Source organism: Bufo gargarizans, chromosome 5, assembly GCF_014858855.1.
Source record: "Bufo gargarizans isolate SCDJY-AF-19 chromosome 5, ASM1485885v1, whole genome shotgun sequence".
In the NCBI taxonomy this organism is placed as follows: Eukaryota; Metazoa; Chordata; class Amphibia; order Anura; family Bufonidae; genus Bufo; species Bufo gargarizans.
The window spans coordinates 364,077,345-364,221,523 of NC_058084.1; the positions used below are offsets into that span (position 1 = coordinate 364,077,345).

Here is a 144,179-nt window from a genome sequence, read left to right on the forward strand (position 1 = left end):
GGAGTGTGTTAAGCCTCGTTCTGAGGTGAATCGAGGCTCAAGCGCTCCGCCGTCCAGACAGACATATGTAAATTATGTGGGCGGACTAAAAACCATTTGGCTTAAAAACCATTAATATGAAATCTCCTCCCCGATTGTGGGTGGTGGAAATAGGACCCTTTTTGAACGGTCGAGCATTGTAGACAATGTACACACAAAAATTTGCCTCCTGTCCTTTGTGTAGCAAGGAATGTTTGTCTAGGGACTCTCAAGGAGGACCCAATGTTGGCTTTCAATAGTAGGTCTCGCAAGTTTTAAGGACGACATGTGCAGGCCACAATGAGCCTCAGGATCTCGTCACGGTATCTCTGTGCATTCAAAATGCCATCAATAAAATGCACCTGTGTTTGTTGTCCATAACATACGCCTGCCCATACCATAACCCCACCGCCACCATGGGCCACTCGATCCACAATGTTGACGTCAGCAAACTGCTCACCCACACAATGCCACACATGCTGTCTGCATTCTGCCCTGAACAGTGAAAACTGGGACTCATCCGTGAACAGAACGCCTTTCCAACGTGCCAGACGCCATCGAATGTGAGTATTTGCTTACTCAAGTCGGTTACGACGACGAACTGCAGTCAGATCCAGACCCCAATCCAGCCCTCCCATACTCCTCCTGGTCCTGTTCAAGTCAATAGTCACGAGAAGTATGAGATTGAACAGATTGTTGACTCTCAGAAGGTCCAAAATTCTGCTTAATACCTAATACATTAGAAAGAGTATGGGCAAGAGGAGAGGTCATGGACTCATGGGCCTCTAAGAGGCGTATCAATGTCAATAAGTTGATTGCTGAATTCCATTCTATGAGAGTCGGGCGTGAGGTACCATCGAAGTTGGATTTTCCTATTTTTTTCTGCATGGTTAATGCATTTCAAAGGTTTCATTGCCCAAAATAGCATGTCATGCCAATCCGCTAGTGAGAATGCGGCTTTAAGATCCTCTTACTATCTAACCATAAATGGCAATTCATTTACAATATAGTGAGAGGATAGAAATTGGTATATTATAGACAACCCTTTTTTAGCAGAAGAGACAAGGTTGAGGAATTTGGAGAGTGCTGCGTCTGAAGCAGGGGGATCACTTGGGGAAAAAGAGGGGAAAGAGTTTAGGAGGTGCCGGACCTGAATATATTGATAAAAGAACTAATTGGGCAAGGCGTATTGGCCATGCAGTGATTTAAATTGTACTAGGGAGCTTCCATTATAGAGCTTTCCAATGGTATCAATGCCTCTGGAGTACCAAGAGGAAAGGAACAGGTTAGGAATAAGATATTCCAAAGGGGAAATTGTGTCCTATCCAGAGTCAGCGCGAGATTGGAATTGGAGAGCAGGAATTTCCAAGTCGCTGAGGTGGCCTGCATAGAACCTATTGGTAAAACAGGTGGCGTTTGTGCAGCTAAATAACATCTGAGAGAAGATCCTTTCATTAGTGCCTCTTCAAGTTGTAGCCACCTCTGCGGATTGGATGACTGCCACCACTCCTTGGCAGTGAGGCTCAGTAGTACTTTTTTACATCCAACACCCCCAGACCTCCCTTACGCATAGCCGGATATAGTGCTGATTTACAAATTCTGGGCCTAGTGTGGCCCCAAATGAATTTCAACATCTCAACCTGAATTTGATTTAGCACACACATGGGTATCCGCATGGGAATACACCGGAGTTTATAAAGGATTTTTGGTAAAATCAGCATTTTGACCAGATTAATCCTGGCTATCCATGACAGGTTATGCTTAGACATGGCTTCATAATCTTTTTTGAGTTCTACATTCAAGGCATTGAAGTTCACCCTCACCAGCTGGTTTGTCAATGGGGGAAGCAAAATGCCAAGATAAGTAATATGGTCCATCACCCAATTAAATTAGAACTCTCTCTGGATTCTCTCCCTAGTATTATCAGGGATGAACAGGGGCAACACATTGGATTTAGTGACATTTATTTTGTAGTAGGAGACCCCAGGAAACCCCCGTAGGACGTCCCACACAGCCCTTAGTTATGGTGGTTAAAATCACATTGTCAGCATACAATGCTATCGTGTGATATTGTGCGCCGACCGGAATGCCCCTTATATCACCACTCGATCTGATAGCCTTGGCTAACGGTTCCATTATGAGCGCAAAAATCAAAGGGGACAAGGGGCATTCCTGTCTTGTGCCATTCGTTATATGGAACGTCCTAGAGAGGAACCCCGAGGCCAACACTCTAGCAGAAGGGCTTGAATATAGACCTATAATGCCTTTGACAATAGGGCCTGAGAATCCAAATGTATGCAGCACACCTTCCAGATACCCTCAGTGCACCCTGTCGAAGGCTTTTTCTGCATCCAATGACAGGAACAGTGTAGGGGATCTGGCCAACTCCGCTACATGGAGAAGATCTATAATGCGTCTGGTTCCGTCCCTGCACTGCCTGCCGGCCACAAACCCCACTTGGTCTATTTTCACCAAGGCTGGTAAGACTTTTATGAAGTCTGGAGGCTAGTATTTTTGAGAATAACTTGATATCCGTGATCAGCAAGGCTATAGATCTAAAGTTGCCAGGAGAATTAGCTGGCTTTCAGGGCTTGGGTAACGTGACTATTGTCGCATTTAACATCTCAGAAGGTATGTGGCCCGTACTCACTAAGGTATTAAATAGTCGCTGCAGGTGCGGAACCAGAAAAGCCCGGAATACTTTATAATACTCATTTATGTATTCATCAAGACCAGGGCAGAATGCAGTTTGGCTGAACCTATTGCCTTTTCCACTTCCTGTAAAGCAATAGGGGCATTCAGAGTGTCCAGTTCCAACAGAAAGTCGGGAAGAGTTAGTGGATCTAAAAAAGCTGCAATGTCTGCAGGTCCTTGTGCCATCGTGCCCTGTCAGCATTTCAAAAATCGCGCGCCTCTGTTCATTCGGCGCAGGCGCTCTGAGATGAGGAGGCGCGCCTCCTCAGAACTCCCTCAGTGCGCCTGCGCCGATGACATCACCGAAAGAGAAGACGTCATCGGCGGAGGCGCACTGAAGGAGTGCTGAGGAGGCGAGGATTAGCATATTGTGATAAAGTTCATTATTTTCTGTAATGTACTGATAAACATTAGCCTTTCATATATTTTAGATTCATTACACACAACTGAAGTAGTTCAAGCCTTTTATTGTTTTAATATTGATGATTTTGGCATACAGCTCATGAAAACCCAAAATTCCTATCTCAAAAAATTAGCATATCATGAAAAGGTTCTCTAAACGAGCTATTAACCTAATCATCTGAATCAACTAATTAACTCTAAACACCTGCAAAAGATTCCTGAGGCTTTTAAAAACTCCCAGCCTGGTTCATTACTCATTACTCAAAACTGCAATCATGGGTAAGACTGCCGACCTGACTGCTGTACAGAAGGCCATCATTGACACCCTCAAGCAAGAGGGTAAGACACAGAAAGAAATTTCTGAACGAATAGGCTGTTCCCAGAGTGCTGTATCAAGGCACCTCAGTGGGAAGTCTGTGTGAAGGAAAAAGTGTGGCAGAAAACGCTGCACAACGAGAAGAGGTGACCGGACCCTGAGGAAGATTGTGGAGAAGGACCGATTCCAGACCTTGGGGGACCTGCGGAAGCAGTGGACTGAGTCTGGAGTAGAAGCATCCAGAGCCACCGTGTACAGGCGTGTGCAAGAAATGGGCTACAGGTGCCGCATTCCCCAGGTCAAGCCACTTTTGAACCAGAAACAGCGGCAGAAGCGCCTGACCTGGGCTACAGAGAAGCAGCACTGGACTGTTGCTCAGCGGTCCAAATTACTTTTTCGGATGAAAGCAAATTTTGCATGTCATTCGGAAATCAAGGTGCCAGAGTCTGGAGGAAGACTGGGGAGAGGGAAATGCCAAAATGCCTGAAGTCCAGTGTCAAGTACCCACAGTCAGTGATGGTCTGGGGTGCCATGTCAGCTGCTGGTGTTGGTCCACTGTGTTTTATCAAGGGCAGGGTCAATGCAGCTAGCTATCAGGAGATTTTGGAGCACTTCATGCTTCCATCTGCTGAAAGCTTTATGGAGATGAAGATTTCATTTTTCAGCACGACCTGGCACCTGCTCACAGTGCCAAAACCACTGGTAAATGGTTTACTGACCATGGTATTACTGTGCTCAATTGGCCTGCCAACTCTCCTGACCTGAACCCCTTAGAGAATCTGTGGGATATTGGGAAGAGAAAGTTGAGAGACGCAAGACCCAACACTCTGGATGAGCTTAAGGCCGCTATCGAAGCATCCTGGGCCTCCATAACACCTCAGCAGTGCCACAGGCTGATTGCCTCCATGCCACGCCGCGTTGAAGCAGTCATTTCTGCAAAAGGATTCCCGACCAAGTATTGAGTGCATAACTGAACATAATTATTTGAAGGTTGACTTTTTTTGTATTAAAAACACTTTTCTTTTATTGGTCGGATGAAATATGCTAATTTTTTTAGATAGGAATTTGGGGTTTTCATGAGCTGTATGCCAAAATCATCAATATTAAAACAATAAAAGGCTTGAACTACTTCAGTTGGTGTGTAATGAATCTAAAATATATGAAAATCTAATGTTTATCAGTACATTACAGAAAATAATGAACTTTATCACAATATGCAAATTTTTTTAGAAGGACCTGTAGGTGCATGATCAGACCATGTCGTGAGACCTATTCCGGAATTGCTAGACTTATGCAGTAGATCTATGGAGATAAGGAAATAGTCTATCCTGGATTGCGATAGGTGGGATTGTGAGAGAAATGTATAGTCCCGTTCTCCACCATGGTGGTACCTCCATATATCATGGAGTTGAGCTTCTGCTATAAGGGATTTAAGATCTTTTCTATGTTTCGGGGTTTGACCGCTGCAATCCAACCCCGCATTTACTGGAATATTGAAATCGCCTCCTACCACAATGGAGCCTAAAGCTACAGCTCTGAGTTTCCGTAAAAAAAGGTCGGAAAAAGGATACTTGTTTAGTATTGGGCGCATTAACCGTTGGTAAATTGTCCAATAAACCTGTCAGTATAATATAACGTCCTTTGGTATCTGTTACTAATGAAGACATAGTGAACACTATATTTCTCTTTAGCGCCACCAATACTCCTGCTTTCTTTTTTTTTAACGCAGGGGAATAATAAATGTGCGGGAAATCGGGGTGCTTGCATCTATATGAGTCCACTGATAATAAGTGGGTTTCTTGAGCCATCAATACATTACATTGGGAAGTAATGGCGTCTGCCCATAACAATCTTCTCTTATGAGGGGAGTTCAACCCTTTACATTTTAAAAGTATACTTGAATATCCATTTACATAACAATGTATACCAGCTTTGTGCTGCTCTAGACAGACTAAATAGGGGATGTGTATACGGGAGATGAGTGTCATCACATGCCTGAACAACAGTGAGAACCATAAAAAAGGTTAAAACATAAAAAACACAAAAAACAGAAAGAAACTGAGATAAACCAGAAGCACTGACAAAATGCTTTACATAGGTAAGGTTGAAAAATGGGCTTCCGCCTCTTAAAATATGGGGTGCAAGGGAGCGAGTCATTCCATTACCTTACAGCACCATATAAATGCTACGCAGTCCAGCTCAAGCCAGGTTCCATTCCATGGAGATCTTGGTCTGTCTGCGATGAGGGTCGCCCACCATATGTGCCCCTTCAGGTAGCAGGCCCAAAGATTTCATCTTCTGTGCGGCTGCTTTCGGTGTTGCGCACACGTGGAGAACGCCATTTTGTGCGATGATGAGTTTCACTGGAAAGCCCCATCTGTAGCGGACTTGCTTCTCTCGAAGTATCCTGGTAAGGGGGGCAAATTATTTTCTTTTAGGTAGGGTCACCGCCGACAGGTCCGGGAACACCGAAATGTTGTTGAAGGAGTCGGTGGGCAGAGGATTTTTCTGTAATTTGGTAAAAATAAATCCTCGCCAAGACATTGCGAGGGATAGCAGGATCAAGGCTTGCTGGCTTGGGGATCCTATGTATACGGTCAATTGTAAGGTCCATTGCTGAGAGGTCTGGTATAGCCTCTTTAAGTAAGTTTTGCAGTAATGAATGAAGATTCTCAGGACCTACTGACTCAGGTACCCCCCTGTGGCTGCTTCTGTCCTCCATGTCAGAGAGTTTAGTTTCCATCCTGCCGATCTCTTCCTCCAGGGCCGCATTAGCATCTATCAGTAAGTTATGCGACCGCGGTAAGTTCCGCAATCTTGCCCTCAAGGTGTGAGGTGCGTTCACCCAGTTGCACCACCTCAGTCTGTACCTCTCTGAGGATATGATGAAAGTCCTCCTTCAAATTGGTGAGCAGCGAGTCCAGCATGCCACGGAGCAGCTCCTCTGTGAGTGCAGGGGAGCTTCCCGATAGCCGTCGGGAAGTAGGAGAACTCGCACAAGATGGCGGAGACGACGGCTTCGGGCTCCCGCTCAATGGCGGCGTCTTGTGGAAAAACTCCATAAGTTTCCCCTGGAGCTTGGCGTTTTTTAACTCACCCCATGGGTGGACAAGCAGCAGGAGGAGAAGTCCTGGATTAGCTGGATTTGGCTGGGTTGCTGTGCTGAAAGCTGAGCTCTCCAACTATGCAGCCAGCGCCATTAGCGTCTAGGCCACGCCCCCAGTTTGGCTTTATTATTACATTAGCATTACAGTTTCATTCTGATGAAATGGATTATAATGTATATGGCCGTGTCTGTGAAATGAACACTCACTAGATGTTTGTTTGTTCAACCATCAACCAACTTCTGTCTAATGTGTATGGGAGTAGTACTTCACTCACTTATCAGGTATTTCTTTTAAGGCCTCTTTCACATGGGCCGTATAAGATGACGGATTTGGGCCGTATAAGATGCGGGTGCGTCGTGGGTTAAATGCGCGTTTTTTCTGCGCGAGAGCAAAACATTTCAATGCATTTTGCACGCGCGTGAGAAAAATCTGCATGTTTTCTTCACAGAAGTTCGGGTTTGGGTTAGGTGTTGTGTAGATTTTATTATTTTCCCTTATAACATGGTTATAAGGGAAAATGATAGCATTTTTAATAAAATAGTGATGGAGGGGTTAAAAAAATAAAATTAAATTTAACTCACCTTAATCCACTTGTTCGCGCAGTCCCGACTTCTCTTCTTCAATCTTCTTTGAGGAAAAGGACCTGTGGTGACTTCACTGCGCTCATCACATGGTCCGTCACATGATCCATCACTATGGTAATGGCTCATGTGACGGACCATGTGATGAGCGCAGTGACGTCACCACAGGTCCTTTTCCTCAAAGAAGAAGAAATAAGAGAAGCTGGGCTGCGCAAACAAGTGGATGAGGTGAGTTAAATGATTTTATTTTTATTTGTAACCCTTCCATCACAATTTTACTAAGCATTCTGTATTAAGAATGCTATTATTTTCCCTTATAACCATGTTATAAGGGAAAATAATAATAATCAGGGTCCCCATCCCGATCGTCTCCTAGCAACCATGCGTGAAAATCGCACCGCATCCACACTTGCTTGCGGATGCGTGCGATTTTCACGCAGCCCCATTTACTTCTATGTGAAAAACGCACAATATAGAGCATGCTGCGATTTTCACCCAACGCACAAGTGATACGTGAAAATCACCGCTCATGTGCACAGCCCCATAGAAATGAATGGGTGTGAAAATACCCTAAGACCGAAAGATCTTTTCTCTGACTATTGGACGAAAATTTTAAACATGGCTGACTTATTTTCAAACAATAATGCTCTGTCATCTGTCGGTTAAAATTATCGTGGTTAAATTTTAACTGACAAACATTTATTTTTTTGTTGATGTTGTCTCTTTTGATCAATTTTAAACTAAAGTGTATGGCCACCTTAAGATCTTTCATCCCTATTAATAATAGTCTGTCATCGGTCAGATAAACCGATCATTCCTTGCTAAATTTCACCAGACAAACTATCATTTTGGTTGACATCAGGTATGGGTACCTTTACATTTCAGTCTGTGTTGATGTAAATGACTACTTGCTGATGTGCCAATGTCTTCTACAGGAATGTCTTTTTATAATGTCTGAGCATTCCAGCCATGTTAAGCACATTTATGCACATGCAATCAAATGCCTCGAGTCCTTCTTACGGCTGCCAGCTGGGTACCTAATGATCTGATGTTCTCAGCATTAATTACTACTAGGAGCATCAGGTCCTTAAACCCCTGAATTCAACTGTGTCACCGTCCTTAAAACAGTGATGCAGTTGAATATTGCAAAGCAGGAGTCAGTATTTTAAGCTGCACCGTGGTATTTAGTTCTGCTGGGGCAGTATTTTGTGCCGCACTAAGGTACTGCTGGTCCCAACTACTTTTGTTGTCCCTGCCTACTTGTGTTACCCCAAATTCTGTCAATCTGGATCCGCCTACGACATGGGGCCACTTTTATTTTTATTTTTTCTCCAGAGCCTCTTTAAAGAGGTTGTCCCATGAAAAATATTCTAAAGTTTTCAAACCAGCAACTGGATGTGAATACTTTTGTAGTTGCATGGAATTAAACATTTTGTGCAGCCACTGAGTTATTAAATGTATCATGTTTTTTTTCTCATTTCTTTGACCTGCTCACTGAGATGGCCGCACATGCTCAGTTTCATCCTTCAACTGCCTCCTGAGCTGTGATAGGCAGAGCCTGGACACGCCCCCTTAGCTACAGCAGAAAAGACCCTCCGCTTGAGCTGCAGCTTGATATAAATCTAGCAGAGTAACTGAATAGGGAGATCTCTGGATCCATGTGAGGTACAGGGCTGGTTCTAGCTTTGTTAGAACGAGATTGTCATGTACTATATGGTGTCTGATTCCAATTTTTTACATTAGTCATGGGATAACCCCTTTAAGTGACCAGTCCGCCACTGTCAGCAATCAATGATTCTGTATGGTGACAAGTGATGGCATTAGCAATCACTACCCCCCATATTGTGGAGGGGATCACTGCATGTAAATGCAGCTGTCTTCTCCACTGACGAGCACGCGATTGTCAGGTAGGAATGCTTCTTTCCCGACAATCGTCTGCTCCATCGGGCCTTTATAAAACCTGCTCGGGAGAGGTATTAGTTATTGCTTCCTCTACATACTGTAGAATTTTAGGATAGAGATGGATGAAAAAGCACCTAACTTCACTTGTACATTTTTGAAATTATAGAGCAGCTTTTAACCCCCCAGTGTAGCCAACACTATTACATAACATATTACTAGTTAAATATTAAGCTTCTGTGTATTCCAAAACGCTTAAATACATCAAGAGAAATTCTGATAGCGAAATATGCTGACCGCATGAATGATTGCAGTCTACAAGAGCTAGGATCACATATATATATTTTTTGGCCCTAATATAGATATCTTGGGGTATGGCCACATACATGGTCAGGTTTCTGCAGCCAAAACCAGGAGTGGATCATAAAAGGAGAGCAAGTATAAAGGTAAGATCCAACTTAGGCTACTTTCACACTTGCGTTTGATCGGATCCGTTCTGAACGGATCCGATCATATTAATGCAGACGGAGGCTCCGTTCAGTACGGATCCGTCTGCATTAATAACTTAGAAAATTTTCTAAGTGCGCAAGATGCCTGAGCGGATCCGTTCAGACTTTCAATGTAAAGTCAATGGGGGACGGATCCGCTTGAAGATTGAGCCATATGGTGTCATCTTCAAGCGGATCCGTTCCCATTGACTTACATTGTAAGTCTGGACGGATCCGCACGCCTCCGCACGGCCAGGCGGACAGCTGAACGCTGCAAGCAGCGTTCAGCTGTCCGCCTGTCCGTGCGGAGGCGAGCGGAGCGGAGGCTGAACGCTGCCAGACTGATGCAGTCTGAGCGGATCCGCTCCATTCAGACTGCATCAGGGCTGGACGGAGGCGTTCGGGTCCGCTCGTGAGCCCCTTCAAACGGAGCTCACGAGCGGACAGCAGAACGCTAGTGTGAAAGTAGCCTTATTCTCTTTATTGAATTCACTCCTGGTTTTGGATTCTAAAACTGAATGCAGGAAACTGACCGCGTGGTCGTACTCTTACAGGTCCTGAGGTAGTTTGCTAGAATACAACGATTTTCCGGTGCTCTATATAGTCCAGAATAAAACTCTGCTATTGTCCTGTCCTCATGCTGATACCAGTTATAATGATCAGATCTGATGGACATGGTGATTTATCCATTTACACAAAGCAATTATAGTTATGATCTGTCAGTTTTGGTTACATCATAGCAGAATCGGAGATCTGCACCTTTACGAACTAGTTAGCTTAGTAAGGCCTCATGCACACTACCGTTGTTTGGGTCTGCATCCGAGCCGCCGTTTTTGCGGCTCAGATGCGGACCCATTCACTTCAATGGGGCCGCAAAAGATGCGGACAGAACTCCGTGTGCTGTCCGCGTCCATTGCTCCGTTCCGTAGCCCCGCAAAAAAAATAGAACATGTCCTATTCTTGTCCATTTTGCGGACAAGAATAGGCATTTCTACAATGGGCCGCCCGTTCCGTTCCGAAAAATTGCAGAAGACACACAGGCGGTTTCCGTTTTTTGGGGATCCGCGGTTTGCAGACTGCAAAAAACAGAACGGTCGTGTGCATGAGGCCTTAATGTAACGTTCAGTGATATATGCAGATGAAATGCAAAACTGCTGACAGACATACAGGTCCTTCTCAAAAAATTAGCATATTGTGATAAAATGTATTATTTTCTGTAATGTACTGATAAACATTAGACTTTCATATATTTTAGATTCATTACACACCAACTGAAGTAGTTCAAGCCTTTTATTGTTTTAATATTGATGATTTTGGCATACAGCTCATGAAAACCCAAAATTCCTATCTAAAAAAATTAGCATATCATGAAAAGGTTCTCTAAACGAGCTATTAACCTAATCATCTGAATCAACTAATTAACTCTAAACACCTGCAAAAGATTCCTGAGGCTTTTAAAAACTCCCAGCCTGGTTCATTACTCAAAACCGCAATCATGGGTAAGACTGCCGACCTGACTGCTGTCCAGAAGGCCATCATTGACACCCTCAAGCAAGAGGGTAAGACACAGAAAGAAATTTCTGAACGAATAGGCTGTTCCCAGAGTGCTGTATCAAGGCACCTCAGTGGGAAGTCTGTGGGAAGGAAAAAGTGTGGCAGAAAACGCTGCACAACGAGAAGAGGTGACCGGACCCTGAGGAAGATTGTGGAGAAGGACCGATTCCAGACCTTGGGGGACCTGCGTAAGCAGTGGACTGAGTCTGGAGTAGAAACATCCAGAGCCACCGTGTACAGGCGTGTGCAGGAAATGGGCTACAGGTGCCGCATTCCCTAGGTCAAGCCACTTTTGAACCAGAAACAGCGGCAGAAGCGCCTGACCTGGGCTACAGAGAAGCAGCACTGGACTGTTGCATGTCATTCGGAAATCAAGGTGCCAGAATCTGGAGGAAGACTGGGGAGAGGGAAATGCCAAAATGCCTGAAGTCCAGTGTCAAGTACCCACAGTCAGTGATAGTCTGGGGTGCCATGTCAGCTGCTGGTGTTGGTCCACTGTGTTTTATCAAGGGCAGGGTCAATGCAGCTAGCCATCAGGAGATTTTGGAGCACTTCATGCTTCCATCTGCTGAAAAGCTTTATGGAGATGAAGATTTCATTTTTCAGCACGACCTGGCACCTGCTCACAGTGCCAAAACCACTGGTAAATGGTTTACTGACCATGGTATTACTGTGCTCAATTGGCCTGCCAACTCTCCTGACCTGAACCCCATAGAGAATCTGTGGGATATTGGGAAGAGAAAGTTGAGAGACGCAAGACCCAACACTCTGGATGAGCTTAAGGCCGCTATCGAAGCATCCTGGGCCTCCATAACACCTCAGCAGTGCCACAGGCTGATGGCCTCCATGCCACGCCGCATTGAAGCAGTCATTTCTGCAAAAGGATTCCCGACCAAGTATTGAGTGCATAACTGAACATAATTATTTGAAGGTTGACTTTTTTTGTATTAAAAACACTTTTCTTTTATTGGTCGGATAAAATATGCTAATTTTTTGAGATAGGAAATTTGGGTTTTCATGAGCTGTATGCCAAAATCAGCAATATTAAAACAATAAAAGGCTTGAACTACTTCAGTTAGTGTGTAATGAATCTAAAATATATGAAAGTCTAATGTTTATCAGTACATTACAGAAAATAATGAACTTTATCACAATTTGCTAATTTTTTTTAGAAGGACCTGTAGGTAGGGGCAGGGTTGTCAACCAGAATTTTTCTTTGTTCTGGACAACTTATCGCAAAATCACAGACAGCCAACATTTTTTACGGACAGATTGGAAAACCATAATGAATGATAAAGATCATACGTAATACATGTGTATAGCTCAATATACCGATATATACAATGATGATAATTACCACTAAAACAGTACCACCAGCTTAGAAAAAATCACGGACACATCTATTTTTTTCATGGACATAGGAAAAAGTTGGGTATTTTTATGGACTGTCCAGAAATTGCTGGATGGTTGGCAACCCTGGGCAGGGGGCAGGAGGTAATACATACTTCTGATCCCTGCCTTTAATCAATTAAGTGCTAAAAAAAATAAAAAAAAATAAAAAAATTTAATGTCACAAAGCTGCTTCTGTTAAGTGCATCGGGAACAGGCCCTCGGGATGTGCTGCTTTACGCTAAGTGTTTGAGCCACTTCAAAGGCCCTCCCCCGCTGTGAGTGACAGCTGAAGTGTCCAATCAGGAGACTGCTACAGCCATGACTTAAGGCAGGGATGGAAGTCGTCCCGTGTGGATGTAGCCTTATAATTTACAGGTGCTGATCTGCACTGTGTGAATAAGGGAGCCTATACACTCGTGGGTAGTGTACATCATGGCTGAGGACAGAGACAAAATTCCATGTGGCTTTACCATTAAAGGGGTTGCCTCACTTCAGAAAATGGCATTTATCACATAGACAAAGTTACTACAAGACACTTACTAATGTATTGTAATTGTCCATATTGCCTCCTTTGCTGGCCTGATTCATTTTTCCTTCACATTATAGACTACTTGTTTCTATGGTTACAACAAGTGGTGGTCGTGCTCGCACACTATAGGAAAAAGCTCCGGCCTCTCTAGTGGCCAGGACCATGGGAGTGCGCATAGGCCAGCGCTTTTCCTACAGAGTGCAAGCGCGACCACTGCTGCAGGATTGCAGGGTGGTTGTAACCATGGAAACGGACAGTGTATAATGTGATTGAAAATGAATCCAGCCAGCAAAGGAGGCAACATGGACAATCGCAATACATTAGTAAGTGCCTTGTAGTAACTTTCTCTATATGATAAATGCCATTTTCTGAACTGAGACAACCCCTTTAATTACTACGGTTTTGAAATATTGTTTTTGCCCATCTGGGCTGTAGTGGCGAAGACATGGTTTAAAACTGTGTGCAGCCCAGCCACTAGTATGGTGCAACTTTACTGAGTGAACTACCATGTAATAACAGATTATCTTACAATGAACAGAACTGTCAAGAGTAAATATCCTAAGCATAAGATTATATTCTTCTGCATTTCCGAATGCATCCTGTTATTAGGTTGGTAAAGCAAAGATGATACATATACTGCTCATCTAGACCCGTCTCATCAATTACTTGCTGACTGACAAAGACCTCTGCAATTACACCAGGTGTTGCTTGATGCCCTCTAATGTACTATTTAAAATACATGAGACAGAATAGCACCCATTACTGGGACGCGGGCCAACAAACAACTATTCACTGGCCGTAAAAAATAGTCTAAGCACATAAAGTTACGTCAGTGGACAGCTCATCTGCAGATCATTACTCCCTGTGCCTAGTGCATGAGATATATTATATTTACTGCCTATTGTAACCATATTGTGCATAGCTGACAGCTAATATCTGTGAAAAGCCTGTAAACATGATGAATCCTTATCCAGTACTAAACTACTGGAAACTTTAAAAAAAAAACACCCAAAAGGAATTAAGATTAAAAAAAGCCAATTTTACAATATAATATGGCAATGCTGGAGGGTGTTATTTGTACTGAAGTTCCTAGATTATTAAATACAGATGCCCCTCCGACATTATTTTGTCTGGCATCACTGTTGTTTTTTGTCTGACAGCACTGTTTTTCCTATTGAACTAGCGATTGGGTTTTGCTGAAGTGCTCACTATGCCTGCTAGACGAAATCGTGCATCATTTGTGCAATTAACGGACTTTGAAAAGGGGTGAATAGTGGGAGCTTGAGAAACTGTCTGGTTCATCTGTAAAATCTTGGAAAGAGTGGGACGAGAAGTCTCTGTAGTGCATCGGTGGTGTCGACAATGGTCACAGGAGGGGCACTCACACACTTAGAGTGGGTTCTGGACAGTCAAGACAGACAGATGCACTACAAGATCACTGTATAAGAAGAGCTGCTGTATCTCAAAGGAAAGCCACACATCATAAATTTGTTCTGCAGTAGCCCCTGCAGGGAACACCGGGACCATGTACCTAAAGGTCCCTTTACACGGGACAATATCATAGCAGATAGCTGGGAAGGAAGCGTTCCTTCCCGACAATCTGCTGCTCGCTGGTGGAGGAGACGGCTGCATTTACATGCACCGATCTCCTCCAGAGTATGGGGAGGAGCGATCACTAATGCCATCGCTCTTCCCCATACTGTCTCGTTGTGTGCAATGATCGGGCAGTGTAAATGTGCCACTGAAAAATGATCGTACTGTGTAACCACGATCTGCTGCTGGTAAACAATCATTGTTCTGTGGCAATTTACACTGCCCGATCATTGCTAATGAGCGTTCATAGTAACACTCGTTAGCGATAATCTGTACAATTATCGGCCCGCGCAAAGGGCCCTTAAGAAACCATCTACTTAAAGCAAGACTACATTCACGTTTGCCACTGACCTCACATCATCACCAAGAGCACCTGCACATGTGCCACAAGAGAGTCCATTGGAAGCATGTATGGCAACATTGCGTCTGGCACTGAGTTTGCCAAAGGGCTGGAGAGTCTCTACTGCCATCATTCATAGCGTGGAGACACACATGACCATCACCAGGTGTTATGGTGTGGGGCACCATTAGGTACCATGGACTTTCTAGTCTTGTACTCGAGGAGGGAACATTGACCAGCCTTAGACATGTTTAGGACATCGTAGAACCAGTCTTACTGCTTTTTTTTTCACTCCGTTGGGAGATGTGGTTTTCCAACAAGATAACCTCCACTCATACACTGCCCGTGATACCCAATGTGGTATTTAGGGTATCTAGCAGGTCCTTTGGCCAGCTAAATCGCCAGTTCTCTTCCCTTTCAAGAATGTCTGGGACTGGATGGGGCAACCGATCTCTCACGCACAGCAGCCAACAACCACTTTATCTACTACTGGTCCAAGTTGAAAGAGCTTGGAAAGACAAACCACAGGAAGATATCCGGTATCTGTATGACTGTTACCATGCTAGGGTCAGCCTGGATTGCGCCACCTTGGTTGTGTGATCATTGAACAAGCACCACTAGCACTTTGTCATTTTCAGTTCAATCATATTGAGTTTTCCCTTTTTTTTTTCATTTTCCACTATTGTATAAAAGGGATGTCTTTGACTCCAAGCTGCTTGAAATCCAGAATTTTTTTCAGCCTGTGTAACACAGCAGGGAACATCTCTGGGGAAACATCTATGTGGAATCTGAATAAAAAGCTAAATGTGTCATGCTCCTTGTACTTATTTGAATATCATTAACCAAGATCATAATCTGCAATTTAATCACCACATGACAGTGAGCTGACGAAAATGCTTCTGTGTTTTACCCTTTTGTATTAATCCTCTAATGTTCTTGAGATGTCCACTAATACACTCATATCTACTGAGCTCTTAGGAATTGACTGTAGAACACAGATATGCAAAGTATATGTAGATCTACAAAATTGGTAACTCTGTAACCAAATAGGTATGGATGGGGAAGCATCATTTTCATAAATGTTTCTTTCTGGCAGGCAAAGCTATATCTGTGGAACAGTAAAGGGTTTTACATGAAAGCACCATTTCAAGCTATGTCAAGCCTTCTTAAAGAACCAAGGACTCATGCCTACACCACCATTCACAAATGTTAATTTCAGATTGGGGATGGTTGGTTCTGCGGGGATTTAGCAAAACTGGCCACTGACATTTTGTTTATAATCTAATGCTTAGGAGGGCAGTCATCAGGGGAACAGGGATTAGTCACGATGAAGGTGGCACCAGGCAGCCACGTATCCCCTATCCTCTGCATGATTATACTATTTTTATGGTTAGATACCTTTGTCTCACCTATTGGCTGGTTTAGTTTGTGACAGAATTTTGCTCCAGATTGTGGCTCAGCCCTTTTCTGGTAAGCCACACCCTATTGTCAAGCTATTGGAGGTTTCCCCAAAACCAGATGCCAATGTGTGCCAAACCTGGGCCTGTGGGTTTTTGTTGCAGCTTTTTAGATCTTTTTATTTCATGTATCGGCATGCTTTGGTTATGGCATTTTTCAGGCTTTTCCGATAAACTTTTCTATAAGGCAAAAAAATAACGCCGGAAAAAAAGCATGTCAAAACTGAGTGACTAGAAAAATTCCTCCAAAAAAAAGGCTTGCAAAAAATGCATGAATTTCATGGCGTTTTTTTAACAAATTTATACGGAGAAAACTAAGAACTAACGCGTGGGGCAAGCTTTACTTTCATCGAAATCTAGAAGTGTTTGTGATTCCAGGCTCAGTTTACATTCTTGCAGATTCCATTACTGCTTCTGCAGCCATTAACTTGTCAAAACACCAAGACGGATATGTAATGTCAGTCAAATCCTACTAGAGGCATCTGCACATAACGAGGGAAAGGAAGTCACAACGCAAGATGATACGTAGCTAATGGAACCTATATATATATACAACAGAAGCAATTCATTATAATGTTATTACAAATCAAATGTCTAAATGAGGATATTATAAGGCTGAGCCGTATGTACAGTAACAGAATGTCCGTCTCGAGACCCTAAAATCGTTCCTTCTATTTACATGGCACATGAAGATAGTCATCGCCCATGATTTGGTGGTATAGAAACATAACTGCGATCTTTCAGTGAAAACTTTTGATTGTGACCCAACACTTCAGTCACTTTAAACTGATGCCCCGACGGCTGCACTTCTGCAGGACACAGACCAGTGACCAGCTGTAGAGGGTACTTCCAAATACTCATTTTCAGAAATCAAAAGTTTGTGACACAGACAACGAGTTTATTTATTATAATACTCACTTCTATAGCGCTACTATACTCCGCATCGCTTTACAGACATTAGCATCCAACCAGGGTCGGTGCAAGGATTTTTGCCAACACAAGCGAAGCTACATTTTGGCGCCCCCCCCCAACCCTGTCACATCACCCCTCCTCCCCCAGGTCACATTTCCTCCCCCTCTGTCACATCACCCCCCCCTCCCCCAGGTCACATCCCCCCCCCCCCCCCCTCTGTCACATCACCCCTCCCATGTCACATTTCTCCCCCCATGTGAGATTTCAACCCCTCAATGTCACATTTCTCCCCCTCCATGTCACATCACCCCCCCCATGTCGCATTTCTCCCCCCGTGTGAGATTTCAACCCCTCAATGTCACATTTCTCCCCCTCCATGTCACATCACCCCCTTCGTGTCACATCCCATCACCCCCTTAGTGTCACATTTATTTCCCCCCCATAGTACATCATCCCCCCCCCATATCACATTTCTCCCCCTCCATCGTGATTTATTTAAAGAGGACCTTTCATGGGTCCAAACATTGTAAGATCTGTATAACTATCTGTATATGAAGCGCGCCGCCCAGGGAATTCCCTGCACTTACTATTATTCCTGGGCGCCGCTCCGCTCACCCGCTGTGGCCCCCGTTACCGTCTCCGGCGCTGTATGATAATTACTACTATCGGAGCAATGGGGAGGAGACATTAGCTTCTCTCCTGGGCGTTCCTTCTCCCTAGCTGTGACGCTCTGCGCGGCGATTGGACAGCGCTACAGCCAGGGAGAAGGAGAGGCCCAGGAGAGAAGCTGATGTCTCCTCTCTGTTGTGGTTAGTAGTAATTAGGATACGGCGCGGGAGACAGTAATGGGGGCCACAGCGGGCAAACGGAGCGGCGCTCAGGGATAATAGTAAGTGCAGTGAGATCCCTGGGCGCCCCGCTACATATATAGATAGACTTTTTAAAAAGTTTCATTTTTCCGCCCCCCTTCCTTGGCTCAACGTCTCTGCGCCCTAAGGCAGCTGCTTGGTCTGCCTTATTATAGCGCCGGGCCTGCATCCAACGGTCCTCAATGGGGCTCACAATCTACGTTCCCTATCAGTATGTCTTTGGAGTGTGCGTATCAGTCAATTTTGGCATGGCAGGAAAGTGATATCAGGATGTCACCATTGGAAACCCTCCAGGTCTGTCACTTTAGAAGATTCAGAGTGACCATTGTATGACATGGTCACCCATTTATTGATACTTTTTCCTGATATGCAACTTAGGTGCAACGAGGGCATCACAGTTGCTCTCACTGCACCCAAACGCCTCTCCTTCACTGTTCTGATTGACAGCGCCAGGCAGCGGCAAAGCAGCAAGGAGGGGAGGGTCACTGGTGACAGATTCCCTTTAATGTGGAGTGTAATAAAGGACTTTACAGTTTGTCACTGAATTAGGCCTGGCCTACACTGCGACCTATTGTAGCCCTATTGATTAACTATTGAGTGACAGCTGCAGTTCACAAGATTGTATGCAACTCAATGTATTCCCGGACTGCAGATGTGATAATGTAGTACCCCAGACCTCCAATATTGTATATAGTTATTGTTATGCATTGTGATGTATTTTGTATGTTTGTGGTGTTAACCACCCTGTTCCTCCCTTCTTGGTTCCTACAAGAAGAGGGAGTTCCTGAGCAACCTGAATGAGGAGAAGAAGCACACTGATGAGCTCCTGCTCCTGGAAAAGGTTCTCCAGAGAGATCAGCTATATCCAGTATTTAAGTAAATCCTTGAGAAGACAGACAGCAGAGTGAACAGCTGTATCCAGCATAAAAGACACTGATGTGAGGTGAGGGACTATGTCTAAGACACCCATCACCCAGACTGCAACTAGGCCAGTACAATACTAGTACCAAACTGTCGCCAACCAACCTGCCTCCACTGACACCACAGTGATAACTCTCTGAGCACAGATAATGTAGTAGAAGTTAAGTGCAGTCCTATGTAACAACGCAGATAACTCAGTGATAACACCCTGATAATAGATCACGTAGTAGATGGTACATGCAGTCCTATGTAACACCAGAAAAAACTCTGTGATAACTCTCTGAGAACAGATAACGTAGTAGAAGTTATCTGCAGTCCTATGTATCAACACAGATAACACAGTGATACCACCCTGATTAAAGATCGCGTAGTAGATGGTACCTCCAGTCCTATGTAACACCAGAAAAAACTCAGTGATAACTCTCTGAGAACAGATAACGTAGTAGAAGTTATCTACAGTCCTATGTATCAACACAGATAACACAGTGATAACACCCTGATTATAGATTGCGTAGTAGATGGTACCTGCAGTCCTATGTAACACCAGAGAAAACACAGTGATAACTCTCTGAGAACAGATAATGTAGTAGAAGTTATCTGCAGTCCTATGTATCAACACAGATAACACAGTGATAACACCCTGATTATAGATCGCGTAGTAGATGGTACCTGCAGTCCTATGTAACACCAGAAAAAACTCAGTAATAACTCTCTGAGAACAGATAATGTAGTAGAAGTTATCTGCAGTCCTATGTAACAACACAGTGATAAATCCCTGAGTACATATAATTTAGTAGATTTCACCTGCAGTCCTATGTAACACCACAGATAATACAGATCATATCACAGCCTAAGCTGCTGTGGGAGTAGAGCGCTGTGATATGATCTGTACACCTTCTGTGGTTTTACATGTCCCCCTTCCTCACGCCCACAATTAGATGGCCGTGTATGTGTAATCTTCTGAAAGTGACCTGTTTAACTCTTTATTTTGCAGGGGAAACTGTGGAAACATTTAACTGCACTAATGCGTTCTGACATTTTCAAACCTGCATTGTGGTGTCTGTGTCATCTGAAAAACTGATGTGTGTGAAGAAACATTTATCATTTATTGCACTGATCACAAAAATGATCACATACAAATTAGCGGGATAGGAAGATCATCCTGATAGAAATGTCGAGTGGGCTAAAAAATAACAGAAGCAATACTCACAGTGCCAATCCTTTGCAGCTCACATTTAAAGGGTTTCTGTCACCAGATTTAACCCTATTAAGCTAGCTGACAGTAGCGATGTGCTAATGTCAGCTAAACCTAACTGGCCTATTCCTACTTTTATCTATGCCCCCGTTACGCCAGAAATCTGACACTTATAATTTGCTAATTAGCCTCTAGGAGAGGGGGGGGGGGGGCGTTGTTCCTGCTCCTAGAGGCTTCGTTCTCCCACCTTGGTCGCCTCCCTCCAAGTCCGGATTGACAGGGCCAGGCAGCGCTCGCATCTGTCTGCCAGCCCTGTGCTCTGGCGAAATCTCGTGCTGTTTAATATTCAAAGTATACTGAACGGCGCAGGCGTGGTGAGGGGCGAAATTTCGCCAGAGCACAGGGCTAGCAGACAGATGCGAGCGCTGCCTGGCCCTGTCAATCCGGACTTGGAGGGAGGCGACCAAGGTGGGAGAACGAAGCCTCTAGGAGCAGGAACAAAGCCCCCCCCCCCCTCCCTCTCCTAGAGGCTAATTAGCAAATTATAAATGTTAGATTTCTGGCGTAACGGGGGCATAGATAAAAGTAGGAATAGGCCAGTTAGGTTTAGCTGACATTAGCACGTCGCTAATGTCAGCTAGCTTAATAGGGTTAAATCTGGTGACAGAAACCCTTTCAGCACTTACTGTCACGTTGGTCTCTGCTTCCTGGTCCTATTGCAACAAATAGGAAAATGCCAGAAATCACCCACTCAGCCAGTCACTGGCCCCAGCAGTAGGCCCGCTTGACTTGAGCCATCGATTGGATGAGTAGGGATCTCCTGCCATTTCCTATGTGACCAGATGGGATCAGGGAGTAGAGGTCGGCGGCGTCCTGGGACTTGTTCTGAATAGGAGCAGCAGGGACTCAGAATTTTTCCCTGCTGGACATCCCCTTTAAGAGAACAGAAATAGTTGTAGATCGCATGTACCATTTTTTAGGACGAGATTTTTTTGAATTGTTTCCACCAATCATACAGCAAATTAAAAAAATATATAGATATATGCAAATGGAAAAATAATCAATTCCACAATAAAGAATTTAACAGGCATGCTTGGAAATATCTCTGGTGATCACGGTTAGGCCTCATGCACACGACCGTTGTTTTATTCCGTGTCCGTTGTGCCTTTTTTCGTTATTTTCTGCGGACCCATTGACTTTCAATGGGTCTGTTGAAAACTCGGCTAATGCACGGTTTGTCATCCGCGTCCATGATCCGTGGTTCCAGTCCGTCAAAAAAATATAACCTGTCCTATTATTTTCGAGGAAAACGGTTCGCGGACCCATTCAAGTCAATGGGACTGCTAAAAAACACAGGCACACAAGATTGTCATCCGCGTCCGTTTTTTTCCTATCATTTGCATGGCAAACCTGTCTTAGATTTTTTTTTACTTTCCTTTATGTCTGGTGATCCTCCAAAAATAAAGGAAGACACACGGAAACAAAAACGGAAACGGATCACGGAACAACGGAACCCCATTTTGCGGAACGGAACACAACAACGGTCGTGTGCATGAGGCCTTAGGCTACCTGCACATGATACGTTGAATCTGGGGCAGAAAAACTACAGTGTAAGGCCTCATGCACACAGCCGAACCGTGTTTTGTGGTCCGCAAATCGCGGATGCGCAATACACGGATACTGGCCCCGTGTGTTCCGTATTTTGTGGATCGGAAGGTCTGGCCCTCAATAGACCAATCCTTGACTTGTCCGCATTCTATTTTTTTTGTGGGGCTGCTGAACGGAAGTGAATTGAAGTGAATGGGTCCGCATCCATGCCACAAAAAATGCGGCTCGTTCATGTGCATTAGGCCTAATACAGGACCAGCAAGGTGTATGAGATTTTACAAATCTCATGTACACTTTGCATTTTTATTCCATGCGGAAATGATCAATTTAATTATTAATTTAATGCAAGGGTGAGATCTGTGGCAAAACCACATCAAATCGGCAAGTAAGGGCTCTTTCACACTTGCGTTGTCCGGATCCGGCGCGTACTCCATTTGCCGGAATTACACGCCGGATCCGGAAAAACGCAAGTGAACTGAAAGCATTTGAAGACGGATCAGTCTTCAAAATGCGTTCAGTGTTACTATGGCAGCCAGGACGCTATTAAAGTCCTGGTTGCCATAGTAGGAGCGGGGAGCGGGGGAGCAGTATACTTACAGTCCGTGCGGCTCCCGGGGCGCTCCAGAATGACGTCAGAGCGCCCCATGCGCATGGATGACGTGCCATGCGATCACGTGATCCATTCGCTTGGGGCGCCCTGACGTCACTCTGGAGCGCCCCGGGAGCCGCACGGACGGTAAGTATGCTGCTCCCCTGCTCCCCACTACACTTTACCATGGCTGCCAGGATTTTAGCGTCCCGGCAGCCATGGTAACCATTCAGAAAAAGCTAAACGTCGGATCCGGCAATGCGCCGAAACGACGTTTAGCTTAAGGCCGGATCCGGATCAATGCCTTTCAAAGGGCATTAATTCCGGATCCGGCCTTGCGGCAAGTCTTCAGTATTTTTGGCCGGAGCAAAAAGCGCAGCATGCTGCGGTATTTTCTCCGGCCAAAAAACGTTGCGGTCCTGAACTGAAGACATCCTGATGCATCCTGAACGGATTTCTCTCCATTCAGAATGCATTAGGATAAAACTGATCAGGATTCTTCCGGCATAGAGCCCCGACGACGGAACTCTATGCCAGAAGAAAGAACGCAGATGTGAAAGAGCCTTAACACATGCGGTTTCTGGCGCGGGATTGGTGCGGAAACGCAGAGAAATTTGCAGGGAAATACTTGCCGAATTTCTGCAAGGCGGCCAGCACCTGTGTGCAGATAGCCTTAGGCTTCATTCACATCTGTGTCAGAGGAGGAACCTCCGGCGTGGATTCCATTACAAAAAAAAAAACCACAGCATGCTGCGCTGGGCTCCCTGATAAAAGTCTGCAGAAGGCAACATGCACACGACCGTATGTGTTTTGCGGTCCGCAAATTGCGGATCCGAAAAAAAAAAAGGATGACATCCGTATGCCATCCGTTTTTTTTTTTGCGGATCCATTGTAACAATGCCTAAGGCTAGTTTCACACTAGCGTTCGTCGGTCCGCTCGTGAGCTCCGTTTGAAGGAGCTCACGAGCGGACCCGAACGCCTCCATCCAGCCCTGATGCAGTCTGAATGGAGCGGATCCGCTCAGACTGCATCAGTCTGGCGGCGTTCAGCCTCCGCTCCGCTCGCCTCCGCACGGACAGGCGGACAGCTGAACGCTGCTTGCAGCGTTCAGCTGTCCGCTTGGCCGTGCGGAGGTGAGCGGATCCGTTCAGACTTACAATGTAAGTCAATGGGAACGGATCCGCTTGAAGAGGTCACCATATGGCTCAATCTTCAAGCGGATCCGTCCCCCATTGACTTTACATTGAAAGTCTGAACGGATCCGCTCAGGCATCTTGCGCACTTAGAAAATTTTCTAAGTTATTAATGCAGATGGATCCGTACTGAACGGAGCCTCCGTCTGCATTAATATGATCGGATCCGTTCAGAACGGATCCGATCAAGCGCTAGTGTGAAAGTAGCCTTAAACGGACAAGAATAGAACATGTTCGTGTGCATGTGGCCTAAGCTTAATTTTCTTGTTCTTAGAACTGAACAGAAATTTGTAAAAAATAACACAGCCCTTTGATTACAACCCGAGGTTTTTTTATTTTTAAAGCGCTCTTATCATCTAACGTGGGTTTCATGGACACCACAGTTGCTGTTCTGAAGTTTGCAAACAGCAGATCCACCAAATACGGATATTGGCTGTCATCCCGCACTTTCCTCTGTCCTGTTCTATAATTTGCAGACAGCACACAAATGACGTCCATGTGTTGTCCGCATTTTTTTGCAGCCCCATAGAAACAAATGGGTCTGCATGTGATCCACAAAATATGAAGATCGCCAGCAGACCAAAAATGTGGTCGTGTGTGTGAGGCCTAATACAGCTAAACATATGTACTGACACCGACACACCGAAGTCAAAGGTCCGGTTCACATGTCCAACATTCTTCATGGACCGCTGGTCCGTGTAGAGAAGGTCACATCGTGCACTACTTCAGTCTGATTTTCACGCCAATTCGAGCTAACGGGTCATTTACAAGGGACAGTATGTGGACGCTATCCATGTGTGATCCGTTTTTGACGGCTAGTTGCTAGGGGACGCTGGGCGGGCATTCTTCTGTTCTTTTCTTTGAAGGATGTGGAAAACACGTGACATACTGATGCCGTACGAACGTGAAAAAAAATGGCAAATGGAATAAAGTCATAGACAAAACTAATTCAATTGTCAGGTTTTAGGAGATAGAACAGAGACACGTTTTACATAACTCATCTGAAAGAGCTCAAAAGGTGCACCCTGCATGTGTCATGTCCCACTGACTTTACTCTGAAGAGTCCCCTTCTGTGAATAGGATGACACCATTCTGCTTCTGCCATTGTATGAGGTGAAGAGGAGAAGAATTGCTGGGTGACTAGCTCCATTACAGGGATTAGTGTTTTGTGATACAATAATGCCATAGACCTGACTTGACATGCTCTCTTCATGCAGAATCACCTGCTGAAACATTTTATATATGGAATTGGTATCTTTTATTATAGACGTCTGATACCTGTCACCTCGTAGCCAGATCACACACAGTCCCACTTCTTGGGCTTTTTGTTGTTTTCATTTTATATGCAATTCACATACAAATACAGCAAAACTTCAATGAGCACTCTTGACTATTCAGAGGAGCAAAGAGGGATCGAGAGATCCTCCCCAGAATTATTCAAAGCACCTCCCGCTTCTAGCGAATCTACAGCGTGGGAAAGTGTGTCCATGTCAGTCCTATTGACTTTTCACATTGACAGACAGTAATATTGTAAGACTGTTACAATGGCTGTCATTGGCTGCCGCTGTCCTGTGCGCACAGGTCCCGGCTTCCTGCGTGGGAATTAGGGCTTGTTGTATTGTTTGTACCTCTGCCTTCAGCACTGCTAGGGTTAATATTCTGTGAGCTGCTGCATGGCTGCGTCCAATTGCTATGAGCTGCTGCTATATATACCTGGCTGTTTCCTTCATTCTGTGCAATGATCTCGTTAGGTCTTTAGCTAACTGGAGTCTGCAAAACAGCTGTTATACATGTGTCTGCCTGGTTCCAGACCTGCGCCTGTTCACCATACTGATCCTATGCTGCCAGCCCTGACCTTTGGATTGTTTCACAGATTCGCATGACCTCTGCCAGCCCTGACCTTTTCCTGTTTCATGACTACATGTACTGCCTGTTCCCTTGGTACCAGCAGCCAAACACACCAGGACCATTGCAAGAGGTAGCAGCCTGGTGCACTACCTGCAGCGAAGTCCAGATCCTCGTATATGGGTTTAAGGGTGAATAAACAGCAAACTAAGCTGCAAAAAAACAGTGTCAGGCAGCTGCTGCCAAGGCTAATAAGATAATGGGTTGCATCAAAAGGGGCATAGATGCCCGTGATGAGAACATAGTCCTACCACTTTACAAATCACTATTTAGACCACACATGGAGTACTGTGTACAGTTCTGGGCTCCAGTGAACAAGGCAGACATAGCAGAGCTGGAGAGGGTCCAGAGGAGGGCAACTAAAGTAATAACTGGAATGGGGCAACTAAAGTACCCTGAAAGATTATCAAAATTAGGGTTATTCACTTTAGAAAAAAGACGACTGAGAGGAGATCTAATTAATATGTATAAATATATCAGGGGTCAGTACAGAGATCTATCCCATCAGCTATTTATCCCCAGGACTGTGACTGTGACGAAGGGACATCCTCTGCGTCTGGAGGAAGGTAGGTTTGTACACAAATATAGAAGAGGATTCTTTACGGTAAAAGCAGTGAGACTATGGAACTCTCTGCCTGAGGAGGTGGTGATGGTGAGTACAATAAAGGAATTCAAGAGGGGCCTGGACGTATTTCTGGAGTGTAATAATATTACAGGCTATTGCTACTAGAGAGAGATCGTTGATCCAGGGAGTTATTCTGATTGCCTGATTGGAGTCGGGAAGGAATTTTTATTCCCCTAAAGTGAGGAAAATTGGCTTCTACCTCACATTTTTTTTTTGCCTTCCTCTGGATCAACTTGCAGGATAACAGGCCGAACTGGATGGACTAATGTCTTTTTTCAGCCTTATGTACTATGTTACTATGTTACCAGGGTACCGCCAGGACAATGCCTTTAGCACTAGCCCAAAATTAAACCGGTTGGTTGGCACAGTGGTAACACAACCATTGCATAACAAAGACTGTTCAATAAAGCATGCATTCCATTTTGCCAGTGAACCAAACTTTGAGGGATTGTTTAGTAAGTGCAGATAAAACCATTAGCTTATCGTTACTATGAAGTGTGTTCTGGTCATGGTCCATTTTGCAGAACAGTGGACAATACACATAAGTAGAAGTCATCCATGTAACACCTCTTCCAGGGGTGAAGTGATATAATAACATAAGCTCCAAACCCAGGTTCTGTAGGTGCTTTTGTGATGATTGAGAGACCAGCCAATGTATAAGACCATGACACTCTAGAGTTTCTATGTCTAGGACTGAGATTAGGTTGGTAAGGCCTGATTCATATGACGTACATGGCCTGGAAAACCAAATAGACCCACGATCGGATAGGAACTGACTGTATCATAAATCACTATAATGCAGTCCGTTCGGATAAGGGGAACCGCGATCCGGGAGATGCGGCTGACACATAGGTCATGTTTCCTGGATGGAGCATGGTCCTGTGAGTCAGGCCTAGGAACCTTTCCAGTTCCCGATAATTGCTCTGTGTAAGTAAACTGCTGATTACCTGATAATTGAGCAAGCTCTCAATCATCGGCTGAGCACATTGTTTATATGACACATAAAATCACTGTCTATCGGCAACACGTTGGTGCAAACAATGAATGTGTATGGGGACACACAATCGCAGTAGCGATCACTCATCCAGAAGGGATGATTGTTCCATGTAAGTGTAGCTCTCCCTGCTGCTCAGTGGTTCATTCCTGATAACTGCCTGTCAATACTAGGCACATCTTTATATACCCTCAGATTACCCAATTACTACATAATTGGCACGTTCTATAACAAGCACACGGATGACATCCATGTTCCATCTTTTTTTTTTGCACAACCCACAGAACTGAATGGGGAGAGTGTGAAAAGTGTGCAAAAAGGACAAAGGCTGAGTTCACATCAGCATTGTTGTTTGCTTTGTTCTACTCCATTAGAGGAGAACAACGAAAATAACAGAAATGCTGGATGTGGCACATGACTGACCTGAACAGTTCCCATTAATGGGGTCTCTTAGGATTCTGTTCAGGATCCCACTTTTTTCATGGAGAAACAGTCCTGCGTGCAGAACTTTCCTCTCCGCTGCTTTTGATGGAATCTGCGATAAAAGCCCCAAATGGATCCTCAGAAGGCATTTTTTTTATATGAGTAAATTCGAAATTTGATTCTGACTTTTAGGTCCAAGCATCCGCTGAATGACCAGTAATGATCTTCTTATCTTATCTTAGAAGATCACATTGGTGAAATCTGTGAACTACCACTGATTTCCAGAGCAAGAAGGGGTCTTTAGGCTCCATTCACACGTCGGTAATAATGGGTCCGCATCCGTTACGCAATTGCGGACCCATTAATTCTCTATGGGGACTGAATGGATGCAGAAAGCACACAGTGTGCTATCCGCATTTCCGGAGTGTGCGCCCGCCAATCTTCCGGTCCGCGGCTACGGAAAAAAATAGAACATGTCCTATTCTTGTCCGCAGACAAGAATAGGCAGTTCTATGGGGGTGCCGGCCGGGAGTATCGCGGATCCGCAATACACTACTGATGTGTGAATGGACCCTAAGAGAGAGTTCTCCTGATTAAATGTGCCTATTGGTTGGAAACAAATTAAAAATATGGAGTCCCCCGGGGCTTGTTGTGATTGCAGCCTGATAAAAACTGGCCATCTTCCATAGGCGGTGGTGAGAAATTGTCTGCCATGGTGACAAGCTGTGATGTGGTAATGGGCAACACTTTATTGCACTGTGTTGACAGTGACGAGTGGCAGCAGCCTACAGTCATTGGCCTAGGAAAACAAGTACCGTATTTTTGCCTTTGTAGCCCATTAAAATATTTTATTAGGAGTCTGAAAACATCTTTATGGATAGGGCCAAAAAGTCCAGCCGGCTGAACTTGACAGGCCATGACCAGTGGCCACATGATTGGGTGGGTCAGGCCCGCCGCGTGCTGCCAGCAGCCCCGTTTGTCCTTACCCTAACATTGCTCATAGATATCTGTCACTAACAAATTTCAAAGGGCTTTCTAAGCACACTGCTATTGATTTGAATGGTCCTTTTCTTAGTAGGTTGGAAAGAAGTTTAAAGGGATTGTCCAGGTTTAGAAACATGGCTACGTCCTTCCAAAACCAGCAGCACATCTCTCCTTCTGCTGTTTGTGTAACTGCTCCGCAGCCCCATACACTACTGAGCTGAGCCGCAATAGAGAGGGGAGGCCCTGAATTTGGAAGAAAGCCGCCCCATTTTTCAAATCCCGTACACCGCCTTTACGAGCTCTATAGAGCTTTCCTGTTCTGGATATCAGTCAGGAAGTCAGGTTTCACTCTTATTCAGGGGTAAACATTACACTTTGCATATTGTGCTTGCCAAATATTTCCTAATCTGCCATATGTTACACAATACAGAAAACCACAATCTGTGATGGGCACTGACCAGTGTGTACATGAATGATTTGACCTTCACCTGCTTTCCATCAGTCAGTAGTAATGACTTGCTACAGTGAAACTTTCCTTTCGCCTCTGTGAAGTTCTGACATGTCACAGTGTCACATCCCACATTTGTGGCTACCTCCGACGTTTACCTTCTGGCGCACTGCAGACTCATTGAGAAGGTCCTCCTAGTATGGCAGCTCTGGGTAGCAGTGCACAACAAGGCATTGTCTGGGCCTAGTCTGAATTCCAGCGGAGTGTCAGATAACATTGACATGTAGCTAATGAAATATGGTCTCCTTGACAATTTTTAGAACATGATATTGTGTTATTTTGCTGGTAGTAACTGGGATACAATTAACTTCAGCTACCTTTGCCAAGTTCCCGTGTTAAAGGGGTTGTGCAGTGGCTTTAAGAGGTCCAGGCTTTTTACTATTGAGGACCTATTCTCAAGGGGATCAATATCAGATCGGCGGGTTCCAACACTTGTAACTGTTTGAGGAGACGGCGCGCGCACAGTGTGCAGGTGTCGTCTCCCTTCATCAATATCAGATCCGCGGGGGTCCGCCGATCAGCTGTTTGAGGAGACGGCGCGCGCGCGGTGTGCAGGTGTCGTCTCCCTTCATCAATATTAGATCCGCGGGGGTCCGCCGATCAGCTGTTTGAGGAGACGGCGCGCGCAGTGTGCAGGTGCCGTCTCCCTTCATCAATATCAGATCCGCGGGGGTCCGCCGATCAGCTGTTTGAGGAGACAGCGCGCGCAGTGTGCAGGTGCCGTCTCCCTTCATCAATATCAGATCCGCGGGGGTCCGCCGATCAGCTGTTTGAGGAGACGGCGCGCGCAGTGTGCAGGTGTCGTCTCCCTTCATCAATATCAGATCCGCGGGGGTCCGACGATCAGCTGTTTGAGGAGACGGCGCGCGCAGTGTGCAGGTGTCGTCTCCCTTCGTCAATAACAGATCCGCGGGGGTCCGACGATCAGCTGTTTGAGGAGACGGCGCGCGCAGTGTGCAGGTGTCGTCTCCCTTCGTCAATATCAGATCCGCGGGGGTCCGACGATCAGCTGTTTGAGGAGACGGCGCGCGCAGTGTGCAGGTGTCGTCTCCCTTCGTCAATAACAGATCCGCGGGGGTCCGACGATCAGCTGTTTGAGGAGACGGCACACACACAGTGTGCAGGTGCCGTCTCCCTTCATCAATATCAGATCCGCGGGGGTCCGCCGATCAGCTGTTTGAGGAGACGGCGCGCGCGCAGTGTGCAGGTGTCGTCTCCCTTCATCAATATCAGATCCGCGGGGGTCCGCCGATCAGCTGTTTGAGGAGACGGCGCGCGCGCAGTGTGCAGGTGTCGTCTCCCTTCATCAATATCAGATCCGCGGGGGTCCGACGATCAGCTGTTTGAGGAGACGGCGCGCGCGCAGTGTGCAGGTGCCATCTCCCTTCATCAATATCAGATCCGCGGGGGTCCGACGATCAGCTGTTTGAAAGGGCAGAGACGCTCATGTGAGCGCTGCTTTCTCTTCAAAATGACCTGTTCACTGTCTCCTTTGCAGCGGCTGCGCAGTGTAATTACAATACATTCATTTGAATGGGACGAGCACTTTACAAAGGAGACCATGTACAGGTAATTTTGAAGAGGAAGCACACCAGCACCACTACCCCTTTAAACAGCTGAATTGTAGGGGTGCCGGACCCCCACTGATCTGATATTGATGACTTATCTTGAGGATAGGTCATTATTCGTAAGCCACTAACTACCTCTTTAAAGGGGTATTCCAGTTATAGAAAGTTAGCCCTTATCCACAGAATATCAAATCGGTGGGGGTTGAGAACAGGGACCGGTACCCGATGAAGCCCCCTGAAACGGACAGAGCAGTTGGTTGGAAAATCGGGCTGCTGCTCCATTCATTTCTATGGGAGTGCTGGAGATAGCTGAGCTCTGTACTCGAATATCTCCAGTGGACACAGAAATGAATGCAGCAGCCGCGTGCTTTTCTGACTAGCTGCTCTGTCCATTTCAGGGGGGCTCCACAGGGTACGGGGGCCCTGTTCTCATGATCAGTGGGGGTCCCAGAGGTAGGATCCCCACCGATCTGCTAGTAATCCCCTGTGGATAGGGGATAACGTTCTATAACCGGAATAGCCCTTTAAAGACAATCGGTCACAACTGATGAATATGGAAACTTTGACCTCAGAACCCTATGCAGCTCTGCCATAGTCCTGAATGGTAAATCTGCCTATAATGTAATATGGGTGATGTATCACTACTAGGCAGGTGGTCTTCAGTACTCGGAAACAACCCATGTGAGAAATGCTGTAGTGGTAGTCAGAATGTTTGTCACCCAGCTTTCCTAGAAATAGATCACTTAGAAGAAGGCTCTTTGTACAAGATTGTGATATCCTCTCTTCTGTGTGTTTTTGTGAAGAGGAGAGTTGGATCTTGGCACAGAAGAGAAACATTCCCAAGGAGATCTGATACTTTAAAGGGGTAGTCCAATCTTAAACATTTATAGCATTTCCATGGGGTATGACATAAATGTCTGATACATAAGGGTCCTTGGACCTGGTGTCCTCCAACTCCCATCCTGCCTGGTGAGGTGGCCTCTAGACACAACCTCCAGGTGGAGAATCAATAGAGAGGTGGCCACTTATGGGACTGTCTCTCTCCTTCACTATTCATATAAAAGATGGCTCCCCCTTTAATAAGATAAATGCACTCTAGTGAATCTCCCAAATGTGAAGGGGCCTAAGCAGAATAGGATTTCTAGCAACTTTAGAGAAGAGGACATTAGATGATGCTGTTCATTGAGGAGAACATGGTGCCAAACTGAGGGCAAGACTATAGAGGAAACCCATGAAGCTACTGAGGGGCCCGTGAGAAGATGGCACCCAACTTGACCTCATCACCCTTTTCTATGAGATAAGTGAACCCTTCACAGCGACCATATAAAACACACGAGGAACAGTGAGTGGTCCATGCCACTCGTATCTTCTGCAAGAGATGGTGGCCACAGGAGACAACAAGCAGTGTCGGACTGGGGTTCCTGAGGTCACTAAAGGAAATGATTCTTGAGGCCAAACTTCTTATCAATGACGTTTTATAGGTTTTGAATCAAAGAAATAGACCCTTGTGCTGGGAACAGCAACCTCGGGCACGCTAGGTGTGCCGACACCACAACTCCATTCACAGCCGAACATGTTTGCATGCTGGGAGTTGTAGTTTCCCAGCAGCTGTAGCGCTGAAAGAGACTGGCCTCAAAGGCAGCTCCAAATGGGGTTGTCTCCCAGATCTTTGCAGCCCATGATGATACCAGAGCTTGGTGGGGCAGAACCATCAGTGGAGCCCACTTTGATTGGCAGTTGCCTGCCTTCTATTGTCCCCTGTAAGCAGTGGTTGGCTATAGTGGGGTCCAGTCCAGGAAAATGTCTGGGAGGATGTCTATGGGCGACTGACCAGATCTGGTGTGATCTTTGTGCTGCATGTTCATTAACCAGTTCCCAGCCCCTTCTCTCTCCTCCAGCTGAACCTCCATTGCATTAAGCCCCGCACCCCTCCCCCTCCCGCGGTTAGAGGCAGACTGCTCGGGTGTGCGCAGTGTGGGCACCGGGCACTGGACCGTCTTCTCCTCGGAGGGGGCAGCACATTGTTGTGTTTGGGGTGGGGGGAGGATATTACATCTGGTCACCCCCCTCCTCCTCCTCCTCACCCTCCTCCCTCTCGGCTTGCTTGCTGCAGGCTGCTGTGTGTGTGATCTCGCTATGTCGGATGACGATTCCAGGGCCAGCACCAGCTCCTCTTCCTCCACCGCCTCCAGCCAGCAGATAGACCGGGAGCCGGGCAGCCAGCACCACAGCAGCAACCCCAAGAAGAAAGAGAGCAAAGTCAGCATGAGCAAGAACTCCAAACTGCTGTCCACCAGCGCCAAGAGGTGAGCCTGCTTTGTGTGCTGCCAGCCTCCATGATACACCAGGGTGGCATGAGACGGGGATGGTGCCAGGCCGCAGCGGCAGCGGACGGGTTAAGCTGCTGTGTGGCCTCCTGCAAACAAAGGCAGCGCCCGGATCAGGGGTCTCGTCGGGAAAATGGGGGACGGTCCCGATGATTGTTATCACGGGCGGACAACAAAGGGGGGGATTGTGTCCCCTTTAAGTCTCGCTTCATATCCCCCAATTCAATTCCTCATTAACCCTTTCTCCCCCTCGCATACGGCAAGGAAGGGGTGGCGCGACTCCAGTCTCATTTGCATTCCGGGGCGCCACCCACGACGCCTAATTTGCATGTTAGCTTTTTGGGGTTACTGTGAGACCCCGAGCCGTTTCTTAGAGGGGGTTACCACATACAGAGCCCCCAAAAGCCTTACAGCTTTGGTGGGGTCGGGGTAGGAAAGGAGGTAGTTACCGGGAAGGACAAGGGCTGCGGCGGCCATGTTGTGCCACCCTCCCCATGTTGTCTGACCTACGGTGTGTGGGGGAGACGGAGGATGGGGTCTGCTGGGGGGAGCCATTGTGTCCCCCATGTGCTGGGTGACAGACTTCTTCCTCAGACATTACAGTGCTGTCTGTGGGAGACAACCAATTAATGGCCAGGACCCTGAAGCCCCCATCTCTGTCATGGTGACTGGCACAGGGTGGCCACAGTATCTTCTGCCCGGTGGACATTATCAGAAGGGCCACCCCGAGACCCTTCTACAAGGGAACCAGTGTAAAACAAAGTGTTATTTGCATTGTCCCACATGGGGACTGTGGGTCATATACATAGGAATGCCATGATGGCCTTGGATCATTATTACCTTAAGCTATCAGTGATCAGAACACGGGCATGCCAGTGGTCGGCTGCCCATTTGTCGGCGGGTTGTGCAGCTTGTGAGCCTGGCATGGCCACCATAGACCCTCTTCAGCCATATCTTCTCTCCTCATATGTATGACCTGTGTGTTAGGTGGTCCCTGAAGGCTCCCCTGGTGAAGGACCACTGTTTATATGTCCAACCACCTCCACGGAATGTCCATGTGTGGACAGATTACATGTCTTGGGTTCATAGACACCTGACCCATCATTCCTTCATCATCAGTCATCTGGAGAACCCCTCAAAGCAAGAAGAGTGGGGGATGCATGGTGGTTTGGGGACACTGAGAAGATGTGTAGATCTGTGTAGCCACCACCATTAGTGTTAGGATAGTCAGTTTATGCAATACAGATTTCTGAATGTAGTGTAATGTCTTCACTTAGACTATGGTCAGATACCCGGCCAGGGTCTCTAGAGCTGACCAGAAAAGGTCCATTTCTTAATAATTTTGCTTGAAGGTAGATGAGGTCCATTTATGCCGCAGAACAAGTCCTGAACCAGGGCTGGACAAATCTCCGCAGCCGGGCAGTGGCTAAAAACCAGTTTCTGGCCTCTTGGAGGTTCCTTCTGATGATGTTTATGGAAGTTCTCGTTTTGGGGCCACTTATAAAATGTCACTGGCTCCGAGCGTCTGCAGTAAATCTGTCCGTCTCTGCTCTGAGCTCATAAATATTTGACGTGACACAAAAGGGAAAGAATCTGGTTTACTGTGAAGAATCTTTTCATTAAAATAATTGAGGCTGATACTCCTCCGACTGACGACTGCTCTACTGCGGCTGTTGACCTCCTGCCGAATGTGTCACCCCTGGAAGTGGAGCTTGACACTTCACATTCTTGTAGATAGAAAATTGGAATAATTATGGATTAATGAGCTGTAAATCAACAACGTTTTCATGGAAATCTTCGGACTCTTAATGGCTTTCTCTATGACTACAAGTAAATTGCCTTGTGATGAGCAGTGGCAGCAGATCTCCGGACTGTAGGTACTGCATGGTGTCCTCCTACCTCCGTGTAAGCACCTCCTGCAGCAATCGGGAACACGCTGCATATGTATTAGGATGCCCGTACCTCTGGGACAATAAAGCGGATCAGTCATCCATGGCATCATTCGTACAAAGGATCCCATCAGCAATGTGTCAGACTATAGTGGCGGACCAGGGAGTCCGTTTTTTTTTTTTGTTTTTTTTTTTAAACGGACTCCCTGGTCCTTGAGCACAATGGCAAGTGATTGGCCGAATTAAGCGAATCGTGCCATAAACGTGCAGCTTTGGCCACCTCAGACACGAGTCTACTATTAGCCATTGAGAACGGTTGTTTGCGCTAGTTTTATGAACGACTGCTGAATTTAGCCATTCTGGACAACTTTGATCTAATGACCACCTTTGGAGTAGCAGAAGGCACTACATCACTCCAGACTAATGGTTTATTTCTTATTACTCTATGCTTTGCCTCCTTATGCTGGGGCACAAGTCATTAGTACATTTTCGGAAGTTCTTTGGTCACATTCTTTGCATTCCCCCCCTCACATCTGTTGCACCAAGGTTAAAGGGGTTCCCCAGGCTCCAGATATTGATGACCTGTGTGGAGCAGGATAGGTAATCGGTATAAGATCGTCTGGGTCTGACATCCGGCACCTCCACTGATCGACTGTTTTGGGCTGCCAAACTAGCAGTGTACAGAGCGGAAGCAGAAGGCACCGTATGCTCGGTGGTGTCTGGCAACAGCGTACTGAAGCTTAGCTCCCATTCGAGCTGCAGTACTGGGCCATGGCCACGGTGTATGGAGCAGTCTGCCTACAGCTTCTTAGACTGTATCGTTTTATGGCGCCAGGACAGCTCAAAACGGCTGATTGCTGGGGGTGCCGATATCTGACTCCCACCGATCTGATATTGGTGACCTATCCAGAGGACGTCATTTATGCCAATGAATTTGGAGGGGCGGGTGGCTCTGGCCCGTCCCCCGCTACTCACCAGTGGCGAGGACAGTGTGACAAAATATTGTTGCAAAATGGGGTCATGTGACTTTTATTTTGGTGTAGCAATCTTAGTAAATGCCCTCCACTGTGTATAGAATGCGGTGAAGGTTTTAAACGTTTTTTTCTTTCCGTGTCTGTTCTATTTATGCGGAACCATTAATTTTAATGGGTCCGCAAGAAAAAAAATGGAAGTTAAAACATAGAACTTGTCCTATTATTGTCCGTATTACGGCCTGTTCCGTTCCGCAAAATAAAGAATGCACACCGACTTCATCCCTATTTTTTGCGGATTGCAAAGTACATCGGATTGTGTGCATGAGCCCTTATGCTGTGGACTTTCACTGCAGATTTCACCCTTTGCAATGCATCGGGGGGAAATATGTAGCAATGCCATGTATTTGCTGCAGCATTGTGGGAATTCTGCCTCGTGGCCACACCCTAAAAGTAGTGCAAATCTTTCATAAATGGGGCACGTGACATTTTCGTAATCTAAATTGCTCCAATTTTTGGGCACAGTTTATTTGCTAAATGTGCCTTAGATTTTGTAAATGATTACATCTCCAGAGATTGTCATGAAGTCCTGTAGATTACTGTGGGTCTGGCTCCCAGTTCCCCAGGGGTTGTCCCACAAATAATAATCTACAGTTTTCAAACCAGCACCTGGATCTGAGTGTAGCTACTGAGTTGAGGTACTTTCACACTAGCGTCGCTGGAACTGGCTGCCGGATCCGGAAATCCATATGCAAACTAATAGCATTTGTAGACTGATCCATATGCGGATTCGTCTCACAAATGCATTGCAATACCGGATCCGTCTCTCTGGTGTCACCTGGAAAAACGCATCCAGTATTTATTTTTTGCATTTTTTTTTTAAAGGTATGCGCAGACCGGAAAACCGGAGCAGTTTTGCCGGAATGCATTTCAATGGATACTAATGCTGGGAAGTGTTCCGGAATTTTGGACGGAGAAAATACTGCGGCATGCAGTACAGTGACTGAACTGAAGACATCCTGAACGGATTTCTCTCCATTCAGAATGCATGGGGAGGACACTAATCATTTTATTTTTATTTTTTTCTCCGGTATTGAGCCCCTGTGACTGAACCCAATGCCGGAAAACATTAACGCTAGTGTGAAAGTAGCCTTAGTCAATGAAATCTACCTGTATAGCGCCACCTGCTGTTTTTCTGATTTCTCTGTCCTGCTCACTGAGATGGAAGCACATGCTCAATTCTATTCCATTCTTCAGCTTCCACCGCAGCAGACAGGACACGCCCTCTGAGAAAGGACATTCCCCCCCGAGCTGCCAACTCAAAATAAATCTAGCAGAACAATTAGAGCAATGAATGTAGAGATCTCTGGCTTCATGTGAGGTGCAGGGCTGGTTCCTGCTTTGGTTGTCACGTACTACATTATCTCTGATTTTTAATTTTTTACATTTAATCATGGGATAACCCCTTTAACAATTGAGGGGGGGGGGGGAATATTTTTGTCCATACATACAGTATTATATTCTGACCCGTTAAAGGGTTATTCTCATCTCGACTTTTTATGGCTAAGCTAGGAATAAGGCTAGGTCTACACGACGACATGTGTATTGTCGTGCGACAGATGGGGCACAACTACACTGCAACATTTGTCTCGCGACAATTGATGATAGTCTATGGTGTCGCAATGCGACATGCTGCAACGCGACCGTTGCAGACAAATCCATCTCGGATGGATTTTTTTGCGACTGTCGCAGCATGTTGCAGTGTGACACCATAGACCAGGCATGTCCAAACTGCGGCCCTCCAGCTGTTGCAAAACTACAACTCCCAGCATGCCCTAATAGCTGTAAGCTATCCAGGCATGCTGGGAGTTGTAGTTTTGCAACAGCTGGAGGGCCGCACTTTGGACATGCCTGCCATAGACTATCATTATAAAAATTGTCGTGCGACACATGTCGTCGTGTAGACCTAGCCTAACCAGGGTAAGTGGCGGCTGGAGTCACAGGAGCGCAGCCTGCTCGGCTGTTACTATAACTCCGCTTGCTGCTTCTTCTGGTCATTTCTGGCTCGGCCTGTAGAGTAACGTAGTTTCCATATGGGTGTATTCAGCACAGAAGCTGGACGTAAAACGTAATGTTGTTATACGGTGCCGCCGCTGTTTGTTTGCTGCGCTTCCCAGATGTTTGGTGTTTGTTACAGATTATATTGGTGAAGATTCTTTGGAAGTAATCCCTAGTGCAGTTGTAGGAGATGTTATTTGATATAGACCCGTGCAGATCTCAGTCCCAGGAGCCAAGTACAAATTTCACTAAGAGATACAATTCCTGCTCGTGACAGTAAAGAATTCTTATCTTCCACAAAGGGGTTTTCCTGGAATAATAGCCTGCAGGGCCTATTGGACGATTCATGGTTACCTGCTCCCTGCTGCTTCGTTCCTCCATCTTCCGGTCCCCAGCTCGTTTCATTCCAGCCATGGTCATCTGCGCGGCTGCAGCCAATGAGTGGCTTCAGTGGTGACATGTCCCCTTTTTGTCAATGTATTCATACTTTTATTAGGAGGAATAGCCGAGGAACCGCACTATATAAATATTTACTAAAATGGGCACTTTTTTTAAGGAACTGAAAATAGGTTATAAAAATAACTAATATAATCAAGACATTCTGTTTTAATGGTTTTTCAAGGTTTTAGGAAATGTAGCAATGTTAGATAGTGATCATGGGGCAAGAGGAGAAAATGAGTGTCTCTTAAAGGGGTATTCCCATCTAGGCATTTAGGGCATATCCACATGTGCAGCCGTTTCTCTCTCTTCAGTGGCCACGAGACGGGGCCCCCTTTTTTTTCTTTTTCTTTTTTAAAAGATAAGTGCAGGTCCCACCTCTGAGACCTGCACCTATCTGACATTTAGTCCTGTGGATATGCCATTAATTTATCCAAGACCTAGTATGCCCCCTCATATGCCTTACCTTGCTCCCTGGCGTTCACATCGCTTCTAAAGGCCGCCTGGCCGTGGATGAAATTCCCCCCCCCCCCCCTCAGGCTGGATGTTTTTATCTATGCAATGGGGAGATTCATCAGAAGCAAAGCGGGTGCCCAGGAACCAGGTAATTGCAACCTCTCTGAGGGGCTCGGGGGCATGATAGGTCTAGGTAGCAAAACCCCTTTTTCAAGTGAGTTGAGAAGTTTAGATGGCTTTTTTGGACTCCTGGATCGTACTATTCCAATATGGAAAGAGGGATAAGCGGCTGACAGGGGAGATGTGGGCTTTCCTTTCACACATGGTCAGCAGGTCCTCACAGTAAGGCTACATTCACACGACCCTATTTTTGGCTCCGCAATTTTGCGGAACGGGTGCAGAGCCATTCATTTCAATGGGGCCGCAAAAGATGCGGACAGCACTCTGTGTGCTGTCCACATCCGTAGATCCGTTCCGCGGGCCACAAAAAAGATAGAGCATGTCCTATCCTTGTACGCAAATCGCGGACAAGAATAGGCATTTCTATCATATTAGGTCGGCTACATTCACACGGCCGGTATCCTTGTTTTGCGGATCCGCAGAACACATACGGTCGTGTGAATGTACCCTAACATGTATGGCAGGACTGGGCAGATCATAGGAGCCAGATGGACCATGTGAACCTAACATTGGTGCCGCTCTGTACCTGCTATGTGTGCAGTCATTAGACCACATTTGCAGGACGGTAACCTAGTAATATGACCTGTAAAGAAGTGGGATTATTGTAGCTGCCGTGTGTGGATATGTGAAAAGCGACCTTTGGACTGAGACCTGCCTGAGCCGGGGAAGCCTCCATAAACCCGTATACAGGCGGTAATATTTTCCAAACTTTCCCACAGCTTGTGTTTAATTTCACTCCATAAGCCGGCTCCTGACTCCTTTGTAAAGCTGGCCATACAAACGGTAGGACTGAAGCCATTATCTGGCAAATGGCCCAGAATTGGAGCGGAAATGTGCTTGAAATGACTCCCATATTCAATAACATTTCGGGCAGCAGCCTCTACTGGGCTGTAGATATGGTCGGAACCCAGAGGGGGAGAGCTGGCTGTAATGGAGCCCGGGGGGCTTGCCAGTCTTGTGTGGTGTCGCCATGTACATGTGTCCTTCTTACCCAGTTAAGCCAGTACTCTCTGCTCTGCACTGATGAGGGGCAATCCCCCACGAAACAGCTGTCTGCAGATGAGGTGCTGGCTTCTTTAATATCCAAGTCATGTCTTAAGGCTTATTTTAAGAGCTGACCATGGACTTGTAGGATAGCTGCCTTACATCTGGTGGCATTAGAGGAAGAGCTTGTTAAGAGCGCATTTGCATCCCTTCCCTCCATGTGTCCTTCTGGGATGATTGTGGTAACGCAGTATTAGGTATCTGAGGATTAGAGAGGAGGGGGAGTATTAACAGATCTACCTGGTGTAATCTCATAGAACCCCTTTAAATCAATATCAGAGACTGAACACACTGAATTTGACTGGTAAAGATATACATGTGTCTGTATGTGTCCATATTAATTTCTGTCATTATTATTATTATTATTAGAATATATATATATATATATATATATATATATATATATATATATATATATATATATATATCTCTTGTGTATTTTGTAAAAAGAAGACCCATCTCTGCTTGTCTTCTATCTACTTTGTGGAATTGGGTGGGCATACACTTTACAGCAGTGGTGGCCAACCTGAGGCTCTCCAGACGTTGCGAAACTACAACTCCCACCATGCCCTGCTGTGGGCTGTCTGGGCATGCTAGGAGTTGTAGTTTTGCAACAGCTGGAGAGTTGCAGGTTGGGCACCCCTAATTTAGGGCTTGTTCACATCTGCATTGAAGCTCCATTTGGGGCCTCCATCACAGGTTTTAAATGCAGGACTTTATATCAGAAAAAAGACAGGATCCTGAATGGAAAGTGAACAGACTCCATTGTAGCCATTAAAAATGGATGATTATCATTGGCTTTAAAAAAAAAAAAAATAATTCCCAACCCCTGCTGTATACATAAACCCAAAAGAAATGACCTCATCCGCTTGCATGCGCAGTCAGTCGCTCCTCTCTTGTTGATGACGTCATGTTCGCTGGGAGCACATGGTGACGCCATCACACTTGAGCAGTGACTGCCTCTGCGCTCGCAAGTGGATGAGGTGAGTAATTTATTAATTTTTTTAACCCCTAAAAGGCCATTTCCCACTAGTGTACCCATTTTTTAACTCCCGTTAGGCTGGTACACTCCTGTCTAACAGCAGTTAAAAATGGTCTATTGATTTCAGTGTGGTCCGTCTGGCTGTTAAAAAAGGCCATGTGAATAGCTCCATAAACGTAAACTGGTTCTAAAAACAGCCATCAAACGGCCTGTCTTATGCCTCCTGTACACGACATTATGGCTTTTTCGGTATTTTGCGGTCCGCAAAAAATACAGATGACGTCCGTGTGCATTTGTTTCTTTGCGGAACAGAACAGCTGGCCCCTGATAGAACAGTACTAACCTTGTCTGTTATGCAGACATAATAGGACATGTTCTATCTTTGAATTGAAATACGGAAACGGAAGGCAAACAGAGTACCTTCCGTTTTTTTGCGGATCCGTTGAAATGAATGGTTCCATATACGGAACGCAAAAAAAAAACAGAACGTAAATGGGGCAAAAAAACATTTGTGTGCGTGAGGCCCCAGTTACTGGGTTGGCTCCCAATTACTGACCAAACAAGGTACAGCTTTATAGACAGAACAGGTGCAGATCTTCCCTTATACCTTATGTCTGTGGAGGCTCCAATCCTGGTTTTAGCTCACAATCGCTGATGGAAATCACTGACCAAACACGGATGTGTGAATGAGGCTTTAGACTAAATTCAGCTAAAACAAGGTTCACACCTCCATTTACCAGGAACTGCCTGCCGGAGTTCACCAGAGCCTGCCTAGCCGTTCACTGCTGGACCCCATTGGATATAATGGGATCTGTCGGAGATCCGGACAAAAAAAAGTAGCAGTTTTCGGCTGAAAGCTTGCATTTCGCCGGAAAGCGGGTGGATTCCATTATAGTCAATGGAGTCCAGCGGTGAATGGCAAGATCTGGTGAACTCCGGCAGGCTGTTCTTTGCTGAAACACACTCACTGGATCACTTTAACAGTTACATTGGCTGATTTTTAGGGTAGCTAAATTGGCCAATTTCAGCTGGAGCCTGGAGTAGCCAAACATCTAATGTTGGCGGGATGTCCGATGTGTTGTCATCATGGTAAGCAGCTGTGAGAGAGGGGTCTGTGGTCGCTGGTTCCCCTCCCCAGTGAGAACATGCATGTATGGTTGGGCTCAGGAAGAATAGCCATTTGGCTGACGGCTGTTGAAGGTGTATGGCCACCTATACGTTGTAGTGACCAGCAGACTACATGATGTGATTCTTGGTCCTGTAGACACCTTTGTGCATTGTGTAAGTGGCTGTCATGTCTGTCCTCTCCGCTACATCGGTTCTAACTCTTGCTTTTCTTCGGTGCAGGATTCAGAAGGAGCTGGCGGATATCACCCTGGACCCTCCCCCCAACTGCAGGTTAGTGGCTCTGAACGTCGCTCTTCCCCCCCTGAATAACATTGTCCTGTCTGACATTGCTGCCTGTGGGAAGCCCGGAGAAGGCCGCTGCTGGTGAGGTTGATGGATGGCTTCGCTTCCTCCTTCTGTCTGTGGACAGCGAAGAGAGAAGCTGGTTGGTGGCTAAAATGAATGTGACAAACTAATAGCGGTAGCGTGTTACTGGTGATGGTTGTCAGTCCCCCGATCCTGCGTGATCGATTAATTTCTTTTCTATACACAATTACATTCCTTCTCTCCTTTCTCCTGCTGGTCTTCCAGGAGGTCAGTCTTCACCGTAGTTCATGTGTTTTGATTCATAATGTAGGAGGATCCAGAATGATTGTAGGTCTCGCTCAAGCTCGTGCTCCGGAATTTTAGGAAGCCTGCTGTAGAATTTGAATCGTGAAATTACATGTTTTATTCCAGAGAATATTTATGGGATGAGATTAGAAATTTTCGTCACAGAATGAGCGGCAGTTCTGTCGTTAAGCTCAGTGTGGTAAAAAGTCGCAACATACTGCGACGCGACAGTTGCAAAAAAATCCATCCAAGTCGGATTTTTGTGCGACTGTGGCATCGCATATGCAGCCTGTCACGTTGCGACACCATTGACTTTCAATAATAAAAAAAAAAGTTGTGCAACTTTTCAGCGACCAGTTGTGCGATACATGTCACCATGTAGCTGCGGACATTTTTTGTTGCACGACCTATGTCACCGGACTCGTATCATCGTGCAGCCCTCGCATAAATGCCTGATGGAAGTGGATCTTGCCTCTGCAACCCTCTCCTGGGGCACCGTCATATGCTTATTTGATTAGAGAAAAGTGATGGGCCTTAAGAAAACGGCCACGGAAGTGCGCTCTACTATTTTCTACTAAGTCCTAGTGCCGTGAATGGAGAGAGCCATACATATATATCGCTGGTATAGGCAGTAGCGTAGCTCAGGAAGTTCTTTTGTATACCTACCACACAGTCCAAACAGCTGTATTCTATTAAGGGGGTTCTCTCACATCAAGTGGCATTTATCATGTAGAGAAAGTTAATACAAGGCACTTACTAATGTATTTCTTACTTTGCTGGCTGGATTCATTTTTCCATCACATTATACACTGCTCGTTTCCATGGTTATGACCACCCTGCAATCCAGCAGCAGTGGTCGTGCTTTCACACTATAAGAAAAAATGCCTGCTTGGGACCACAGGAGTGCACATAGGCTGGATCTTTTTCTATAGCGTGCAAGCACGACCACTGCTGATGGATTGCAGGGTGGTCATAACCATGGAAACGAGCAGTGTATAATGTGATGGAAAAATGAATCCAGGAAGCATTATGGACAATCACAATACATTAGTAAGTGGCTTGTATAATTTTTTTTCTACATAATAAATGCCATTTGCTGAAGTGAGACAACCCCTTTAACATGTTTATTTAATCATTATTCAAAAAGTTTATGTCCATGTTTTTAAAAAGTCCTAGTCATGGAGGCAGACAAGGCGCAAGACACTGTAGATCTATCTTGTAGATCTGTCATAAATGTCCAGATGGAACAAACCCTTTAAAGGGGTATTCCCATGTCACACAATATGGGCATATGGCTAGAATATGTCCCCATTGTCTCATAGGTGGGACCCACACCTATCTCAAAAAAGCAGCAGGCATAGTGCCAGAGGGCGTGCTGCGCATGTGCGGCTGCCCGCCATTCACTTCTGTGGTGGGGCTGGCAAAAAAAAATCCGTTGGCCCCATAGAAATGAATGGGAGTGGTGGCCACGTAAGCATGGTGCGCTCCCATTCACTTCTGTGGGAGAGCTGGACCCGGGGTCCTCCAGCCACCACCTTCCCCGCTCCTTTCTCGTTAAAGGTGGGACCCGCACCTATCAGACAATGGGGACATATTCTAGGGATATGCCCCCATTGTCTTAAATGAGAATACCTGTATAATTTAATATACAGTACTTTCTGTATCAGTTCTTTGCTGTTTTCCAGGCCTCTGCTTTCTGTCATTTAGGGCTCGTTCACACGAGCCTCCAGTTTCGTTAATTGCGGAAGGCACATGGGAGGCTTCCGTTTTTTGCGGCCCCGTAAAACGGACAAGAATAGGACATGATAATTTTTGCAGGGCCACGGAACGAAGCAACGGATGTGGACAGCACACAGAGTGCTGTCCGCATCTTTTGCGGACCCATTAAAATGAATGGTTCTGCATAGTCTGTATGCGGAACGCAGAAAACGGTCCGTATACGAAACGCAAAATAAGTTTGTGTTAACGATCCCTTAATAGGAAACTTGAGTGCTTACTTTTCTTGGCTAGAAGTTTCCACAGGTCAATTCATGGACACACGGCTGCAGGACTGAGTAGTGGGGCTGATCCACGACTGAAATCTAAAGGGGCGGCCACACTATCTTTGTCTGATTTTAAATTCTACCCCCAACCCCCTTCACGAAGTTATAATCATGTGAAAATACCCTAACAAGCAGTATGTCTGTGTGTCCATCACAGGACCATAGACAGATTTCTCTCCTATGGAAGCAAAATATAATGAATGACAACTTGTAAGGATCTTAAAAACTGTGAGGAAATGATACAAAAACCATACTGGAAAATTGTATACTTTATACAAGAAATGTGCTGAAATCAGACAACGGTTTTAAACCTTAGCTCGTACAATTAACACGTTTTCTGAGACTGTTAAATTGATGGCCAAATATAATCTGAGGGGGTCTGACACCAGAAAAAAAACCCTTCAATGAATTTTTTATATTTTTTTGTTAATGGTAAACATATACATTTGCTATTCCCATAGTCCAAACAATGCTCAAGGTATTGGCTCCGTCTAGGAGCAGGAGGACGGAAAAGGCACATAACTGACGCCAAACTGAGTCAAACGGAGCCCTTAGGACCCCATAGATTATAATGGGGTCCGTTATGTTTCCGCTCAGAAGATGATTTTGAAGCGGAGACAAAAGTCTTGCATGCCATCAGCTGCTCCACTATCCCCCCCCACAGTGCCATCAGCTGCTCCACTATCCCCCCCCCCCTTCACAGTGCCATCAGCTGCTCCACTATCCCCCCCCCCCACAGTGCCATCAGCTGCTCCACTATTCCCCCCCCCCCACAGTGCCATCAGCTGCTCCACTATCCCCCCCACAGTGCCATCAGCTGCTCCACTATCCCCCCCCCCTTCACAGTGCCATCAGCTGCTCCACTATCCCCCCCCCCTTCACAGTGCCATCAGCTGCTCCACTATCCCCCCCCCCCCCACAGTGCCATCAGCTGCTCCACTATTCCCCCCCCCCCCCCACAGTGCCATCAGCTGCTCCACTATTCCCCCCCCCCCACAGTGCCATCAGCTGCTCCACTACCCCCCCCCCCCACAGTGCCATCAGCTGCTCCACTACCCCCCCCCCCCCACAGTGCCATCAGCTGCTCCACTATCCCCCCCCCCCCCCCCCCCACAGTGCCATCAGCTGCTCCACTATTTCCTCCCCCCGTGCCATCAGCTGCTCCACTATTTCCTCCCCCCGTGCCATCAGCTGCTCCACTATTTCCTCCCCCGTGCCATCAGCTGCCTCCACTATTTCCTCCCCCGTGCCATCAGCTGCTCCACTATTTCCTCCCCCGTGCCATCAGCTGCTCCACTATTTCCTCCCCCGTGCCATCAGCTGCTCCACTATTTCCTCCCCGTGCCATCAGCTGCTCCACTATTTCCTCCCCGTGCCATCAGCTGCTCCACTATTTCCTCCCCCGTGCCATCAGCTGCTCCACTATTTCCTCCCCCGTGCCATCAGCTGCTCCACTATTTCCTCCCCCGTGCCATCAGCTGCTCAACTATTCCCCCCCCCCACGTGCCATCAGCTGCTCCACTATCCCCCCCCCACTTGCCATCAGCTGCTCCACTATCCCCCCCCATTGCCATCAGCTGCTCCACTATTCCTCCCCCCATTGCCATCAGCTGCTCCACTATTCCTCCCCCATTGCCATCAGCTGCTCCACTATTTCCTCCCCCATTGCCATCAGCTGCTCCACTATTTCCTCCCCCATTGCCATCAGCTGCTCCACTATTTCCTCCCCCGTGCCATCAGCTGCTCCACTATTTCCTCCCCCGTGCCATCAGCTGCTCCACTATTTCCTCCCCCGTGCCATCAGCTGCTCCACTATTTCCTCCCTCCTTATCTATATTGGTTCCATATGCATGCATGACCATTGCTCCATTCAAATGGGACAGGAACCCGTTCTCTTGATCGGTAGAGGTCTCAGAAGTGTACCCCCCAAACGACTGAGTTATCCTGTGGATATTTCAGAGGTTGTCCTTCTGTGACAACCCCTTTTAAACTGGAATTCCAAAAATCCTAAAATGGTCTTCTGATCATGGTTATGTGCCCACAAATCCCATTGGTGGAGTTGCTGAGCTTATACCACAAACCATTTTCAAGTGCCTGAACCCACGGTGTCATTCATGGTTCTGTTAGTAAAATTCTACGGCACCACATGTGTCCGGTTTCCAGCGATAAACATTTGACTGGTAGCAAAAAACTTTGGGTGCATTTGATATTCTGACAGGATTTTAGGGTGGTTAATGTCACCCAAAAAGTAGAAAGCTGAAAACTTCAGGAATTGCCCACAAACCTAAAGATTTGGAGTTGGACAGTACATGTAACAAATTCAATCTTCCAAGATGCTAGAATATCTGGTATGATGTTCTGGTGGGAAGCAGAAATGGTGACACCCCCCCCCCCCCCCCCCCCATTACTTTACAGGGGCCTGTCAATTTGATAAGCGGTAAGTCTAGAACTAGTTTCTTAAACTGTTACCATTGCTCCTAAACTGAGGTCAGATGTATAAAACCACCAGCATGCCTGTGGCTGCAGTAACCTGCCTCCTGACTAACCTCTGAGATCAGTGCTGCTTCCTCCACCTGCCTGTTAGCCTCGTAACGGGTCGGACATCTGGGCCCTATCCGTTATTGCCTGCTAGCCAGTGCTAACCTGTGCAGCAGGTTCCTGGAGGTTCCTTTTAAGGGGGTTTAGCAAGTAGCATTTATTATGAAGAGGAAGTTAATACAAGCCATTTACTAATGTATTGTGATTTACCCATATTGCTTCCTTTGTTGGCTAGATTCACTTTTCCATGACATTATACATTTTGTTTTCATGGTTACGACCACCCTGTAATCAGGCAGTGGTGGCCATGCTTGCACACTATAGGAAAAAGTGCCAGCCTCTCTGGTGGCCGGGACCGAGGGAGCTCGCATAGGCTAATGCCTTTTCCTATAGTGTGCAGGCATGGCCACTGGTGTTGGATTGCAGGGTGGTTGTAACCATGGATACGAGCAGTGTGTAATGTGATAGAAAAACTAATCCAACCAGCAAAGGAAGCAATATGGATAATGGGGATCGACTGATATTGATTAAAAAAAAATGTTTTTAGAGCCGATAACGTGAACTTTTGAGGCTACTTTCACACTAGCGTTCTGCTGTCCGCTCGTGAGCTCCGTTTGAAGGGGCTCACGAGCGGAGCAGAACGCTTCCGTCCAGCCCTGATGCAGTCTGAATGGATGCGGCGTTCAGCTGTCCGCCTGGCCGTGCGGATCCGTCCAGACTTGCAATGCAAGTCAATGGGAACGGATCCGCTTGAAGATGACACCATATGGCTCAATCTTCAAGCGGATCCGTCCCCCATTGACTTTACATTGAAAGTCTGAACGGATCCGCTCAGGCTACTTTCGCACTTTAAAAAGTTATTAATGCAGACGGATCCGTACTGAACGGAGCCTCCATCTGCATTAATATGATCGGATCCGTTCAGAACGGATCCGATCAAGCGCAAGTGTGAAAGTAGCCTGAGTCGATAACTTATACCGATGATTCTGTGCATTTTCATTCTTTAATTTTTCTGTTACAGCGTTCACCACATAGGAGATTTTTTTTATATTTTAATTTTTGGACGTGGTAATATGTTTATTTATTGTTTATATATTTTATATTTAAGGAAAGGGGGTGATTTATACTTAATATTTAGGTGTGTGTTTTTTTTTTTTTTTTTTTTTTTTACAGTTTATTTAATAACTATTTCCCACCTTTTTTAGGGGCTAGAACCTGGGATCTTTTAATCCCTTGTCCTATTCACCCTAATAGAGCGCTATCAGGGTGAATAGGACTTCACACTATCCCTGTGCATAGTGCACACAGCAGCAGGGAGATGACAGCCAGGGCTTCAGTAGCGTCCTGGCTGCCATGGTAACCGATCAGAGCCCCAGGATTACACTGAGGCAGGTGTCGGCGCAGAGTCACATAGCCGGCACCCTGCCTCTGACAGGGAGCTGCGATCAGCGGCAGCAGTTAACCCCTCAGGTGCTGATCACGGCTTCCTGTCATATAGGCTGGGCACCGCCTCCTGTATTAGATGTCAATTATCATTGGTAGTGCAGTGCGCCCGCCTCTCCTCCTCCCCTCTCTCCTCATTGACAGCGCCACACAGGGGGAAGGGAGAGAGTGACTCATTCTCCCCTGTGCTGCTGAGGGAACATGAGCGCACTGACAGCAGAGCGCTCATGTTCTGTGATAATGCGTCCAGCGCGCTATCGGCATATGGGCAAGGTTAGATGCCGATACCGATAACTTTAAAAATCCTGATTATCGGCCGATAATATCAGTAATGCCGATAATCGGTCAATCCCTAATGGACAATCACAATACATTAGTAAGTGCCGTGTAGTAACTTTCTCTAAGTCATTGCTGAATGTTGTCTAAATTGGTTTATAGAGGAGGTAAAGTGCTCAGTTTCAGAAATACAGGTGTCTGGTAATTTCGTAGTTTTCTAAGAACACATTTTGATTACAATAGAGTTTATTAGTCTGATTTACAGGAACCAATAAAGTAGGGAACTAGCAGCATTTCTTAAGCCTGAGCAAAACGTATATAAAAGGGTTTCTGAGGACCAACATTGGCAGAGGTCAATGCTGATATACAGTCATGTGAAAAAATTAGGACACCCTTTGAAAGCATGTGGTTTTTTGTAACATTTTTAATAAAAGGTTATTTCATCTCCGTTTCAACAATACAGAGAGATTAAAGTAATCCAACTAAACAAAGAAAACTGAAGAAAAGTCTTTTCAAGATCTTCTGTAAATGTCATTCTACAAAAATGCCTATTCTAACTGAGGAAAAAGATAGGACACCCTCACATGTATTCCCTCTTAAATTGGCTCAGATCTCACACAGGTATATCACACCAGGTGCACATAATTAGTAGATCGTTACTCTGCATGTTGAATGAGGCTTGCCCTATTTAAACCTCAGACATTTAGTTTGGTGTGCTCCTGACTGTTGAAGTGAGAGTGAGCACCATGGTGAGAGCAAAAGAGCTGTCAGAGGACTTCAGAAAAAAGATTGTAGCAGCCTATGAGTCTGGGAAGGGATTTAAAAAGATCTCAAAAGATTTTGAAATCAGCCATTCCACTGTCCGGAAGATAGTCTACAAGTGGAGGGCTTTCAAAACAACTGCCAACATGCCCAGGACTGGTCGCCCCAGCAAGTTCACCCCAAGAGCAGACCGCAAGATGCTAAAAGAGGTCTCCAAAAACCCTAAAGTGTCATCTCGAGAACTACAGCAGGCTCTGGCTACTGTTGATGTAGAAGTACATGCCTCTACAATCAGAAAGAGACTGTACAAGTTTAACTTGCATGGGAGGTGTGCAAGGAGGAAACCTTTGCTTTCCAAGAGAAACATCGAGGCCAGACTGACATTTGCCAGAGATAAAGTTGACAAAGACCAGGACTTCTGGAATAATGTTCTTTGGACAGATGAGTCCAAAATTGAATTATTTGGACACAACAGCAGAGGACATGTTTGGCGTAAACCAAACACAGCATTCCAAGAAAAGAACCTCATACCAACTGTGAAGCATGGAGGTGGAAGTGTCATGGTTTGGGGCTGCTTTGCTGCAGCAGGACCTGGTCAGCTCACCATCATAGAATCCACGATGAATTCTACTGTGTATCAGAAGGTGCTTGAAGAACATGTGAGACCATCAGTTAGAAAATTAAAGCTGAAGCGGAACTGGACCATGCAACATGACAATGACCCAAAACATACTAGTAAATCAACCAAAGATTGGCTGAAAAAGAAGAAATGGAGAGTCCTGGAATGGCCAAGTCAAAGTCCAGATTTGAATCCCATTGAGATGCTGTGGGGTGACTTGAAAAGGGCTGTACGTGCAAGAAACCCCTCAAACATCTCACAGCTGAAAAAGTTCTGCATTGAGGAGTGGGGTAAAATTTCCTCAGACCGATGTCGAAGACTGGTAGATGGCTACAAGAACCGTCTCACTGCAGTTATTTCAGCCAAAGGAGGTAACACTCGCTATTAGGGGCAAGGGTGTCCTATCTTTTTCCTCAGTTAGAATAGGCATTTTTGTAGAATGACATTTACAGAAGATCTTGAAAAGACTTTTCTTCAGTTTTCTTTGTTTAGTTGGATTACTTTAATCTCTCTGTATTGTTGAAACGGAGATGAAATAACCTTTTATTAAAAATGTTACAAAAAACCACATGCTTTCAAAGGGTGTCCTAATTTTTTCACATGACTGTAGGTGTGCGGTTGGTGGGCACATACATAGCGTTTGTCTTCCTGTTAATCCAGACTGGTGATGCTTCATCGCTGTAAAAGAAAGAGTATGTGCAGTTGCACTTTCCACTAGCAGACCAAGACGAATGGCATGTCCACCATAGCGTATATCACTAGGTGGACACAAAGAATGAGGCGCAGTGTTTGACGTTTTAACATACTCTTTGAATTTAATAAAAGGAATAACCCAAAAGTTGTATTTTACTTTAGTTCCTAAGGCTTTAAACATTTATTGCCTACTTGCGCTGGTCAGTATTTTTTCATATCTGTGAGGTCCCCAGCGCTCTTGCTCCTTATCTCGGCAACTTTCCATTCTGTGGGTGGACATAGAGCAAGCAGTTACATGACCAAGTGTGCACGTCAGGCTTCCCAGAAATCCTTCTTCTGCAGAGTGCAGTACTGATTCAGACTGTAGATTTACTTTCCAATACAATGGCAAGCAGAGACCGAATCCCACTCGCTTGTCTACCGGTCAGTTGTGCTCGGGCAGATTCCGAGTTTTCCAAGTTCCCAGACCATCCTTCACCTGTACTGTACTACGATTCAGACGGCTGGGTATATGAAACCATGCATGCTCTGAAAAAGCTCCTTCACGAACAAGTTGAAAGTTGACATGTCTGTGTGAATGCCTCATTCACAATTATATTTTTTATGGGGGGGCAGATATAAAAAAATTTTTTGTGCTTGTCAAAAAATGTTATTATCATGGCCCAACCAATGGGGTCCTTGATCATGGGCACGGGCATCATGTGTTCCCTGTTTTAAATGTAGCAGTGCTCATGCATGTCTGCTGCCGCCCCATTCACATTTATGGGACTTCTGGAGAGAGCGGAGCTATACTGGACTGTATCCACCATAGAGTTGAATGCCGTGGACATGGGGGGGAAAATGACACACTCTCTAATACTAACTCATCGCTAATAAATGATTGACACCAACAACATAGTGGAGGAAATGGCCGCTGAGCTTTATTAAGGGTCACTTAAAATACTTTACAACCATAAATTAAATTAATTAATTTTAAAATGCCATCATAACTGATACCAAAAGACCAATAATAAATTAACCATATAAAGACCAAGATCCACTCAGCATGAGCTGAGCGACACTACCCCTCTAATAAAGCCCAGCGACAGGTGACACAGTGCGACGCTGGTCAGTTCTTCAGGCACATCTGAGCCAGCTCCGCCAAACCTGGAAATATAAAGGGGAACAGATTCCCACCACTAAACAAACAACAAATCAGAGGGCTGGAAATCTCCCCCAGCAACAGGCAACAACCAATCGGCTGCGCTCTTCACTTGTAAAGCTGGAATCTTCTAGACTGCAGGTAAGACAATTTTTGAGGTAAATTCACCTGTAATAGAAAAAAGGGCGGGGAAAGAAACATGGATCCTACAGAACCCCTAATTATATAATACCTATGGTGTCATTGCCCCCACGCTCCCCCCCCCCCCCAAGCTAAATGCTAAAACTAATTCATTCACAACTGCCATACCATATAAACGGGGGAACACCGGGCACCTGTTCTCATGATCAACCCGGGGCCCCAACATTCAAACCTCCACCAATCGGACACCTAGTCTGTGTCCTGTGGATAGGAGATATGTAAAGGGGAACCTCCTTTTTATTTTTGGGTATTGTTTTTGAATAATACTCTCCATTGTCATTCGACACCATCCCTCATGTTTTTTTAATTTATTTTTTATAGAATGATTGTTTAGTTCTGTCTGCCAAGCCCTAAGCAGCAGCCTCCAGAGCACGGCTCTGTCTTAGCTGATACTGTCTGCTGACACTTAGGACTTTCCTGGAGACTTTTCAGGTTTATCAGGTCTTGATCTGGCTGCACCTTGTCATTAGATGTGCTCTGAAAACAACCCGTCCTTCTTTTTTTTTTTTTTTTGCCTAGAGAATAGTAACCTGCAGAATGAAAACAGGTGAAAGGTCCAGCTTCTAAAAAATACTTTATTCCAGCGGTAAATTTTCCATACACGATCTATGCGTTTCGGACCCAAAGATTACGGTAGATTACGCGTAGATTGTGTACCATTATCCTGTGTATGGAAATTTTACAGCTGGAATAAAGTATTTTTTAGAAGCTGGACCTTTTCACCTATTTTCACTCTGCGAGTTGTACAGCCGAGTCCAGGCTGTGTCCGTGCTTCTTGATTGCCGGGTACAGGTGAGCGCTGCCTACTTTTTGTTTGTTACCTATATAGAGAATAGTAACCGGTAAAATGGCTTGTAGAACTAGATCTTTCATACATACCGGTGAGCAGACAGTACACGGGGGGCCTGTGAATCGCAGAGTGACTTGTTTTAGTTGTCCTCCATTAATAAGTATTATTTAGCTACACAAGACGATTATTCATTGGCAGTTAACAAGACTGACATAAAGCTGGCACACACCCTGAGATCCGCTCTCGGGATGAGGTTGAAACAGACGGTGTATTATGAAGGTCAAGCACATCGTGTTGCGCTATAGTTGTTGGGGAAACCCCTTTTAGGCGGCACAGCTTGTTTTTCGTTTTTTGGGCTCGATTGATTCAGTCGTGCTAATTTGTGGCTTGTATGTTCAGAGAGGAGGTTTCACTGGGTTTTAGAGTGCGTTTGGGCAGGTTCCTTTTTTAAAGGGGTTTTCCAGAACTGAAATATTGATGACTTCTCCTTGGGATTGGTCACCAATATCGGATAAGTGGGGTCCAACTCCCGTCACCCCTACTGATCATTTGTTTGAATGGGCTGCTCTGCTCCAGATAGGGCACCGGGACAGCCCCACTCCATACACTGGATGATGGCAGCGCTGCTCTCATTCACTTGCAGGTTTACCAGGCTCCTGATATGAGAGGTCATCAGTAACCAAATGGTGAGGGTCACAGTGCCAGAACCACCAGAGCCTGAAGTGTAGTGGCTGGGCCAGGTTACCTCGGGTCAGTTCTCTGAATGGATGGTGAGCTGCAGTACACAGACACGGCCACCACGCATTTACTGAATGGTGCTTTCTGTGCCGACAACTGCAGGGAACCGCATTTGATATTGAGGACGTATCCTGAGGACAGGTCAATAATATCAGGAGTCCGAAAACCCCTTTAAGTGAACATGAGTAGCACCCTACTACCATTCATCTGTGGTCCAGGCACTGATCCAGAGTGCAGCAGCCCATTCAAATAGAGGCTGATAGGGCGTAGGGATGCAGGGACTTGTATGACACAGGCCATGGGGGGGAAAAAACCTTGAACATGTCTGCTGGTGACGGATCTTAGTCGCCCTTTGCGTTAGTCACTGCTGACTAGCTTTACACCGGTCTAGCCAACGTTTAAATTGTGCAAACTATCTCCATGCACTTGGTGATCCAGTTCTTTGCACTTCTTATTGTACGTGCAAATTAGTGGGGGTTAATGCGTTTTTTTTTTGTTTGTTTTTTGTTTTTATGTGGAGTTATCCCACCTAGAACGTGCTGGACCAGTGTGTCCAGAATACTGCTGTCTTCCTCATATAGGTGCCTTCCTCCCTAGTCACAGCTTGTGTAAACTGCCCTCCTTGCACTGCATATAACAGTTATGTTGTGCCATTCCTTTATTATTCCTGCTAGGAGCTTATGAATGAATTACCAGCAGTCTGCAATGATGGTCCATATGGGTGTTACCAGTTTAGAGCGTGTCCCTGTACAGTCTGACACAATGTGACAGCAATGATTGGGTAGTGTCAGACTGAAAGGACACCCCCCACCCCCTCCAACTGTTAACACCCAGTTAGACCTTTATTACAGAATGAGAATCATTTATTAACATCTTGTCGGAATAATGGAGGAATGGAACAACTTGGTTATAGGAAAAGATGCTCCATATTTGTTATCAAATGGGGAGCACAAGTAATTACTAAAACAGACCTGTCAGGAGAGGTTACATGCCGCCTTTATGGCCGCTTTCACACGGGCAGTATCTTGCATCACTGTTTGTTTCCAGAACATGGAAGAGTTACAAATCTCTCAATTATACTTTTCTCTGTATGTTCCACTTCTGGCTTTGGCTTACAAACTCTGAGGCAAATTACTCTCAAAGTACTGATTGTAAAGGTGTCCTTACAGGGAGAGCAGAGAGCCGGCAGAAACGGTACGCCAAAAGACTTGTCAGATTCAGCAGGGCAGTTATCTAGGTGAAAGTCAAAGTGGTCAGAAATGTTTAATGAAGTCTGTTTAGCTATTGAATGAGCAAGAAAAACAATTTGATCTATAGCCCTTAAAGGGGTTATCCGACCTCTGAAATGCCCCTCACACAGATTGTACTTACCTCGCTCCCCGGCACCCGCGTCTCTTCTGAAGCCCGCACGGCTGCCGCTGTATCTCCCTGTCACTCGGATGGAAACATTCGGCATCGGGTCAGCCAATACCAGGCGGTGACGGGGATGAGCCTCCCTAGCATTATCTTTGTCCCCTTCTGCCATTTGCCATTGATTGCTTCCCCTCTGGTCTGGAACAGACTACCAGAGTTTACAGTATCCGTATACTGCCGCGCAACACCAGGTCCCCTTTGACTATAATGGGATCCGATGGGCATCTGGCCAATTTCTGACATAACTGACGGGTATAGTGAACTCCAGGGTTCCGTTCCTCTGCCGGATTAGAAAAGGAAAAAGGGGGTCAGTCTACACATCCCAAAGCGCAGGAGCACGTTACTATGGCTGAGAACAAGACTGTTAAACTAGACATACAATGCAACAGCTCACTGCAAACCAAATAAAGTACAAAATTGTGTCACAGTTGCAAATGCTATACTAATAAGTTAGAGATGCTTGGCAATTCATTTTGTACAAAATTATTTGAGCCCGTCTGCCGCACGTCAAGGCGATCTCTAGTTAGAATTTAGTGTTAGGAACCCGTCTATCTGTTATGTGCCATGACAGCTATCATATAATTCAGCAAGTGTAGGTTCCACATGCATGCTGGACCTGCTTTAATTTCTGTGATTTTTTTGGGTGCCAAAATGGCCTCCATTATATCCTAGGAAAGCAGGTACCAACATGCATGCCGGGCCCACTCCACACCACTCCCGGCGCCAAATGGCCACCAAGGACTGCAGTGACACACTATCTCTCTCCTGGTGCCAGATGGCTTCAGTGAGTGAGGGGGAGCAGGCCAAGCTATATACTCACACTAGTTAAAATCAGCCTATGGGGCAGACGAGCTGGTCAGGAGTGCACGGCTGGGGAGGCAGCCACACCTCCAGTACAAACTGCCGGATTAGACTACCGGTGGTTGTGCCGCATATGTAAATGTAGACTAATCTATAGTATTGCTGTTTCCCGTATATTGTCTTGTATACTGACCGAAACCAAAATCTAATAAGATTGCTGTAGATTTTGCCTGCTCAGCCATGTAGGCGGCATACAGCTGAGCTTGTTCCCGGAGGTTAGGTGTCAAATTCCTGAATTTGAATGTATCCAGTAGGGATCAACCGAGACGGGAGGAGGAGGGACGGGCGCACTGCACCACCAATGATAATTGACGTTTAATACAAATACAGGAGGCGGTGCCCAGTCTATATAACAGGAAGCTGCGATCAGCGGCAGTTAACCCCTCAGGTGCCGCACCTGAGGGGTTAACTGCTGCTGCTGATCGCAGCTCCCTGTCAGAGGCAGGGTGCCGGATGTGTGATTCTGCGCTGACACACCCGCCTCTTGTATTAAACGTTAATTATTATTAGTGGCGCAGTGCTCCCACCCCACTCCCAGTATTAAAGTCATTGGTGGCAGTGGCCACAGGGTCCCCTCCTCCTCATTGGTGGCAGCTTCTGATCGGAGCCCCAGCAGTGTGATCCCGGGGCTCCGGTCGGTTACCATGGCAGCCAGGACGCTACTGAAGCCCTGGCTGCCATGGTAATCTCCCTACTGCTTTGTGTACTATGCAGGGACAGTGTTAGATCCTATTTAGCCTAGTAGAGCTCTATCAGGGTGAATAGGACAAGGGATCAAAAGATCCCAGGTTCTAGACCCTAAGGGGGGAAATTGTGGTTAAATAATATTTTGGTGTGTTTTTTTTTTTTTTTTGTTTTTTTTTTAAGTATAAATCACCCCCTTTCCCAATTTTACATATAAAATATTTAAAAAAAACAATAAATAAACCTATCACATATCGCCACGTCCGAAAAGTCCAAACTATTAAAATATTTTAAAAAAAATCTCCCATGTGATGAACTCCATAACAGAAAAAAAAAAATATATATATATATATATATATATATATATATATATATATATATATATATATATATTATAAAAAAAAAAATGCACAGAATATCGGTATAAGTTATCAGTATCTGCTCTAAATAATCAATCTCGGTCGATCCCTAGTATTCAGGCACGGTGTGTGACTGCCACGTGTTACTGGTCTGTGCTCCAGGGACTCCTGCTGTAGTGTCATTACTGGATTTACTGTCATTGTTATTGCCACCTCGAGTGCCAGACTGAAGGCACAAAAGGCAATTGTGTGAAGATCAACAGCAAATTAACAGCCATGTATATCCTTGAAATGTGATTTGTAATGAAACCTAAGGGGACACTACAAAGAGCAGTCACCGTGTTCTCTCGCCTCAGCACAGTTCTAAGAATAATTACCAAGCCATTTCTGTTATTTGGGAAGGGGGTCATTTTAAGAGTTCTTAATCAACGTGCCTAATGTTATCACATTTGCGTGCGATTATGGCGGTAGATATTGATGGCCTGTGGGCTGCGCAGAGTGCCGCTTATCCACAGCGTGCACTTGCTCCTAGGTAATAATTTCACCCTTCAGTTCCCAGAATAGGTCAGTTTTGTTGTGGATTTTGTGATTGAAGTAATTTTGGATTTCCAGTAGGTAGAGGACACTTGTGACTCCCACTGTGCTTGTACTGCTGCGTAAACGCTTTGTATGGATTTTCACAATAGCGGCAGGATCAGAAGTGGTGCTTTACCTGACGTGAAGTAGACTACATCAAGATGCTGCCTGGTGTTTGCCCATTTTCTCTAAATATTAGCTTTTTGAGAGGTCTATTTGCTTATGGTTAGAGAACATCCATCGTAGTCTTTCTGGTAATAATATCTAGGTAAAGGCGCCATAGACCTGGATTAAGGCTGCATTCACACCTGCCATCTCAAAACCCGAATTAAACTGATCACTTTTGTCCCTATTCATTGTCAAAGGGGACAAAACTGTTCACGATGCATTAGGGTTTCTTTTTTTGGGCCGGACACAACGGCTGTAAGCGGTGTCTGGTTTGCAAAAATGAACAAACCTGATCAGGCATGAAAATCAATGTAGCGCCTATACTGGCTCCGGCAGGGATCAGCCAAAAAAACGCTTCCATTCAGAGAAGGCTATTTTCACACATGCGGCAGTGTGATCCGGCGGGCAGTTCAGTCGTCGGTACTGCCCGCCGAATGTGACTGATAGCATTTGTGAGACGCATCCGGATACGGAATACATTCACTAATACATTCCTATGGGGAAAAAGGCCGGATCCGGCATTAAGGCAAGTCTTCAGTTTTTTTCGCCGGAGATAAAACCGTAGCATGCTACAGTTTTATCTTTTGCCTGATCAGTCAAAATGACTGAACTGGAGACATCCTGATGCATCCTGAACGGATTATTCTCCATTCAGAATGCATGGGGACATGCCTGATCAGTTCTTTTCCGGTATAGAGCCCCTGTGATGGAACTCTATGCCGGAAAAGAAAAACGGTGTGAAAGTACTAATACAACTATCTTCATCTGTTATGAATGGATCCGGTTGTATTATCTTTAACATAGCCATGATGGATCAGTCATAAACTCCATTGAAAGACAATGGGGGACGGAATCCGTTTTCTATTGTGTCCGAGAAAACGGTGTTTGTATACATTCAGGTTTTTTTTTATAACGAGTGTGCAAAACGCATTGCACTCGCGCGATAAAAACTGAACGTGATCACAGACAAAACTTTGACTTTGCTTGCGAAATAGCACATTTTTCACTGAACGCATCGGGACACTCGTCGTGTTGCCCCTGTACAGATTAGTCAGTTGGTCCTGCTGAAATTGCTCGGTTTGGCCAATCTCATTCTTGTGTATGGGAGCCTGTAGGTTCTATTCAAATAGGAGTCAGGACTTCTCTTTATACTTGAAGCCGTAAGGGGAGATTTATCATTTCCTTTATGCCCCTGAAAAGTGGCTTTAAAAGTTCGCAGGTCTAAGACTACTTTCACACTTGCGTTCGGGGCTCCGCTTGTGAGTTCCGTTTGAAGGCTCTCACAAGCGGCCCCGAACGGATCCGTACTGCCCTAATGCATTCTGAGTGGATGCAGATCCGCTCAGAATGCATCAGTCTGGCACCGTCTGTCCTCCACTCCGCTCAGCAGGCGGACACCCGAACGCTGCTTGCAGCGTTCGGGTGTCCGCCTGGCCGTGCGGAGGCAAACGTATTCGTCTAGACTTACAATGTAAGTCAATGGGGACGGATCCGTTTGAAGTTGACACTATATGTCTCAATTTTCAAACGGATCCGTCCCCCATTGACTTTCAATGTAAAGTCTGGACGGATCCATCTGAGCAACTTTCACACTTAGAATTTTTTCTAAACTATAATGCAGACGGATCCGTTCTGAACGGATCCCATCGTCTGCATTATAGGAGCGGATCCGCTCTGAACGCAAGTGTGAAAGTAGCCTAACTTTTAAAAAAAAAATGGTTGCATCTTCTCTTTTTTGCGGTCCTCGTCAGTTTTCTAAAAGAAGGTGTGAAGGAAGGGGCGGGGGCAGACAGAGCGACTAATTTATCTTCATTTATGACTGTTTGTTTAGTTTTCTGGTGTAAATGAAGACCGAAATCTATGGCCGCTCTGAGCGGTTGTAGATTTCTGGTTAGGCGCATGGGCAGAAAGCGCCAGTCTTGATACATTTCCCCCATTATGCTCTGCCAGATCAGGGAGACGATGCATACCAGTGGACCCCAATTAACTTACTATGGGGTCTGTGGGGTTTTGTTGTGCTCCAAGAATACCACTACTGTACACACCATGTCTAACCTTTGGGTACTTGATGAATCCCCTTTCAGTCTTCTGATGTTTTAAAAAAAAATAAAGATTTTGAAGCACACTTTTCTTCTCTTCTTTTTTTTTTTTTTTGCACAATAATGTGCTACTTTATGAAAGTGGGCAATGGGCATGATTAGGTGGGTGTCTAGGATTTTATCAGATTTAAGAAATGTGACTTAAAAATAAAGTCTCTCTTGTGTAAGAACTGGAGTCGCCTCCCCTTGTAGTATTTGAATTTGACACAAATTAAATCAATGCAGACTCCACCAAAACTAACTTAAAAATTCCCCACATGACGAACCTGCCCCTTTGTATCTTGTGCAGACTTATCACTCTGACCCACATTTACTAATGTAATTGCGCCTAGACCTGGTCATAAATGGCACTAACATTTAGTGCAGTTCATCACATCCAGTTTAGAAAAATCCACTGCACCTGACTCATCAAGGGGGCCGTAGCATAGGGGAATGTTGCCTACATAAGGCTTGTCTATTTTAGGTTTATGCATATGGGAATGAATAATGCAAGTCACCAGTAAAATGGTAAAACACTGGCTATGGGCTCATGCACCCGACTGGTTTTGGTCCACATCCGATCGGCATTTTTGTGCCGATCGGATGTAGACCCATTCATTTCAGTGGAGCACAAGATGCGTTCCACAGCTCCACAAAAACAAAATAGAACATGTCCTATTCTTGACCATTTTCTGGACAATGGCTAATTCGAACAGAGGGCAAAACGTAGCGATCCGCAAAATGCGGATGCACATTGCCAGGATCTGTGTTTTGCGGATCCAGTTTGGACCATGAGAACGGCTTCTGCTGTGTGCACCAACATGGAAAGTGATTGCAGGCATTATTCAGAATTGCATTGCAGTCAACTCCTTCCCTGACGCACAGTCCCAGCAACTCCACTGTCTAGAGAGAGCGTTATATATTTCTGTGAATTTCGAAGTGTCTGGGCCATGTCACTGTGAACACCGGTACTGAAAAGAGGAAGGGAGCAAGGAATCTGCTGAGCATGTGGGTCCACCAGTGGATGCAGGAGAAAGTGGACCACAGTGGAGAAGCAGGGGGCTCTACCAGGGAGGGAAATGTAATGCGCAGGAAAAAAAACTCACTATATATTTATTTTTTATTGCCTCTATATTGCAGTGATGCATTTCTGTAGTAGAGAAACTGGTCCAGGGAATGTGGAGTTGTAGGAAGAAATGTACTGCCAGCTGCTCACACCTATGGACTATGTGGGTCATTTGCTAAATGATTGATGCCAGTTTTCTGGAGTATATCTGTTGCAGATTGCAGCAAAAAGGTTATTTGTAACCGCAATCTATGACACTTCCCTGCTCACTCCAGGTCTAAAAAAGGGGTTCTGGCGGAGAAGGGGACAGGCTCCTTTATGACTTTCTACATCTGTTTTAGGTGTAGAAAATGATCTAAATTCAAGGAAGCAGTCTTACATTTAGACTGGTGGTGGATGCGCCAAAGTTATGTAGAGGCCGGCACCTCTTCATAAGGGCTCATTCAGATGGCCATATGTGTTTTGAAGTCAGCAAATTGCGGATCCGCAAAACATTGATACCGGCCTGTGTGCACATGGCCGCCACTCTCAGAAATTACCTATTCTTGTCCCGAATTGCAGACAAGAATAGGACATGCTCTATATTTTTTGTGGGGCAGCGGAACAGAACAACCTATCTTCTGTGGCCCCATTGAAATAAATGGGTCCACAGCCGTTCCGCTAAAATGCAGAACGGGTGCGGAACAAAACATACAGCCGTCTGAATGAGCCCTAACTTTGGCGGATCTACTGCCAGCCACAGGGGTTAAGACCAGCTTCTAAAATGGCAGTCTTGGTGAATGTGCCCCTATATATGTAATGAATATGTTCTTTGCTCCTACTCCATATGTAGCTCTTTGATATGAGCTCTTGGCTTCTTTTGTGGTATTTGTAGAAATAGTTCAGTTTGATCTTGGTCCATTGTACTCCTGAGTTATGACTTTGCTGCTTGCTTTGACTTTCAGGTTTGTGAATAACTTTTTTTATTTTTATGCAAAAAAAAAAAAAAAACGCCTTGCTGAAATGAGAGAATCCATAATCGTATGCCGTCTCCTCGTGTTTCCATATATCCTTTTGTATTGATCTATTTATGTGCGGTAATTAGATTGTGGGTGACTATGGGAGTCATTTGCTAAAACTGGTATATCTCACTCCAGTCTTAGTAAAAACCCCGCTGGCAGAAGATCGGACCAGTTTTTTAAGAGGCACCCACCTTCTTCTGCTGTCCATGTGCCAGAACAGAAATCTACATTAGCCAGGAGCTGGAGACTTCTAGTGTGATGTCCGGCAGTTTGGCACACGTTATGAAAGGAGTAAGACTACGGAGCACCTGCCCACCCCCTGCCTCCTCCTGCCAATAGCTTGCCCACTCTTTGGAAAAATGGCGAGGGTCAAACAGCACCTGTGACAAAATGTTAGGATCCTGGAAAATATATGGAGGGATCCTCATGGGATTATAATCATCCCATTAGCCTCCATTGTGTTTTTTAGGCAGGAAAATTTCCAGCCCAAAAATGTGTATACGCCGGTTAAAAATGGATGGTTGCCGGGGTCTGGGGCAGAGGTTACTCATTGGGTCAGCAAGTGACCTATGGTATGGTGTTGCTGGGCAAGAAAATGCAGAGATGCCCAGCAACAGGTAGGGCATTGGTGGGACTGTTTCAAGCGCCCCCCAGGTTAGGGCTATATAGTTGCTGTCATCCAAACCGCATCTGAAGGAAGTGCTGCCCCCGCCTGCCCTTCCCTGTTGAAAGTTTTGATATTGTCACGGCTACTTTATTAGGAGGGTGCAAAGTCGCTCACTGAAAAGGTGAGCGGACGAGTTAAGTCTGACGTTTAGGCCTAGCTTATGGCTGGTCTAATTATTGTTTAAGTTATTGGTATGATTGATACAGTTTTAGGCGTCTAGCACACGAACGTGTGCGCTCCGTGGCCGTATTATGGACTGCATTTGCGGACCCGCAATACACAGCCACCATTCCGTGTCCAATCACTTAAATGGGTCAGCAAATCCGGAGATGCGCAACGGAAGCACTACGGAGTGTTTCCGTGGAGTTTCGTCCCGTACTTCTGTTCCACAAAAAGATAGAACATGTCCTATCTTTTTTTGCGGAACGGCCGGATCACGGACCCATTTAAGTGAATGGATCCGCTGCGGCTGCTCCACGGACGGTGATCGTGCATTGCGGCCCGCAGCACGACCACTGGGCGCACACATTTGTGTGCAGAAGGCCTTAATTGGTTTAAGATGATCTTTTAATAAAGTTGGCCGTGGCCTAATTTATTCCACCCAAATACGTGTGTCCACGTGTTTTTAATTATGGATGTGAGTATGTTTTATGGTACAATTATGATTTTATAATCCCATGTGCATCTTTTCTACAACAAAAAACTCTCAAAGTTATTCCATGTTTTAATATGTAAAAATGGAGCTGCAGGACGGTGGAGGGATGTGACACAACTGGTCTGCCCAGGTGTATGTAGAAATACTTGTTTGGCCAGGTGTATTTTATAGCTACAGGTTTATTACGAATCGTGGCCGTGTGATAGTCCTTAAGAGCTAGAGCTGTACAGAGGGAAGAGCCACGTGTGGGTTCTGCAAAGGCCGCAATGTTCGCATGCAAATGTGGCCACCTGGAATGGGAAGGTGGACATCTGAAAGGGGTTTTCCGAGCTGTTAATACTAATTAGTGAGAGTCCGACACCCGGGACCCCTGCCGATCAGCTGATGGAGAAGATGATGACGCTCGCAGTAGCACCATGGCCTTCTCGCAGCTTTCCCTAGGCCGGTGATGACACGTTCACATGGCCTAGGTAGGAGGAGCTCAGCCCCATTGTAGTGAATGGGGCGGAGCGCCATACCAAGCACAGCCACTATACAGTGCACGGCACTATGCGCGGTGATTACGGACAAGGTGGCAAAGCTCACAGGACCACCAGTGCCTTCTCAAACAGCTGATCGGTGGGAGTCGGACACCAGAGGATAGATCATCAGTATTAAAATCTCGGAAAACCCTTTTAACAGAAAAAAGTAATGCACAGAAATATTTAAAATTTTATCATGTATAACGTGACCATTTTATACCCTAAAAGAAAGGAATACATTCCGGGAAAAGCTTCCATTGTGATTATAGTGTAAGGTTTTTGTAATTGGGGGCAATACATTTACTGAGCAATTTAAAAATGTTAAACTTGTATGTTCACATTTTAAATCTCAAAAGTGTCCTTATGAGGAATAGACATTCTACAGCCGGAGAATTGTGTACCGCCCTAGAAGGGAACAGGGCAGCGAGAAATCCAAGGGTGTAGATTATACCTAGATGGAAGCTTTTAAATGGTGTTAAATTAAATCGAATCTTCACCGACGTGTATTACTTTGTATGGATCTTAATATATTCATATGTTCTTATTTTCCATGTAGTGCTGGTCCAAAAGGAGACAATATCTACGAATGGAGATCGACTATCCTGGGTCCTCCCGGCTCAGTCTATGAAGGAGGAGTGTTTTTCCTGGACATCACATTCACTCCTGAATACCCTTTTAAACCTCCAAAGGTATGTGGATTATAGTATATTGTGTCTTGTATACTACACTGGCATCCCAGGCGTGAGGAGGGAAATCTGGCCATTTCATTTCCTTAGTCATTTGGCTTGACTAACCACCTGTCTATGGGTTCCTGAGAAAATGGAAAGTGGAATCTGATTGGTTGCTATGGACAACTAAGCCAGTTCTACTTTACACCAGTTTTGATAAATGTCCCCCATGGTTTTTAAAAGCAGAGATTTCCCAGCATGTTGGTGGCCCTTATGGAGATGCCTATACTATCTCCAGCAGGCCCATAGATATCAATGCAACAAGGATGTATGCAGAACCAACACTCCATTCATATTTGGTGGACATAGGTACCCAGGTCTCACAATTAGTGGGAGTTCTTGGTGTCGGACCCCCTCTGATCAGACACTTGGCCCCTATCCTGTGGGTAGGGTATAAGGTAAAATCTTTGCATCACCCTTTTAAAAGGGGTTGTCCCGTGACCAGAACTTATCCCCTCTCCACAGGATAGAAGATAGGTGTGTGATTGGCGAGGGTCTGACCATGGGGTCCCTGCTGATGACTAGAACAGGGGGCCATAGTCACCCATTTGAATGAAGCAGCATGTGTCCACTGCTCCATTCAACTGAGGCTACCAGATCTAGCCAAGCACCCAAGCAGTCAGACCCCTACCGATCAGATGCCTATCACGTATCCTGATAAGGCATATGTTGTCACAGGACAACCCCTTTACAAGAGTTGGGGTCATAAAATTGGTCATAATTGCATTCCCTGGACATTTAAGTAGAGTTTTGAAGTTAATGGGACTTAAATTAATTTACGTTGAAGCTGTATGTGTTTTGTGTTTTCTTCCTTGTGATTTAGTTGCTGGATTTGTCATAATGGAGATGGACCCTCCTTATACTGCCTTCCAGGTGTTCTTTAGCACTGCAGCCGTTCTGAACATGCAAAGCTGCAGTGTAAAGTGTGGGATAAAAATGACACTGTGGACAGAGACCGAAGCGGAAATCCCTATCTACTGTGCCGTGGCCTTGTCGGGCTACTCCAGCTGGGCTCTCCTCATGGGGGGCTGAGCTGCAGTAACCCAGCACTACACTGCTTCCAGCTCCGGTGGCTGCTGAGAACAGTTGATCGTTGAGGGTGCCAGATGTCGGACCCCGCACCGATCTGATATTGATGACCTATACTGAAGATAGGTCATCATTGTCTAGAAGCCGGACAATCCCTTGAAATTCTAAAGCTAGTTTATGTAAATTCCACCAGAGGGGGAGGTGGGATAACACACGAGAAGACAGTAGGATTGGGCTGTCGGTGTGATCAGTCTGTATAAGGACAGAATGCTGTAGAGAGAAATTCTCTTATGAGACAGGCGTATACGGATGTTTCGACAAGGGGTTAATGTAGTATTCATGCTCTGGAATAATGATTGGGTGACATGGCTGATTCTGTATGCCTGTAATACATGCGAGAATATGTGGAATTGTTGTCTTTTGTTAAATTACCTGAATAGTAGTAAATTGCATCTAAGTGCGGGTTCATTATCCACATAATACGCTGTAATATGAAACAATCATGTGCTGTAGAAAATCCAGAGTCCTTCCCCACAACGGCAAGCTATCTCCCTGTATAAATATACTGACTGGTGAAGCATTTCACAGCACGCTTACAAAATTATTAGATTTTTGCTGCAAGCTATAAACCAGTTTACATTTCTGACGCAGCATATTTCCATTTAAACAGATTTGGGGCTCATGCACACGACGTATGCCCCTTCGAGACATACGGTCCGTGAGTGGGCCATATGTCCCTGAGCGGCATACATTGGGCGTGCACAGCATCATAGGTTACTATCATACTGTGCACATCGGGCCGCCTACACAACTACTGTCGTGCACTCCTATAATCATAGGTGTGTACGCCAGTAGTCCCGTAGGCGGCCCGATGCACACTATGTATGCCGCTCACGGACTGTATGTCTCGGAGGACATACGGTCGTGTGCATGAGCCCTTATATTTTTGGGGGTTTTTTTCTTGTTAAAAATTAACATTTTGCAGTTTAATTAGCTGGGTACTAAATATACGTTGGTTTCCCCACTGGTATACAGAAGATGCGATGTGAAAAAAATGACAAGTTTGTTGCATGGTGTTTTTACCAGTATTACCAGTATATGTCGTTTAAAGGGAGTCTGTCACCTCCATATGGCCATACACAGCGCTTACATGGCTCTGTAGCACACCTATACAGGATTGTAACGGTACCTTTGTTAGTTTTTCCTGCTGGTGCAAGTCTAAAGAAAAGAAGTTTAATTCATATGCAAATGAGCACTCGCAAGTGCCCAGGGGCGGCGTTCAGTGTGTAGGTGCCCAGGCTGCTCTGCCTTCTTTTCACTTTACTCCTCCCCAGCCTCTTCCTTTGCCCGCCCTCCAAGTCTGGACCTATCGATGAGGCAGGAGACTTGGAGGGCGGGCAAAGGAAGAGGCTGGGGAGGAGTAAAGTGAAAAGAAGGCAGAGCAGCCTGGGCACTTACACACTGATCGCCGCCCCTGGGCACTTGCGAATGCTCATTTGCATATGAATTAAACTTCGTTTTTCCTGCTGGTGCAAGTCCAAAGACAAAGGTACCGTTACAATCCTGTAAAGGTGTGCTACAGAGCCATGTAAGCACTGTAGATGGCCATATGGAGGTGACAGACTCCCTTTAATATCAGATAGGTGCAGAACCCGCACAACACATGCGGCATGCCCTCCATTCATTTCTGTGGGAATTCCAGAAATAGCTGAGTGAGCGTTTCCAGCTATTTTCTGAATTCCCATAGAAATGAATGAAGGGTGGCTACACGTGCGCAGCTGTTCTCTGCTTGCTTCGGGAGTTCCGTTCTGGAGATGCAGTAGGTGCATTTTTTAATTTTGCCAGAACTATAACATTGAAAATCAAATGCAAAATATTGTCCTCCTTTAGCAGTCAGCACAGAAAGATAAAACTCTATAAGGCTACTTTCACAGTAGCATTTACCTTTTCCGGTATTGAGATCCGCTTCAGTTTTGTCCCTATTCATTGTCAATGGGGACAAAATGGAACACAAGGAGTGCACCAAAATGCATTCTGTTCAGTTTGGTTGTGTTCCCATACTGGAGAGCAAACCGCAGTCATGGGATGAGAAAACGGATCCGTTCCCATTGACTTGCATTGTGGGTCATGCCAGCTCTGTTTTCTCAGACACAATAGAAAACGGATCCGTCCCCCATTGACTTTCAGTGGTGGTCATGACGGATCAGTCTTGGCTATTTAAAGATAATACAACCGGATTGGTTCATAACGGATGCAGATGGTGGTATTAATAGTAACGGAAGCGTTTTTTATGGACCCTTTTTTTTTTTTTTTTTTGCTTTCTATTCATTTCAATGGGAGAATCAGAGCGTTTGCTGCTCCTTTCTTTTTCAGCATGGAAAAAAGCAAGTTCTGCCTCCTATTGAAATGAATGGAAGGCTTTTTTGGTGCAGAACACTCATGGAAAACAGCGTGTGTTTTTTTTTTTTTTTTGTTCCATGTCCCTATCTTTATTTAAAATAATGTATATAACCCAGCAACTTTCACACCAGCCACTAGGCCTAATTATAGGTCCTGATTTCCCGTTCAGTGCAAGTAATGGGTCCCCTCCTGTCCATTGTGTCTATGGCCCAAAAGACAGGAAGTCTTTTAACATACTTTAAAATTGCAGGATTATATACACTTTTAATATAGATGGTAACATAGAAAAAGTTTAATGAAAACACGCCAAAAACCGTTTAACATAAAAATGTGATTTAAATGGGTCACTTTATGATGACACATTCCCTTTAGCCCATTGTCATTTCACTGCAATGAATGGGAGATGTTAGTATAATAGTAGATGCAGAATTGGGATAACAGTATGACCGTTCTTTTGATGAACATTGCCCTTATAAGTGTAAGGGTGCATTCACATGACTACATATTTTGCAGTCCACAAAAAATAAGGAAGATGTCCATGTTGCATCCGTTTGCAAAACGGCCAAGAATAGGACACGTCTTTTTTGCAGGGCTACGGAACAGGCGTACAGATGTGGGCAGCACACAGTGTGTGATGCTCTAATTCAGGCATGCTCAACCTGCGGCCCTACAGCTGTTGCAAAACTACAACTCCCAGCATACCTGAACAGCCTACAGCAGGGAATTTTGGGAGTTGTACACCAGCTGGAGGGCCACAGGTTGCGCATGCCTGCTCTAATTGAGTCACTCAAAATTCAAGCTTACGTGCTAAAAGTCCAAAGAAAGGAAGAAGTTAAATAGCCAGAGCAGAAAGTAGAATACAGGGGCTGAGTTAAAAAGACGAAAACTAGCCACCAGCTTTTTGAAAAAGGTAATATTCACATATAGCCTACTAGTGGGATATTTGATGGTATTGTCCCTTTTAATTCAGACAATGCTCCCTGAGAAAGTCAGTGTAAGGGCTCGTTCACACGACCGTATAGCTTTTTCAGTGTTTTGTGGGCTGTTCTTCCCAGATCATTTTATTATTTTTTTTCGTAGTGTTTCCGGTTCCATTCTGTCTTTCCGTATGGCATATACAGTAATTACATAGAAAAAATTGGGCTGGGCATAACATTTTCAATAGATGATTACAGAGTACACTCTGTATGCATTCCATCTTTTTATTTTTTTTTGCGGACCCATTGACTAAAATGGAGCCACGAACGTGATTTGAGGGCAATAATAGGACATGTTCTCTTTGAACGGAAATACGGAAACCGAATGCATATGGAGTACATTCAGTTTTTTTTTCCGGAACCATTGAAATGAATGGTTCCGTATACGGAACGCCCAAAAAACGTTTGTGTGAACGAGCCCTAAATAAGCTCCTATTCATGAGGACTATAGCTGGCTCTGGATAACAGCTAATGTACAAAAGCTGAAGGCGATGCTTGTAATGCTTAAGAATTACCACAAGAGGTCACCATAAGACTAAAGCAAATACAATTATCCTCCTAAGAGGCTATGTAAACCTTTGTAATGCGTGTTTATTGTAAACTGTATTGTGCTTTGTAACTTTTTGCAACTTTCTTAAATTGTATTTTCTGTAAAGGTAAAATATTTGTTGTATACATTTTTTTTTCATTCATTTATTTGTATTTTGTAGGTGACTTTTCGGACGAGAATCTACCACTGCAACATCAACAGCCAAGGTGTTATCTGCCTGGATATCTTGAAAGACAACTGGAGCCCAGCACTAACTATTTCTAAAGTTCTCCTCTCCATCTGCTCGCTGCTCACAGACTGCAACCCTGGTAAGCATCTTGTACTATGTTACTTATAAAAACATTTTTATAGTATAGGCATAAATTTGTTAAAGGGGTTCACTGGGAATTAAGAAAATGAAAATACTTAAATATTACTTTAGTATAAATAAATTCTCAAATACATTTTGTAACGGATCTCCTGGCACCCCAACCGGGTACCTCCGTTGATGGATGCTCCTAGTGCTTTCCGAGGGCTCCAAGCACTTCACTTGACACCGTACGCACTGCAGACCCCACAAACCCCCGCAGCTTGGTTGGGGTCTCGCCGTCCTCCACCCATGCTGGACCCAAGACCGGGCTTCATCTTCCAGTGGGTGAACCTCTCCTGCATCCAGAGAGCAGGAACCATGAGCAAGCTCTTACAAGAGCTTATACTCAAGGGAGTATTGTGATATAGCAATCCCCAAGAGTGTAGTTATCCCATTCCCCAAACATGAGCCAAAACTTCATGAAGGTATAAAGCAGCCTCTTTATTTTAACACGCAAGCATTTTATACACATCTTCCAACAAGGTTACCACCCACAGGGTTTTGTAAAAACAGCCAATAACCACGTACAATACACGCAGACACTCCCACGCGAAATCCTCCCCTCTGCCCGTTATAGAATTACCTCACACTGGGTTGATGCAATCATCACAGGCAGGCGAATACACAATATCCTCTGTCCTGGAGACAATTTAATTACTTCTCGGTTATCTCTCAGGACAAAGGACATCGCCAATACACACAGAGAGACAATGGAACAGACCTCCCTACTCAACATATACAATGTCCCACCCTTTTTAATACACATAGACATTTAATATCCCAAAATGGCACGAATTAGACCAGGGGTTCAAGTTAGTCCAAGTCCTTTGTGAACAAAGGAGGCCTGGCTGATTAGAGGGCCCATAATCCTGGGGCAAGATTCTAGTAGCCAGGCCCCTCCAAAACCCAGTGGCAAGGTTGGTTTCGCCACACATTTCATTAGCTATAATAGTTCAATGATTGAGAGAAATAAAATGGCCGCCGTCCTATTAGCGCACACAAAACCTTTCCTAATCACAAAGCAGTTAGTTTACAACATTGAGGTAAAGAGCTGCCTCATCCTCCTCTCCTACTTGTCAGGGATTATGATCCTGAATAAGAATGAGAAGATCCTCAGCTGAATCTGTGTAGGAATGGAGTTCATGAGGCGACATGAAGTGCAGAGAGGATGGACAGGACAGGCGGTGGTAATGGAGACTGCATACAAGTGCTGCTGCTCATCAGCCACAACCCCACCTCCTCTCTGTACTTAATGTCTCCTCATGAACTCTATTCCTACAGAGATTCATCTGAAGATTATATTAAACTGTATTCAGGATTATACTCTCTGACAAGTAAGAGAGGAAGATGGTGCAGCTCTTTAACTTGTCCTCCTGTGTAAAAAGGACCGGTTTTGTGTGGACTAGTAGGATGGCGGCCATTTTATTTTTCCTAATTGCTCCCCGGACAAAACGAGCCATTATAACTAATGTAAGGTATTTGGTAATATGTTTATGATGAAGTAATATTTAAGTATTTTTGTTTTCTTAATTCCCGGAGAACCCCTTTAAAATGGACCACTTGAACATAATACAAAAGGGCATTCTGATTATTTCATAATTGATATTAACATAACAAGCTGACTGAAGATCATACAGGTTTAAAGTCTGAAAGTTGAGACCTCCACCGATTTTCTAGAACTAAGGGGCAACAATTCTAACCCATTTAATACAGCATGTATTTTGGGACCATAGAAGTTCAGCTGAACTGTCAGACGTACAGGCATTCAGCCCTACTACGCATTTCAGGCATCCGACTGCGACCATAATGTTCACACATTACGATTTACACGCTCTCCTTTGTAAGGCTACTTTCACACTTGCGCTTGATCGGATCCGTTCTGAACGGATCCGATCATATTAATGCAGACGGAGGCTCCGTTCAGTACGGATCCGTCTGCATTAATAACTTAGAAAAATTTCGCAGGTAGCCTGAGCGGATCCGTTCAGACTTTCAATGTAAAGTCAATGGGGATGGATCCGCTTGAAGATTGAGCCATATGGTGACATCTTCAAGCGGATCCGTTCCCATTGACTTACATTGTAAGTCTGAACGGATCCGCACGGCCAGGCGGACAGCTGAACGCTGCAAGCAGCGTTCAGCTGTCCGCCTGTCCGTGCGGAGGCGAGCGGAGCGGAGGCTGAACGCCGCCAGACTGATGCAGTCTGAGCGGATCCGCTCCATTCAGACTGCATCAGTGCTGGACGGAGGCGTTCGGGTCCGCTCGTGAGCCCCTTCAAACGGAGCTCACGAACTGACCTATGAACGCTAGTGTGAAAGTAGCCTAACAGGTGTATGAGGGTGTCTTCACATCATGGTTTTTGTCCCATGTTTAACATAAACATTGTTGAGGAGGGGGGGGGTCCAAAAGCGTAGTACACTGCACGTTTCAGTCCTACACAGTTCAGCAAAAAAATGATGTGAAACTGATACATTATTTACAATTTAACCCTACGGATGCTACTGTTATGACATCCATCTGATGAATCCTTCTAATGTACAAGTCAAGTTAAACATATGACAAAATAATGCTGGATAGTTGACACTCAACCTTTCTACAAGCCGGGTGCTCTGTGATGGGGAATTATCCCAAACTTGTAGTGTACAAAAAAAAATCACGGCACTCTGTTATAGAATACAAATCAATCCAATATTTATTTAATCTGAATTGTTTTTACTGTAATTGGCCAACGTTTCGGTCCATCCTGGACCTTGTTCACTGCCTGTAGGTAGTGCAGTCATGGAATTGGATGGCGCCAAGGTCCGGGATGGACCGAAACGTTGGCCAATTACAGTAAAAACAATTCGGATTAAATAAATGACAAAAACATGATGTGAACACAGCCTAATGTAAGTTGCCAGCTTAAGACCAAACAGAGCTGCTCCCTTCCTTCCCCCCCCCACTTCTCCATAGTGCCCACCCCATAATATGCCAGTATATAGGGCCCACATAGTGCTTCCCCTCTTCTCCATAGTGCCCCCATGTTGTGCCAGTATATAGGGCCCTCTTCATAGTGCTTCCCCTCTTCATAGTGCTTCCCCTCTTCATAGTGCCCGCCCCCCCCATATTGTGCCAGTATATAGGGCCCCCACCCCCCTTCTTGCCACAGTATACTATAAAAAAAAAAAAAAAAAAAAATTTGTATACTTGCCCAATGCTGCTATCAGTGATGCGATGCAGGCCTCTTCCGGCCTGTGTCCCACACTGTACGGCTCAGGCGGCGCAATGACGTCTAGTGCCTGTAGCGTATCAGAGAAACGGGCAAGGGAAACTCCTCTCCCTTGCTCCTCCGCACCATTCATCTGTATCGCTGTCCTGAGGACGGCGATACAGATGAATATGGAGATGAGTGCTTCCACAATGGAGGCGCTCATCTCCACTCCTGCTGCCTCCGGACAATAAGGACTCCCCTCCGGCGCTCCGCACCCGTCACCCGTGCACCTTTGAAAACAGGCTGACAAATACCCAAGCGCCAGGACCAAATTCCTGATCGCCATGGCAACCAGGGATTTGTCGAGCCCTGTCCTACAAGATCTCTTACCTGTCCCTGTCTGACATGCTGATCGCTGGCAGCTCTGCTCATTTTTATCTTCACTATGCACCTGCTGGTGCCCAAAGGGAAGAGATGTGAATGGGGCTGACAGCAAGGCCCCTTTCACATGAGTGAGAATTCTGCGTGGGTGCCATGTGTGATGCGAACGCTTTGCGCCCGCACAGAATCCAGACCCATTAATTTAAATGGGTCTGTGTACATTAGTGGTGGTTTTCATGCAACGCTGGCCCCCTAGAAGTGAATGGGGCTGAGTGAAAATCGCATCCACAAGCAAGTTGCTAAGAGATTGTTTGTTTGTTTGTTTGTTTGTGAGTGAACATTCAGCTTTTTATCACTCGATGCAGAATGCAGTAAATCGCATTGCACCCGCGCGATAACTGAACGCTATCGCAAAGAAAACTGAATGGCTTTGTTTGCGAAATCCCGCAGTTTCCACTGAATGCATCCAGACACGCTCTCCTGCAAGGGGCCTAAGGGCCGTTTCACACGAGCGGATGCCGTGCGTGGCATCCGCTCCGTGAAAGAGTGCCAAGACCCGCTGCAGACTGCAGAGGCACGGAGCAGTAACATGACTGTTAATGCTCCGTGCCTCTCTGTGATCTCTTTACTACGAAATCACAGTTGTCACTGTGTTTTCGTAGTAAAGAGATCACAGAGGGGCACGGAGCATTATCAGTCATGTTACTGCTCCGTGCCTCTGCAGTCTGCAGCGGGTCTTGGCACTCTTTCACGGAGCGGATGCCACGCACGGCATCCGCTCGTATGAAACGGCCCCAAGTGTACTGCTGATCGCTGCAGTCCGTTCTTCAGTGTACATTGAAGATGGGCTCTCCTTAGCGACACCCAATTTACAGACTGTTTTCTGGTAAATAAAATAACACATTTCCCTTATTATATGACAGATTATTCATATCACTGCCCTTATGCAATATAAAAAAAACTGACAATTACACGTTAAGGCGTTAATGAAGAGATCAGTTTCCCTGTGCGCCCAGCAGATTTGTATTCATAGAAGAAACAGCTCTGAAAATGTATCTGGTAGTGTACAGAGTGTAATGGGTTTACTTTTGTATCCATTATGTTTGCTTTTAGGTCTTATTTTATTTAATTTTTTCCCTTTAAATTAAACCTTCGGTTATGCAGTCGGATTTTGCTTTGATTTCAGGGGGAATGTACAAAGCGTGGTATCTGTAATTGACTTCTTCTCTCTTACAGCTGATCCTCTTGTCGGAAGTATCGCCACCCAGTACATGACCAACAGAGCGGAGCATGACCGAATGGCCAGACAGTGGACCAAGAGATACGCTACATAGATACTTGGACACCGCGCTTATCTGTCATGGCGAGAGCTGCTTGTTAACTGGGCAATGGCGGGTGGGAGTCTGCAAAGAATAGGTTATTTCTATAACAGATTTTATTCAGTCTTTTATTTCCAGAGAATTTTGTTATTGTAACTTAAGGTATCTTTCTGCAGTAATTGACTGGAACGAGTCAAAACGCAATCGCAAACCAGACATAACGGAAAGTTTGTTCCCCCGTCCCCATTTTCGTTCTATGACATGTAAGCGATCGAAGCAATTTAATTTTGTACAGTTACACTGCTTATACGGTAAATGTCTGTGATAAGTTTTGTTGAGGGATTGAATGAGTAATTTGTGTATGAGAGATGAGCTGCAGCGTGTGTGTAACATAGTCTCCACCATGGCCTGGACCCGAGGAACTGGTGATATCTGTATTAAGGAAACATTTTACACTTTATATCAGTTTTCTTCCTTTTTGTATATCTGTAAACTCGGCTGAGAGAGACTTAAACAGAATCTGTAGTGAAATACCTTAAGCTGTTTAAATGTAAAAGTGAATAAGAATTACTCCGTGGATTGGTTATATGTTGTAGGCTAGGAAGCCTGCATTTGTTACTGTGCTAATAAAAGTGGAAAAATAACCTGAAGTATGTGCGCATTCATTTATTTATTGTGGGATGACAAGGTTTTTTTTTTGTTTTTTTTTTTTTTTTACATATTGGGGGCCGTACAACAACAAAATAAGGGAAGTACTGGATTTGGCACATAACCGACCAGAACAGAGGGGTCAGTTTGGGAGTCCACTTAATTAGCGGAGAAAGCCTTGCATGCAGCACTTTTCTCTTTGCTGTTTTTGACAGAAGCAGCATCTGAGCCCCCAAACACAGATGTGAACAAGCCCTTAGCAAAATGTACCAAATCTTGCAAAGCAGATACGAGGTGGCCGGGATGGGAGCCGATGCGCATGCGTGCTCCCACGGTCCTGGCCAGCGCTTTTTCTTGTAGTGTGCGAGCATGGCCACAGATGTTGGATGTAACCTCTGGAAGGACCCCAAATGCTGTTTTTCTACCAATAAATGTTTTGTATACTGCTCTATGATGGGAAATATCATTACCTAAAGTCCTATAATTTACTCATGTTAAATCACCAACCTGATACCAATACCATTTTGCTCATAAAGTAAACTTATTAAATATGCAAAATTAAACTTTATTAAATATACTAAATTTAATTTTGTAAAGATTTTTTTAATGAGCAAAATGGTATTGGCTCAGTTGCATATTGTATCAGGTTGCTCTGATACGGTACATACTTTACTATATAAAAACTCAAGTAAAATTTTAAATGCCTGAGCTCACACACTACAGGGTGGGCCATTATATGGATACACCTTAATAAAATGGGAATGGTTGGTGATATTAACTTCCTGTTTGTGGCACATTAGTATATGTGAGGGGGGAAACTTTTCAAGATGGGTGGTGACCATGGCGGACATTTTGAATCCAACTTTTGTTTTTTCAATAGGAAGAGGGTCATGTGACACATCAAACTTATTGGGAATTTCACAAGAAAAACAATGGTATGCTTGGTTTTAGCGTAACTTTATTCTTTCATGAGTTATTTACAAGTTTCTGACCACTTAAAAAATGTGTTTAATGTGCTGCCCATTGTGTTGGATTGTCAATGCAACCCTCTTCTCCCACTCTTCACACACTGATAGCAAAATCGCAGGAGAAATGCTAGCACAGGCTTCCAGTATCCGTAGTTTCAGGTGCTGCACATCTCGTATCTTCACAGCATAGACCATTGCCTTCAGATGACCCCAAATATAAAAGTCTAAGGGGGTCAGATTGGGAGACCTTGGGGGGCCATACAACTGGCCCACGACGACCAATCCACTTTCCAGGAAACTGTTCATCTAGGAATGCTCGGACCTGACACCCATAATGTGGTGGTGCACCATCTTGCTGGAAAAACTCGGAACGTGCCAGCTTCAGTGCATAAAGAGGGAAACGCATCATCATGTAGCAATTTCGCATATCCAGTGGCCTTGAGGTTTCCATTGATGAAGAATGGCCCCACTATCTTTGTACCCCATATACCACACCATACCATAAATTTTTTTGGTTCCAACAGTCTTGGAGGGATCTATCCAATGTGGGTTAGTGTCAGACCAATAGCGGTGGTTTTGTTTGTTAACTTCACCATTCACATAAAAGTTTGCCTCATCACTGAACAAAATCTGAGGGTCCTGTTCCAATTTTTGTTTTGACCATTCTGCAAATTCAGTGTGCCGATCTGGGTCATCCTCGTTGAGATGCTGCAGTAGCTGGAGTTTGTAAGGGTGCCATTTGTGAGTAGCTAATATCCGCCGAAGGGATGTTCGACTAATGCCACTCTCCAGTGACATGCGGTGAGTGCTACGCTGTGGGCTCTTGCTGAATGAAGCTAGGACAGCTACTGATGTTTCTTCATTAGTGACAGATTTCATGCGTCCATATTTTGGCAAATCCAACACTGAACCAGTTTCACGAAACTTAGCAAGCAGTTTGCTAACTGTAGCATGGGAGATGGATGGTCTCGCAGGCTGTCTTGCATTGAAATCTGCTGCAATGACTCTGTTACTGCGTTCACCAGACATCAACACAATTTCTATCCGCTCCGCACGTGTTAACCTCGGCGACATGTCAATGGCTGTAAACAAAGAGAAACTTGTAAATAGCTCATGAAAGAATAAAGTTACGTTAAAACCAAGCACGCCATTGGTTGTCTTGTGAAATTCCCAATAAGTTTGATGTCACATGACCCTCTTCCTATTGAAAAAACTAAAGTTGGATTCTAAATGGCCGACTTCAAAATGGCCGCCATGGTCACCACCCATCTTGAAAAGTTTCCCCCCCTCACATATACTAATGTGCCACAAACAGGAAGTTAATATCGCCAACCATTCCCATTTTATTAAGGTGTATCCATATAAATGGCCCACCCTGTATTTGACCATAAAATAGGCTGCAGAAGTCGGACATTTTTGGGTGCACACTACAAAACCGTGGCTGCTCTCTAATGCCTCATTCGCATTTCGGTGTCCGTTTGACGCCTGTGGAAAATACATCCGTGTTTTGTGTGTGAAATATCAGTGTTTGGTCCGTGTGTCATCTGTATGCCAGGACACTGACAATTAATTTCCAATAGTCTGAAAAACCAGACAGAACACTTATGCCATCCGTGTTGTCAGTGTTTTTTCACAGTTCCAAAGCCTATAGAGGGTCTGTTACCAAGCTTTCATGTTTTGGACTGTTTATATTGTGTTTATGCGCACACACTATTATAACAGTATTTTTTTTTTGTCCCCCGAGTTTATAAAGTTATGAAAGTGCCACGGCCCCTCGGTGTTCTGCACGCCTAACCCCTTCCCATTGTATCCTCTGGCCTGCCCTGTTATGATCTTGCTTCCTCCTCTTCAATTCTCACCTGCACACTTCACCACCGGGCCCAGGCATGTGCTCTGCCCGTTATGGGGAGACTGTACAGACGTGTAGTGCACATGTGCCGGTTAATGTCGCAGCTTGGCAGCAGAAGACTGCGAGCCACGGAGACAAAAACAACAAAGGTACTGTTATTGTGTGTGTGTGTATAAGAACGATATATAAGCAGTTGAAAACTTGGTGACACTCCCTGAAAGGCCACCTACACACCTTGTGGAATACATGCAGTTTTTCCGCAGTGTATTACAGCTCCAGCAAAGTGTGTGACTGCACAAGTCTCATGTACACTTTGTGAATGTCTTCTGTGTGGAAATGGACCTGCCATGAAGATTTCCAAATCTGCAGCATGTCAATTATGTTTGCGGTGTTTCGCTGCAGATTTTAACCTTTTCAAAGTAAGGGCAAAATCTGCTGCAAAACTGCATCTTGGGCTACTTTCACACTGCCGTTTCTGGGTCCGCTCGTGAGATCTGTTTCAGGGATCTCACCAGCAGCCCAAAACGGATCAGTTCAGCCCCAATGCATTCTGAATGGATAAGGATCCGCTCAGAATGCATCAGTTTGCCTCCGTTCCGTCTCCATTCCGCTCAGAATGCATCAGTTTGGCTGCGTTTGGTCTCTGTTGCGTTTTTTAGACTGTCACTAAAACGCAGCTTACAGCATTTTGATGTCCATCTGACTATGCGGAGCCTAACGGATCCGTCCTGACTTACAATGCAAGTCAATGGGGACGGATCAGTTTTTCACTGACAATATGATGCAATTGAAAACGGATCCGTCCCCCAATGACTTTCAGTGTAAGTCAGAACGGATGCGTTTTTACTTAGACTTTTTTTTAATGAATAATGCAAACTGATCCGTTATGAACGGATACAAGCGTTCGCAATATCAATGCGGGTCCGTCTGTGCAGATACAAGACGGATCTGCACCAACCGCGAGTGTGAAAGTAGCCTAATCCGCACTAAAATTAGAAATTGTGGATCTGGTGCAGAAGCCCATGGAAACTCGTCATATCCCATGCCGTCATGGAGGATTCATGAAAAGGGTCCTCCATGATGGCATTACCATGATGTATACCAGATTATAAGGGTTAGGATGAGACTATAGCCAGCAGTACCTGCCTTCCAAAAGCCAGATCTTGACTATCAACTCTCTAATGTATGATATATGGCTTTACACAACTGCTCAATGGATGTCTCTGCGCGCTCAGCCCATGATGTCGAAACAGATCTCGTACAGTGGGCTCTCAAGGAGTTGGGAGGATCTTTGTTTGATACTTTGTAAGTAGGGATAAGCGAATCGATTTGCATAAAACTTTGTTCTAATACTGTACGGAGCAGGAGCTCCGTACAGTATTGGAGTACTTTCACACTCGAGTCATGGACGGATCCGTTCAGACAATACAACCGTCTGCATCTGTTCAGAATGGATCCGCTTGTATTATCTTTAACATAGCCAAGACGGATCAGTCTTGAACACCATTGAAAGTCAATGGAGGACGGATCCGTTTTCTATTGTGTCAGTGAAAACGGATCCGTCCCCATTGACTTACATTGTGTGTCAGGACGGATCCGTTTGTCTCAATTTCATCAGATGGAGACTGAGCTGATGCATTCTGAGCGGATCCTTTTCTATTCAGAACGCATTAGAATGCAAACTGATCTGTTTTGGACCGCTTGTGAGAGCCCTGAACAGATCTCACAAATGGAAAGCCAAAACGAGAGTGTGAAAGTAGACTTAGAATGTATTGGCTCCAATGAGCCAAAGTTATTGCTTCGTGAAGTCTCGCGAGACTTCGCGTAATTTCATAAATTTATCTTTTACTGTAAAAAAAAAAAAACATTTCCTGAACTCTGGTTCGATTCCAAGGAACCTGAGTTCAGGAAGTGTTTTTTACTGTATAAGGATAAGGACCCATTCGGTCGTGTAAATGTAGCCTTACTCTGCATGCGGAAGTTATAGCCGCTAGAACTGTCTTTACAAAAAGATCGATATTTTAGTGACGATTCGACTCTGGGATCAAAGGGAGGTTCTGTTAAGCCTGACGAGACTAAGCTGAGATCCCAAGGAGATAACCTATCTGCTCCTTTGAGAAAACTGATAGTCCAAGGATGATCCGCAATTTTATTTTTATCGAAGACCAAACTTAGCGCAGAAACATGGACCCTCAAAGTATTAGGACGTAGCCCCTTTCTCAAATCATGACTGGAGAAAACTTAGCACTGCCTGAATGGAATATATAAAAAATGTTTACAGATTTTTGTGGTTATTTCCTTTCTGCTGGCTGCCATAGTATTAATTGTAGCATCGGAAAGGTCCTTAGATAGTTTTATATTTTTCAGATTCCATGCAGCAAGATGTAAAGTCTCTATCTGGGGATGGAACACTGGACCCTGGGATAATAGATCCTGCACCCAAGGACTCTGTACTGAGTGAAGTTTCAGAAGAGGAAACAAAGATTATTTATTTTTTGGCCATAAGGGGGCTATCAAGATCCATGCGCTTTTTCTTCTTGAATTTTTTCCAGTACCCTTGGAATGAGAGGAAAGGGAGAAAAAGCACAGACAAGAAGAAAGTTCAATTTCTGGGCTAGAGCATCTACTCCCATGTTACCATTGTTGAGATTGAGTGAGAAAAAAGTTTGGAGTTTTTTTTTTTTTCCTGAGGCAAATAGATTTATTTGAGGGGTCCCCCCCATTTCTGATATTTGGAGAAAGAGCAGTTTTTTTTAGACACTATTCTGCTGACTCCAGAGGATTTCTGCTTAAAAAAAATCTGCCCTCACATTTAGAAGACCTTTTAGATCGGGCACGCTCAACCTGTGGCCCTCCAGCTGTTTTAAAACTACAACTCCCACAATGCCCTGCTGTAGGCTGTTTGGGCATGCTGGGAGTTGTAGTTTTGCAACAGCTGGAGGGCCACAGGTTGAGCATGCCTTTTTTAGATGTATTGCAGAGTCCTTAAATGTATCTCTGCCCATGGAAAAAATCTTTTGTTACTTGATTAAGACCTCATGCACGAGGCCATATTGCGGGTCCGCAATACACGGGCACTGGCCATGTGCACCCCTGAATGCGGACCCATTCACTTGACATACACACATTTGTTTGCTTGGGAAAGACAGAGAGGTCGCAATGTTTGGTGAATAAACCAGTATTAATTGAGAACCGGCGAGTGCTGCAGTTTTATTTTTGATTTATTCTGGATGATTTGGGGATGCTACAGACTGGTATCCAACACTGCACACACCACCACCATAGAGACTTTTTGCTATAGATTCATAAGTGCTGCTACTTTTTTCTTTTTTGTTGCATCTGTGGTGATAACTTCCAGATTCCCAGAACCCAATTTTGAAGGCGACTTGGGTTTTAACCAGCATTGTAGTGACTGCACTACTGATGGAGAGATGGGAATTCTGCTTTCTAGCGAGTTCTGATACCAGTTCAATTTCTCTAGCAGCCAATGTTGAACCACCAAGAATGCAACTGGGCCTACAGGCAGTTAGAGTCCATGATAGCTTCATGGCCTCTCGAATGGAACAAAAAGGATGAACGAGAAAATTTGAAACTGTTCACCACTTTCGATTTTTTTTTTTTGAGTGGGAAGAAAACTGCCATACGAAGGAACTTTTGATCTTTTTTGTTTACGGGAATGTGATATGCATCCCTTAAATCTAAAGAGGCCATGAAATCCCCTTCATGTAGTAGATTTATGGTAGACTTTATAGTCTCCATTTTGAATCTTTCATATTTGATTTATTTATTTAGATTTTAACGAAATTTTCTTTTTTTTTCCTAACGTAGAGTAATAACCTGTTCCTATTTGATCTAGTGGGACGGGGGCAATTGCCTTTAGAGACAATTCCAAAATACCTTCTTCCAATTTTTGCTGTAGAAAATGTGACTTCTGTATGGTAGTAACCTTGAAAATATTTGGAGGAAGACGGAAGGAAATATTGTAATCTCTGAATGTTTAAAACCCAAGGATTTATGGTAATTCCATTCTTTGAAGATTTTTTGTCTTCCTCCCACCTGGCGTCATTGTTTAGAGGCTTCAGAATTCTTGAACTATTATTCTTCGTTTAAGACTACTATCACACTGGCGTTTTGGCTTTCCATTTGTGAGATCCGTTCAGGGCTCTCACAAGCGGTCCAAAACGGATCAGTTTTGCCCTAATGCATTCTGAATGGAAAAGGATCCGCTCAGAATGTATCAGTTTGCCTCCGTTCCTTCTCCATTCCTTTTTTAAACTTTCGAAAGAGAAACTCTTTTATTTGTTATCCCTTGGAAACATTTTTTGGAGTCCGAAGCTTTTTCAAAAATCTTTTCCAGATCTTGACCGATCAATAAACTATTATGGAAAGGAAGACTATGTAACTTTATTTTCAAACGGATATCGCCAGTTCAATATTTTAACCACAAGGCCCTTCGTGGAGACAACAGCCGTCGTTTTTTGCTGTCATTGTCATGGATTCCGCAGTGGTGTCTGACTAGTGTCTGTCTAAAAGAGGGAAAGACTCTTTTAAAGAATCATAGGGAGGGTGTGTTCTCTTTTATGAGAGACTAATTGCTGTAACCACTTTTTAAGTGATCTAGCGATAGACGTGGCAGCCACCGATTCCCAGGATTTTTTCAGACATGCATCTACCTTTTTTCCCATGTGGTTCATTAGAACCTTTTACCAGTTTAGATAGCGAAACATCCACTTTTGGACAATCTGTTAACAGCTTTTCATTCTGTTCATTAAATGGGAGCCTACGCTTAATTGTTCTGGGAATAAATAGTTTTCTACCTGGAACTGTCCATTCCCGTTTTATTCATTCATGCATGTTTTTATGAACCGGAAAAATGTTCTTTTTCTGTTGTTCAAGGCCACTGAACATTTGGTTCTTTACTGACCTTAGCAGTTTTTCATCAGAAAGCTTCATGGTCGCTCTAACTGCTTTAATTCCTTAGTATCCTCTGAAGAAAATAAAAATCTTTTAAATTTAGTATCAGACCCAGAAGAATCATCAGAATCTGGTTCTGAATCTAAGGATGAAAAATCTGAGCTGACCACTTTGGGATCCCTACATTTAGATGTAGAGGGACCAGGTACGGTTACAGAACTTTCAGTCAGGGCCAAACGCATTTCTTGACTAATCGCACATTTCCAAGACTTAGGAATTGTTTTTGTTCTTTGAGTGCTATCCATATTGCTCTACATGCATATAGGGAGAAAAAGAGGTAACATGGTCAGGTGAAATAATACTAACTAGCATGCCACTAACTGCCAGCCCCAGAGAGGTCTCCATTGACTTATTCCCCAGTTCAGACATGCTGACAGGCCATGTATCCAATAAACCACACTGTGATATCTTCCTTACCTGCAGACCTCAGATCAGAGGGCCAGTTAAACTCCGCCCACTCCACGTAGGCCGCGTACCCGTAAGCTGCCGCTGGAATGCATAGCCGCTTCCTGTGATGTAGCCGCTAGAGCCGTAACCAATTGGAATGCGGATGAGGGGGTGCATGTGATCGGAGGGACTCTATGAATGTCCGGTCTCATATGGGATCCCCCGCCTGATACACAGAGCGGGAGAAGAAGGAGCAGTTTTGCTACATCAGGTACAAATTCTTCCTGTCAAACTCAGGTACCCAACTAGGGGGATGGGTTGCTGCCTGCTTCCCTCATGTGACTCTTAGGCATCAAAAGTAGAAAAACAGCCGCCTCTGTCTGCCTCCAGTGTCAAATAGCATTGCAATGAGAAAAATCCCTCTCCCCACCTGGAGGGGGACAGGAAGACACTGAGGAGGAGCCAGAGAAGGGTCAAATTTATTCTCATGTCCCTACCTTGTTGGAGGGTAATGCTGTCATGGAGGATGAAAGGGAAAAAATATGCTTATATGTCCAGTGCATGTTTTTGGATGGGTTGAGAGCAGGGCCGGTGCTACCATAAGGCAGACCAAGCGACTGCCTTAGGGCGCACCCTGGGGGAGGGCGGAAAAATGTGACATGGAGGGGGAGAAATGTGACGGAGGGCTGATGTGACATAGGGGGGTGATTTGACATGGAGGGGGAGAAATGTGACATGGGGGCATGATGGCTTACTTGGGGGGCTAATGGCTGACATGGCGGCATGATGGCTTAAATGGGGGTCTGATGTCTGATCTGAGGTCTGATTAACATTGGGGCTGTGAGCTGAGGTCTGATTAACATTGGGGGTCTGATTGCTGGTCTGACCTGAGGTGTAATGGAAAATATGTTTTTCTTATTATCCTCCTCTAAAACCTAGGTGTGTCTTAGAGGGCGAAAAATACGGTCCTCAAACTAGCGATTGTCTGAAGCAGAGAGAACCAGGACCACACAGAGGAGAAGCCAGCTTCTGCAGACGGGACCAGGGCCTGGTGAGCTGCGAGGGGGAGGGGGAGGGGGGGGGGCGCCAAAATGTAGCTTCGCTTGTGTTGTCAAAAATCCTTGCACCGGCCCTGGTTGAGAGATCTAGGCTGAATGCCATTTCATATGTATGGCCAGCTTTAGTCTAGCACCTGCCTATATGTGAGAACCTGGCAACCAACAGAAATCTAAGCACCAAGGACTTATTTCTAGGTGATCGATAATGACCAACATTTTATTACAACAGGTTATTAAAGAGGACCTTTCACTAGAATAAAAAATCTAAACTAACTATACAGACATGGAGAGCGGCGCCCAGGGATCTCCCTGCTTTTACTGTTATACCTGGGCGCCGCTCCGTTCTCCCGGTACCTTCATATGTTAGGCTCCACCCAGGCGAACCTGCCGACATCTTCTTCTCCCATGCTGTAGCGCTGGCCAATCGCAACGCTCAGCTCATAGCCTGAGAGGCTTTTTTTTCCTCTCAGGCTATGAGCTGAGCGCTGCGATTAGCCAGCGCTACAGCATGGGAGAAGGAGACGCCGGCAGGTTCCACTGGGTGGAGCCTAACATATGAAGATACCGGAGGCTATACCGGGAGAACGGAGCAGCGCCCAGGTATAACAGTAAGTGCAGGGAGATCCCTGGGCGCCGCTCTCCATGTCTGTATAGTTAGTTTAGATGTTTTATTCTGGTGAAAGGTCCTCTTTAATGATGTAAATCAGACTTAAAAAAAATAATCTGAAAAATTGAGGATTTTAATGAAATAGCAGGACAATGTGATGCCAGGAGATATCATCAGTGGCAGATATTATGTTGATTGATACCAGCAGGAAGGACAGCACCACATCCAACAGGATAGCCATGCTGTGGAGGGAAAAAAAAATAATTGTGTATTTACCACAACCAAATTATTGTCATCAAAAATATTTTTCAGGGTTTATGAAGTTTTTATGACCTACTGTTTATACCACATGAGAAACTTATACCTTAGGACTTGTTCACACGAACGTATAGGTTCCGTTCCGTGCATTGGGGCCGCAATTTGCGGTCCGCAATTCACAGAGAACGTTCGTGAGGCCTCCGGAACGTATCCAGACCCATTCAACTTGAATGGGTCCGCATCCCTCTGTTCCGCAAAAAGATAGGACATGTTCTATCTTTGTGCGGAACGGAAGTATGGAACGGAACCCCACAGAAGCACTCCGTAGTGCTTCCGTTCCGCATCTATGGATTTGCGGACCCATTCAAGTGAATGGGTCCGCATGTGGCAGGTGCAGCACTATGAAGTGCCTTTTGCGCTGTGGCATTAGAAGACTTTTGATATCTCTCTGACTTTCAGTCTAACCAGACTGTCTATTACTCTGTAATTCCTCTAGCGCCATTCTATGGAAACAGTGGGTTTAAAGAGCACACCAAATGCTTGAAATAACTTCTTTATTAACTTCAACTTTTCTTCATAAATAATACTGCCGCCTCCGCAGCAGATAGTCCATGTATAAAACACGTGTTCAACTGTTCAATCTTGTCATTCAACATAAAATGGTGGATATATTTCTCTCTTCAGTATCTGTACTCTCACTTTAAGTTATTTAAGCACTTTATGATCTCTCTGAGAGGTATATCTGAGGTCTAACTAATAGTTCACTTGCAGTATGCAGTTAGCAGTGACTATTTGCAGATTGGTTAAGTATGATCTGGTATGGTAGTATGCAATTTGGATTGCAATATGTTTGTATGGTATTTGTAGTAGTTCACAGTTTGCAACTGTGGCTTGCAATTTGTATTTGTACTTTGAAATTGTATGGTTGCAATTGGTGTAACTGTAAGTAAACACATACTGTATATCTAGTTCAGTATACAGTTCTAAACACAATACTAACAATGGGAACATTATATAACTTGTTTTTGTTGGCCTCGTGTTCCTATAAAACTCAGCTCTCAGTGGAGTGAATGTCTCTTCAGCTCCTGTCTCTGGTGAATAATTATTGTAGCAGCAGGAGCTGGGGGAATTCCCAGACAGGCTGTCTGTGATTGGTGAAAACTCTTGCTGTATGAGAAGCTGGCTGTGATTGGTCTAGACTTCTGCCCAGTAACAACAGATTAACACTATGCTTTCTGTTATTTCTGCTTTGTCGCTTGAGTCTACCTTACATTACAAAATGAATCTTAAAAGGCATATTATCCTTTTCTGCTTCTGTGAACACAAAATATAATAGTAATATGACATCAAAAACATGATGTCACAGTAAATAACTCTGCTTTTGTCTTTAACACATAAACATAGGAACTGTATTAAGGCTATTGGTAGGTTTAGCTGTATACACATATAAGCTATACCAGCAACCTAGGACAGGTCTTAGCTGGCCAGCTACACCGCATCCATGATGCGGAATGCACACGGAACAGTATCCCTTTATTGCGGATCCGCATATGCAGTCCACAATACGGCAACACAACCCATATGTTTGCGTGAACAAGCCCTTATCCTGTGGATGGGGAATAAGTGTCATTGTGGGAAAACTTTAGGCATCAGATTCAGGTCCGTGTCTACATAGCGGCATGGAAACTGTCATCTGGAATAAGGGACACTGATGTGCGCAATCCAAGTACAATATTTAATGTGATGATTGCTCAGAAGTGCACAGTACATATAAAATGTATCTTATCAGGTGAACAAATATTTAGATCATAGAAAAAACACCAAAGCCTTTCAAACTAACGCTAGAAAACAGACCACAGAAGAAGCACAGTCTGAACCCCAGTTATCAGTTGTCAGATGATGGGGTCCCCTTACTTTTTCTCCCAGGTAAAGGGAAGGACGATTTGCTTTGGAGCTGATTGAGTTTGCTGGCCAGCAATGTGAAAGGCTCTATCAAGGTCTTTCTATCTGTAACTGAGACTTCCCAGAGTTTTACTCTCTCCCCTTTTGCCCAGAGTAATGCCATTTCTGTATCCACTTGTCTGTATTCTGCCAGGTCCACCTTGTTGCCCAAAACAACAATTACAATCTTATAAAAAAAGAAAAAAACATTGTTACCATATTTTTGAGACAACAGAACTCCTGTACACATTACAGCGTTTTATAGGTCACTGGTACTTTACCTTAAAAGGTTATGCAATAAAAAAAATGGGGGCAATTTTTTTTTTTTTTTCAATTATTGGATTGTACTCATAAAAGGTAAAATTCTTTTTTTTTCCAATTGGTCTTTTTCTGTACAGGACTGAGATGCTCTATTAGCAGGATCTGAACTTTCTCTCTCTCTCTGTCAAATAGAGCTGACGGGCTCCTTATCTCTGCTCTCTGACCTTGTAAACACTCATAGATCAGATTTTATCTTACTGATAAGAATGTGACCTAAATAAGACCCCTTAGTAATTTAGAGAGAAGGGTTATTGGCACAAAGTGAAAGTAGGATTCACACAACTAGAAAAACAATTAACCCTTTGTGACAGAATGGCTCAATATTGTTAATAAACAACTGAAAAAAATATTTTTAGCCCAAAATGAGTAAAATGCAATCATAAAAGAAATTGCCCCTGAAGGTGTACATAGCTTCTAAAAGGGTTATCCAATACTACAAAAAGCCCCCCCCCCACTGAACATAGGGCTCATGCACACGGTCGTTGTTTATGGGGCCGCAAAAGATGCAGACAGCACTCCGTGTGCTGTCCGCATCCGTTGCTCCGTTCCGAGGCCCCGCAAAAAAAATATAACATGTCCTATTCTTGTCTGTTTTGCTCGTCTACGTCCCCACCCACCATTGGCTGAACCCCTATGTTTTCATCCGGGCACGGGGAGAAGTGGGACCAGGAGCAGGGTAAGTATATTCAGCGTGGGGGCCCGGCGTATGGTTTTTATTTGTTTTTATTTTAGGATCATATAACCCCTTTGAAAGGGGCGATTCCATAAATAATGTAAAAAATGAAAGTCATAATCTAATACATCACAACCTCTCTCTCTAACAAAGCTAGAACCAGCTCTGTACCTCACATGGATCCCCATTCATTGCCTCAATTGTTTTGCTAGATTTATTTCAAGCTGGCAGCTCAGGGGGCACGTCCTTTTTCAGAGGGCATGTCTTTTCTGCTGCAGCTGGTGGCAGTTGAGGAATGGAACTGAGCATGTGCTTCCATCTCAGTGAGCAGGACACAGAAATTAGAAAAAGAGCAAACCGCAGGTGGCGCTGTACAGATGGATTTCATCGGATAACTCAGTGGCCATACTACATTTTTAATCACATGCAATTACAAAAAGTATTCAGGTCCAGATGCTGGTTTGAAAACTGTAGACCGTTTTTGTGGGACAACTCTTTTAGGCCTCATGCACACAGCCGTTGTGCGGCCGTTTCATGCATTGGGGAAGTGCACTGGCAACATCCGTGCAGCGGGCCGGACCCATTTAACCTGAATGGGTCCATGGTCTGTCCGTACCGCAAAAAAATATGACATGTGCGGAAAAACAGAAAGAAACACCACTCCGTAGTGCTTCCGGTGTTCCGTTACGCATCTCCGGAATTGCGGACCTATTCAAGTAAATGGGTTCGCATCTATGATGCACACGGCCAGCGGCCGTGGATTGCCGACCTGCCGTTTGCGTGCCGCTATACGGCCATGTGCATGAGGCCTTAAGCACATACAGTAACTGCCAAAGGCACAAATATACACATGGGCTTAGACGACCTTGTTAACTCTTTAAAGCCTGATATACAGTATCCGATGAATGATAAACGTGTAATGTGTTTTTCTCACGGGGATAGTGCAGGGATAGTTGAGTGGCTAGGGTGACTCCCTGGGAAGTAATCCTGTCAAATGTATGCTAGGAGGACTTACTTTTGGCTTAGGCTTTGCTCACATTACATTCATGGACTCTGTTTAACATGCACGCCAGGATGTATATGTGAAACAGATGCCCAACAGTGGTATCCGTAACCAATAGAGTCTCACGTATAAAAGTATATGAAAAGAAACCCGCGTTATTTCCAATAAAACAATAAAAATAAAAATAAAATGCTAAAAAAGTCGCTAGCCCAACAAATAAAGCACTTGTACTTTGCCACTCTATACAGCTCTATGGGGCTGCTGGAGATAGCCGAGTGCATGCATCGCTGCCATTCCGTTCAAACAGGAACACAGGCCCCTGTTCTTGTGATCAGTGGAGGTCCCAGCAGTCACATCCCCATGGATAATGTTTTTCATGGGACAACCCCTTCAAATGAATGCATATGAAAATGGCTAAACTGCATCTGATCCTGAAGACCAAAAATAAAAGTCAACATGATGGAAAAATAATCATCCGTGGTACGCCACTTAGGCCATGCATTACTTTACCTCTTTTTTGTCCCGGAAGCGGTCCACGTCTCTTTTAAGTTGTTCAACCCTCCTGAAGGATTCCAGGCTGTCCACACTGTAGACAAGAATAAAGCCATCGGCAAAAGAGAAGTAATGCTTGGGCAGCTCTGTGTCTTCCTGAAGACCCTGAGTGTCATAAAGGCGCAGCTGCTCCTTCACTCCACGCTCGGTTTCCACTGACGCAATATACACATCTTCCAAGGTTTCAAGAGTTTTGTGACCTGCAACAAGCCAAAAAGAATTCCTCTCTTGAAAAAAACTAAACATCAATTTTTAGTGGCTTCATGGAATGAACAGAGCAGAAGTTCCCATTGCGCTCAGTGACTGGAGATACTTATTGTACCTGTATTAGAGAGGTAGGACTGTGTCTTAGGCTGCAGCTTCTAAGTCCCATCTCACAAAATGGATTGCTGCAGAAATATCCCGCAGGTTCCATCAGAAGCTGCAGATGATCCAAGCTGGCAGACAACCTAGGAAATCCCGTGCCTGGTGGACAGTAGACCTGCCTTGTTTGATTACAGCTTTTCCCTGGAGATAAGCAGCACCAGAGAATGCTTGCAGCCAGACTGCCTCCCTTCTCCATAGGGTTTATTAGTATCAACTGTCAGAGGAGTGTCAATCGGGAACATGCCAACTGCTCAAGGATCCTGTGCACCTAATGTTTATGGTCAACATAAAAGGTAGTGTACGGCAAAGAATAGCATTTTTATATTATACAAAGTTAGTTTTACCATTAGGATGGCTGCACACAGGGCAGATCTATGTGCAGAATATCCAAATCAATTCCGCACCAAAACCACACAAAAAACCTACATAAATCCACACTTTTTTGTGCAGATTTGATGTGGATTCTCCAGAGATTTCACCCTTCCATTGAAAAGGGTGAAATCCACACAGAAAAAAACCCCAAAAAAAACAACTGACATGCTGCAGTTTTCTAAATCCGTACAGCAGGTCAGTTTGCGAAGTGTACATCAGATTTGTCTAATCTTATACACTTCGCTGGTACTTTATTACGTTACGGTTTTTCCAAACAAAAATTTGCATGGAAAAAAAATACACGTGACCCTCATCGCGTACAGGCACTCTTAGGGTACTTTCACACTAGCGTTAGAGGATTCGGAAATCCGTGTGCAAACGGATAGCATTTGTTTCCGGATCCGTTTGACAAATGCACTGAAATACCGGATCCGTGTCTCCAGTGTCATCCAGAAAAACAGATCCGGTATTAATTTTTTTCCACATTCTTAAAGGTCTCCACATGCGCAGACAGGAAAACCGGATCCGTTTTTCCAGAACACTGGGTACCAGATCAGGCATTAATACATTTCAATGGAAAATAATGCCGGATCTGGCATTCCGGCAAGTGTTCCGGAATTTTGGCCAGAGAAAATACCAAAGCATGCTGCGGTATTTTCTCTGGCCAAATACCGCAAAAGCGACTGAACCGATTGCTTTCCATTCAGAATGCATTAGGACAAAACTGAAGCGTTTTTTTCCGGGATTGAGCCCCTAGGACGGAACTCATTACCGGAAAACTTTAACGCTAGTGTGAAAGTAGCCTAGTGTGAAAAAAGCCACCGTTTTGAGACTGGATTCAACAGGAATGGGAAGTATAAAGGAAGGATTTTCCATACAGTTGGATTCACTTCTAGTTTGGCTTTAAATCTGCCCAAACAAAGGTGTGAAACCACCACGCCACTAACTGCAACTTGTTAAAGGGGAATTCTATCCAAATCCATAAAGAAATATAACATCAGTGCAGACCCATGAGCTTGGACCTGTTCTAGGCATTACGCAGAACTAGTCATTATATGGAGAGCTATAAAGGGTTTCTTTGCTTTTCCAAAATCTGCAAATAAACTGGATACAGATTAAAGTAAAAAATAAAAAACACCTACTCCTCGTTCACATCTCCAACACCTTCCTCCGCTGGTCTCCTTTGACAAAGCTGCAGCAACGAATCCACTAGAATACTGATAGCAATAAGTGTGCATGGGGCTTTATTATTTCCCTTTCATCCCAACCAGCAGCACAAGTGGGGTATTTGCCCCTGTGAAACTGGTCAGGACAGGCAGAATTTTTAATGAACAAAAATTTCTGCCTAAGTATCCTAATTAGTAATTAACTAATTAAGCCCCTACCCCATATAAATCGGCCCCAACTGGACGGGGTTGCTTTTTTATTGTCCTGTGGACTCCAGGACAGGCTAGACTCCTTACTGGAGTCTCCCATTGTTAGCCATAGAATTATCATATGGTTATTATAATCTTTAATTCTGCCTTTTTCTTTTTCCTAGGTATCCTGACCTGCCCTCTCCTACCTGTGGGAGCGTGCCTCCGGTGGATCACTTCGGAGCCCATCTGTGTTACAGTCATATCAGATGCAGGGGGGAGATGGCGGCGGTTTGGCTTCCTGCCTCCCTCCTCGTGTGCCACTGAAGCAGTCGCTTCGCTCCTCCGGCATCTCGCGAGTACCGGAAGTGCGTCATTGTCGTCACTTCCGGTCCGCGGCTCCGACTTCCAGCGCTGTGTTCAGCGCTTTCCATGTTCAAAATACACCTTAAGTTCGTGCCTCAGTTTTGCTGGGGCACCTAAAAGGGGGGAATTAGGAAGGTTATGTTATATTTATTAAAATTGTACCTTTTAACCCGGGAATCCACCCCTTGTGCTATTTAAGGCACCTGTGTGAGGCAGGTCAATGTTGCTCTCAGTTTTCTGAGCTCAACTGACTTCTGCTGTTGGTTACTCCTGCGCTCAGGAAGTTTTCCTTGAAGTCACCTTGCTTTCTTCTAAGATGGCATCGCCACCTCACGGTAAGGTACTACTCTCCCTTTTTTTGTACCGTTTTGGGTCCAAATTCTTATTCTGTTGTCTGTGTCTTAGGCAAATCCACCCAGAAGCAGAAGCATCTCGCCTGCTCCAGCACCCCATTACCGGATTCATACGAATTCCACCGATGCCCAGGCTGCCGTCCCAGACCAGCGGACCCAGAACCAACGGTGGTGGATATGTTCTCATAGATGAAACAGTTCATGGATACGTCCATTGCCGAGATCAAGGGAGCAGTCTCTAACAAGAGGCCCAGACAGGCTTCTCCTGGTCCTGTTCCCATGTCTGAAGACGTTGTCTCCATTGAGGACAATTCTTCCTCTGAGGAAGAAAGTTCGGCCTTCCTCTTTCCGGCCGAAAAAACGCAAAGACTGTTACGCTCCATCAGGTCGAGGGACCATGATGTTGAGCAAGGGGAAGCTCCACAGTCCACCTCTAGGGGGCCAAGGGCCTTTAAAGTGGACGAGTCTTTAAAGAAATTAATGGCAACCGAGTGGAAACACCCGGAGAAGGGGCCAGGGTTAACAAAGAGATTTAAACTAATGTTCCCTCTTCAGGATGGGATTCCTTAGTTTGGGTTCCATCTCCAAAGGTGGATATGGCCATATCAAAGCTCTCCAAGAGAACCCTAGTCCCCTCAGACGATGGCAGCAACCTAAAGGACCCCCTAGACAGACGAGCAGAGTGCACACTTAGACGCAACTACTCGGCTGCCTCCGCCTCTGCCTCGGTTGCTATAGCGTGCTCTGAGGTATCGGAATTTATCCGTGCACGCACTCTCAGAATCCAATCAGACTTAGATTCTGGGGTTGCCCGGGACGACATCCTGGACCAATTCAAAACCCTCTTACTGGGGATCGATTTCCTAACAGATTCCTCCCAACAACAATTAAAATTAGCGGCCAAGTCTATGGCGCTTTCCTCAGCCAGTAGGCGCCCACTCTGGTTAAAACCATGGGCGGCGGACAACACGTCCAAATTTAACCTTTGCTTTCCCTATGAACCAGGTAGATTATTCGGTTCTGAGTTAGATTCTCTCATGGAGAACCTAGCGGACAAGAAGGGTAAATCCCTCCCCCAGCAGTCCTTTCGGGGTTGAGGAAGGGGTAGAGGAGGAGGAAGATTTCAGGGGGGAGACAGAACCCAGAGGCATTCTGAAAATAGTAAGAGGAGGTAGGGGTCGCGGTCGTGGAAACCGCAGGGCTGATCTATGACTCTCCACAACCCGTCAATCCCCCTCCCCCTCCCCCCGATGTCCCAGAGGAAGGACCAGTGTTCAGTTCCCCAGTCGGTGGACGTTTGAGTCTATTCAAAAAATTTTGGATGCAAAAAATTCCAGACCCTTGGGTGCTACAAGTGATCGCGTCAGGGTACACAATAGATTTAATTTCCCTTCCTCGGGACAAGTTCATCCTAACAAGGACTTTAGCACCCGACAAACAGTTATCCCTGGAAGACTCAGTTCTCCAGTATATACAGAAAGGAGCATTAGAGGAGGTTCCTCCTCGCGAATGGCGGCAGGGGGTTTATTCTCCCATCTTTCTGGTACCAAAACCATCAGGAGACTGGCGGATGATCATCGATTTACGTTACTTAAATCGCTTCATCAGGAAGAAGCGTTTCCGGATGGAAACCATTCGTTCTGTATTAAACATCCTGAACCCAGGAGATATGATGGTAACCATAGACCTGAAGGATGCTTACCTTCATGTTCCCATCTGACCGGCACACAGGAAATATCTCAGAGTTGCTGTGGTCTTGCAAGGGGTAGTGAAGCACTACCAGTTTGCTGTATTGCCCTTCGGCATATCCTCAGCTCCGCACACCTTCACAAAAGGTAGTGGCTCCCGTGGTCGCCCATTTAAGACTTCTTGGGCTAGAGGTCGTACCGTACCTGGACGATTGGCTTTTAAAAGCCGCAAACGCAGACGTCCTGCAGAGTCAGCTTCAACAAGCTCTCCAGATTCTCCAGCATCTGGGTTGGTTGATAAATTGGGACAAGTCGCACTTAGTCCCGTCAACCACGAGAACGTTCTTGGGGTTTGTGATCGATTCACAACTGATGACCCTATACCTGTCCCCACAGAGGAGGAACAGAGTAATAAAGGCCGCACAGTCTCTTATACCACCCAGACGAGTCTCCATAAGGGTTCTTATGAGGATGTTAGGCCACATGTCAGCATCTGCAGAGGCAGTTCCTTGGGCCTTATGGCACTTACGCCCTCTTCAGGAGGAGGTCTTAGCAGCTTGGAGTCGCAAGCCCAAAGACCTAGACAGAATGCACTCCCTGTCGGTAGAAGTCCGTTCTTCGCTCAAGTGGTGGAAGAACCTAAAGGATGGGAGGTCTCTGATCCAACCTCGTTGGGTCACATTGACCACGGACGCTTCTCTGCTGGGCTGGGGCGCCCATCTGGAGGACAACCCAGTACAAGGTACCTGGAATCCCCAGGAGAAAATCCTCTCATCCAACTGGAGAGAGCTGAGAGCGGTCAAACTAGCCCTCCTTCATTTTGCTCCTCTCATCCGCGGTCAGGCGGTGAGAGTCCGGACAGACAACACTACTGTGGTCGCTTACCTAAACAGACAGGGAGGGACGAAATCCCTAACCCTCCTGAGGGAGGTGGGTTCTATTCTCTCTTGGGCAGAGATCAACCTATCCCACCTAATGGCAGTCCATATCAAAGGGGATCTCAATATAGTGGCAGATCGCCTGAGTCGGGGTCTACCAGTTCCAGGGGAATGGTCCCTGAACAAGAGCATCTTCTCTATGATTGTCCAGCGGTGGGGCACCCCGGAAATCGACCTGATGGCTACCCGATTGAACGCCAAGGTGAGCAGGTTCTGTTCCCTTTACAGGGAGGACAACCCGGTAGCGATAGACGCTCTGTCCATAACGTGGAGGTTCAGGCTGGCATACATCTTCCCTCCAATTTCCATGATACCGAGGGTATTGATGAAGATCAAGCAAGACCAGACCTCGGTGATTGCCATCATGCCATTCTGGCCAAAGAGGTCTTGGTTCACCCAGCTCATGAAGATGAGTCAGGGCAATTATTGGAGACTTGCCCTAATACAGGACCTTGTGTATCAGGACACAGGTCCCTGTCTAGATCTGAGGAGGCTCAATCTGACAGCCTGGAGATTGACAGGTCCCTTCTAGAAGCTAGAGGGTTATCTGTGGAGGTCCTGGGAATAATTTCTCACTCCAGAGCGGAATCTACAAGCAGGAAGTATTCTAGAATCTACAGAATATTCCTGCAATGGTGTAATAACAGAGAGGTAGTTGCCTCAGACCCTCCTCTCTCCGCTATTCTACAATTCCTCCAGGATGGTCTAGACAAGGGTCTAAGCCCATCTACTCTCAGAGCTCACGTCTCTGCCTTATCGGCATGCCTTAGCAGACCGATTTCTCAGGACCCCCTAATCAAGAGGTTCCTGAAGGGAGCCGAAAGACTTAAACCCAGAATCCTGAGACCAATCCCACAGTGGGACTTAACGGTGGTTCTAAAAGGGTTATGTGTCCCCCCTTTTGAGCCTTTGAATGAGGTGGACTTGAGGTTCCTATCCCTAAAGATCACATTCTTACTAGCTATCACATGAGCTAAGAGAGTTGGGGAACTTCAGGCTCTGGGGGCTTCTGAGCCCTATTTAAAGATCCTTCAGGACAAGGTCCTGTTAAGGTTTTTACCAACCTTTTTACCAAAGGTTCCTACTTTTTCTAATATCAATCAGACGATATGTCTGCCCACTTTTTCACCGGCTGCAACTTCTCCCGAGGAGGAAAGGCTCCGTACATTGGACATCTCAAGAGGTCTTAGAATATATTTGGACAGAACAAGCAAATTTAGAAGATCGGAAAACCTCCTTCTGACCTATGCAGGGAAAAACAGGGGTCTGAAGGCCTCAAAACCCACTCTGAGCAGGTGGATTAAAGAAGCAATCCGTCTGGCCTTTCTGTCCCAAGATTTGACTCCTCCTTCTTTCGTCTCCGCCCATTCTACCAGGGCTGTATCCACCTCTTATGCAGAGAAGAAACTGATCCCCTTAGATCAGATTTGTGCAGCCGCTTCTTGGAGTTCTCTGAACACCTTCATCTCGCATTATCGTCTAGAGACTAGACAGGCGGAGGGAATGGCCTTTGGACAATCCGTTTTAAGTGCCGCCCTCTCCTGAGAGGGGAGTAGGGAGCCCTCCCAATTTGGGTGAGGTTCTTGCTACTTCCCCACTTGTGCTGCTGGTTGGGACGAAAGGGAAGCGTCAATTTTGACGTAAATTTGTTTTCCCTTAGTCCTAACAGCAGCACACAAATTTCCCTCCCCTTGTATGATTTATTGTCATTTACTTGTTATAAAGCAACCCCGTCCAGTTGGGGCCGATTTATATGGGGTAGGGGCTTAATTAGTTAATTACTAATTAGGATACTTAGGCAGAAATTTTTGTTCATTAAAAATTCCGCCTGTCCTGACCAGTTTCACAGGGGCAAATACCCCACTTGTGCTGCTGTTAGGACTAAGGGAAAACAAATTTACGTCAAAATTGACGCTTCCTATCCACGGAAAGATGGCAAATACACAACGGAAATCTGTGGATGTCACTTAGAATTCATGTCAGATTTTTCTCCTCTAAAGCCGTTAGCGTGATCATAGCCTTAAAGGCGTTGTCCAGGGTCAACCATTGCTTGCATACTAGAAGGTGGTGAAATCGCTCATTTACCAATATACTTTTATTACTTGTATCACTGTTCTCTCCAGTTCTGGAGTCCAGTCACAACCTACGTCTGTAGTCCTCTCTGATACTTCCTGTGATGTCGCGTTCATCTTGCTTCTGCTTCCTCTGGGTTCCTCCTGTTCCTCCCTGCATCCCGTCCATCTAAAATTCATGGGTGGGCAATAATGGTCATCCTCAGATCTCCTGCACTCTCTGGTGCCTGCACTGTAGACATATCCTCCACAAGTTTGTCTGTGCAAGCGCTTGAAAATGCAGGAGATCTGACGATTCCCCACCTATAAGTTTTAGATGGACATGGACAAAGCCAGGACCAGGAGGAACCGAGAGGATGCAGAAGAAAAGGCAATGAATGCGACATCACAGAAAGTATCAGAGAATGGGATGACTACATACAAGGGACTTGAGATAGCACTACAGATAATGAAAGTATATTAGTAAATGTGCAATCGCAGGACATTAGAATATTTAAGCAACAGTTGGAAGACACTGGACAACCACTTTTACCACTTCACATCCAGGCCATTTGACCCCTTCCTGACCAGGCCTAATTTTGAAAATCTGACATAACTCACTTTATGTGGTAATAACTTTGGAACACTTTTACTTATCCAGGCCATTCAGAGACTGTTTTCTCGTGACACATTGTACTTCATGATAGTCATACATTTGGGTCAATATATTTCACTGTTATTTATGAAAAAAATCCCAAATTTACCCAAAATTTAGAAAAATTTGCAATTTCTATTTCTCTTTTAAAACAGAAAGGGATACCTCATAAAATATTTATTACTTAAAGAGGACCTTTCACTAGTTTAAAAACGAACTATATCTGTGGGCAGAGCGGCCCCCAGGGGTCCCCCTGCACTTACTAGTATGTCTGGGCGCCCTAATACAAAAACTCTGCCCAGTACAACAGAGGGAGCTGCAGACACCGGAGCCTATACCGGGCGAACAGAGCGGCGCCCAGACATACTAGTAAGTGCAGGGGGACCCCTGGGCGCCGCTCTGCCCACAGATATAGTTAGGTTTTAGTTTTTAAACTAGTGAAAGGTCCTTTTTAACATTCTCCATATGTCTACTTTATGTTGGCATCATTTTGGAAATGTAATTTAATTTTTTTAGGACGTTAGAAGGCTTAGAATTTTAGAAGCAATTCTTAAAATTGCCTAAACCCATTTTCTAAGGACCAATTCAGGTCTGAAGTCACTTTGTGGGGCCTACATAGTGGATACCCCCATGAATGACCCCATTGTAGAAACTACACCCCTCAAATTACTTAAAACTGATTTTACAAACTTTGTTAACCCTTTAGGCGTTCCACAAGAATTAAAGGAAAATGGCAGATTGTCCATTTTATTCCAATTTCTTCTTTAACACATCGAGGGTTAACAGCCAAACAAAACTTAATATTTATTACCCAGATTCTGCGGTTTACAGAAACACCCCACATGTGGTCATAAACTGCTGTATGGGCACACGGCAGGGCGCGCCACATGGTTTTTGGAAGGCAGATTTTGCTAAACTGGTTTTCAGATGCCATGTCCCATTTGAAGCCCCCATGATGCACCCTTACAGTAGAAACTCCAAAAAAGGTGAGCCCATTTTGGAAACTAGGGGATAAGGTGACTGTTTTATTGGTACCATTTTGTGGGACATACACCCTTTTTGATCACTTGGTGTTGCACTTTTTGTGATGTAAGGTGACAAAAATGGCTTTATTTTTTTTTTTTTTTTTTTTTTTACACAGTTTTTATTTTTTATGGTGTTTATTGGACTGGGTAGATCATGTGATATTTATAGAGCCAACCGTCACAAACGCGGCAATACCAAATATGTATTTTATTTAATTTTTTCTAATTTTACATTTTTTTTTTATTCCTTACTTGGGATTTATTATTATTATTATTTAGTTTTTTTTTTACATATGAAACTTTTATTTTTATTTTAACACTATTTTTTATTTTACACTTTTGATTTTACACTATTGATTTCTCCTGTAACTGGGGCTGACATAGTAGCCCCAGTTACAAGGGAAATACACCCCCCAGAGAGGCTGTACAGCAGCATACAGTGTTGTACAGCCTCAGTCCAGGGCTGACCCGACAGCTCCTGCACTCACCCGAGTCCGGCGGTCACATGACCACCGGGCTGGAACAGGAAGCACATAGCGCTTCCTGCTCTGTATACACAGCACTCGATGAGCGCTGTGTATAGAGCAGGGTTTCTCAACTCTGGTCCTCGGGACCCACCTACCAGTCTGGATATGAGAATATCCCACAGAATGAATACCTGTGGTAAGTCCTGATGCATGGACACTAATTATATCACCTGCTCAATACTAAGGAAATCCTGAAAACATGACTGGTAGGTGGGTCCCGAGGACCGGAGTTGAGAAACCCTGGTATAGAGCAATCTAGAAGGCAGGGACACTTGGGAACTGTCCCTGCCTTCTCTAAGGGTTGCCCTGCTGTCACTGACAGAGGGCAACCCGATCTGCAGCTGCACGATTAGCGTGCAGTTGCGATCTCAGAATGGACGTTCAGAAACATCCATTCAGAGATAGAGAACCACCTCCCGGACATTTATAGTCAACGTGTGGACGGGAGGTGGTTAAGGCCTTAAGTGGCCCAATCCTGAGGGTGCACTAGAGATTTTGTTGGAAAATATGTACCGTTATTTTTTATTTCTGTCAAGTGTGGATCCAAAGCATGGCCACCGCTGCTGGATTGCAGGGTGGTCGTAACTAGTGTTGAGCGAAGCAGGTTCAGACTGCTCTGTCCGAACCCAATTTGTTCCTAAACTTAGTAACATAGTAACATAGTACATAAGGTACTATGTTACTATGTTACTAAGTTTAGGAACAAATTGGGTTCGGACAGTGCATAATATGTGCTCCTTACAGCATTACAATGTATGGGCTCTGCTGAGGCAATCTTATCGCCACCAGTAACATGAGACTTGCTTAGTCTCATGCCTGGGCCGTTACAGTTAATTTCTGCGTATACATTAATGTTTCAAAATCCGAATCCGATTTTGAAACATTAATGTATGCACAGAAACTAACTGTAACGACACAGGATCGAGACTATACAAGTTTTGTGTTACTGCTGGCGATAAGGGTGGCTTCACATCACGTTTTATGCCTCTGTTAGATGTATACGGTACTTTACAAAAAAAAGGATACAAAAACGCAGCACACCACGTTCTTGTATCCTGCACAGTCCTGTAATTATTTTTTTTGTTTACAATGGAACTCTATGGTGAATGGATGCCACTGTATGCTATCAGTCTGAGGCATCCTTTTAATGTATACGTTTTTTGTGTACATTAAACGTATGGGAAAAACGTGATGTGAACGCAGAAGAATTGCCTCAGAGAAGCCCATACATTGTAATGCTGTACGGAGCACATGAATGAACACTATAATGCTGTACTCGTAACCATGGAAACGAGCAGTGTATAATGTGATGGAAAAATGAATCCAGCCAGCAGAGGAAGCAATATGGACAATCACAATACATTAGTAAGGGGCTTGTATTAATTTTCTCTACGTGATAAAGGGCATCTGTCAGCAGATTTGTACCTATGACACCGGCTGACCTTTTACATGTGCGCTTGGCAGCTGAAGGCATCTGTGTTGGTCCCATGTTCATATTTTTTCTCAGCAATGCAAGCACATATGTTTTTATATATGCAAATGAGCCTCTAGGAGCATCAAGGGTGCTGTCGTTACTCCTTGGTGCTCTGCTCTCTCTGCAACTGCCACCCCCTCCCTGCACTTTGATTGACAGGAGCAGGCAGTGTTATGATCGTCATGCCTGGCCCTGTCATTTAAAGTGGAGTAGTTGCAGAGAGAGCAGAGCCTCTAGGTGTAACGGCAACGCCCCCGTTGCTTTTAGAGGCTCATTTGCATATATTAAAGCTTCATTTTTCTCAGCAACGCAGACACATATGAACATGGGACCAACACAGAATGCCTTCAGCTGCCAAGCGCACATGGAACAGGTCAGCCAGTGTCATAGGTACAAGTCTGCTGACAGATGCCCTTTAACAGACATTGATTAGCTATGGCCTGTGAAATATATAAACTTACCAACTATGTGGTTTCCATACAGCACCTGCTCCAGTATGGCGGTTTTACCAACTGCTGCCACTCCACAAACAACTACTCGACTTCCTTTCCCCATTATGCATCAGGTAGTTCTGGATGTAAAAGGAATGAACATTATTTACAGCAGGGACGGGAAATGTACTTACATGATTTTAAAATGCCACTGACTCTAATGCTGGCCCCAAAAGGCCTATATACCAGAGGCCTGAGGAGGCATTTTACTCACCCCCTAGAAGGAAGAAGGAGAAGAATACCTCTGTAATACAGCATGTGATTGAGTATGGTTTAAACACAGACGTACAGAATTCTACAGCACTTTAATTAGGATCCAAGCGAGCATGGTCCTACATATGACGGCCACATTTCCCAGACTGTCTGAGGCTAAATCACTGCATCATAGTGACCTATGATGCTGCGAATTCCAGCCTAACCTCAAGTCCAATGTCCTGTACTCAAATGAAGAGGGGAGTACTGCAGAGCCACGGTCACAATGATGCAGCGAGTCTGGGTCAGTCGAGCAGCAGTGGGTGCAGAAAAAGCGCCTGTCACACAGAGGGTGTATCGTGGCCCATCTGAAAGTAGCCAAGGCCATGTTCACACCTGTGTGCATCAGTTAGTATTCTGCATCAGTAAAGCCAAAACTAAACTAGGAGTAGCTCAAAGACCCCTTCAGACGAGCGAGTTCCACACTCCGGACTCACAGCACGAGTATGCAGCAACTCCCATGCTGACCTTCCAGCACTGCCGTAGTCACATAGCATTATATTGATTTATGATGCTATGTAACCCTTACAGTTCTGGAATGTATTAAATAACACCAACAGCATTGCGTCAGTGTTATCCAATATATTCCAGAACTCTAAGGCCCCTTTCACGCGATGATAGAGTAGAACAATGGAACTGAAAAGTAAATGTGAGCAGAGCCTTACTACTGGCTTTAATTGCCACCGATAACTGCAAGGCCCCTTTCATACGGGCATTGCACCCGCACTGAATCCAGACCCATTCATTTCTATGGGGCTGTGCACATGAGCTGTGATTTTCACGCATCACTTGTGCGTTGCGTGAAAAATCGCAGCAAGCTCTATTTTGTGCGTTTTTTACGCAACACAGGCCCCATAGAAGTGAATGGGTCTGCGTGAAAATCGCAAGCAAGTGCGGATGCGGTGCGATTTTCACGCACGGTTGCTAGGAGACGATCGGGATGGGGACCCGATCTTTATTATTTTCCCTTATAACATGGTTATAAGGGAAAATAATAGCATTCTGAATACAGAATGCATAGTACAATAGTGCTGGAGGGGTTAATAAAAAATAATTTAACTCACCTTAATCCACTTGTTCGCGCAGCCCGGCATCTCTTCTGTCTTCTTCTTTGAGGAATAGGACCTTTGATGACGTCACTGCGCTCATCATATGGTCCGTCACATGATCCATCACCATGGTGATGGATCACGTGATGAGCGCAGTGACTTCACCACAGGTCCTTTACCCAGGTCCTGAAGAAAGAAGACAGAAGAGAAGCCGCGCTGCGCGAACAAGTGGATTAAGGGGAGTAAAAAAAAAATTTTTAACCCCTCCAGCGCTATTGTACTATGCAGTCTGTATTCAGAATGCTATTATTTTCCCTTACAACCATGTTATAGGGGAAAATAATACAATCTACACAACTTGAACCCAAACCTGAACTTCAGTTCGGGTCTGGGTACCACATTCAGTTTTTTATCACACGTGTGCAAAACGCATTGCACCCGCGCGATAAAAACGCTCGTGTAAAAGAGGCCTAAGGGTTATATAGCAAAAATCTATATAATGCTATGCGACTACGGCAGTGCTGGGAGGTCAGGACTGGAGATGCTGCGAGTCAGGAGTGTGGAACTCGCTCATCTGAGAGGAGCCAAAAACATTAATAATAATTACAAAACTTTCCATAATAGTTGTTCTCTGTAGATTCCACCCCTGGTTTTCGCTTACACTGTTACACATACTGAACTAAATACTGCTGTGAGAAAAAGACCTAAGGATAAAGGGGGTCACTTACAAGACACATGCCTCATCATAAATAAGGTGCATCCATGCACATGGACTGAAAATCTACCCCACTGCCTGGCATCTTTTACCTCTAAACTGGCATATATGTAAGTGAATATGCCGGGGCCGATAGCCTGTGGCACAGGCATTAAAAGGTCGCTAAATGGGCGCTTTTTTTATTTTATTTTTTTTACCGCAAATTTTGCATTAGTAACTGACCCTCAATATATCTAGACAGGATAGCCGTGTGCGTTTGATTCGTTTAACCAAATCAAAGTAAAAGGTCAGCTCTGAAATTACAGCAGGAGAATAGTGTGAATTTATAATGTCTATTCACCAACATTACATGTGCTTGTGACCAAACATAGCGGCAGCAAAATCATGACCACAATGATAATGGGGTACATTAAAAATAGTCGCAAGTCTCCTTTTTTAACTGGTCATGCAACAATATTTAGTCGCACAGCTGGTTTTACGCTGTGTCTGCCAGTTGGGCAGGACAGAAGAGCAGTGTGGGTGTGCCGGGCCCGGGAATCCAGCCCTGGCAAATCTACTAAAATTTAAGCTTGGAAACAGGAGCAAATGTTACCAAAAAACGACTAGTTTTTACGCCAGGTGCATAGACTGCCACAGATGCGCCTAATTTATGATGAGGCGCATGCCTCATCATAAATTAGGCAAATCTTACGGCAGCACAAGTGGGAAACTAAGAACGGCTTAAAAAAAAAACAGTCTTCGTAAATGTGCCCCAATGTTGTTACCTGGATGCGTTGCATAATATTATGTGCGGATTTGCTGCGCATATTTTTGTACCAGCTAACTGGATAATAAAAGCAAAATCACATCTACACGGTGACGCGCATAAATTGACCCGCAGTGCAGATTCTGAAAGCACATCAATTGTTTGGGGGGTCATTTACAAAGATCGGCTTTATACACAGAGGTTTTACTCCCCCTTGGCTTTGCTGGTGGAAAATGCACCTAATTTATCATGAGGCGTGCACCTTCAGTAGTCCGTACGCCTGTCAGGAAAAGCCAGGCCAGACCCTGGCTGCAGTAGTTTTTTGCCAACATGTATACTTGTTTCCAGATGTAAGTGTTGGTAAACTTGTCGGGGCCGAAGCCCCGGCCCAGCACGCCCCCGCCACACTCTTGACACTCCTATATGTTGAACACAGTGCAAAAAAAATGTTCAAAAAGTAACAAAAAAGGGGGTTGTGCAACATTTTTACACCAAAAACTGGCATTATGTACATAAAAATTCACATAAAATAAACCATCATGTGCATGTGGCCTAAGGGATCCCTTACACACTGGGGAAGATTTATCAAAACTGGTGGAAAGGAAAACTGGCATAAAATGTTAGTACATAACCCCTATGGGTAAATAAAAACTCCACAATTAGTTCATGGGGCACATTTACTAAGACGGCTTTTTATGCCGATCTTAGTCAGTTTCCCCCCCCCTTGTGCTGCCATAAGATTTGTCTAATTAGGCACATCTATGGAAGTCCGTGCATCTGGGGAGAAAACGACACCAGTCAGTTTTTGCCAACATTTACACCTAGCTACCGAACACAGCTTGAAACAAGCCATCAACTAAAAACTGTGGAACGGACCATGAAAAAAAAAAAAAGGGACTTGTGACTATTTTTTTTTACTAAAATAGGTTAAAAATAAATTAAACCTATTACCTTTAAAAGTCTGGTTGATGTGAAGATTTGTGAACTTCGCTTTTCTTGGTTTATGAGCTGGTATGCAATAATGAGCACAAGTGCGTTTAACTCATAATCACCCAGAACAAACCCACACTCTGTTTAGATCAGTAAAGCCCCTTTCACACGCTCGTGTCCGTGCTTAAATCAGTGAAAAGGTGGTCAGTGATGTCCGTGATGGATCCATGTCTCTGTTTCTTGCTGTCCGTATGTTATCCGTGTTTCACTGACTATGAACAGCTGAAAAATAATTTTCAAAGCATCTCTTCCTAATAATCCATGAAACACAGATTGCATCCATGGTTTTCACAGACCCATAGACTATAATGGGCGTGATGGATCGGTGAACACAGACAAAATAGAGTATGCATCCGTGCACAGGACCGTGCTGAAACACTGATGTGTGAATACACACATTAAAATGAATGGGCCCATGTGCTGTCGGTGGAGAGCGCGTACAGCACACGTCCGTGTAACACTGACCTGTGAACGAGGCTTTACCTTTTTTAAAGTTCTATTAAATAGTCTAAAATATGCATTTCAGAAAGTATTCCACCAACTAAAAATTCACAACACACCTTTAGTATTAGAAAGAAAAAAACAAACAAAAAAAAGCCCCACACCAAGTGCACCTACAAGTCCACAATGCCAGTTCCTTCTGCTTGTTCCATCCCCAATTAACCTTTGCTTGCCTATAAGCTGTAGTGAGCATGGATCACAAAGGGAGAGGTAACAGGACAGATACTACCTAACTTTATTTTTATCCACTCCTGGTTTTGTCTCCAAAAACTGCATCCGAAAACCTGAACGTGGAAACCCAGTCAAAAGGCTCATGCACGCAAACTTATTTTTTGCCCGTGTCTGCTCTGTTTCTTTTCAGCCTGTATGCGGAACCATTCACTTCAATGGGGCCGCAAAAAAACGAAAATGACTCCATGTGCATTCTGTTTCCATATGTCCGCATGGCTGTTCCGCAAGGAAGATAGAACATGTCCTATTCTTATCTATTTTGCGGACAAGGATCAGCATTGTTACAAAGGATCTGCAAAAAAAACTGATGCAATACGGATCTCACATGGACATCATCCGTATTTTTTGTGGATCTGTGTTTTGCGTACTGCTAAATACATACGGCTTAAGGGCTCATGCACATGCAAATTGCGGATCCGCAAAACACGGATACTGGTGGTCATATGCATTTCGCAGAATGGAAAGTCCAGTCCCTAATAGAACAGTCCTATCCTTGTCCATCAGGCTACATTCACATATATGAATGGTTCTGCATCTGTTCATTTTAATGGGACCTCAAAAGATGCGGACAGCACACCGTGTGCTCCGTTCTACGTCCCCGCAAAAAAAAAATAGAACATGTCCTATTCTTGTCCTCAACTGGGGACAAGAATAGGCGTTTTCTATGGTAGCGGTGGAATGTGCGGTCCGCAAATTGCGAGACGCACATGGGACGGTATCCACGTTTTGCGGATCCGCAAAACACCACCATCCTGTGATTGTAGCCTAATGCAGACAATAATAGGACATGTTCTATTTTTTTGTGGAACGGCCATGCAGACAAGAAAACAGTCATTTCCGCTTTTTTGCAGCCCTATTGAAGTGAATGGTTCCACATACAGGCCACAAAAGAAAACGGAACCCACACGGACAAGAAATATGTTTGTGTGCATAAGTCCAAAGGCCGCTTTCACATGAGCGTATTTGCAATCCGTATATGGGCTGGATTTTATGTACCGGAATCCACTGCTAACGTTTTTGTGCCACGGATCTGCTTGCGGTTTAGCCGCACTAAATGGAGTTAAACTGTGAGCAGTTCTGCGCCGTGGTTTTCAGTGGTGTCAGTGCAGAACCTGCATCAAGAATGGACATGTCTGTTCTAGGAGCGGTCTGGAATCCGCATAAATGGTGGTGCAAATTCTCATAAAAAAAAAAACGGGAGTCGGCTTCAGTGCAGATGTGGCGCAGTTTTCGGTGCAGAAACTGCCCTAAAATACATGCCAAAAATGTACTGTGTGAAAATAGCCTAAGGGCTGATTCACACAAACATAACTGGCCTGAGAAACACAGTCCGCATCTCCCCGGCTGACCGGGACTCCCCTGACCCAAACTGACTGCATCATAGGGGGATATTTACTAACTGCTCTTAGTAAATGACCCCCACAGTATTCAGTTTAGGGGAGCCACAGTCGGCCCATGTATCTTGGGCCGATCATGGTCGTGTGCATGAGCACATAGGGTACGGCTACACGACAACATTTATCACGCAACAATAAGTTGCGCGACAAAAGGGTACAACTACACTGCGACATGTGTCGCCCAACATTTATGTCGCAGTAAGGTTGTGTGACATTTTTTGCAATGATAGTCAATGGTGTTGCACTGCAGCATGCAATGTGCTGTGGCTGCGACACGACAGTCGCACAGAAATCCAACTTGGATGGATTGTTGTACGACTGTTGCACATTACAAGAAATGTTGCGCAACATTACTGCGACAAAAGGTCGCGCAACAAATGTAATCATGAAGCCCTAGCCTTAGGCCTCTTGCACACGAACGTATTTTCTTTCCGTGTCCGTTCCGTTTTTGGGGTTTTTTTGCGGACTGTATGCGGAACCATTTATTTAAATGGGTCCGCAAAAAAAAACCAGAAGGTACTCAGTGTGCATTCTGTTCCGCTAAAATATAGAACTTGTCCTATTATTGTCCGCATAACGGACAAGGAAAGTACTGTTCTATTAGGGGCCAGCTGTTCCGTAAAATACGGAATGCACACGGACGGATACGTTTTTTGCAGATACGTTTTTTGCTGTCTGGCGCAGATTCTGTCGCACGCTCACGCCAGGTCTAAAAAAGGGGGCGTGGAGTGGGCAGGGAAGGGGACATCTAATTTATTATTTTCTACACCTGGTTTAGGCCTTATGCACACGGCCGTTGTTTTGGTCCGCATTCGAGCCGCAGTTTTGGCGGCTCGGATGCGGACCCATTCATTTCAATGAGGGGCCGCAAAAGATGCGGACAGCACTCCGTGTGCTGTCCGCATCCGTTGCTCCGTTCCGTGGTCCGCGAAAAAAAAATAACCTGTCCTATTCTTGTCCAAGCTTTGCGGACAAGAATAGGCAGTTATATTAAAGGCTGTCCGTGCCCGAAACGCACATGGACGCCATCCGTGTTTTGCGGATCCGCGATTTGCAGATCGCAAAACACACAACGGTCATGTGCATGAGGCCTTAGATGTAGAAAATAGTCTAAATGTAAGCCAGCAAAGAAGCTTAGACCGGCGCTGGATAAGCTGAAGTTATGTAGCGGCTGGCGCCTCTACATAACTTCAGCGATTCACCACCAGCTATAGGGCTTATTAAGATAAATGTGTCCCATAGTGTGAACATAGTGCAGCATTACTATACATTCATGAGCAATCTTCTTCTGTCAGGCTGTCATTTCTAAATTATGGGGGTCATTTACAAAGACTGGCATTTTACCCCACTCTATGATATCCCCTGCGCTGCCAGAGTATGCCCAGAATTTCAGGCTTGTGCAGTCCATGTGCCTGGTGTAAAGAAAAAACACTGAGTGCAGAAGTTTTTCACCAACAGGGGTCTGGTAAAATTTTTACTCCAAAAACGGTCATAGGGATGTTAGTAAATGACTCCTATGTCTTTTCAAGAAAAGGTGGGTTTTCCTAGATTGAGATCACTGTTCTGCTAAGGCCTCTTGCACACGACTGTATGTATTTTGCGGTCCGCAAAATGCGGATCTGCAAAAAATATGGATAACATCTGTGTGCATTCCGTATTTTGCGGAACGGAACAACTGGCCCCTGATAGAACAGTACTATCCTTGTCCGTAATGCAGACAATAATAGGACATGTTCTATTTTTTTTCGGAATGGAAATACGGAAACAGAATGCACATGGAGTACCTTCCTTTTTTTTGCGGACCCATTGAAATAAATGGTTCCGTATGTGGTCCACAAAAAAAAAAAAAACGGAACGGAAACACGTTCATGTGCAAGAGGCCTAAGGCCTCTTGCACACGACCGTATGGCTTCTGAAGTATTTTGCGGTCCGCAAAAAATACGGATGACGTCCGTGTGCATTCCATATTTTGCGGAATGGAACAGCCGGTCTCTAATAGAACAGTACTATCCTTGTCCGTAATGCAGACAATAATAGGAGATGTTCTATTTTTATGCGGAAAGAAAATACGGACATACGGAAACTGAACGCACAGGCACCGTCCGTGTGCGCGCCTTTCGCAGATCCATTGACTAGAATGGGTCCGTGATCCATAGTTTTTTTGCGGTGCGGAGCCAGAGCCCGAATTCTCAGGGAAGACCTTCCTAGTGCTTCCGATCCACTCTGTGTCCTGAGGATTAGACCCATCCAAGGTGGGATAGGGAGTGCCCAGGGCAGGTGCCCACATGAGCCCTTACATTGATTTGTGGGCGCTGCAGCTACAGTGTGTTCATACAGTAGGGATACCTCTTCTACAGTACTAGTATACAGGATAGTCCTCCGCGAACACACCGCTCTATTATACAGGAGGACTACAACTTCCAGAATGCCCTATTGCCCTGACACCTCTCTGTTCCATTTGCGCTTTCAGGACTACATTTCCCAGAAGTCTTTGCCTGTCAGACAGGAAGCTGTCATCCTCTCGGCCTTGTAATAAGGCATTCTGGGTAAAATCGTCCTTCCTTTCCGGCTGCCGAGCCATCAGGTAATGGAGTCTTCCCCTTACACTCCTAGATGTGTAGCCTTCAATCCGCGTCCATCCGCCTCGGTGCACAGCGATCCCGGCATGTCTGCGCGCCGTGCCCCCCGCCGCCCCGGTGACGCACCCGGTTACCGCTCCTGTGTGCGGATCCTCGGCCATATTGGGGGGATTTAGGTGCTTTATTGGCGGCCGCCCCGTGGAGGCCTCATCGCCGCGGTGTATGGCCGGCCATGGAGAAATGTGTCAGTGTAGTATGGGCAGCAGTCTGCCTGTGATGTACGTGCGGTTCTGTCTCGTGTGTGAACGGAGCCGCTGCACTGCCTGGCTGTAGTAGGAAGTCGTGAGAGCGCTTGCTTTACGTTACCGGGGTCTCCAGTGTGCATGTGCCGGGGCTGGTCATGGGGGTCAGTAGCTTGCAGTAGCATCATGTTGTGGGTCCAGTCTTCAGGCCTAACTCCTGATCTTCTCCTTCCGCAGTGAGCCATCATGGGTGCCTACAAGTACATGCAGGAGCTATGGAGGAAGAAGCAGTCGGATGTCATGAGGTTCCTCCTGCGTGTCCGCTGCTGGCAGTACCGCCAGCTGTCTTCTCTCCACCGGGCGCCACGTCCCACCCGTCCAGACAAGGCTCGTAGACTGGGTTACAAGGCCAAGCAAGGTGTGTACATGGTACCGAGTGACGGGACTACCTCAGAAGAGCCACCAGTTATGGTCCGTGGCCTGGAACCTCTGGGTTACTGATTATTGATGAACGATCCTCCGTATCAGGTTTAGGGTCCATTCACACCTCCGCAAAACACAGGCGATGTGCGGTCAGCAGTCTGCGGACCGCTCATCGCCGGCACTGTAGTAGAAAATGCCTTTTCTTGTCCACAATTGCAGACTATAGGACATGTTCTATTTTTATTTTTTGGAACGGACAGCACAAAGCATTTGTTCCGGCCACATAGAAAATGAACGGGTCTGCAAAATCCAGTACTGATCTGGAAAAAAATTGCGGATGTGTGAATGGACCCTAATGGGGGCTCTGACACCCAGCACCCGTGCAGTACAGAGCAGAAACAGAAGGCTGAGGATAGGTCATCAATATCTGCTACCTGGACACCCCCTTTAAGGGAACATTTACAAGAGTTGTGTTTTTTGCTATGGTTGTGAAGAGGCTGAGAGCCTTGTGTTCTGGACAGGAGCCTGAGGCTACTTTCACACTAGTGTTCGGGGTTCCGCTTGTGAGCTCCGTTAGAAGGGGCTCACAAGCGGACCCGAACGCATCCGTCCAGCCCTAATGCATTCTAAGTGTATGCGGATCCGCTCAGAATGCATCAGTCTGGCAGCGTTCAGCCTCCGCTCAGCAGGCGGACACCTGAACACTGCTTGCAGAGTTCGGGTGTCCGCCTGGCCGTGCGGATCCGTCCAGACTTACAATGTAAGTCAATGGGGATGGATCCGTTTGAAGATGACACAATATGGCTCAATCTTCAAGCGGATCCGTCCCCCATTGACTTTACATTGAAAGTCTGAACGGATCCGTCTGAGGCTACTTTCACACTTAGAAATTTTTTAACAATATAATGCAGACGGATCAGTACTGAACGGAGCCACCGTCTGCATTATATGAGCGGATCCGTCTCAGACGCATCCGCTCTGAACGCAAGTGTGAAAGTAGCCTAAGGCTACTTTCACACTGGCGTTTTGGCTTTCCGTTTCTGACATCCGTTCAGGGCTCTCACAAGCGTCCAAAACAGATCAGTTTTGCCCTAATGCATTCTGAATGGAAAAGGATCCGCTCAGAATGCATCAGTTTGGCTCCGTTCAGTCACCTTTCTGCTCTGGAGGCAGATGCCAAAACGCTGCTTGCAGATCCGCAGGCAGGGTCAGTGTTGGGCTACTTTCACATTAGAATTTTTTTTTTTTGCGGATCCGTCATGGATCTACAAAATGCTTCCGTATCTGTCATGAACGGATCCGGTTGTATTATGTCTTCTAAAGCCATGACGGATCCGTCATGAACACCATTGAAAGTCAATGGGTGATGGATCAGTTTTTTTGTTTCAGAGAAAAAGGATCCGTCCCCATTGACTTACATTGAGTCTCAGGACGGATCAGTTTTCTGACACAACAGAAAACGAATCCGTCATGGCTATAGAAGACATAATACAACCGGATCTGTTCATGACGGATGCATGCGGTTGTGTTATTGTAATAGCCTTTCACTGACCCTCATGCAGAGGACATTTTCTCCTAGCATCCAGTTGGGTCACTTGCTGTGTTTCGGGTCCCGACACGTGCCACCATTAGATGACCTTACCAATGAATGGCCCATAGCCCGTCTCCCAGACCAGTGCACTCGTTCTTGCCTGTCACACATTATGGGTCAGTCCTCGTGTTGGTTTCTTATGTTTTCAGTTTGGTGCTGTTCACATTAGATCCTGGTGTCCCTAAAGGACCTGTGATGGATCCCACTGACTGGGGGCTCATGCACACAACCGTTGTTTTAGTGTTAGTCTGAGCTGCATTTTTGCAGCTCAAATGAGGACCAATTCGCTTCAGTGGGGCTGTCTGCATCCATTGCTCCCCAGCGTGGACAGAGCCTTATACTTCCTTTCCCACTTAATGTACAGCAGGCATGCTCAACCTGCGGCCCTCCGGCTGTTGCAAAACTGCCTGGTGTCCAGCATGCCTGGTGTACACAATGTTTTACACTCGTATATATTTTTGGGGCTGTTCACATTGTTATAGCTTTCCATAATATCCTTATAACTGAATTGATATGCTGGAAACCTTTCTGTTTTTTTTAGTCCATCCTCATATAGTTCAATGGAGAATAAAAAAACGGAAACCAGCTTTCTGTCTGGTTTCCGTTGTTTTGGACTGGAAAGTCCTGTCAACCGCTGTAAAAGGGAACCCCTAGGGTGTAACTGTTGTATGTACAGTTCTGAATGACATGTATTATTCTCCTGTGTACATCCTAATGTTCTCTTTATGTGCATAGGGTATGTTATCTACCGTATCAGAGTTCGCCGTGGTGGTCGCAAACGCCCAGTGCCCAAGGGTGCAACCTATGGCAAGCCTGTGCACCATGGTATTAACCAGCTGAAGTTTGCTCGCAGCCTGCAATCTGTTGCTGAGGTAAGGAAGCTGCAGAATTCGGCGTACGATGTCGCTGCTGTTTTCACCGCTGTGGTTTACGTTGAGGCAGATTTTTCAGGACTGTCTAAAACTGGCCTTAGTGCTCACAGCGACCAATCGCAGCACAGCTTACGTCTTTTCACAGCAACTTAAAGCATGAAAGCTGAGCTCTGATTGGTTGCTATGATCAACCAGACCCGGCAGTTTTGTGTACTGGACTGTCTACATTTCAACTCTGGAAAGAACAGTAGGGAGCGGATTTTCAGGTCTGGAGGTGGTGCCGATTCTTGGTCAGAAATGTGGCTTAAAGGGGTTATCCCATCTTAGACAATGGGGGCATATCGCTAGGATATGCCCCCATTGTCTGATAGGTGCGGGTCCCACCGCTGGGACCCGCACCTACAAGGAGAACGGAGCAGAAAAAGTGGAGGGTGCACTGCGCATGCGCAGCCGCCCTCCGTTCATTTCTATGGGGCTGCTAAAAATAGCCGAGCGCTGGCTCTGCCATTTCCGTCGGCCCCATAGAAATGAATGGGAGCGTTGGCCGCGCATGCGTGGTGCGCTCCCATTCACTTCAATGGGAGAGGCGGGGAGCTGTGCCTGGTGGTGGACGGACCCTGGGAAACCCGGGGTCCTCCAGCCACAACTCTCCCCGGCTCTGTTCTCGTTGTAGGTGCGGGTCCCAGAGGTGGGACCCGCACCTATCAGACAATGGGGGCATATCCTAGCGATATGCCCCCATTGTCTAAGATGGGATAACTCCTTTAAAGGGAACCTGTCACCTCTACTATGCTATCCTCACTGAGCGTTTCTAAATGTTCATTGTGTTACCCTAAACACATAAATTACACTTTAAATTTTATTTGCAGACAAATTAAATAAGTATTATGCATTTTTGTACTTCCCGCCTTTTATGCAAATTACCGTAAGAGTCATCTCTTGTGACCAGAGAAGTCATATTTTGAAGCTCTGACTCATCTCAGGTTAAGGGTCCATTCACACGTCCGTGTGTGTCTTGCGGATCCGTGAATACGCAAAACACGGACATTGGCAATGACAGCACATCGCCAGCACTTAATAGAAAATGCCTATTCTTGTCTGCAATTGCGGACAAGAATAGGACATGTTCTATTTTTTTTTCGGGAACGGAATTGCGGAGCCCGAAGTGCGCGTCCGCAATTCCATATCCTTGCAGCACATCATGCTGCCTCATAGAAATTAATGGGTCCGCGAACGAAATTGCGGACGTATGAATGGACCCTAATTTGCATATGTATCAAATCGTTTTAGTTTTTTTTAACACAATAAAAGCACACTGAGCTATGGGGACTGGATATTGCGGATGTGCTAGCAGCCCATGTCCCCAGCTCTATACCCAAAATCCAGGTGACAGGTTCCCTTTAAATCCACTTGGGAGATCTCAAGTGGTAGCCTCCTCTGGCGTTGGCGCCAGCTATCTGGTACAAGGAGATTGTAATCTGTTGTGGGGTAGATGCTGCTGAAGAGCTTGGCTTGCATCACTAGGCTTTATCCTGGAAGTTTCACGTAAAGTGGTGGTCCAGAATTTTACAGTTGATTGCCTATCCTTGGGATCGCCTTCATCTGATCATTGGAGGTCAGACACCCCGTGCCCCCTCCGATCAGCAGTTGTGTGGTAGCTTTGGTGCTGGAACCACACAGCTGTTTGTGTATTGGATGGCGCACTGCTCCCATTCACTTTAATGGGGTGATTATGCTTTTGGATTTTCTGCCACAGAAGAGGTAATATAGGGAGATAATGGGGCAGAAAAATATAAAATGTGTGGTGCATTGCTTGGTACATCGCAGGCTGTGCTGCATAGAAACAGCAGCCTGCAATGTACCAGACATCTGTGTCCCTGGAGAGGGAGAGCCCTGCGGCGTGTGCTTGTTGATCGGGACGGCCGCTGGGTGGTAGGGTCAGGTGGTGTGGCTGGTGCACGGTGATAGAGAACGGCCAACCCCGTCTGGAGCTTGCCAGGGATTGGCCGGCTGATTTGCGGTGAGAACGTTGGTGGGAGCAGGCAGATGAGGGGCAGAGCAGGCTTTCCTACCAAACATGAACGTGCCGTGGCATGGGGGGCATTCACATTGGGGCTCTAATCTGAAGCCTGATTGGTGGTCTGACCTTAGGTCTAATGAAAAATTATTTTTTTCTTGTTGTCCTCTTCTTATAGGGCGAAAAATACAGTAACTTTCTGGGAGGGGGGCAGCAATACTGCCACTGCGTTTTTACATTATAAATTTTACGATGTTTATTTTTCGGTATAAATAACTTTTCTTTGGGTCAGTACGAATAGTGGTACCAAATACATATAGTTTTACATTTTACTACTTTTTTGCAAAGACGTGTGTTGTGTTTTTTTTTTTTTTTTTTTATATAAAGAAAATGTTTGTGCATTGCCGCTTGCCAAGACCAATAACTTTATTTTTCTTTCTATGGAGTTGTGTGAGGGCTTGATTTTGCGGGATGACTTGTATTTTTCATTGGTATAATTTTGGAGTAAATGGTGCTTCTTTGATCGCTTAAGTTTTTTTTCGGTGGCAACTAAGAATAAATTAGCAATTGTCTTAAATTTTTTTTCCGATGTTCACTATAGGGGATGCTTTACATGATATTTATGGGTACCATACAGACGCGGCAATACCAAACATATGGGGAAGATTGTATTTAAAAAAGTTTTCATTGAAAAGCGTATCTTCAATGGGGAAAAAAATGCTTTTTTTAATGGGATTTTTTGAGTAAAGGGCTGGTCTAGGGCCTACATTAGATCCCAGGCAGCCTTCACACACTCGACACCCCACAATCACATTTGTGGGGTGCCGATGGGAGACAGGAGTCTGCTCCCTCTGCCAGCACTTTAGATGCGGCGGGAGCCATTGCCTGCGGCATGCAGTGTGTTACAGCCCAGATTGGCACACCTGCTGGTCCGAGCTGTTAGAGCAGGGCCTCATGTGAAAAAGTGGCGCCCCAGCCTAAGGCCCCTTAGTGACGCCATAAAAACACATATGGGTAGTCACTAAGGGGTTAAGTAGTAGGTCTGAATGAGAGTATAGGGTGTACACAGTGCAGCGCAATCTGTGTTCTGATCTGCGGCCCCATGTCTGGCAGTGGAGGAGTGTGTCCCTCCCTTCCCACTGATATTGCTGGTAGTGGCCACCCATGATGGGTGGGGGGAGTGTCAGGGAGGAACGGTGAAGAATAGTTGCCACATGGGAGCAGAGGGTTCCAATTCAATCTGCTGATGTACATTGCATCTTGTGTTCTCCCCTTCTGTGTGCGCTGCCCATGCTGTCCAGTCAGTGCTGCAGAATCAGGTTTTGGGTTTGGCCAGCCTGAAATAAAGGCAACCAAAAAGATATGAATGTTTAGCAAGAGGCCAGAAGAATAGAGGAACGTTGGGGTTAATGTGACTAACTCCAATGTTGAGATAAATGACTTGTGGGGCACATGGTGTCATTTCTTTAGTACCTCCATGTGCCTCATTAAGTGACCCCATCAAGTACCCCATCAAGTACGCCCTCACATAATGGGCAACATGGGGTTACTTACTATTGATGCGAGGCCCATGATATTACTTTAGTACCTCACATTATTAGTAAGTAATCCCATCATGTATGTCACACACTAACCCCGGGTTGCCTATTATGTCATTGAGGCATGTGGTTTCATCGATTTGGACCTTCATGTGCCTAACATTAACCGCACACATCAATGACATCATATAACAGTACCATTTAGGACAAGAACTGCTCCAGGGCTGACTGTACAGGGTTATCCTGCTGGGTGATTTTTCTAGAAAAGAGCTGTTTCCCCCACAAACCCTAGAAAGTCTTTTGTTCGTTTGGTTTGTTTGGCTTTATGGTAGAAACGGCAGGATAGTGTAGTGCTGTACTTGGCTATCTTTAGCAGTCCCATAGTGAATGAATGGAACAGCGGGGCACATTCCCCAACCTGCTGTTTTTATCAGCTCCGAGGATGGGACTCGCATTCTTTGGATCGGTGGGGTCCCAGCAGTCGGTTAGTTCCATCCTGGGCAAAGGGGATAACTTCAAAACTTAGCCCAACCTTTATTCATTTGACTCCAAAATGTTTCATCTGAGCGGAATCCTTGTGTTTGCTGGAAATAGTCTTTGAGCTGGTGTTACACAGGGACGATTTCAGCAGTGCAGCATCTATAGCGTGCAGAGGTGCATGCAGGTGTGAGGGTTGTTGTACAAAGATGTATTTCTATATGCCACAGTCAACCTCTGTTCAGCCTTATTTTAACATCCCCTACACTGAGTGAACTAATCTGATTTTCTCTGGTCTTTTATAGGAGCGTGCTGGCCGTCACTGTGGAGGACTGAGGGTTCTTAACTCTTACTGGGTTGGTGAGGACTCTACCTACAAGTTCTTTGAGGTCATCCTCATTGACACCTTCCACAAGGCAATCAGACGCAATCCAGATACCCAATGGATCACAAAGGCTGTGCACAAGCACAGAGAAATGCGCGGCCTGACATCTGCTGGCAAGAAGAGCCGTGGCCTTGGAAAGGGCCACAAGTTCCATCTCACCATTGGTGGCTCCCGTCGTGCTGCCTGGAGAAGACGCAACACTCTGCAGCTCCACCGTTACCGTTAATTGGGATAGTACTTGTAAATTTCACAAAAATAAAGTTCTTTGGACAAATGTTTTGTATTTGCTTGTGGTATTTCTAGATGATGGAAGCAACAGCATTTTAATCTGTCTTTGAATGTTCTCATTCTAGAATATGGTACCTTTTTCCTTAACCACTTCATATCCGCCCATGGGATATAAGCATCCTATGGGTGGATCTTTATCTCTGGACATTCTGGAACATCCATTCAGAGATGGCAACTGCACGCTAATCGTGCAGCTGCCGAGTGGGGGGCCTGCTGTCAGTGACAGGGCACCCCAGGGAGAAGGCGGAGACAGTTTCTCGGTGTCCCTGCCTTTTTAGATCGCTGTATTCTAGATGCGCTTCCTGTCCCTGCCCAGTGGTCATGTGTCCACTGGGACCAGGAGAGTGCAGGAGCTGTCGGGTCTTCCATAGACCTCAGATCACTACACTGAGGCTGTACAGGTGTATTTCCCCTGTCAGCCCCAGTTACAGAAGAAATCAATAGTGAAAAAGTGGTTAAATGTCCCCCAGTGGTCTTGTATGACCTTATAGGGCAGTGATGGCGAACCTATGGCACGGGTGCCAGAGGTGGCACTTGGCCCTCTCTGTGGGCACCCGTACTGTGGAAAAAAGTCTATGGTGTACCAATATGCCTTAGACTTTTCCTGCCATTCATCAGCGCAGGGCGCACTATGAACAGCACAGGCAGTGCACTGAATGTAGGCAGGCTTTAATAGCTAAATGATAAAGTACATGGAACATATACTATATTGGACTATAGTACTCAGGTTAAATTGGCATGTTGGCACTTTACGATAAATATGTGGGTTTTGGGTTGCAGTTTGGGCACTTGTCCTCTAAAAGGTTCAACATCACTGTTATAGGGGATGCAAAGTGTAAAATATATATATATTTTTTAATTAAAAAAATTCCCCAATAAGTAATAAAAAAGTAAAAAAATAAATGGACATATTTGATATTGCCGTGTCTGTAACAACCGGCTCTATAAATATATCACATGATCCACCCTGTCCGATAAACGCCATAAAAAAAAAACTAAGCCATTTTTGTCACCTTGCATTACAAAATGCAAATCCAAGTGATCAAAAAGGCGTATGTTCCAGGTACCAATAAAACGTCACCTCATCCTGCAAAAAATGAGCCCCATCACAAGAAAATCGCAAAAAAAAAAAAAACTAGCACTCAGAACATTGAGACATTAAAACATAATTTTTTGTTTCAAAAAAAGTTTAAGAAATTTTTTAAAAATATACATATTAGGTATTGCCGCGTACGTAACGCAGGGCCTTGTTAGTAGGTTGTCCCGGTTCTTCCGGAGGAGGGGTCGAGGAGCAAAGTGGATCGCTCCCCTCGAAATCCGGCACATGCTGGCAACCCTGTGCTCATTATCCGTGTTCTGGTGAAGGAACCGCTTGAGGCAGTGGTAGGGGGCGTTTCCATGAGTGCCAGGGAGCTCTTCCAAGTGACGTCAGGTCACGGTGTCAGTGGAGTGATGTAAGCGTTGCATGATGACATGGGTACCGGCTTCCTAACTCTGAAGTCAGCATGCTGTAAAGAGGCAAGTTTAAAATGAAGAACGTCAGGGCTCACATGGTATCCAGCGTTTGGATACAGTGCGTCTCCTGCAAACAGGATGTCTCTACAAGCGGACAGCGATTCTACCCGCAAGACCACTGATACCTCTAGGCCAGGCATGGCCAACCTGCGGCTCTCCAGCTGTTGTAAAACTACAATTCCCACCATGCCCTGCTGTAGGCTGATAGCTGTTGGCACTCTGGGCATGCTGGGAGTTGTAGTTTTGCAACATCTGGAGAGCCTCAGGTTGGCCATCCCTGCTCTAGGCCCTCCAACCAGGTAAGCCTTTTACCTGTTAAATTTGTACTTGTCACTAATTTTATCTGTGCACAAGGGGCTACTTCGGTGATGGTTCTGGCTTAAAAGTAATATCTGCTTAGGGGTCTCCCTCAACATTTTATTTTCTAGGGGAGAGAAATTATTAAAGGAGAGCCATCCCAAAATAAGAAATGCGCAATATGTAAAAAGGTCTCCAGGCTCCAAAAAAGCTTTGTGCCTAAGATGTCCAAGTAAGGTAGTCTCGGAAGAAACTCCTAACCTAGTAGATAGCCTGTGGGCCATGATTAAAGAGGGGATTGGAGCGGTGGTTGAAGAAAAGCTTTCGGCCATTTCTCCTAGAGCAGTGTTCCCTGAATCCAGCCCTTGGGGGCCCACCTTTCAGTCATGTTTTCAGGATTTCCTTAGTATCGAGCAGGTGATACAATTAGTGTTGATGCATCAGGACTTACCTCAGGCATTCATTCTGTGGGATATTCTCAAATCATGACCGGTAGGTGGGCCCTGAGGACTGGGATTTGGGGAACACTGTCCTAGAGTCTCCACATCTTAGGCCCCTATCTTGGAAGAACGGGCCTCTGACTTTGGCCTCATGCACACAACAGTTTTTTTTTCACGGTCCGCAAAAACTGGATCCGTGACCGTTTTTTCGTCCGTGGGTCTTCCTAGATTTTTGGAGGATCCACGGACATGAAAAAAAGTCGTTTTGGTGTCCGCCTGGCCGTGCGGAGCCAAACGGATCCGTCCTGAATTACAATGCAAGTCAATGGGGACGGATCCGTTTGATGTTGACACAATATGGTGCCATTTCAAACGGATCCGTCCCCATTGACTTTCAATGTAAAGTCTGGAGTTCTTTTATACCATCGGATTGGAGTTTTCTCCAATCCGATGGTATATTTTAACTTGAAGCGTCCCCATCACCATGGGAACGCCTCTATGTTAGAATATACTGTCGGATATGAGCTACTTCGTGAAACTCAGATCCAACAGTATATTCTAACACAGAGGCGTTCCCATGGTGATGGGGACGCTTCTAGTTAGAATACACTACAAACTTTGTACAAGACTGCTGCCTGGCAGCACCCGATCTCTTACAGGGGGATATGATAGCACAATTAACCCCTTCAGGTGCGGCACCTAAAGGGGTTAATTGTACTATCATATCCCCCTGTAAGAGATCGGGTGCTGCCAGGCAGCAGGGGGAAGACCCCCCCTCCTCCCCAGTTTGAATATCGTTGGTGGCACAGTGTGCGCCCCCCCTTCCTCCCTCTAATGTTAGAAATCGCTGGTGGCACAGTGTGCGCCCACCATCGCCCCCCCTCCCTCTATTGTAATAAATCGTTGGTGGCACAGTGTGCGCCCACCATCGCCCCCCCTCCCTCCCTCCCTCTATTGTAATAAATCGGTGGCACAGTGTGCACCCACCATCGGCCCCCCCTCCCTCTATAGCAGTAACAACATTGGTGGCAGTGTGCGGCCTCCCATTCCCCCCCCCCCCCCATCATTGGTGGCAGCGGAGTTCCGATCGGAGTCCCAGTTTAATCGCTGGGGCTCCGATCGGTAACCATGGCAACCAGGACGCTACTGCAGTCCTGGTTGCCATGGTTACTTAGCAATAGTACAATAGTAGAAGACTCATAGTTACCTGCTTGCTGCTGCGATGTCTGTGTCCGGCCAGGAGCTCCACCTACTGGTAAGTGAAAGGTCTGTGCGGCGCATTGCTAAAGAACTGTCACCAGGAGGAGGAGCTCCCGGCCGTTCACAGATATCGCAGCAGCAAGCAGGTAAGTATGAATCTTCTACTGTTGTACTATTGCTAAGTAACCATGGCAACCAGGGCTGCAGTAGCTTCCTGGTTGCCATGGTTACCGATCGGCGCCCCAGCGATTAAACTGGGACTCCGATCGGAACTCCGCTGCCACCAATGATGGGGGGGGGGGGGGGGAATGGGAGGCCGCACACTGCCACCAATGTTGTTACTGCTATAGAGGGAGGGGGGGGGCCGATGGTGGGTGCACACTGTGCCACCAACGATTTCTAACATTAGAGGGAGGGGGCGGCGATGGTGGGCGCACACTGTAAACCAACGATATTCAAACTGGGGGGGGGGGTGCTGCTGCCTGGCAGCCCTGATCTCTTACAGGGGAATATGATAGTACAATTAACCCCTTTAGGTGCCGCACCTGAAGGGGTTAATTGTGCTATCATATCCCCCTGTAAGAGATCGGGTGCTGCCAGGCAGCAGGGGGCAGTCTTGTACAAAGTTTGTAGTGTATTCTAACTAGAAGCGTCCCCATCACCATGGGAACGCTTCTGTGTTAGAATATACTGTCGGATATGAGTTTTCACGAAGTGAAAACTTAGATCAGAAAAAGCTTTTATGCAGACGGATCTTCGGATCCGTCTGTATGAAAGCAACCTATGGCCACGGATCACGGACACGGATGCCAATCTTGTGTGCATCCGTGTTCTTTCACGGACCCATTGACTTGAATGGGTCCGTGAACCGTTGTCCGTCAAAAAAATAGGACAGGTCCTATTTTTTTGACGGACAGGATACACGGGTCACGGCCTCGGCTGCAAAACTGTGCATTTTCCGATTTTTCCACGGACCCATTGAAAGTCAATGGGTCCGCGAAAAAAAACGGAAAACGGCACAACGGCCATGGATGCACACAACGGTCGTGTGCATGAGGCCTTTGACTAAGGGGAAGTGTCCTCTGATATCTCAAAAAATGTTTCGAGATGTCCAAATGTTTTTGGGACTGGCAGACAGGAAAAAACTTTTTTTTTTTCCTGTCCACAACAACATTAAATCCCTTATACATAATGAGTGGAAGGACTCAGAAAAGACAACCAGCGTCTAAAATGTTTAAAAGAAAATATCAGTTTGTGGAAGAAGATTCATCTACATGGGACAGACCCCTTAAGGTCAATGCTCCAGTGGTGAGAATTTCCAAGAAATCCTCACTGCCATTTGAGGATTTGGGGTTGCTTAAAGACCCCATGGATAAGAAATGTGAAGTCTTCAACTGCCGTGTTAAGATGAGGAATTTCTGCTACTTATACAGCTAGAACGCTATCCTTGTGGTTGGGTCAACTAGAAGATCGCTTAGTCTGGCACTCCCAGTGAGGATATTCTCACGTCTATCCCAATGCTTAAGCAGGCTTCTAACTTTCTGGCGGATACCTTATCGGACCTTGTGAAGCTTTCAGCTAAGACGGAGCAGAGCAGTCTGGTTGAGGTCATGGTCGGGTGATACAGCATCTAAAAATCAGTTATGTTCCGTGCCATGTGAAGGATACCAGATATTTGGAACCGCCTTAGATGACATCCTGGAGAAAGCTTCTGACAGGAAAAATGGTTTCCCCACAGAATCAAAATTCTTCCACCAGAGACACTCCTTTCGCAGCCAGAGACGTCCTAGATTCGACCCGAAGAAAAAAAATCCAGTTCTTCCTGGAAAACATCTAAGGGAAAAAAAATAAAGGCTTCCTATTCAACCCTGACAAATCCACCCGTCCTGCCTCCAAATGATGCCAGAAGTCCGGTGGGGGGAAGGCTGGGAACAGATTCGGGCCTCCCCTTGGGTACTTTCAACCATACAGGGGTATCGTCTAGAATTCCTGCCAATCCCTCCAGACAGATATCTGGTAAACTCAAAACAGAACAGAGAATCAAGAAGTGATGGACCAGCAAATTATTTTGCTTCTACAGAAAAATTCCAAAGTACTAGTCCCACTAGAGGAACAACGAAAAGGATTTTACTCCTCAATATTCTTGGTCAGAAAACCAAATGGTTCCTTCTAAGCCATAATAAACCTGAAGGCTCTGAACAAATATATCTGTAAAGAATAATTCAAGGCAACTGGACGTACTGTAGATTTCTTGAAAACGTTTCACTCGTTCTTCCAACGAACTTTCTCAATTCTGAGTGATTGTACAAAAATTCTGGGAATAAATATGTAACTGAATCCACATCTGGTAATTATACCCAGCATTGGGTCAAAGGTGTTGATTCCATTATCCTAATTGGAGTCAGTAGGTCATAAAGACTTCCCAGAAAAAGGTGTCAAGACAGCATTGTTTGTGGCAGACAATAGATGTCTAACCCCCCCCCCCCCACCACCACCACCACCACCACCACCACCACCACCTCTATTCAAGCTTGGCTTCTCCATCTTTACGTAGATGGCCTCCTTCTGAACAAATACATTGTGTACAAGAAGTTCAAGATAGAAACGATAAAATCAGTAATCTATCTCCTGACAAAAGACTGCTTCATAAGCATAATAGACTATTCGGATGCATATTATTACGTGCCTATTCAGACTATCAAATTTATGAGAATGGAAGTTCGGTTCCAAGGAACATTGCATCATTTCCAATTTCAGGTCCTGCCATTCGGACTTTGTTCAGCACCGAGTTTCTTCACGAAAATTATGGCAGATGTAGCAAAGTTCTCCCACCTGGCAGAAATTTTACGGATTCCATACTTGGAAAGCCTTCTGCAGATCCAACTCCAGTCAGTCTCAGAAACCCTTTCTCAGTTGGGCTGGATTAAAAATCGGGAAGTCTTCCCCAGCAAAGAAGGATTTTTCTAGGAGTACTGCTAGACTCCAATCAGATGTCAGTTTCTTCCAGCCCAGAAACGGGAGCAATTAAGCCGGAAGATTCTAAGATTCCAACAACAGAAAATACAGAAAAAAAACTCTGTTCGTAAAATTATGACAATCCTAGGGCTCATCATGTCCTCCATCCCTTCAGTAAAGTGGTCACAGGCCCACTCGAGGGACTTTCAGTCCTTATTACAGGTATGGGACAAGAAACAATCTTCCTTGAACAAAAAAGTTTTTCACTTCAAAAAAATGCCAGGGCAGTATAAATACCCCACATGTGACCCCATTTTGGAAAGAAGACACCCCAAGGTATTCCGTGAGGGGCATGGCGAGTTCATAGATTTTATTTATTTTTTTGACACCAAAGTTAGCGGAAATTTTTTTTTTTCTCAAAGTCTCCCTTTCTGCTAACTTGGGACAAAAAGTTCAATCTTTCATGGACTCAATATGCCCCTCAGCGAATACCTTGGGGTGTTTTCTTTCCAAAATGGGGTCATTTGTGGGGTGTTTGTACTGCCCTGGCATTTGAGGGTCTCCACAATCATTACATGTATGGCCAGCATTATTTTCTGCTATTCTCCTTATATTGAGCATACGGGTAATGAGATTTTCTTTTTTGTTCAGCCTCTGGGTTGAAAGAAAAAATGAACGGCACAGATTTCTTCATTCACATCGATCAATGTGGATGAAAAAATCTCTGCCAAAAAATGTGCGCAAAAAGAGGGGAATGGCGTCTGCCACTGTTGTCACTGTGATTTCGTAGTAAAGAGGTCACAGAGAGGCACGGAGCATTATCAGTCATGTTAATGCTCCGTGCCTCTGCAGTCTGCATCGGGTCTTGGCACTCTTTCACGGAGCTGGTGCCACGCACGGCATCCGCTCGTGTGAAACAGCCCTAAGGGTTCTACGGGCCCGTGAACGTGGTGGCTGCGATGGGGGAGTTACTGCGTGTGCCACCGTACCAGCTTGAACTGCCCTTCTGGTGCTCGCCACTTCACCAGGGAATACGGCAGTGCTGGTAGAAGGTCCAGGATGTGCTGCGCTGCTGGTGTATGCCGCACCATAAAAAAGATCAGCGCTAGCACCACTCTGCTGCAAATGAGGCTCATCATGCAGGGTTTGCAGAACACTGACATGGGATCGGGTACGCCCTACCGTAGCAGGGACCTCAACCTCGTCATCTTCGCTAGCGGTTAGAGTGCCACTGCTGTCTACAGGTACATATTCTGAACCACTGGATTCAGCAGGTGAGGCGTCCCCATCGCTTTCATCCATCACGGCCAGAATCCTGTAGGCCTCTTCAGCGGAATACCCCTTGTTTGACATTTTGGGCTCACTAAATTTAGCTGGGTGCTAACTACCTAGCAAGTAGCAAACTACCTGGCGGTGATGAGGGACCTTTACAGGGGGGTGATCAGGGGTTAATAAGTGATAGGGGGGGTGAAGTGTCTGTGTGGTGATTGGTGCTACTTACAGAGCTGCCTGTGTCCTCTGGTGGTCGATCCAAGCAAAAGGGACCACCAGAGGACCAGGTAGCAGGTATATCAGATGCTATTTACAAAATACTTCTTTGATTGGATCTTTAAAAAATCTACAGCCTGCCAGCAAATGATTGCTGCTGGCAGGCTGTAGATGAACTTTTGAACTGCGCAATCCCGTGAGCGCGCGTTCACAGGAAATCTTGGGTCTCACGAGATGACACCTTTCGGCGTTAGTGTGACCTGAGAGAGCCGCCGCACTCACGCCTTTCGGCGTCAGTGTGACGGCAAGCGGTTAAGGGTTCGGATTGCGGCTCGAAGCGTTTTTATGGGTACAAAATTAGCAGATCTGGATCTTATCAGGAGATTCCCTAGAAAAGCATGTAGGTCACGCCCAAAATGCAGATCTTCGGTACCTCAGTGGGACTTACATCTAGTCTTGTCTGTTTTAATGCATTCCCTATTTGAACCCATCACTGATATTCCCTTAAAAATGTTGACATTAAAAACTGCTTTTCTATTGGCCATTACAATGGCTAGGAGAATAGGAGAGATTAAGGTAGGATTGTGTTAAAACATGCTCCAGAATGTCTCCCTAAAGTTGTATCCAAATTCCACTGTCAACAAGAAATATCTCTTCCTTCCTTTTGTTCTCAGGCGAGGTCTGAAAAGGAGAAGTTGTCAGAAGATGTGTGATCCAGTATCTACAGTCCACTAAGAACTTGAGGAATTCAAACCAGCTTCTGATTTCAGTATCTTGGACTTAATGGGGGGAAAGCAGCTAGGCAAGCCTCCATTGCTCGGTGGATTAAGTCATGTATCATTTTTTGTTACGAAAAAATAAAGGGGGATTTCTCCTCCAGATAAGTTAATGGCTCATTCCACCAGAGCAATAGCGGCCTCTTGGGCTGAAGGTGCTGCTGCTTCTCTGGAGGACATTTGTCGGGCAGCCACCTGGTCTAACGCCGATACATTCTTTAAAGGGAACCTGTCTGCACCAAAATGGCTCATAAACCGCCAGCAGTACTTTAAAGCTGTTAACATCAGGCTTCTAATGATGATCTTGTGTAAGATGTCCCATGATCGCTGTAAAACAACTTTTATTCCCCCGCAGGTCGTATGCAAATGAGGCTTCCTTGCTTCGAGTCTACGTAAGCACTCCCCCTAATGGTCCCCTCTTTTGTTAGATTGACAGCCTGCTTGGCGGCCGGGATGGCCTAAGTCTGACCCGCTGAAACTCGGCTAACAGTGGCAGTGGTATCATTTATCAACCAAGGGGTCTAAACAGGGATTATGAGGTGATGACTTTTTGATTGATTGCTATTTCTTTTGCAGACTGCAATACAACGTTAATACAGTGGATTACCGCAACCTTTCGGGTATAATGATGTAAGATGGACTAATACATTGTTTTTATTTTTTTGATTGACATATTGACTGATTACATCACTTCCTGCTTGCATAATTAAGTGATGATGTCATGAACATGTGATCCAATTGTATCTATATAAGGTTACTATATGTCATTTGTTTGATGCAGTTGAGAAAGGCTGGACGGGCTGAAACGCGTCCTGTGAAATATTCTTATTGGATAAGAAAATAAAGCATATACCTTGCTGAGAGCAACACGCCTGCTGGGATTACTTTGACATTGAGTGTGGGGATCGGCCCTTCCCGTGAAGAGCGACACACGGATCGTGAGCTGTCTAGCCTCGAGCAAATCTTCTGAATGTATTAACACCGGGCAGGCCCAGTATACAGCATATAATGGTGTCTCCTCAAGCACTGTGGCATAGTTTAGGGTTTTCGGCTTTGTGTCTAGTCTATGTATGTATATACACTTCATTTCCGCTTTTAAAAATAAAAGGGGGTGTTCAAGTTCATGAGGGGAAACTGGACAACACTGGCAATCTGCCTGCAGTAAAGAAGTGATCATTTACTTGGCTGATCAAATGGTGTCACCAGTGATTGGCTGCAGTGGTTGATATCAACGCTGCAGCCAGGTAAACAGTCCAACTGGTAGAACTGCAGCAGTGAAGCAAGATCTATCAGGTAAGGCTACTTTCACACTGGCGTTTCTGGGTCCGCTTGTGAGATCCGTTTCAGGGCTCTCACACGCTGCCCAAAACGGATCAGTATAGCCCCAATGCATTCTGAATGGTTAAGGATCAGAATGCATCAGCTTGCCTCCGTTCAGCCTCCCTTCCGCTCTGGAGGCGGACACCAAAACGCAGTTTTTTTTTTTTTTTTTGTTCATGGTATTGCAAACGGATCCGTTCTGAACGGATACAGGCGTTTGCATTATAGGTGCGGATCCATCTGTGCAGATACCAGACGGATTCGCACCTAAACGCAGGTGTGAAAGTAGCCTAAGTAATGACCCCTTCTTTATTTCAGGCTGATCCCTAGTGTTCGGTTTCCTATTAAAACTGGAAAACCCCTTTAAGTTTCGTAAAATAAAGGGGGAGAGGGAAATTCTCATTAAAGGGGTTATCCTGGAAACCATAATGATGACCTACCCTCAGGGGGTAGGTCCTAATTATCAAATCGTCAGAGGTCCGAGTCCCAACACCCCTGCTGGTCAGCTGTTTCAGGGAGCCACTGCGCTCACCAGAGCTCTGGTGAGCAGTCTGCTCCTGACTGCTTTCCAAACACAGCGCCTTACATCATACAGTGGCAGTGCTTGGTATTACAGCTCAGCCCAATTGATTTGAATGGGACTAAGCAGCAACTAGACTTGTGATAGCTAACCTCTGGCACTCCAGCTGTGGTAAAACTAAAACTCCCAAGATGCACACCTCCTTGGCTGTTCTCAGAACTCCATAAAAATGAATGGAGCCTGCTGGGAGTTGTAGTGTCACCACAGCTGTAGTGCCAAAGGTTAGCCATCACGGAACTATGTGACCGATCTACAGTGATGTCACTGGCCTAGGAAGAGGCTCTGGCACTCAAGGCCTCTTCTAACAGCTGATCACAGGGGTCCTGGGTGTCACACCCCCGCAGATCTAATACGGATGACCTATCCTGAGGGTAAGTCATAATTCTCTTTTCCTGGATAACTCATTTAAAGGGGTTTTCCCATATTGCCAAAATCAGATTGGCAGGGGTCCTACTCTTGGCACTGCTGCTAATCAGCTGTTTGAAGAGACCGTGGTGCTCATGCAAGTGCTACGTTCCATGTTTCCCTGCTCGCCATCAATGTTGCAGTGGTGGTGCTGGGTAATTACATCTGCTCTGTCCCAGTTAGGCCTCATGCACACGACCGTTGTGTGCATCCGTGGCCGTTGTGCCGCTTTCCGTTTTTTTTCACGAACCCATTGACTTTCAATGGGTCCGTGGAAAAATAGGAAAATGCACCGTCTGGCAGCCGCATCCGTGATCCGTGTTTCCTGGCCGTGAAAAAAATATGACCTGTCCTATTTTTTTCACGGCCAACGGTTCACGGACCCATTCAAGTCAATGGGTCCGTGAAAAATCACGGATGCACACAAGATTGTCATCCGTGTCCGTGATCCGTGTCCGTGATCCGTGTCCGTTTTTCCTATCATTTCAATGGCAAACTTGACTTAGATTTTTTTTCATTTTTCATGTCCGTGGATCCTCCAAAAAACAAGGAAGACCCACGGACGAAAAAACGGTCACGGATCACGGACCTACGGACCCCGTTTTTGCGGACCGTGAAAAAATACTGTCGTGTGCATGAGGCCTAACGTGAAGAAAAAAAAACTACATTTGGTTTTTAATGGCCATTTGTTCTGGCAGTGGAACAGATGCTGGCTTTCAGTCGGACAAGGACAAAACAAATACGCAGCGCCGGAAAGTTGCTGTATCCCATTAAAGTAAATTGGAATCCAGCAAGGCATGATGTTATCCGGATACAGAACTCTGGCACATGTTTAGCGTACCTAGATCTTGTAAATTGCTCAATAATTTGGATCTAGTTTCAGTAACCTCCATTGTTTGTTGCTCACCAAGGGGGCATAACTTAATATCCTATGGTGTCATTTCTGCTGCCGAATTCTGACATAATTTTGTTGGAAACCCAATACAAACAACTTGCAAATAGCTGAATATGTGGCACAATGCAAAGAATCACCAAAAAGACAAAAACACACACATAATGTAATGACATTTTATTGGTAGGAATACACTCAACACACATAAGGCTACTTTCACACCTGCATTTAGGTGCGGATCCGTCTGGTATCTGCACAGATGGATCCGCACCTATAATGCAAACGCTTAGATCCGTTTTTTTTTTTTCATGATAATGCAAATAGATCCATTTTGACTTACACTGAAAGTCAATGGGAGTCAATGTAGCAGCAAATACATAAGGTGCCATGACAAGAGACGACTCCCATACAGGAAACCGTTTAGATATGACTCTGCTATGGATGTGACTACACAAACAGATTACACAAGCCAACCTTGGCGATAATATTTCATCCAAAGACCACTCCTACAAAGGCATATTCCCATGATAGGGCGCCCACGTCTAGTATAAATGAATCATAAAGGGGGGGGGACGACAAAACCTGGAAACATCCACTAATTGACCCAGCCCCAAACACACATGGACAATACATAGGTGTAAATTAATATAGTAAAGGAATCAAATATTAAACCAGGCCCTGGAGGGAGCAACCACCCTGACGTGCGTTTTGCAAGGAGCTTTGAACATGTTTGATGGTGAGTCTTTTTTGACTTCTCCCTAAATAAGACTACTTTCACACTTGCGTCATTAATTCCGGTATTGAGATCCGGCAGAGGATCTCAATACTGGAATTAAACAGATCTATTTTGATTTTGCACATCAGAATGCATCTGTTCTGTTGCGTGAAATCCAAACGGGAAAAAAACGGATCCGTCACTAAATACATTGAAAATCAATGGGGGATGGATTCGTTTTTTTTAGGCATCTAAAAAAACGGATCCGTCACCATTGACTTACATTGTTTTCAGTACCAGATCTGTTTTTTTCCGTTTTTATGACCAGACACAAAACCGCAGCTTGCAGCAGTTTTGTGTCCGGTCACAAAACGGAATGCTGACAGAACAGAAGACACCCCGATGCATCCTGAACAGATCTCTTTCCATTCAGAATGCATGAGGACTAAACTGATCTCCTCTGCCGGATCTCAATACCAGAAAACAACGCAAGTGTGAAAGTAGCTTTACCCTTAGGGCTCATGCACATAAACATATTTTCTTTCCGTATCTGTTCCATTTTATTATTTTTTTTGCAGACCATATGCGGAACTATTCATTTCAATGGGTCAGCAAAAAAAAACAGCTACTCCTTGTGCATTCCGTATGTCCGTTCTGCAAAAAAAAAAACCATAACCTATTATTGTCCGCATTACGGACAAGGATAGTACTGTTCTATTAGGGGCCAGCTGTTCCATTCCGCAAAATACAGAATGCACACACGGATATCATCCGTATTTTTTGCAGATCCGTTTTTGGCAGACCGCAAAATCCATACGGTCATGTGCATGAGCCCTTATAATGTCACCCCCACCACCACTGGTTGACAGAATGACATATGTACAGTATGTGTGAAATATTCTTGGGGTGTTATTAGGGTTAAAGGCCAACTTTTTCCGATAAATAATAAAAAGTAACTAGAAATAGCTGCTCTGAATGAGCCCATTTCTGTTGGTCGAGGCAATCAGTCCTGCGCTTCAGCCTTAGACACGTGTTTGTGGCCTCTGAAGTGGTACGATGATGTTACATGTCAAACAATTACTGTCACATTGTATAGAACACAGGCCATACAAGAAATAATGTCACAACGCTATACCCTGCCTGAATTATTGATGTCACTGCATGAGGGAACAATGATTTTCCTGCTCTTCACCGGGGCTATCATCATCAGGCAGCTTGGAGAATTATGTAAAACTATTACATAAATAGAATCCCATTAAATGAATGAATTAAATAATGGCACATTTTTTAATAGGATCTGAAAGCCATTGTTCAATGAAGTGACACTAGAGCAGACAGCTGCCATCGTTTCCTGAGATCAGAAAGCGTGCTATTATATTATAGGATCAGAAAACATGATGAATGGTAAAAGGGTAAAGTGAACATGCAATGTAGTGGGAATAAAATCTCTGCGGCAGCGCTAAAGCCGTGTAAAAGTCACCAGGGCACTGATTCCTAGCTAACCTGATTGTGATAATGTCCTTTTTTCCCTTCCCCCACGACAGCACCACAGAGAGAGGGGGATCCGGCCCCAGGGACAGGAAACCTGCAGAACAAAAAGGCGGAGCCTCTCTCTAACCTCAGTGGTGTCCTGTCCCTGGAGTGGGAGACCTGCCTTTTTTTTTCAGGTACCGCTAGTCTGGAAGTCCCAGAAATATTCTGGAGGGCTTTGTGCTAATACCTGCCGGGGTCTATTGCGCCATAGTTTTGGGCTGACAGGACCCTAGGAGCTGGGGGGTCCGGGCCCTCCGTCCGGTTCTTGCGGCTGGTGCCTGGGCCCCTCCAGGGGAGAAGGGCCACGCAACGTTTGGAGCCTAAATCCATGGGTTAGTGTAAGCAGCCCCAGGGGGGTATTGCATTCCACCGCATACAGCCCGGATCCATGGAACGAACATGTATTTCGGTGCATCCTTGGGCGTGTGGCTCAGACAAGGAAAAAGGAGCCTAGATCAGGCAGATTTCACGGCTATGAAAGAAGGCACTCCTTATGATGATTGTACCTAGGGTATATAGTGAATATTTGTGTTATGTGGTTGGTATAAATCTGGCTGAACACTTTGGGGCTTGGTTGCTGGATGTCTGCCTCATGGCTTTAGGGCCTGGTTGACTGCCTCATGGCTTCAGGGCCTGGTTGACTGCCTTATGGCTTCAGGGCCTGGTTGACTGCCTCATGGCTTCAGGGCCTGATTGACTGCCTCATGGCTAGGGCCTGGTTGTCTGCCTCATGGCTTCAGGGCCTGGTTGACTTACTCATGGCTTCAGGTCCTGGTTGACTGCCTCATGGCTTCAGGGCCTGGTTGACTGCCTCATGGCTTCAGGGCCCGGTTGACTACCTCATGGCTTCAGGGCCTGGTTGACTGCCTCATGGCTTCAGGGCTTGGTTGACTGCCTTATGGCTTCAGGGTTGACTGTCTCATGGCTTTAAGGCCTGGTTGACTGTCTCATGGCTTTAAGGCCTGGTTGACTGCCTCATGGCTTCAGGGCCTGATTTACTGCCTCATGGCTAGGGCCTGGTTGTCTGTCTCATGGCTCCAGGGCCTGGTTGACTGCCTCATGGCCTGGTCGACTGCCTCATGGCTTCAGGGCCTGATTTACTGCCTCATGGCTTCAGGGCCTTATTTACTGCCTCATGGCTTCCGGGCCTGATTTACTGCCTCATGGCTTCAGGGCCTGATTTACTGCCTCATGGCTAGGGCCTGGTTGACTGCCTCTTGGCTTTAGGGCCTAGGTGGTCTGCCTCTTGGTTTCGGGGGAAAAGATTGTCTGCCTCTGGGCTTTAGGGCCTGGTTGACTACTTTTGGAGGACTGGATGACCGTCTCTATTGTTCTGTTGTTCTGTTTACGAATAGCTGTATGGCTAAATGTCTTTGCATATATGCCTGCTTGGTTCAATGTCTACCTGCTTGTCAAACACTAATTGAATAAACGCCTTTTGCATCTTTGCCTGGTCGGCTGAAAGCCTGTTGCATCTTGCCCGATGGGATTAACGCCTGTTGCGTCTTTACTTGGTCTGCTTGCACCTACAGCATCGGACTAGTCGGCTGAACATCTGTTGCATCTTCCCTGGTGGTATGAACGCCTATTTCGTCTGTTTGTGGTTGGCTTGCACCTACAGCATCTGACTGGTCGGCTGAACGCCTGTAGTCTATGCCTAGTCGACTGAATGCCTGTGAGCCTGTCTGGCTGGTTGCCTTTGAGCCTGTGCCTGTCTGGCTGCCTTTGTGCCTATGAGCCTGTCTGCCTGTTTGCCCTTGAGCATGTGCCTGTCTGGCTGGCTGCCTTTGAGCCTGGGCCTATCTGGATGGCTGCCTTTGTGCCTGTGAGCCTGTCTGGCTGGTTGCCCTTGAGCCTGTGCCTGTATGGCTGGATGCCTTTTGAGTCTGTACCTGTCTGGTTGCATGTGAAGCCGTGCCTGTTGGCTGGCTACCTTTGGGACTGTGCCTGTTGGCTGGCTACCTTTGCGACTTTGCCTGTCTGGGTGGCTGCCTTTGAGACTGTGACTGTCTGGCGAGCTGCGTTGAGCCTGTGACTGTCTGGTGGGCTGCCTTGAGCCTGTGACTGTCTGGCGGGCTGCCTTGAGCCTGTGACTGTCTGGCTGACTACCTTTGGGACTGTGCCTGTCTGGGTGGCTGCCTTTGAGCCTGTGCCTGGATGGCGGGCTGCCTAGGAATCTGTGACTGTCTGTCTGACTGCCTTGGAATCCGTGACTGGATGACTGCCTTGGAATCTGTGCCTGGCAGGCTGGCTACATTTTAGTATTTGCCTGGGTGGCCTCATGTACCTAGGGAGTTGACTGCTTCTGGGTTTATGTTTGTTGGGATGACTGCTCTTGCTGTCTGCTTCTGCTGCTGGGTTTATCTAGTGCGGTTGTGTTGATCAGTGGACAGCTCCACATGGCCAATGGCTTCTATGGCTATGTCTGCATGGCTGGTGTTTTCTGTTGCCATGTCTAAATTGTTGACTGCTCATGCAGCAGTGTATGGATGAATGAACTTGACTGAGTGGGTGTCTATATGACCAGTGGGGCCTGAAATGCCGCCATGTCTTTGTGGCGGTCTATCTTGGTGGCTATGCATGCAGGGTGAACTAGTTCTGTGGATATGTACGGTTGTCAATTTGTAGTTTAATAGTCTACAATAGGCATAGCACTCCAACAAAGCCCTATAATACTCTTTATGAGGAGTGAGATGGGCTGGACCATATTGCTTGAATAGCCGACAGTATGGATGGCGTATCTACAAAGCCCTATATGGCTCCTGGTTGAGAGTAATAAGATGGACTAGAATATTTAGTCTGGATGGCCTACAGGAGATATGGCGCACCAGCAAACTCTATAAATACTTTTCACCGATATAGAATTCCCAGGCTGAAAGGTCCAGTGGGCTATTTGGACCTCTTGTGGCAGTCCCATGAGCTACTACGGGGGATGGATGCCACAGTAGTTTTTCCATCATGGATGCCAGATTGCAAGGAAAATTGGAGATTTCACGTCTAAAGTTCTTCTTGTAAATTAAACACAAGGCCTCTGGTGGATCTTGGATCAAAGCATCTGTCTCGCAATATATTCTGCACCAAAGGAATCGGTGTTCAGCATTCATCTTCAGTTGGTCATTCCTTGTCAAAGTAAGTACTTCTCTAAGATGTTTTGTTAAAATCACTTGATGAGAAACCCATATAAGATTATGCTAGATTTAAGTATAATGTCCAGTATAAAACCTTTTTAGGATGTTATTGATCTGACCCTTTTTCTTTAAGTTCGGACCTCTAGTTAGCTTAGATTCCTTATGCTCCCATCTGGGTATTCTTAGCTTTGATTACTTTTCTAGCACTTTTGATAAGCCCAGGGATCAAAAGGAATAAGTTGCCACTGTCTGGACATTAGGAGATGCTTTATACGTTACCTAGGGTTAACTAAGGATTGGGGAAAGTCCTTTGAGCCTTTTGTTCCTTTTTTCTGGCATAAATAAGAGTAAGGCAGCCTCGAAGAAGGTCACTAGCCAGATAGCTTAGGTCATTTTTTTTTAATCTGGCTTACCTCTCTTCTGGAAACATTTCTACTTGTGCAGTCTTCCTCTTGGGAGGAGGGGCTATTGTTTCTATTGTGCAAACTGTAAGGCTGCCATGTGGACTCTTCCTTCTACCTTACCGTCTCTATCGGCTCCAGCTAAATTCTGCCTCTGTTCTGTCGGTAAGTTCTGCAACTGGTGCCCCCCCTTAAGGAAGGGGTATTCTTCTCTGTAAATCCTCTTTGTGGTGCTGTTGTGGGGTGTAACACATCTCCTGGCACCCCTACTGGGTACCTCCGTTGATAGATGCTCCTAGTGCTTCCAGAGGGCTCCAAGCACTCAACTTGACACCGTAACCACCACAGACCCCACAAACCATCGCAGCTTGGTTGGGGTCTCACCGTCCTCCACTCACGCTGGACCCAAGACCGGGCGTCAGCTTCCAGTGGGTGAACCTCTCCTAAATCCCAGAGAGCAGGAGCCATAAACAAGCTCTTACAAGAGCTAGTAGTTATAGCCAGGGGAGTATAGCAAATCTTCAGCGTATAGCAATCCCCAGTGTCGATCAGTTACCTCAACACCAGCCTCAACATGATGAAGGGTCATACAGGAACTCTTTATTGAACACACAAGCATTGACTTATATACACATTTTCCAACAAGGGTACCACCCCGTGGACCTGGATGGGAACTGAGGACATAACATAGCAGCCATTTCTTACAGTTTAAACCCCTTAAGGACACAGGGCATACAGGTACGCCCTTGTGCCCTGGTACTTAAGGACACAGGGCGTACATGTACGCCCTGTGCATTTTCGATCACTGCCGTGCGGCTGGCAGTGATCGGAACCCGGTGCCTGCTCAAATCATTGAGCAGGCACCTAGGCTAAATGCGCGGGGGGGTCCCGTGACCCCCCCATGTCGGCGATCGCGGCAAACCGCAGGTCAATTCAGACCTGCGGTTTGCTGCGATTTCCGCAGTTTCTGATCCGCGGGGATCAGAAACTTAAGTATTCCTAAAGTGCATCTGTATCCCCCCCCCTGCACCCCTTAGTGATTTTTGCCCGGTGGGAGGTGCAGGGGGAGGGTTGCGGGCGGTGCGGGAGGCGGGCGGTGCGGTAGGCGGGATCGCGATCCCCCGCCCGCCTCACATTGCGTAATCGTTGGCGTCTAGTGGGTATACCAGGGTGCCAGCACATTGCTGGCACCCTGGTATAAACGGCTGACATCGGTGATGCGATGTCAGCCGTTTAACCCTTTCCATACAGCGGTCCGTACGGACCGCTGTATGGAAAAGGTTAACAGTAAGAGGGAGCTCCCTCCCTCTCCCATCGGGGGGCTGCTGTGCCTTTGCAGTCCCCCGAATGGAGAGGGAGAGAGCTTCCAGGCAGCCCCCCCAAGCCCCGTCCTTACCCTTCCCCGTCTGCGCAGTTCTGGCCACTACTGAGCAGACGGGGAAGGTTCCCATGGCAACAGGACGCCTTCTCAGGCGTCCTGCTGTCCATGGTGCTGAACAGATCTGTGCTGAAAGGCATAGATCTGTTCAGACAAAGTGTAAAATACAGTATAGTACTATATATTGTACTGTACTGTATTATGCAGACATCAGACCCACTGGATCTTCAAGAACCAAGTGGGTCTGGGTCAAAAAAAAAGTGAAAAAAGTGAAAAATAAAGTAAAAATCAAAAAACACATTTATCACTGATTAAAAATGAAAAAAATAAAATTCCCTACACATGTTTGGTATCGCCGCGTCCGTAACGACCTGATCTATAAAACGGTAATGTTACTTTACCCGAACGGTGAACGCCATAAAAATAAAAAATTAAAAACTATGATGAAATTGGAATTTTGCCCACCTTACTTCCCAAAAAAGGTAATAAAAGTGATCAAAAAAGTCGCATCTATGCCAAAATTGTAACAATCAAACCGTTATCTCATCCCGCAAAAATCATACCCTACCCAAGATAATCGCCCAAAAACTGAAAAAGTTATGGCTCTTACACTATGGAAACACTAAAACATGATTTCTTTTGTTTCAAAAATGAAATCATTGTGTAAAACTTACATAAATAAAAAAAAGTATACATATTAGGTATCGCCGCGTCCGTATTCACCGGCTCTATAAAAATATCACATGACCTAACCCCTCAGATGACCACCGTAAAAAAATAAAAATAAAAACGGTGTAAAAAAAGCCATTTTTTGTCATCTTCCGTCACAAAAAGTGTAATAGCAAGCAATCAAAAAGTCATGTGCACCCCAAAATAGTGCCAATCAAACCGTCATCTCATCCCACAAAAAATGAGACCCTACTTAAGATAATCGCCCAAAAATTTAAAAAACTATGGCTCTTAGACTATGGAGACACTAAAACATTTTTTTTGTTTTAAAAATGAAATTATTGTGTAAAACGTACATAAATAAAAAAAATTGTATACATATTGGGTATCACCGCGTCCGTGACAACCTGCTCTATAAAATTACCACATGATCTAACCTGTCAGATGAATGGTGTAAATAAAAAAAAACAAACGGTGCCAAAAAAGCAATTTCTTGTTACCTTGCCGCACAAAAAGTGTAATATAGAGCAACCAAAAATCATATGTACCCTAAACTTGTACCAACAAAACTGCCACCCTATCCCGTAGTTTCTAAAATGGGGTCACTTTTTTGGAGTTTCTACTCTAGGGGTGCATCAGGGGGGCTTCAAATGGGACATGGTGTCAAAAAAACCAGTCCAGCAAAATCTGCCTTCCAAAAACCGTATGGCATTCCTTTCCTTCTGCGCCCTGCCGTGTGACCGTACAGCGGTTTACGACCACATATGAGGTGTTTCTCTAAACTACAGAATCAGGGCCAGAAATAATGAGTTTTGTTTGGCTGTTAACCCTTGCTTTGTAACTGGAAAAAAAATATTAAAATGGTAAATCTGCCAAAAAAGTGAAATTTTGAAATTGTATCTCTATTTTCTATTAAATCTTGTGCAACACCTAAAGGGTTAACAAAGTTTGTAAAATCAGTTTTGAATACCTTGAGGGGTGTAGTTTCTTAGATGGGGTCACTTTTATGGAGTTTCTACTCTAGGGGTGCATCAGGGGGGCTTCAAATGGGACATGGTGTCAAAAAAACCAGTCCAGCAAAATCTGTCTTCCAAAAACCGTATGGCATTCCTTTCCTTCTGCGCCCTGCCGTGTGACCGTACAGCGGTTTACGACCACATATGAGGTGTTTCTGTAAACTACAGAATCAGGGCCAGAAATAATGAGTTTTGTTTGGCTGTTAACCCTTGCTTTGTAACTGGAAAAAAAATATTAAAATGGAAAATCTGCCAAAAAAGTGAAATTTTGAAATTGTATCTCTATTTTCTATTAAATCTTGTGCAACACCTAAAGGGTTAACAAAGTTTGTAAAATCAGTTTTGAATACCTTGAGGGGTGTAGTTTCTTAGATGGGGTCACTTTTATGGAGTTTCTACTCTAGGGGTGCATCAGGGGGCTTCAAATGGGACATGGTGTAAAAAAAACTGTCCAGCAAAACATGCCTTCCAAAAACCAAACGGCGCACCTTTCACTCTACGCCCCGCTGTGTGGCCGTACAGTAGTTTACGGCCACATATTGGGTGTTTCTGTAAACGGCAGAGTCAGGGCAATAAAGATACAGTCTTGTTTGGCTGTTAACCCTTGCTTTGTTAGTGGAAAAAATGGGTTAAAATGGAAAATTAGGCAAAAAAATGAAATTCTCAAATTTCATCCCCATTTGCCAATAACTCTTGTGCAACACCTAAAGGGTTAACAAAGTTTGTAAAATCAGTTTTGAATACCTTGAGGGGTGTAGTTTCTTAGATGGGGTCACTTTTATGGAGTTTCTACTCTAGGGGTGCATCAGGGGGCTTCAAATGGGACATGGTGTCAAAAAACCAGTCCAGCAAAATCTGGCTTCCAAAAACCATACGGCGCACCTTTCACTCTACGCCCCGCTGTGTGGCCGTACAGTAGTTTACGGCCACATATGGGGTGTTTCTGTAAACGGCAGAGTCAGGGCAATAAAGATACAGTCTTGTTTGGCTGTTAACCCTTGCTTTGTTAGTGGAAAAAATGGGTTAAAATGGAAAATTAGGCAATAAAATGAAATTCTCAAATTTCATCCCCATTTGCCAATAACTCTTGTGCAACACCTAAAGGGTTAACAAAGTTTGTAAAATCAGTTTTGAATACCTTGAGGGGTGTAGTTTATAGAATGGGGTCATTTTTGGGTGGTTTCTATTATGTAAGCCTCGCAAAGTGACTTCAGAGCTGTAGTGGTCCCTAAAAATTGGGTTTTTGTAAATTTCTGAAAAATTTCAAGATTTGCTTCTAAACTTCTAAGCCTTGTAACATCCCCAAAAAATAAAATATCATTCCCAAAATAATTCAAACATGAAGTAGACATATGGGGAATGTTAAGTCATCACAATTTTTGGGGGTATTACTATGTATTACAGAAGTAGAGAAACTGAAACTATGAAATTTGCTAATTTTTCCCAATTTTTGGTAAATTTGACTTTTTTTATGTAAAAAAAAAATATTTTTTTTTAACTTTATTTTACCAGTGTCATGAAGTACAATATGTGACGAAAAAACAATCTCAGAATGGCCTGGATAAGTCAAAGCGTTTTAAAGTTATCAGCACTTAAAGTGACACTGGTCAGATTTTCAAAAAATGGCCTGGTCCTAAGGTGTAAAAAGGCTGTGTCCCTAAGGGGTTAAACACAAAAACTATACATTCAACAAACACAAGGGCATTGTCTGTGACGCAATTAACAAACACAATGGCATTGCCTGTGACGCACTCAATAACAGAATAGGCATTGTCTTTGACACAATCAACAAAATACAATTACCAAAACACAATGGGCTCTGCCTGTGATACAATTACCAAACATAATGGGCTAACTTAATCACTCACAGGCAGAAAACAAAAATGTTTCCCCAAAATATCTCAAAACCCCACATATCCCAATAATTTATACATCCATGGATAGCTCTGATCTGGGTGAACAACATATCCAAAAATCACCCAGATCTGAGCAGGGGTTCCCGAATTCCATGGAAGTCACATTTGGCCGAGCGCAAGCATGGCTTTCCTGCCCAAAACAGTTCCACAGATTTTGGCTGTGTGGCTGGTCTATCTTCTGTTTCAAAGTTAGTATATGGGCCATAATCCTGAGGCAAGAGGCTGGCAAACAGACCCCTCCAAAACTCAGCGGCGAGGTTCGTTTCGCCACATGGGGGAAGGGAAAAATGATGATTACACTTACCCGTAATTGGATTTTCCAGACCCCACGACAGCACCCTTTCCTTATTCCCTGCCTGGTGTTTCTGGGTTCTTGACTTAAGTTGCACAGGGTGTAAATAAAAATAAATAAATAAAATAACAAAAAATAATATATATATATATATATATATATATATATATGCACACATCATTAGAAGAACTAACCCAGGTTGGAGTCCCTCTCATGCTCTGTAAACCACTGAGGTAGGAGAGAGGCTCCGCCTTTTTGTTCTGCAGGTTTCTTGTCCCTGGGGGCGGATCTCCTCTCTCTGTGGTGCTGTCGTGGAGTCTGGAAAATCCGATTACCGGTAAGTGTAATCATCATTATTTCTCACGGCACACTGTCCTGATGCCACAATCCACTGTGGAAATAGCTTTGTTCTTCTGTAGGTTTGTGGGATTTTATCCAGTTGGGTCAATCATGTTACTATTTCTGATACAGACGACATAAGCCAAAGTGGTGCCAACTTCATGGAATACAAAAAATATCATATACCCTGTAACATTCAGCAGCTTAGGTCAATTCTTTTTGCTAGGCAGAAAGTAAGGGCTTCTTCCACACATCAGTGAATTGTGGTCCCTGATGTAGACCAAACATGCCCATTGAAATCTATTAGTGAAAGTATTAGCACTGTAAGGAATGAGTATAGATAGGATTTTAAAAGGGTGAAATATGTGAGCTGATGTGGCAGGAAAATGTAATTTACCAATATATAGCCATAAGTAGGTGGACATCTGACCATAACACCTGTAGCAACTTGCTGGACATCCAATTCAATTTCCATGGTTTCATGGACGGTGACATGTCATGGTGGAATAGGAAAGCTCATTCCTCAAACTGTTTCTACAAATTTGGAAGTGACAATTTTCTTAAAATATCTATGTATACTGTAGTATTAATATTACCCTTTACTGGACATAAAGGGGCAAGCCCAACCCATTAAACGTCCCCATAGACTATTCTCAACCACATTTTGCTCTATGTGTGCCATTAAGTAGCACTCTCCTGGAATCAGCCAAATCCAGATTGCTCCCATTTGTCAGACATAGATATCTGATGCATCAGTCCAATCAATGTTTCCACTCCTCCAGAATACAGGCCGCAGGTGTTTGTGACCATGTAATCACACCGCCTAACACCCGGCTTAGGAAGTTGCAATGATGTTATCGTAACATCCTGCGCCATTCTACTGCCTAGTGGCCTATAGCCTAAGGCTGAACGGCACAGAGGGGAGCCATAGGTTCCTTTGCCCCAACAAAAACTGCTGCCCTCGATAGAGGTAAGTTGGCCACTGCCTGAGGCGAGATGCTCACCTCACCTCATGTCAGATGCGGCCCTATGAAGACTGCATAGCTGTGTGCTTGATTTTATGCACCTTTTTGCAATGGTTATGGCTAGTTAGATGCTACACAGATAGATGGATAAACTGGATAGTCTGCTTATGCATTTGATAGTCGGATAGGTTCCATCACAGTACTACTTATGAACATTTTAGAGTACTGCTACTTAGCTTATATTTTGTATTGTTCTTTGGGCACACCTATCGAGTTGAAATGTATAGGGACCTGAGGGTGTGGACCTCAAGAGATAAGAATTTGAGTGATGGTACCTGTGGAATGACCTGGAAGGGGCATCGAAAGAAGTACCCCTAATCCCCCTACATGCTGGTTCTGAGTTCTGGAGCTACGGTAAATACCAATATCATCATGTGGCATCCAGTGACAAAAACAGAAATTTAAATAGCCTGTCTTTTGATGTCATTTTCTGGCGCTGATTGCCCTACTAGCTTGACACCACTAAGCAGGAGAGCCAGGATGGAGCTTCGGGATCTGAGCGGACGAGGTGGGCACTGTTTTCTGCCTACCAGCCATAGGCCTGTGGCACATGGAACTTTCCATTACACAAAGAAGAAACTTTGCTAAAACTGGACTACCACTTTGAATTAGCACATTGAAAAGAATGGTTTTAATATGATGAATACATTAGGTCATACAGTTTAGGCCATGTACCTAGATATGGAGTCTCCTATCCAAGTTAGGTAAGAACTGATACATCATCAACCCGTCCTGCTGCTTTATTTAAAGATAGTCATATCTAGTTATATAACAGTGTGTTTCTTCATCATGCAAGCCAAAGTCAACATCTATTTTCCAGAGATATGTAATTAACACACAGAGACAGCTGCTCTCTTATCTACTCCAGATTAGCGTAATATCTCATCAGTCAGGTCTGGGTTCCTCATTTTAACATTCCACATCTACAGTATGTCTGCCACAGCTTCCTGGTGACTAATACAACACAATTATGTTTGACGTGACCCTATTTGACTCAAGAAGACAAGCGTGTTGAAAGCTGCACTGGAGCCAAAAGTTCAGGTCAAACGGTGCTTATATAACGTTCCACACTTAGGGCTCATGCACACAACCGTATGTATTTTGCGGTGGTCCGCAAAAAATACGTATGACATCCGTGTGCATTCCGTATTTTGCGGAACGGAACAGCTGGCCCTTCATAGAACAGTACTATTCTTGTCCGTAATGCGGACAATACTAGGACATGTTCTATTTTTTTGCGGAACGGAAATACGGACATACGGAAACGGAATGCACACGGAGTAACTTCAGTTTTTTTCGGACCCATTGAAGTGAATGGTTCTGCATACGGTCCGCGAAAAAACGGAACGGACAAGGAAAGAAAATACGTTCGTGTGCATGAGCCCTTAGATGTGTCACTGCATGACTCCATCCAAGGGATCATATATGCAATGTACAGGTAAGTGGAGTTTATGTAAATACTAGACGAAGGACCCGGCTTCGCACGGGTATATTTAGTCTATTTCATTTAATGTTTGTGTGTCGTTAAATGAGATCAACAGTATCCACTATAACAGTGACATCTACAGTACCCTGCCCCTTTACCAGTGACCTTCACAGCGGCCTGCCCCCTTAACAGTAACATCCACAGCGCTCTCCCCTTTAACACTGACCTCCATAGTGGCCGCCCCTTTATTAGTGACCTCCACATAGTGGCGTAGCGTGAGGGGGCCGTTGCCCCTGGCGCCAAATTGCAGGGGGTGCCAGGCAGCAGGCATTTCAC

At 45.3% G+C, this 144,179-nt stretch overlaps 3 protein-coding genes across 4 annotated transcripts; 2 read left to right on the forward strand and 1 right to left on the reverse strand.

Annotated features, from left to right (window-relative positions):
- The first annotated feature begins 32,594 nt into the window (after nt 1-32,594).
- On the forward strand, nt 32,595-75,589 carry LOC122938028 (ubiquitin-conjugating enzyme E2 E1). The gene is made up of 5 exons (XM_044293285.1): nt 32,595-32,971; nt 42,358-42,408; nt 64,578-64,710; nt 69,866-70,013; nt 74,863-75,589. Exons 1-5 carry the CDS (start codon nt 32,802-32,804, stop codon nt 74,958-74,960), a joined length of 600 nt encoding a protein of 199 aa, XP_044149220.1. The 5' UTR covers nt 32,595-32,801; the 3' UTR covers nt 74,961-75,589.
- Nucleotides 75,590-87,579: 11,990 nt separating this feature from the next.
- Nucleotides 87,580-104,602, reverse strand: NKIRAS1 (NFKB inhibitor interacting Ras like 1). 2 transcript variants are annotated; one of them, XM_044295266.1, is made up of 4 exons: nt 104,586-104,602; nt 101,816-101,913; nt 90,143-90,384; nt 87,580-87,822 (listed from the first exon to the last, which is right to left on the reverse strand). In XM_044295266.1, exons 2-4 carry the CDS (start codon nt 101,907-101,909, stop codon nt 87,580-87,582), a joined length of 579 nt encoding a protein of 192 aa, XP_044151201.1. In that variant the 5' UTR covers nt 101,910-101,913; nt 104,586-104,602. The 2 variants fall into 2 exon arrangements, with proteins under 2 accessions (XP_044151201.1, XP_044151200.1); XM_044295265.1 differs by lacking the exon at nt 104,586-104,602 and having other exon boundaries at nt 101,816-101,926.
- A 6,144-nt stretch (nt 104,603-110,746) lies between these two features.
- On the forward strand, nt 110,747-118,125 carry RPL15 (ribosomal protein L15). Its single transcript, XM_044294076.1, has 3 exons — nt 110,747-110,964; nt 113,296-113,432; nt 117,770-118,125. Exons 1-3 carry the CDS (start codon nt 110,793-110,795, stop codon nt 118,073-118,075), a joined length of 615 nt encoding a protein of 204 aa, XP_044150011.1. The 5' UTR covers nt 110,747-110,792; the 3' UTR covers nt 118,076-118,125.
- The last annotated feature ends 26,054 nt before the right edge of the window (nt 118,126-144,179 follow it).

Coding starts and splice junctions, on each gene's coding strand:
- RPL15 (XM_044294076.1), top strand. CDS start 110,793: ATGGGTGCCTACAAGTACATGCAGGAGCTATGGAGGAAGAAGCAGTCG. Junction 110,965..113,295: donor GGGTTACAAGGCCAAGCAAG/GTGTGTACATGG, acceptor TTATGTGCATAG/GGTATGTTATCTACCGTATC. Junction 113,433..117,769: donor GCCTGCAATCTGTTGCTGAG/GTAAGGAAGCTG, acceptor GGTCTTTTATAG/GAGCGTGCTGGCCGTCACTG.
- LOC122938028 (XM_044293285.1), top strand. CDS start 32,802: ATGTCGGATGACGATTCCAGGGCCAGCACCAGCTCCTCTTCCTCCACC. Junction 32,972..42,357: donor CTGTCCACCAGCGCCAAGAG/GTGAGCCTGCTT, acceptor TCTTCGGTGCAG/GATTCAGAAGGAGCTGGCGG. Junction 64,711..69,865: donor ACCCTTTTAAACCTCCAAAG/GTATGTGGATTA, acceptor TGTATTTTGTAG/GTGACTTTTCGGACGAGAAT.
- NKIRAS1 (XM_044295266.1), bottom strand. CDS start 101,909: ATGGGGAAAGGAAGTCGAGTAGTTGTTTGTGGAGTGGCAGCAGTTGGT. Junction 90,385..101,815: donor GTATGGAAACCACATAGTTG/GTAAGTTTATAT, acceptor GGCTTGTTGCAG/GTCACAAAACTCTTGAAACC. Junction 87,823..90,142: donor GCTTCCGGGACAAAAAAGAG/GTAAAGTAATGC, acceptor TTTTTTTATAAG/ATTGTAATTGTTGTTTTGGG.